This window comes from Dipodomys spectabilis, unplaced genomic scaffold (genome assembly GCF_019054845.1).
Source record: "Dipodomys spectabilis isolate Male_0828 unplaced genomic scaffold, ASM1905484v1 ptg000001l, whole genome shotgun sequence".
Taxonomy (NCBI): Eukaryota; Metazoa; Chordata; class Mammalia; order Rodentia; family Heteromyidae; genus Dipodomys; species Dipodomys spectabilis.
The window spans coordinates 31,943,064-32,085,735 of record NW_024870678.1 but is presented as its reverse complement, the minus strand read 5'-3'; the positions used below and the strand labels follow the sequence as shown (position 1 = coordinate 32,085,735).

At 42.6% G+C, this 142,672-nt stretch overlaps 5 protein-coding genes across 7 annotated transcripts; 4 read left to right on the top strand and 1 right to left on the bottom strand.

Annotated features, from left to right (window-relative positions):
- The first annotated feature begins 2,729 nt into the window (after positions 1-2,729).
- LOC122108192 (UL16-binding protein 2-like) lies at positions 2,730-11,859 on the top strand. The gene is made up of 5 exons (XM_042680455.1): positions 2,730-2,756; positions 3,438-3,581; positions 8,196-8,427; positions 10,967-11,218; positions 11,635-11,859. The coding sequence occupies exons 1-5, from the start codon at positions 2,730-2,732 to the stop codon at positions 11,847-11,849; spliced, it is 870 nt and encodes a 289-aa protein (XP_042536389.1). The 3' UTR covers positions 11,850-11,859.
- Positions 11,860-21,193: 9,334 nt separating this feature from the next.
- Lrp11 (LDL receptor related protein 11) lies at positions 21,194-41,841 on the top strand. The gene is made up of 7 exons (XM_042679463.1): positions 21,194-21,851; positions 26,642-26,799; positions 30,090-30,231; positions 32,681-32,806; positions 34,861-35,070; positions 37,596-37,691; positions 39,663-41,841. Exons 1-7 carry the CDS (start codon positions 21,194-21,196, stop codon positions 39,815-39,817), a joined length of 1,545 nt encoding a protein of 514 aa, XP_042535397.1. The 3' UTR covers positions 39,818-41,841.
- Positions 41,842-46,472: 4,631 nt separating this feature from the next.
- On the bottom strand, positions 46,473-90,460 carry Pcmt1 (protein-L-isoaspartate (D-aspartate) O-methyltransferase). Of its 3 annotated transcripts, none has more exons than XM_042697785.1 (8): positions 90,223-90,460; positions 74,188-74,292; positions 72,054-72,085; positions 60,918-61,022; positions 58,729-58,849; positions 57,138-57,223; positions 52,919-53,135; positions 46,473-47,269 (listed from the first exon to the last, which is right to left on the bottom strand). In XM_042697785.1, the coding sequence occupies exons 1-7, from the start codon at positions 90,458-90,460 to the stop codon at positions 52,956-52,958; spliced, it is 867 nt and encodes a 288-aa protein (XP_042553719.1). In that variant the 3' UTR covers positions 46,473-47,269; positions 52,919-52,955. The 3 variants fall into 3 exon arrangements, with proteins under 3 accessions (XP_042553719.1, XP_042553144.1, XP_042554492.1); XM_042697210.1 differs by having other exon boundaries at positions 52,966-53,135; XM_042698558.1 differs by lacking the exons at positions 74,188-74,292; positions 90,223-90,460 and adding an exon at positions 73,285-73,450 and having other exon boundaries at positions 52,966-53,135.
- Positions 90,461-93,885: 3,425 nt separating this feature from the next.
- On the top strand, positions 93,886-108,816 carry Nup43 (nucleoporin 43). The gene is made up of 8 exons (XM_042677279.1): positions 93,886-94,049; positions 94,248-94,370; positions 95,982-96,059; positions 98,102-98,282; positions 99,538-99,673; positions 101,670-101,821; positions 105,621-105,743; positions 108,070-108,816. The coding sequence occupies exons 1-8, from the start codon at positions 93,930-93,932 to the stop codon at positions 108,294-108,296; spliced, it is 1,140 nt and encodes a 379-aa protein (XP_042533213.1). The 5' UTR covers positions 93,886-93,929; the 3' UTR covers positions 108,297-108,816.
- Positions 108,817-113,069: 4,253 nt separating this feature from the next.
- On the top strand, positions 113,070-141,719 carry Lats1 (large tumor suppressor kinase 1). Its single transcript, XM_042676951.1, has 8 exons — positions 113,070-113,508; positions 121,932-122,425; positions 125,783-125,930; positions 127,579-129,086; positions 131,185-131,767; positions 137,227-137,409; positions 137,606-137,712; positions 140,760-141,719. The coding sequence occupies exons 2-8, from the start codon at positions 122,075-122,077 to the stop codon at positions 141,267-141,269; spliced, it is 3,390 nt and encodes a 1,129-aa protein (XP_042532885.1). The 5' UTR covers positions 113,070-113,508; positions 121,932-122,074; the 3' UTR covers positions 141,270-141,719.
- The last annotated feature ends 953 nt before the right edge of the window (positions 141,720-142,672 follow it).

Below are 142,672 nucleotides of genomic sequence, written 5' to 3'. Positions count from 1 at the left end.
GTCTGGGGAACAAGGGACCATGGAGAGGAGTAAGAGGGGATGATGTGACATCAGGTACTTTGTGCCTGCCTTCCAAAATTAATCAGAGTCAATAGAAGTCAGAGCCTGCCCATCTAATGGCCACCCTGTCTGCCTTTGAACTGGACAGGAATTTACATTCTTGCCTTTGTTACCTGACGTTCTCCCCTATCTAGTCGCCAGATGTCAGAAGTAGTTAGGGACATTTCTACCAATGTCAGGACAGCCTGGAATGCAGGAGATAGGAACAAGCCATTCTTGCCAAGTCATCCAATTTTTAACTTTCAGCCCCAAGTCCTTCCTCCTGCCATTTGTTTGCTCTCCAGTATCTTTTTCCAACCCCTCAATGCCCCATGAGATTTTCTCCAACTTCATGGAAGGACTCAAGCCTACCAAGGGACAGCTGCTGCCCCCTGCCTTCTCTGAGAGGGAACCACATTATAGCCTTTGATCCCTAATGTGGAGCCCCTTGTCAGCTGGAAGTAGCCAGAGAGAATCCCCGCACCCTATTTCATGATTATCTAAAGGCTGGAAAGTAAAGTCCACTCCTGGATGGTGAGCAGAACACCTTTCTAGTAGCAAAGTCTCTGCTCAGTACCTGTGTTATCTAGGCAACTGGTACACCTGGAAGTGATCACACCTACATCCGCTGAGTTCACATCTAGATTGAAGTGGCCACATCTCCCTGCCACTTACCCGCCCCCCCCCCCCCCGTCAATCTTGATAAGGGGTAGCCCAAGGCCAGACGCTCCTCTTTCCCAACCGGGTGGAGTGCCAACATTGCCTGGTGCCAGCCAGAATGATGAATGAGCCTACCTCTTATCTGAGTATCATGTGTATGGTGTCGTTCTTGGCCTCTTCTTTGAAAACCTAACACTCACCTTACTATCTTCCCTAGTAACTGTGTACACCCATACAGAATGTAGACAAATGGTAGATGTATAGCTATGGAGAGGTGTCTGTATACTTGTACTAAGGTACATGTGATAAATCAATATGCAAGAGACAATGACATGCTTCACTGAAAACAATCCAAAGGTTCATATGGAACAACAAAGACCTAGAATAGCCAAAGCAAGTCTAGGCAAAACAAACAACCAAACAAACAAAAACACGGGTGTGACCAAGATGCCAGACTTCAAACTCTACTATAGAGAATCATAACAAAGCCTGCTTGGTACTGGCACCAAAAACAGACCTGAACACCAATGGAATAGCTTAGAAGATCCAGAAAAAAAAAACACATGCTACAGTCACCTGATATATGACAGAGGAGCCAAAGACATGCAGTGGAAGAAGCACAGCCTCTTCAACTACTGCTGCTGGGAAAAATGGGTGACCACATGCAGAAAACTAAAAGTGCACCCCAGCCTGTCACCATGCACCAACATCAACTCAAAGTGTATTGAAGTATTTAGCCTCAAACCTGATACTCTGAAACTACTGCAGGATAGACTAGAGGAGACACTTGAACTTAGAGGCACAGGCAGGAACTTCCTGAACAGAGTCCCAGGGTCACAACAAATTGGAGACAGACTCAACAAATGGGACTACCTTAAAAAATTTCTGCACAGCTAAAAATAGAGCAATGAACCTAGAAAGACAACCTACTAATTGGGTAAAAATATTTCCAGCAATATATCAGACAAGGGGTTAATATCCATTACATACAGGGAACTCAAGAAACTAACCCCTCAAAACCTGACAAACTAGTTACTAAATGGGCAACGGAGCTAAAGAGAGACTTCTCAGAAGAAGAGGTAAAAATGGCAAAGAGACACGTAAGGATATGTTCATCACCCTTGGCTGTAAAGAAAATGCAAATAAAAACAACCCTGAGATAACACCTTACCCAAGTCAGAATGACCCACATCCTAAATTCAGCCAACAACAAATGCTGGAGGGAATGCAGAGAAAGAGAAACCTACTGCACTGCTAGTGAGAAAGCACACTAACACAGCCACTTTGGAAAGCAGTCTGGAGGGACCTCACAATGCTAAATATTGACCTGCCCTACAACCAGCAATACCACTCCTAGCCATCTGCCCTGAGTAAGAAGAAGCTGGATACAATGACACGTACACCCCCATGTTCGCTGCAGCGCTGTTGACAATTGCCAGAATACAGAAACAACCCAGAGGCCCCACCACAGATGAATGGACCAAAACCTGTGGTACCTATACAAAATGGAATATTACACAGCAACCAGAAAGAATAAAATAATGGCACTCGCAGGGAAATAGAAAGAAATAAGGAAAAAAACCATTTTGAGTGAGGTAAGCCAAGAGAAAAGAGACAAACAGCACATGGTCTCTCTGATATGGGGATAATAAATACCAAATGTAAGGAGACAAAGTAAACAGGACTTGAGAAACAAAGGACCTCCACTCATCTTGCTGTATCATTACTAACTGACCCCGTGCTGTGGACCACATGAATGGTAGATGTATGCACATATCTGAGGAAAACTAGGGGGAGAACACAGAATCAGAGGGAAGCAGGGGAAAACATACAACAGAGGGACACATCAGCTATGCTGGACATTGATGGAAACGAATTAAGCAACTCAAGGGCAGCAATGGGAGGGAGGGAATGAGAAGGAAAGAGGAAACAGCTCACACTAAGCAAAAGGGAAAAAATATACATACCACCTGACATGGAAGAAAGAGCTGTATTGTCAAAGCTCATAGAATTCACAAACTTTATAGACCATGATCATGACAATTTCCCTCATGAAGGTAAGAATGTGTTTGTGAATTTAACTAAGTATCACCATCTCAGAGTTCTGTGAAATTTGTGAAATCTACATAATCATTTAATCACAATAAAAAATTATTTTGAAGTGGCGCAGTGGCTGAAGTGATTGAGCGCTAGCCTTGACCTGAAGAGCTGAGGGACAGCGCCCAGGCCCAGAGTTCAGGCCCCACAACTGGACCCAAAAAAAAAAATTATTTTGAAAGGCATGGAAGATTGTCACGTGGGAAAGCACCTGGCAAGCAAGTGTGAGATCCTGAGTGCAAACCCTAGTACTACCCTAAAAATCAGAGACCACAGGAACATACGAGAACCTAGAGAAAAGAACTCACTCACTGGGACACTGAAAACAGAAACAGCCAGAGCTGAAGGCAGCCAAGCCAGGGCAGTTCCCAGGAATTAAGGACCAGAGAAAGATTTGGCTCAGGAGGACAGACATACTGAAGCATGTTATTTGAGCCCACACAGACGCCTTCCTCCATGCAGTCTCCTCAAAGTGGCTGCAGGACACAGCCTCACTTCACAGGAACCCAGGAACAAGGGAACTAGTGAGCAACAGCCACATCCCCATCAGCACCAACAACCCGTGGAGGAGGAGGCCCAGGTGACATGGCACCACCACCACTCACCTGCCCTTGATTGTCTTAGGACTCCTTATCATGTAGGACAACATCCGAGGCCCAGAGGTCCTGGGTGCTCGGGTGGGTGTACACCACCATGAGCACTCACTACTCCAGGATCCAAAGGAGCTCAATGCCACTGTGAGTGGGCCTTACCTGGAGAGCCTGGAATATTCCCATATGGGTCCTGTAGGCAGCTGATTCCTGTGAGGCCCAGGAACCAATGTGACATCAGCGAGATGAACGACCTTGAAGTCTATATTCAGGACCCGGATGACTGGCCACTGTGGTACTGCAGGGCCAGACCTAAACCTCGAGGTCAAGTCCTGTCTTCTTGAAATCTGAGGTAGATTCTAAGAGGCTCACATGAGTGTGTGAGACCCAAGGAACAGAGGCAGGGAAGACAGAGGGAGCATATTTCTGCCATGCCTACATGTATGGAGCAGCAGGAAGTGTAGTAAAGAGCTGGGGTTGCAGCAAGGCACTGGTGGCTCACCCCTGGAATCCTAGCTCCTCAGGAGGCTGACCTCTGAGGATCATGATTCAAACCCAGCCTGGGAAGGAAAGTCCTGGAGACTCTTGGCTCCAATTAACTATCAGAAAACTGAAAGGGGCACTGTGGCTCAAGTGGTAGAGCACTCGCCTTGAGCTGAGGGACAGCGCCCAAGGCCAGAGTGCAAGCCCCACGACTGACAAAAAGATCTGGGGTTTCTGTTTGTTTTCAGTATGGTGCTATTCTCTTTCAAATTCTATATTTCTATATAAGCAGATACAAGGAGGGAAAAAGAAAATCAAAATAGGGAAATTATAGACAAGTGAGCAATTATAGACAAGGAATGCAGTGCAAGCCACAATCAAGGCACATGCGTAATTCTAAATTTTATAATAACCGCATGATATAGTGAAACAAGTAAAGTAAAAATTTTAAATATTCTGCTTTAACTTATTATATCTTAACTGAGGATTTTAAATTTAATTGTATTTAGTTTTGATTATGTGGTACATAGGAATTGAACTTAGGGCCTCATGCATGCAAGGTAAGCACTCTACCGCTAAGCCACATTCCCAGCCCCTAACTGATATTGTTATTGAACTCAAATCATGATATCAACTGTGCTCATTGCTGGCCACATCTTTGTCTTTTGTTCACAGCCCCATATTCCTCCTCTTTCCTAACCATGGCTAAAAAACAAATGACTGAACCAGCCATTATGAAAAAATCAACCTAAATGACTTAATCTTGGAGGAGCCATGCCTAACACACTAAACATTATCACCAGGAGGATGTGTCTTTTGGGCCAAGAGGAAGATCAGAACAAGAATCCTTACACAAGAAGAGAGGGGAAGAGAGTATTCAGATGGTATTAAATCTGGACTCGAGAATGGCTCACGTGGTACAGGGCTGGCCTAGCAAACATGAGGCACCCAGTTCAATTCCTACTACTGACAAACAAAACAATTTCATTAACACTCGAAGGAAATCCTTAGCCAGTGCAATAAGGGAAGAGAAGGAAATGAAAGGGATCCACATACGGAAAGAAGAAATTAAACTATCCCTATTTACAGATGACATGATCTTGTACCAAAAAAAAGAAAATTCCAGTCTCAAGTTCCTAGATCTTTGGCAAAGGAGCAGGATACAAAATGAACCCACAAAAATCAGTTGCCTTTCTGTACACCAACAATATACAAGCAGAAAAGGAAGTCAGGAAAACAACTCCAATCACAATAACCTCCAAAAGAATAAACTATCTAGGAATTAACCTAACCAAAGTTGTAAAGGACCTATTCAGTGAAAATTATAAAAATCTAAAGAAAGAAATCAAAGAGGACACCGGGAAATGGAAAGACCTTCCCTGCTCATGGATAGATAGAAGCAATATTCTGAAAATGGCCATACTGCCATTGAAAGCAATTCCCATCAAAATCCCAATGACGTCCTTTACTGAAATAGAGAAAACAACCCAAAATTTCATATGGAACAACAAAAGACTAGACTAGCCAAAGCAATTCTAGGCAAAAGAAGCAATGCAGGAGGTATAACACCACCTGACTGCAAGCTCTACTATAGAGCCATAATAACAAAAACAGCTAGGTAGTGGCACAAAATAGACTCAAAGACCAATAGAATATAATTGAAGACACAGAAATAAAATCACATATATACAATCAGTTGATATTTGACAAAGGACCCAGAGACATACAGTAGAAAAAAACATAGCTTCTTTAACTATTGGTGCTGGGAAAACTAGGCAACCACATGCAGAAAACTAAAAGTGGACCCTAACCTGTCACCATGCACTAACATCAATTTAAAATTGATTAAAGACTTCAACATCAAACCTGAAACTCTGAAAGTACTGCAAGACAGACTAGGAGAGACACTAGAACTTAGAGGTACAGGCAGGAACTTCTTGAACAGAGTCCCAGGGTCACAACAAATTGGAGACAGACTCAACAATAAGACTACCTTAAAATTAAAAGTTTCTGCACAGCTGAACACATAGCTACCAAACTAGAAAGACAGCCAACCAATTAGGAAAAGATATTTACCAGCAATATATCAGACAAAGACCTAATACCCAGTATATACAAGGAGCTCAAGAAACTAACCCCTCCCAACAAACCAATCACTAAATGGGCAAGGGAGCTAAAGAGAGACTTCTCAGGAGAAGAGGTAAAAATGGCAAAGAAACACATGAGGACATGTTCATCATCCCTGGCTCTAAAGGAAATGCAAAGAAAAACAACCCTGAGATACCACCTTACCCCAGTCAGAATGGCCCTCTTCCTAAATTCAGCCAATGACAAATGCTGGTGGGGATGCAGAGAAAGAGAAACCCTACTGCACTGCTGCTGGGAATGTACACTAATACAACCACTCAGGAAAGCAGCCTGGAGAGTCCTCAGAAAACTAAACATAGACCTTCCCTACCATCGAGCCATACCACTCCTAGGCATCTCCCCTGAGCAACAGGAACCAGGATATGACAAGGACGTATGCCCCTCCATGTTCATTGCTAGCCAGAATATGGAAACAACCCAGGTGCCCCACCACAGATGAATGGATCCAAAAATGGTGGTACCTGTATACAATAGAATATGACACAGTCATTAGAAAGAACAAAATAATGGCATTTGCAGGGAAATGGATGGGACTAAAATAAATCATGTTGAGCAAGATAATGCAAGATCAGAGACACAAACCGCACATGTTCTCCCTGATCTGCCAATGTTACTTTCACAATGCAATGAGATATGACATAGTAAACAGGAGTCAAGAAACAAAGGTCCGTGTCTTAAGTTGTCAGTTCATTTCTAGATGGCTTTATGCTCTGGACCCCATATATGGTGTATACCCATGCACATCTGAGGGAGGCTAGGAGGAAGGCACAGATTTGGAGGAAAATGGGTGAAAAAATACAGCAGAGGGGTCCATAGCTACACTGGACATTGAGGAAAGAGAACTAAGCAACTCATGGGCAGTGAGGGAGGGAGGGAGGGAGAGAGAACGAGGGAACAGCTGACACTGTGCAAAAGCAAAGAAAGGAACAATCACCCCATTTGGAAGAAATAGTTCTGTTGTTAACGCTTGTACAGTTCATAAGCTTTGTAGATCAAAATAAGGGCGATTTGCATTGTGAAGAGTAAAATGTGTTTGTGACTTTAGCTAAGCATCACTCTGTCACAAAACTGTGAAATTTATGTAATTAGTTAATAAATAAAACTCAAAGGTTTTTGAAAACGAAATAATGTTAAATAAAAATGTTAGGGCAAGAAGAATCAAAGACAGGCATGGTCATTGGAGAAGATGATTGTTGATACAGAGAGATAAGAAATATTCCAGGCAGGTGCTGGTGGCTCACACCTATAATCCTTCTAAGCAGGAGGCTGAGATTTGAGAATCTTCCTTCAAAGCCAGCCCAGGGAGGATCCATCTTGACACTCTGATCTCCTATGAAATCACAGAAAAAGTGGCAGTGGCACTGTGGCTTTACTGGTAACGTTCTAGCTTGAGCACAAAAAGGCTCCAGGACAGTAGCCAAGCCCTGATTTGAACCCTCAGGACTGGCACAAAAAAAAGAAGGAAGGAAAGAAGGAAGGGAGAGAGGGAGGGAGGGAAGGAAGGAGGGAGGGAAGAAGGACAGGAGGAAGAAAAGGAGGGAGGGAGGGAGGCGGAGAATGAAACAAAAAGAGAGAAAGAAAAAAGGAGAGGAAGAAAGAGAGAAATGAAACAGAAAAAGGTGGAAAGAGAGAAAACAAGAAAGAAAAACAAAGTAAGAAGGAAAGGAAAAGGGAAAGTAACATTCATATTTGCTTAGTTGAATACAGGTGAAATTAAGTCTGTAGCACTGCTACATTAGCACCTGCTAATGAAGCAAAAATAACTTCTTGAGAAATGCGCACTGCCGGCTTCTGGTCTCTGTTCACAGGCCTCTTTCAGATCCACGTGCATGTGCTGCCTGGTCATTTTCATTGTCGGGTGCTCTTCCTTTGGTTAGTTTGTTGGGGAATAATTATGGGAGCTCAGTCAGACTGCTTCGCCCAAGGAAGTTGTAAAACAAGGGTCCGTGCCAGCAGAACACCGTCCTGGCTCGGCTGCTGCTGCTGCGTACCCTGGTGGCTTCCAAACTACAGGTGAAGAAGCAGAGTGTGACTCTTGTGCACTGGCCAACCACGGCTCGGCATGACTTGTCTGGGCGTGTCCTTCGCCCTGAGATTCAATCAGGAAGCTGCGCAGATGACGGAGCTTCCTCTGATTGGCTCCCTTAAGACGTTGGAACTCTCCGGATTCTTCTCCAGGGCCAGGGTGTCGCCGGACTTGGGAAGATCGCGGGGAGAGGGCGCGGGCACGGAGCTGCGGGCTCGAGCCTGCGGGACCCGGGGCTCAGGCGCGCTGTGCGCTTTCAGGCTTGCGGTCGCCGCCGTGGTGAACGGGAAGCCAGCATGGCGCGAGCGGGACACTCCGGATCCGCACCGCGGGACACCTGGATTCTGCGGCTGCTCTGCGGGCTGCTCTGCTGGAATGTGGCCGGTGAGTTCAGGTCCCAAGCCGGGAATGGGTGCGATCCGCGTGGGCTTCTCCGTGGGGCTGCGCCTCGAACCCTACAGGACTCCTAGGGCCCCTGTCACCCAGCCCAGGGCGCGTCCAGGTCTCCATCCTTGACAAGCCCAGCCCAGCCCAGGCAAGGCAGCAGGCTGCCAGCCTGAGCAGCCATGGGGAAAAGTAACAGGGAAAGAACCCCAAGTGTAATGGGACTGGGCTACAGCAAAGGAGAGAGCAAAAGGAAAGTTTAAAGGCCAGACCCTTCCTTCCCCTAGCTGAACCACCCTCCTCACAGCAGCGTCCCCAGGGCCTCCCCACAAACACCAACACAGCATCTTCCTTCTGCTCTACTGTGGAAAGGAAATCCCTAGCACAGGATATGATCAGGCAGGAGATGTGAATTACCCACAGCTGGACAATCTCCTCCATCTCCTCTCCCTTTACACACAGGGCCACAACCTCCAGGGTACCCCCAGCAGTCTTTGCCTTTGAATTCCCTTCCTCCCATCCCCCCCTCCTTTTTGGGGCTGGTCCTCAGGCTTGAACTCAGGGCCTGGCCACTGTCCCTAAGTTCCTTTTGCTCAAGGCTAGCACTCTAGCACTTGAGCCACAGCACCACTTCCAGCTGGCTTCTTTTTTCTTTAGTAATCGCAGATGAGGTCTCATGCTCCTTCCTGCCCAGTCTTGTTCCGAAATTGGCCCTCAGATCCCAGCCTCCTGAGTAGCTAGGATCACAGGAGTGAGCATTGGCTTCAACTGGGACCCTAGTCTCCTGAACTCAGATTTGAGTCTATCAAGGTCTGAGTGTGGGTGGCCAGCTCAACTTCCTGCCTGGGATCCAAGTGTGTGTTTATCACTCAGCAGCTGCCGATGGCTTTGGCTGGCCTGAGTGATAGGACAGAACAGTTCCCATTGTTTGAGACCACTGTGGCCTCCTTGGCTTTCCAGTGGGTTCCTTGGGTCATCTGGGCCAAAGTGGGCACACCCTGAAGCCGCAGGTGTGAGCCGACTTTGAGGTGAGATTGTGCCACCTGGGACTCCTTGTACAGGGCAAGTAAGGGGCAGTAAGGGGCTGCTTTAGGTGTGCTGTCCCATAAGAAGACCCCTGCCTGTCTCCCTTAACCTACCATGGTAAATCTGACTATTCAAGCTCCTATATCACCATTCCATGTCCTCATTTCCTGCCATCTTCCCTGTGTGAGAATGCCAGGCTGCCTGATGACTGAGAGAGGCAGTAGCCCACCTCAGCATGGTGCCGCTGACGCTGTGTCCACTCATTCCCCAAAACCAGACAGCCCCTGTCTCCCAGCCCAGTGCCATGCCAGGCGCTTGCACTGCTGCACACATCTCTGTGGCAGATGGCACAGGCTTCTGAACACCAGGTGGGACTGTCCATTTACCAATGGCCAAGAATTCCACACAGCACGATTGCCCAGCACACACCTCTCAGGGTCACAGGGCCCTGGGGGCAGGGGCAGACACATCAGCCATTCATGGGTTACCTGTGGCTGCTTCCAAGCTATAGGAGCAGAGTCTCTAGCCTGGAAAGCCTGCAGTTGTTACAGTGTTGCCCTTCCTGACAGCCTCTGGTAAGTTCATGCCTGGCCCTGGAGACTTAGTGCATGAGTGCAGTGCAGTGAGCCAGAAAGAAGCATTTATTGATGGGGAGGAGTTAAAGGCTCCTCCTTCTGTGAACCTGCTCTCCACTTGAGAAAGGACTGTGGGTCTGTATGAGCAGTGGATCACTTCTGGAAACCTGGCACAGGAGCCAGCTTTTCTGGGAATGGCAGCCTTGGCTTCCTGATCACCCATCTCTGGGATTTGTCTTCAACTCCTCTTATGTAGCCATATCTGAGTTTGTGACAAATATAAGGTGTTGAGAAAACTTGGCTTCTATGAGCCTGGGCAGAGCCCTCTGGGGACCAGGCCCCTGGCTACAGCCACCCTTGTATTATATCGACCATTGTCCACATGGATTGAGCACTCTACCTGGGGTCTTTCTATTGGGACTGTACTGCCATCTCCTACCACCAGCCCTAGGTATTCAGTTCACTGATCTTTGGAAAACAGAAGCACTTCATTCACTGGCTATTCTTTGTATGCTTGGTAAGCAGCAGCCCTCTATGCCTTCCCATGGAGCAGATTGGACTGAATATGTCTCTAGGCATGTTTCATATTTTGTCCACTCTGCAATGCCCTTCTCAGAACTTTGCTTGACATAGCAACCTGGCATTTCCATGCCAAAATCCTGTGCTTATGAATACAGGTATCTGCCTGAGAGAGAGGGCAGGTAGAACAGGAATACATGTTTTCTGGGCAGGCAGGGCCCTCTCTTCCTCCTCAAACCATGGAGGAGGATCTACACTTTACTAGTGCAGAAGAAGGACCAAAAAGAATGTTAATTTTTTCCTTTTTTGCCAACTTCAACTACCTGAGGGATTTTCTTGGTGTCACAGTCTTGAGGGACAGGGTGTCTCCGGATTTCTTGCTCTTTATCTCAAACCTCATTGTATGTCTTCCCCCACAGATGCTCACTCTCTTTCCTATAACATCACTGTTGTTTCGAGACAGTGGTGGTATGAAGCTTACGGCCAAGTGGATCAACATACATTCCTTTACTACAACAGTAGCAATGACACGTGCAATCCTGTGGGCCTATTCGGGTTGAAAGTGATTAAAACAGAGGCCTGGCAAAAGCAACCTGATATTCTGAAAGACATAGGGGACATCCTCAGACAGCAACTGGCTCACATTAAATTAGAGAGTGGTACAACCAAGGGTAAGTTCCAAATGGTCCTGAGAAGGAAGGAGCAGGTATGGTGGCAGATACAGGGAATGCATGACTTTCATGTAAAAAAATACAAACCCTGGATGTTGATTCCAACAAGTCCAGCATGAAGGCTGTGATGTGGAAAATAGAGGAGAGGAGAGAAAACAAGGGGAGAAACACTGGACACTGGTGGCTCAGGCCTATAATCCTAGCTATTTGGAAGGCTAAGATCTGAGCATCTGGCTTTGAAGCTAGCCCCAGCAGAAATATCTCCAACAAATTGAAAAGCTAAGCTAGAGTGGGAGGTCAGGGGTTCAAAACTCTGTAGCAGGAAGAAAGGAGGAGGGAGGAGACAGGGAAGGGAAGGAGGGAAAGGAACGCATGTGTCAAGACCAGAGTCTGCTTTCTTTCCATCTCTTTCCCAGGAGAAGATCCCTGCACCCTACTGGGCAAAATGTCTTGTCAGCCTGAAGGCAATGGAAAAATCAGTGGGTTCTGGCAGTTAGTCTACAATGGCCAGATACTCCTCCACTTTGACTCCAACACCCAGCAATGGACAGAGGTCCATCCTGGATCCAGCTGGATAAAAAAGATTTTGGAAGAAGACAGGTCTGTGACTGACGTCTTCTACAAGACTTAGTAGGAGACTGTGCAAGCTGGTTCAAGCAGTTTTGGGGTCCCTGGGAGGAAATGCAGCTCACAGGTAAGTTGGCAGGAGCAGAAAACAGTGGAAGCTCTCTTCAGATGACATATTTCTGACGTGTGTGTGTTTGTGTGTGTGTGTGTGTGTGTTTGTGAGAGAGGGGGGGAAGAAAGAAAGAAAGAGAGAAAGAAAGAAAAAGAGAGAGAGAGAGAGAGCGCTTCTACACCTAGGCACGTGATGGTTCATTGTGACTTTTCCTTGGATAAATGGTCAGAGATGCAATCCTTCCATCTCTTCTCATCTCCCTGACTTCTCAATCTCACTGCCAGCACTTGTTTTGATCTGTGTTGCCCTCTTTCTCCAAATTCTCCATCCACTGCTGACTTCTCGCTGCCTCTGGGCTGCGGACATTCTTCTTCTTCCACGTCTCTCCTCTTATTGGTGCCTTTTCCTAGAGTCACTATTCTTTCTCATCTCCCCTGATCCATTTCCACAGAGCCTTCAGAGCCACCTTCCAGGGGGGAGGGAAGACAGGAGAAAACCAGGCAGCAGGTCACAGTGCTTGAAAAGAAATGTACTCATAGCTTACTTTTGTAACTGTAAGCCCTCTGTACATCACCTTTGCAATCAAATTAAATTTAAGCAAAAGAACCACCTCCCAGGGCAGCTCCCGAGGCCCTTCTCTCCCACCATTTTCATGGCTCACCTCTCTTCTGCCAGAAGGCAACATAGGTTACTTTTCCAACTCTGGCTTCTCCCATGAGCTCCTTCAGAACAGTAGGCAGTGCTCTCTCCCTCACCACCAGCCTCACCAGCCACCCCAGAACAGCAGGATAGGAATGGGAGATATTACTAAGTTACTTGAGGCAGCAGAGGCTAGTGACCTGCCACTTAAGATCTGGAGACCAGACAAGAACTGACCTTCCTGTTTCTATTTCAGCTCAGCCAACCCCAAACAAATGCACAAGAATCACACTCAGCCACTATGTTGTGTTATTTCTTACCGTACACACCCTATTTTCAATGAAGGTGAGTCTTTGAGTTAATGGATGCTCTGGGCACAATTGGGAAGGAGGACAGGGGCAGATGGGTGAAGACTGAGGATGTGAAAATGAAATCCTAGTGTCCTACTCCAGACCCTCAATGCCTCTTCTCATGGTGACAGGAGACAGGAGAAGTCCACCTCCTAGCACTTGATGGCAATAGCTTGGGCATATTCAGTGCCCATATCAGCAATGTTCCCTCTCACAGAGCAGTGGGAAAGGGAGGGACTCTACCAAGATATGGCCTATTGATTCTAAAAGGGTTTAGCAGAATTAGTTCACATCAGCTACCCAATTGTGAGGGTCCAGTGATACTTGTGTGGGAACAGCAGGAACACAAAAAAGGAAAATATCCCATTGGAATGCTAACAGCTTGGTAGCTCTGTCCTTGATGTGTAGACATGAAGGTGATTCCATCTTACAGATGAACAGGAGGGTGGCCAGTGTCTCATTCCCAAGCTAGGCAACTGGAAAGGCCTTTCCTGACCCAACTCAGAAGCAGAAGTAGTTCAGGGCTGCACTCCCATGCAATGTGGCCTGAAGTCTGAGCCGTTGAGGTAGGAAGCTGAGAGTCCAGTTGGCCCAGCCTCAGGCTAGAAGGAAAACAGACCAGTGGGGACTCTTGGAATCTAGGAGCCACCTGGCATCCAGCCTCCTGTAGGTGTTCTATCCTGAACCAGCTCAGTGGCCTCTCCTCAGAGCAGATTCAACTCCAGAGGCCGAGGGGATTAAGCTGTGGCTAGTATCAAGTGCTTCCCCAGCTGAGCTGACCAGGAATGCACAAGGTGGAGACAGGGTCATGACATCAGAGCTGTGTGGATCCCAGGTGAGTAGAGGTTGAGAGAAAAGTGAGAAGGATGTCTGTTTGCCACCCTCCCCAGTGCCAGGGCAACCAGAAACCAGACCCATGTCTATGGTCTGGCCACCCCTTAGAGCAGAGTGTGGATCAGGGAGCAAGTCAGGCATTACAGCTTCAGGGCTGAGCAGTACAATCTATAAGAGGCCCTGCAGCTGAATGTGGGTTATGGGAAATGGCTGTAAGGAGCGGAGGTGATGGGTGAGGGAGACACATGACACTTAGTGAGGGGAGCTCTGGGATGGGGTGACTGAGAAAGGTCCCTCAGAAGCACTGACCCAAGGTTTCCTCAGGAACTTGCAGTTATGTGTTTCTTTCTTTCTTTGCTTGTAAAGGATGAAGAGGGCTGGGAAGATGGCTCAGTGGTAGAGCGCTTGCCTTGCATGCCTGAGGCCCTGGGTTCAATTTCTCAGCACCACATAAGCAAAAAGAAAAAAGCCGGAAGTGGTGCTGTGGCTCAAGTGGTAGAGCGCTAGCCTTGAGCTGAAGAGCTGAGGGACAGGGCCCAGGTCCAGAGTACAGGCCCCACGTTTGGACCCAAAAAAAAAAAAAAAGGAAGAATGCCAAATGCCAAAATAACACAGAATGGAATAAAAGGCCTGAGAGGACATCTGAGGAGTGAGGTTCAAAGCCAGTGGGAGCAGGAAAGTCCATGAAACTCGTACCTCCAATTAATCACCAAAGAAAGCCATGGCATTGTAGCTCAAGTGGGAGAGTGCTCGCCTTGGGCCATAGGAGCTTAGGGCTGGGCGCTGGTGGCTCACACCTGTCATCCTACCTGCTCAGGAGGCTGAGCTCTGAGGATCACGGTTTAAAGCCAGATGCGGCTGGAAAACTCTGAGAGACTCTTATGTCTAGTAAAGCACCAGAAAAACAGAAGTGGAGCTGTATCTCAAGTGGTAGAGTGCTCGTCTTGAGCTGAAGAATTGAGGGACAGCACTCAGGGCCAGAGTTCAAGCCCCACGGCCAACAAAAAAAAAAGAAAAGAAAGAAAAAAGGAGCTTAGGGACAGCTCTCTGCCCCCGAGTTCAAGGCCTTGGACAAGTTAAAAAAGAAAAAAGTTGAAGATGCTCCCAAGAAGCTGATGAGTCCGTGGTGCTGTGAGTGAGGTAACTCTCCATGTCCAGCACTTGCCAAAGCACCACCTGAAACTCAGTTCTCAACCACAAGGAAGTTAAACGGCAAATCTAGGAGCCTCCAGCCAAACTCATACTCAGCCCAGCTCTTCTGCTCCTCGAGATCAATATGAGAATTTAGTAGACCTTCCATCTTGTCTCATTTGAGGATCACCATTAGCCCACGCCCTGGGTCACTGTAAGGCAGACTCTTCTGACTGGTGCTTTAACTCTCCTGACCACCATGGTAGCCACACCCCTTTCCTCCATTGCTTGGGTGCTACTTATTGTCTCCTGAGATTCAAGGATCCAAGGAAATACTGTGACCTCAACATCTCAGGATTTTCATTCCAGTCTTTGTTATTTTTATTCAGTATATTCTTAACACCTTAGGCCATTTTCTCTTGTTGCTAAGTGATAGAATTTTATAGTTAGGCTCCTACAGCTTTTAACAAGAAATCTCAATAAGCACAACCGATTCTGTGTTGGGTGAATGAGCCAGAGGTCTGCTTCTGGCTTTTTTGAAGAGTCTCGAATATTTTCTATCCAGACTGGCCTCAAGTCTGGATCCTCAGATCTCAGCCATGTGAGTAGCTAGGACTATAGGCTTTAGCTACCAGTGTCCAGGTCTACTTTGCTCTTGTTGATCATGATTATTTGCCATTGAGAGTCTTTTATACTTACAAATGAATGTTAAGATTTGTTTAATTATGTAAAGAGTGTGTTTCATGGTATGGGGGGAGATGGGAAAGGATGGGAAGGGGAAACAAAGGAGGCAACAATGCTTGATAAGAAATGTACTCATTACCTTGCTCATGTAATTGTCACCGCTCTGTACAGTATTTTCACAATAAGAAAAGAGAGCGTCTTTGGTATTTTGATAAGGGTTGCTTTGACTATGTGGATTGTTTTGGTAATATGACCATTTTAATATTTTAATTCTCTCAATTTATGAATATAGGGGATCCTTCAGCTTTTCCCCTCTCCCCCTGACCTATTCATGAGTATAGAGCAGTTTCTCTAATTGTGCTTGCCTTGCTTGGTGAGTTACAGTATTTATTTTAGAGGAAAAATGAAGACAATGAGACTCTATCGTGAATACTTAGAAACTGCTTTTGCTAAAAACTACTAACTCCAATGAACAAATGCAGCAGTGGTACTTACTAGACACTGTGTTGAAAATGAACCATACAACTTGTGAGTGGGGGTGGCAGGGAAAAACAGAGAGAGCATGGGCCAAAGAGTAATATACTGTATGCCCATCTTATGTAAATGTAGCTCTTTGTACATTATTTTTCTAGTAATAATAAAAAATTAAAATTTAAACACTTACTGACTCATTACTTGAGCGTAAAACTGAAGTAAACTGGGAGAGAGAAAGCTTGGGAGACGTGGAGCTGATAGGCACTTTGCAGCAGCAGTGCCAGGCAGCCAAGGCCAGGCTCAGGAGAAGCAGTGCTCTTACACACAGACACACACACAGACACACAGACACACAGACACACACACACACACACACACACACACACACACACAGTCCATGGCAAGCAGGGCAAGGCGCTGACATCATGGGGGAAGAAGACACGAACCTCCATCCCGCCCGAACCAACATCCTCATATGACCTTACTTCCTTTTTTCTTTCTTTTCTTTTTCTTTTTTTTTTTCTGGTCCTGGGGCTTGAACTCTGGGCCTGGGCATGTTCCCAGAGCTCCCTTTGCTCAAGACTAGCCCTCTACAACCTGAACCACAGCTCCACTTCTAGCCTTTTTCTGTGATTAATTGGAGATCAGTGTCTCACAGACTTTCTTGCACATGCTGGCTTTGAACTGCAATGCTCAGATCTCAGCTTCCTGAGTAGCTAGGATTATAGGTGTGAGCCACCAGCATGTAGCTCTAAAGTCATCTTCCTTTAAAGCCCAGCTGTACAAGCTCAAACCTACCACAAGGTGGTGGACAGTTCACAAACTGAAGTGGTGAAAAACAGTTCCAGTTCTAAATGCTCCATTGGTACTCACTGGACACTATGTAGTAAATGAAGGGCAAAACTGGGAGAATGCAGGAGAAGGGGTGACATCCAAAAGGACATGTATTCTTTATCTGACTTCCATAATGTAACCCCTCTGTATATCACTTTTGTAATAACACAGAAAAAGTTTTTTAAAGAGTTCCAGTTCTGGTTCAGAAGAGCATTGCTCAAGTGACTAAAATTCGATGTAGGAAATGTTCAAGATTTCCAAGGAGATCACTGAGTCCACAGAGGTTAATATGAGGATCAAGAAGTCAAAGTCATCTTTCAAAAGGCCATGGGGCTTTTTGTTTTGACAGAATTAAGCAGAAGAAACACCAGGTACTAGAGTGGAAGAGGAAAAGAGGGAGGGAGGGAAGGAAAGGAGGCAAAGACCTCGTGTTGCTATTAGGTTTATATTGCAGACATAGCAGGAATAGGGCAAGGCATACAAGCCTCAGTCAAAGTTGAGATAGGAAAGGAGATAGAGGGAAAAAATCAAAACAAAAAACAAGAGAGGTAGAAGCATGATCAAAAGATGTTAAGGAAAGAGGTAAGAACTGAAAAAAAGGAGAGGTGCCAAGAATGGAGAAATAGGGGTGAGATAAAAGACAAAGATATAGGTGGCATAAAAATGACAAAGAAGATTCTAAGAAAAACAAAAAACACAGACCAGGCACTGGAGGTTCACGCTTGTCATCCTAGCTACTCAAGAGGTTGAGATTTGAGGATCGTAGTTCAAAGCCAGCCTGGGCAGGAAAGTCCCTGAGACTCTCATCTCCTAACAACCACCAGAAAACTGGAAGTGGAGCTGTAACTCCAAGTGGTAGAGCCCCAGCCTTGAGCAAAAAAGCTCAGGGACAGTGCCCAGGTCCTAAGTTTAAGCCCCATGACTGAAGGGGGGAAAAACACAATAGAAGCAGAGAAAGAAAACATACAAGCAGAAGCAGAAATGCAAGAAGTCCAAGAAATGAAATAGAGGCAGGAATAAAGTTGATTGGTTGGGCCAGGGATTGGTCAGGTGGGGCCTTGTCACAAGAAAGTTGTTGGGGATGAGTTTGTAGCTGAGATTCTAGTGACAAGATGTTTATCAGATCTGTCCATCCTGAAATCCAAGGTGCCCATGAGGGTACTGCAGGACAGAATGGCTTAGATGAAGGGCAGATACCAAACGGAGGCAGGGAGGTCACTAGAATCTCAACTACAATCTCCACCAACAACTTACCTGACAAGGCCTCACCTGACCAATCCTGAGATAATAAGCAACTGGCCCAACCTATCAACTATACTTTGACTGGGGCTGCTTAGTGAGACATACCTTTCCATCCCTGCCCAGAAGCTCACATTTGTACCCCAATATGGCTGCCATGCTTAACATGTCTTTTCCTACAGAATGCAAGGGCCACATAATAATCTTTCTCTTCCCTTTACTACTACACATTTCTTTATTTGGTATATCAAAGCAAGGGCCCCAACCTGTCATATTGGGCCCCTGGAGTTGGGACTCTGAGATTGCTTGGAAACAGTGTTGATGTGTGCTCTGAAGACCTGCTATTGGATGTTAAGTGAGTCAGACACCTAGGGCTGGGGTGAGGTAGCGGGGAGGGGAGACTCCTACATGAATGGACCTTTGCTCCCATTCAAACTCACTGAGAAAAGTGAGCCCCAAGGCTCTCCTGCCTACCATTTATCCTCTGAGCATATGCTTCATAAATTTGAGTTGAACATACCCAACAACATGTCTGCCACCTTTTCTTGTTGAATTAACTATGGCCTTAAACTGAGCATGCTCATGATTGTACACCTTCACTGAGCATGCTCAGGAATATGTCTACGAAATACTTTCCCATATGAATATGTAGAGAGTCCCTAAGTAAAACCCATATAAAACCTCCAGGCCCTGAGTTCAAGCCCCAGGACCTGCACAAAACTAAAATAAAATAGAATAAATCACTTAGCACTGGGAAAGATGCTAGAAGGACTTCCCAGGAATTGGCCAGACCATATACATAACAGTACCAAAGTATAAAATTTTCAACCCAAGCCAGGTGCCAGTGGCTCACATCTGTAATACCTAGCTACTCAAGAGGCTGAGATCTGAGGATGGCCGTTCAAAGCCAACCTGCGCAGGAAAGTCCATAAGAATTTCATCTCCAATTAACCACCAGAAAACCAGAAATAGCACTGTGGCTCAAGTGGTGGAGCACTCAACTTGAGCTGAAAAGCTGAGGGACAGTGCCCAGGCCCAGAATTCAAGCTCCACAATGAACAACAACAACAAAAAAATAACCCATTTTAAAGGCTAATTTGGGAAGAGAGTTTCAGGGCCCCTGCAGGACAGCCCACCCAGTGTATATTCCCCTGACTTTGTCCACACAGGCACTCAGAGACTACTGCTACAGTGGGCCACAGGAGCCTGACTTTAGCCCCAGCTAGGATCTGACCTTGAAACGTCCACATGATGCAGGTTTTGCAGGCATTTAGAATGCAAGAGAATTATGGGGTCACAGAGGCTTCTGCTAAGATATCAAAGAAAGGTCAAGGAAGCAAGACAACATGTGGCTGGGATCAGAGTTCCTACATTCAGCCCCTAAAAGGGTAATGCATGAAGCTTTGAGAGGAAACCTAAGCGTCACTGCAGAACCCAGGAAGCTGGAGATGTCAGGAACAAAGAACATAAGGCACTGGCAGTGAGCAGAGTCAACCCAGGAGAGAGGCATGTGGGCTGTATCCAGCAAGTCCATATAAGTGGAACCACTTCTGTCTCCCATATCTAGTATCACAATTTGTTCCAGATGCTAGACATGTTACAGCATTTTGTGTTTGCCCTGTTGTCAGTCTTGCTTTGAGCAAATGAGGTATAGAGATGGAAATGTTACACCAAAACACAGTCCCAACAATTATCTCTGTTCTTTTCAGCTACACAGCTAACCCAGATGGTGCCAGGCCTCTGACACATCAACTCTAACAGTGTTCTGACCCAGTCCTCATCACAAGCCTCAGATACATAGGCCTGAGAGGAGAACAAATCTGGTTGGCTTTTCCACACCAATCTCTTGTTCCAAGCTTGTCCATTTCAAATACTACTAGCTAAGTGTTTTTCCTTCCTGTGAGACTAACTTGCAATGTAGTCAACCTTTTTTAAAGCCATAGTATCATCTTGAATTGTTCAGAAACACCCAGATGTGTCTTCAGATGCAAAGTACATGACTTAGCCAGGTGCTGGTAGCTCACACCTGTAATCTAGATCAAAGCCAGCCTGGGCAGAAAAGTCTGTGAGATTCCATCTCCAACTGTCTAGCTAAAAACAATGTGTGGAACTCTGGAGAGAACAGAACATATCTCTGTTCATCACAGACACTTGGAAACGTTAAGTCCTCCACAGAGTGTCCCTGTATTTGTAATTCTGCTTCTGGGGGAAAAAAATCAAAGGACTCAATTCAATCTGTCCTTTTCCATACAGTCCTGACTTCACAGCTGTTTTTAAGTAAAACCTTTTCCGTGGGGTAACCCCCACTCTGTTCACTGGAGGGGGTCTAGCCTCATAAGGAACGGATCTTTTAAACTGAAGCGTACAGCACTCTCCCAGACCCGCCTTGACAACCTCCACTTCCGGGCTGTGCTGTTGTCTATTCTGTGCCCACACTCTCCTTGCCTGGGAGGGTCAGGCTGGTCGGGGCGTGGAGGGCGGGGCCACGATCAGTCCCCGGCCAGGCCCCGCCCCTCTACTGGAAGCCCCGCCCCCTCGCGACCGCTGTTCACCGGCCCAGTGCTGATCTACGCCATGGCCGCCTCGTAGCGACCCAGCGCTTTAGGCAGAGAGTACTGGGGTGCAGGACAGCCTCCCGGAAAAGAGTGAGGAGAGGTACCAGGCCCGGCCCGCCATGTCTCCTGCGGCGGTGGCGGTCGGTGGCTTCCGCGAACACGCGGCCTTGGGGTAGCTGCCAGACTTCCGGGGCACTGCTCTCTGAGGCTGGGGCCTAGCGCCCATCGCGGCCCGGAGTCCAGGCCCGCGGGAGCCCAGGCCCGTGCTCGGCCGTCCGGGAGCCCAGGCCCGCGGGAGCCCAGGCCCGTGCTCGGCCGTCCGGGAGCCCAGGCCCGCGGGAGCCCAGGCCCGTGCTCGGCCACCCGGAAGCCCAGGCCCGCGGGAGCCCAGGCCCGTGCTCGGCCGTCCGGGAGCCCAGGCCCGCGGGAGCCCAGGCCCGTGCTCGGCCACCCGGAAGCCCAGGCCCGTGCTCGGCCACCCGGGAGCCCAGGCTCGCGCTCGGCGACCTCCCGCGCTCGGGCCTCGGCCGCCGGCGGTCCCCAGGCGTCGGCCGCCATGCTGTGCGCCGCCGCGGAGGGCACGGGCTCGGGGCGCCGGCTCCGCGGGCGGCTGCTGCTGCTCTGCCTGTGGCTGCCGAGCGTCCGCACCGCCGGAGCCCCGCCCGCGCCGCTGTCCGAGCTGCACGCGCAGCTGTCGGGCGTGGAGCAGCTGCTGGAGGACTTCCGCCGGCAGCTCCAGCAGGAGAGGCCGCAGGAGGAGCTGGAGCTGGAGCTGCGCGGCGGCGGCCCACGAGAGGGCTGCCCCGGCCCGGGCGGCGATGGCTACAGCGCCATGGCGGACGCCATCATCCGCACCAAGGACTCCATCGCGGCGGGCGCCAGCTTCCTGAGGGCGCCGGCGGCCGTGCGGGATTGGCGGCAGTGCGTGACGTCCTGCTGCTCCGAGCCACGCTGCTCCGTGGCGGTGGTGGAGCGGCCCCGGCGGCCCACGGCCCCGGCCGCCGCGCTCCGCTGCTACCTCTTCAACTGCACGGCGCACGGCCGCAGCGTCTGCAAGTTCGCGCTGCATCGAGGCTACAGCAGCTACAGCCTCAGCCGCGCCCCCGATCTGGGGAACCTGGAAGCCCACCTCAGCCTCAGCCGAGCCCCGGATCTGGGTGGCCTGGAAACCGCAGCTCCGGCCAAGGCCACTGCCTGGGCCCCGCCCCCTCTGGGTAAGCGCCGGTCTTTGCACCTTATTAGATGGCTGCACTTTTCCAAACATCTGGGGGATCCGGGCAAGTTGGCTTCGTTGTGCGTATCCAAAAGAGCGGCCTTGGTTGTCGATTTCTTAGGGATGGCTCCGGGGACAGCCCAGTAGACTGGCAAAAGCCCGCACAGTGAGCAGTTATTTCTCTTGCGTGGTGATTGGAAGGTGTGGAGGGGGATTGACCTGAGAAGCACGTTAGTCTCGTAGGTTTGGTAAAATAGGATTTGCCTCAGCTAATTTTGCAAGTGCAGAATAGATCTTTTTTTCTTGGCGTGGCCCTCCTGGCTATTGATCTATTGATTCGACCTGTTTGGACTTAATTCTTCAGACAAAAAAAAAATTACTGGTCAATGTGATAAAAAGTGAAAAAGAAGGGATTTGAATTTGGATGAAAATAAGAATGTTTAAATCCTGTCTCTTTTTCAGGAAAATGTCCCATGCTAGAGAAAAAAGTGTGAACAAAAGTGTTTATTAGGAAATTAAGGTGACAGTTGTGAAGTTTAAGCAATTACATGTGCAGCTCTAGGGTGTGTGAATAAATATTAATACATGGAAAACATCTGTAACACACTTGGAGTGTCGCAGAGCCTAGTGGAAGGAGCCTTTGAGTTAGAAATACCTAGAGCACATCTGAGCTGAGTATATCACCACTTGTCTGTGTGACTGTAGGAAACTAACTTAGCCTCTTAGTTCCTACAGTCCTTATTAGCAATGTGAAGATCACAGTACCTCCCTCTGAGGCTCTTAGTGCAAATTAAGTGAGGTTATGCCTATTAAAACATGTAGCAAAGAATTCATCCAATAAGTGGCAGCAATTATAATGATATATGATTCTTAGTGTGGATAAAAAACAGAACAGGCCAGACCAAAAATGATGATAATCATATTGGTATCCCAGCTTTTTCTAGAGTGTTGCAATTCATAAACGATGGAGCTTGGAGGTGTGGCTTAAGTGATACAGTGCTTGTCTAACAAGTACAAGGCCCCAAGTATTACCAAAAAAGTAAAAATAAATAAAAAACACATGATGATGTTTATCAGTATAAGTAAGCTCTTCAAATTTCTCAGGCTGTTCTATGTCCACACCATACAATACAGACTCAGAACTCTTTTCAGGCTGTGTTTACAGCAATGTATTGTGAGTTGCCCAGCTAATATTCTCATTTTTCTCCAGATAGAATTCCGCTTTGATATACTCAGTCTAAATTTGTGAAAATCTTATTTTGCCTCTATAGATCTTACCAGATATTTTTGTAGTTTTCAGAAGAAACCAGTGTTTCCACAGTATTGACCATAGTTTATTATATTTTTATGACAAAATCTTCTTCAGCAAGTCAGGCATGGTTTAATGGTAGTACATTCCTTTTCATGTTGTTTATTTAAGGGCTACTTCTGGGTAGATAAACTCTGCCGATTTCAAATCACATTTTACAGTGTAAGTTGCCTGGACATGAACTGAAGATGAAACATTTTCTTGGTTATTTCAGGTAAATCAGAGAACAATTTAGAGGATAATAGGATTTCTCTAGGTTTATAGATCGTGTGTGTGTGTGTGTGTGTGTGTGTGTGTGTGTGTGTGTGTGTGTGTGTGTGTGTGTGTGTGTGTGTGCGCGCGCGCCAATCCTGGGGCTTAAACTCAGGACCTGGACTCTGTTCCTGAGCTTCTTTTTTGCTTAAGGCTAGCACTCTGCCACTTGAACCACAGCACCACTTCTGGCTTTTTCTGTAGTTTATTAGACATAAGAGTCTCACAGACTTTGAGGATTGAACCATGGTCCTCAGAATTCAGCCTCCTTATAGCTAGGATTACAGGTATGAGACACCACACCAACATCTGGCTCATAGATCATATCTTAAAGCTCCCCAAAACAATAAGTGATTTTATTAAAGTTACTACAATTAGTTTTTTTTTTCTTCCAGGAGGGTCAGGATTATTTTATTTCGTATTACGTGAGGTATCTTACTGATCTTCCATGTTAAATCTTTGGAGTTTTTTTGTTTGTTTTGCCAGTTGTGGGGCTTGAACTGTGTCCCTCAGCTCTTCAGCTCAAGGCTAATGCCTACCACTTGAGCCACAGTGCCACTGCTGGCCTTTTTCTGCTTATGTGGTGCTGAGGAATCGAACCCAGAGCCTCATGCACGCAAGGCAAGCACTCTACCACTGAGCCACCTTCTCAGCCCCGTTAAATCTTTGAGGTAAATTCTTTTGAAGGTTTTTTTTAAGCGGCCATGGCTCAAGGCCTATAATCCTAGCTACTCAGGAGGCTGAGATCTGAGGATTCAGGTTCGAAGCCAGCCAGGGCAGGAAAGCCCATGAAACTCTTATCTCCAATTAACTACCAGAAAACCAGAAGTGGTACTGTGGCTCAAAGTGGTAGAGTGCTAGGCTTGAGTGAAAATGAAAAAAACTCAGGGAAGCTTAGTACCAGTGGCTACTCAGGAGGCTGAGACCTGAGGGTCACAGTTCCAAACCAGGCCAGGCAGGAAAGTCTGAGGATATCCAGTAAACTACTCAGAAAAAGCCAGAGGTGGTACTGTGGCTCAAATGGTAGAGCACTAGCCTTGAGTACAAAGAGACTTAGGGACAACACCCAGGCCCTGAGTTCAAGCCCCAGGACTGGGGGGAAAAATGAAAGAAGGGAAGGGGAAGGGAGGGGAGGGGAGTGGGAAAAGGGAGGAAGAAAAAGACAGAAAGAGAGAAAGAAAAAAAGAAAGAAAGAGAAAGAGAAGAGAAGAGAAAAAGAGAGGAAGAGAGAGAGAGAAAGGAAGGAAGGAAGGAAGGAAGGAAGGAAGGAAGGAAGGAAGGAAGGAAGGAGAATAAGCTCAGGAACAGCCCAGGCCCTGAGTTCAAGCCTCACAACTGACAAAAAAAATATTAGTGCTGGATGTGGTAATGTACACTTGTAGTCCTAGCTATTTAGTGAGTAATGTAAGAAATTTCAAGTTCAAGATGCAACATAGCAAGATCATTAATGCTCATTGTTCTCTATATTATATAGTTACTTTAATTTGTCTAATATGTAATATATATATATATATATATAGAGAGAGAGAGAGAGAGAGAGTTGTTGGTGGTGGTACAGCTTGAACTCTGGGCCTGGGTGCAGTCCCTCAGTTCTTCAGCTCAAGGCAAGCACTCTATCACTTGAGCCACAGCGTCACTTCTGGTTTTCTGGTGGTTTAATGGAGATAAGAGTCTCATGGACTTTCCTGCCCGGGCTGGCTTTGAACTGAGATCCTCAGATCTCAGCCTCCTGAGTAGATAGAATTACAGAGGTTCTGAGCCACTGACACCAGGCTTGTCTAATATTTTTAAATAGTATTTTTAAAGAAAGGTGAATGTAAATAGCTGCTAACTGTAACATCTAACTGTTGGATTATAAGATGCTTTCCACAATTGCTAAGTAATAAAGTGAAAGGTCAGGACTTTAGAAAGGACATTGGTATGTACAGGTCACATCTCTCCTTGCCTGTGGAGAAGCTTTGTTCAGAGCAGCTAGGAAAAGACAGGGTACCCTGTGGACTGGCTTCTTCCAGTCCACTACTACTTATATTAGTGGCACATCATGGCAGGATTGTGTGGCCAAACAAACCACTTACATCATGAACTAGTAAGCAAAAGAAAGTCTAGCCTCCTACTGTCTTTTCCAGTTTTATTGGAAGAGCAGGCTTCCAATATCCTTTGGATCTCACAAAGGTTATGCATCTCCCCATTAATACTACCTTGGAGACAAAGCCTTTATCACATGGGTCTTTGGAGAACAACCAACATCCAAACCATTTTATGAGTAGGGGTTCATTTTCTTGATAAACGCGTATCTCTTGGCCAGGCATGCTGGTATGTTCCTGTAATCCAGCATTTGGGAGGCTGAGACAGGAAGATCTGAATTTCAAGGCCAGCCTGGGTTACATAATGAGCCCCTGTCTCAAGAGAAAATAACTGCTTATTTCCTCTAGCCTTATTTAGTACCATTCTAGATCAAAGGCAAATACATGTGTACTTTGTGGACTTAGGACTTTCCAGTAGTTCTGTGCTGCTTCTGTTATAAAAATTCAGTTATTAGAAGCTCTAAACCTCTTGTGTTTTCCTGGATGAAAAGCTAGATTCCAGAGAATTTCTATGTGGACTTTATTTAGTATGAATTGAATTTTTGTTTAATGTTCCAAATTTAATGGTACCCATTTATTGAATATATTTTATAAAGTTAATAGGAAAAGAGAAAACTACTAGAAATGCATTTATTTTTATTGAGGATCTTTTAGGTTTCTTTTTCTTAAAATCTATTTAATAGAACTTTGAGCTTAGATCATATAAAAACTGAAAAATTCAAAGGAGGAGGAAACAATGCTTGATAAGAAATGTACTCATTACCTTGCTCATGTAATTGTAACCCCTCTGTACAGTATTTTCACAATAAAAAAACTTATTAATAATAAATAAAAAACTGAAAAATTCACTCAGATAATAAAGCTGCTTCTCTGTATTTGCACATTGTCTTCTCCTCACATGTTGTCCATAGCTACTGCTAATAGCCAGCTTTCCATCCTTCCACATGTATCATGGCTAAATTCCATGTTCATTATATATTCCTATTTTGTTTTCTGATGTAAAGACAAAACAGCGAAAATATGAAAGAAATTCCAATGAATGACCATTCTCTTAAGATGTTTCTGGACTAAATCTAATCATCCAACAAGATAGCTCTCCTCATAAATGAGAAAACAGGGAATCATTTCTATTATTTCCTTCCATAGATGAGGACAGGCCTCCACTTAGCAAGGCTGGGAAGGATGTGATTTTGCATCTGCCCATGGATGGGGTGGTTTTGGATGGCCGAGAGAGCACAGACGACCACGCCATCATCAAGTACGAGTGGACGCTGTTACAGGGTGACCCATCAGTGGACATGCAGGTAATTCATGTTGTCCTTGCTAGTGAAAACTGGTGTTTGTGGGAGATGATCTTTTATAGTGCTCTTCCATTCATATTCACAGAACTTCTGTAAGCAAGCACAAGTGGCATAAAGCATAAAATTGTCTCCCAAAAGCCTGTCTTCTGTAAATCTACTTTTTTTTAATTCTCAGTGACAGTGATTTTTTTATTTGCCTTATTCTTCTTGTTTATTTTTTTCTTAGTAAAAACACTTCAAGGAAGGTGGGCACAGTGACTCACCTCTTTAATTCCAGCTTCATGGAAGGCAGAGGTCAAAAAGTCCAGGCAAAAAGTTAGAGATTTCATCTCAACCAATAAAACTGTCTGTAGTGGTGCATGCTTGTCATCCCAGCCTTATCAGAGGATGTAGTTTATGATAGCCAGGAAAAATTATGAGAACCCATTGGAAAAACAACTAAAGCAGAAAAGGGCTGAGAGGGAAGCTTCAGGTCTGGCCTGATAGGTCTGGCCTACCAAAAAATGTTCAGACTCCAGTATCACAGGAAAGAGAGAGAGAGAGGGAGAGAGAAAGGAAGAGGGAAAGGGAGAGGGAGAGGGAGAGGGAGAGGGGAGAAGGAAAAGGGAGAGAGAACAGGGCATTGGTGGCTCACGCCTGTAATCCTAGCTACTCAGGAGGCTGAGATCTGAAGATCATGGTTCAAAGCCAGCCCCGGCAAGAAAGTCAGTGAGACTCTTTATCTCCAATAAACCACCAGAAAGCTGGAAGTGGCTCTGTAGCTTAAGTGGTAGAGGGCTAGCCTTGAGCTGAAGAGCTGAGGGACAGTGTCCAGGCCCAGAGTTCAAGCCCCCCAACCAACAAAGAGAGAAGGGAGAGAGAGAGAGAGAGAGAGAGAGAGAGAGAGAGAATGTAAAGAAGGAAATAAGGGGAAATAACAGCCAGGTGCTGGTGGCTCATGCCTGTAATCTTAGTCAGGACACTGAGATCTGAGCATTGTGGTCCGAAGCCAGCTTGAGCAGGAAAGTCTGTGAGACTTTTACCCCCAGTAAACCACTCAGGAAAAGTCAGAAGTAGTACCGTGGCTCAAGTGGTAGAGCACTAGCCTTGAGCACAAAGAAGCTCAGGGACAGTGCCCAGGCTCGGAGTTCAAGAACCAGGACCAGTACCAAAGGGATAAAAGAAGAATGAAATAAGAGTGGAATCAAAACAGTCTTCCCACGAACCAAAAAATAAACAGTATACCTCGTGGTTAGGCCTGCTTGCAGCCAACGTGGTAAGAAGTGAGAGGCTGGGTGTTCCAGCTCATTTGCTTGCTGCTGTTCTTTGTCTGGATCATCTGGACAGAGCTGGATTTGCTATGGGTGGAAATGAGCCATTTATCCAGAATGATTAATTGGAATTTAGAAAATTAAGGCTTATCAGAAAAAAAAAATCAGTGAACAAGCCATTGATAGAAGAGAGCTCCCTTGGGATGGACACTAATTGTTACTTGGCACTTCTGGAATATACTGTATCTATTTAAGCAGCTGCAAATAATCCTCTATCATCTTCTATCTTTTCCTTCCTGCTACTAAAAGTTTTATTCTGTAAGTGATGAATTGCACATGTGGGTGCTGAATAGGGCTAGTGGAGTTTTTAATTTCTTGAATATATTTATAAAGGAATGGGAAAACTTGGTATTTCTCAGAGCCTTTTAGGACTGACTGCTGTACCACCAATGGGAAGCTGAACCAATTCCCCAGGTGTACAATAGTGATGGCAAAAAGCTTTCAGCTGGCAAAGAAGACCACCTGCCCTTTGTTATTTATTTCAAAGAGCTGTTAAGCTCTGTTTACTGCCATACTGTTAGATTACTGTAAAACACAAACTGAAAGAATAACATATCACACAGGACCACTTTAGTGACTACTCAAGTACAAAAAGGGTAGGAGAAAGTTGGGCACTGGTGACTCACACCTGTAATCCTAGCTACTCAGGAGGTTGAGATCTGAGGATCCCAGTTCAAAGCCAGCCCAGGCAGGAAAGCCCATGAGACTCTGATCTCCAAAAAAAGCCAGAAGTGAAGCTGTGGCACAAGTAGTAGAGCCCTAGCCTTGAGTAAAAATGCTCAAGGACAGTGCCCAGGCCCTGAGTTCAAGCCCTAGAACTAGCACTAAAGAACAAAACAAAACAAATAACATAACTATTTGAAAAAGAAATTAATCAAACTATCAATGTTCTGAAAGTCATAAAAGGAAAGTCAGGCAGTAGGAGGAGGGATTGGCCTGCAGCCCAGGTGGGATGGGCACATGACATGGTAATGGTACCAGGATGTGGTGTTGTGTACAGGAACGTGACGATGGGTACTGAGACATAGTGATGGGTCCTGGGACATGGCAATGGGTATTGGGACATGGTGATGGGCACGAGGATGTGGTGATAGGAGCAGGAACATGGCAATGGGTGTGGAGATAAGATGGATACCTAATGTGATGATGTGTACTGGGATGTGGCGTTGGGTACTGGGATGTGGTGAGGGATACCATGATGTGGTGCTGGGCACAGGGATGTGGTGATGGGTATCAAGATGTGATGGGGACTGAGATGTGGTGATGGATACTGGGACATGGCAGTGGGCACAGGGATGTGGCAGTGGGTATGGGACATGGCAGTGGGCACAGGATGTGGCGATGGATACAGGGACATGGCGATAGGTACTGGGATGTAGCAATGGATACAGGGACATGCCCAAGAGGATGTGGGTGGTGCAGTCATAACCATGGTCCTGATTTTCTCCTTGAAGTACTCAAGGTTACCAATGGAGGAGGAAGGGACGTAACATGGACTACAGAGTTAGAGGAGAAGATAGAGGTTTAGAACAGAGACTGGTAAGGACAGTGAAAAGATTGTCAGTCAAGGATATTGTCAGCTCAGATAACATTGGAAATGGTGGGTTGAAAATGGCATGGGGGGGCTGGGAAGGTGGCTCAGTGGTAGAGCGCTTGCCTTGCATGCCTGAGGCCCTGGGTTCCATTCCTCAGCACCACATAAGCAAAAAGAAAAAAGCCGGAAGTAGCGCTGTGGCTCAAGTGGTAGAGCGCTAGCCTTGAGCTGAAGAGCTGAGGGACAGCGCCCAGGCCCAGAGTTCAGGCCCCACGCCGGACCCAAAAAAAAGAAAAGAAAAGAAAATGGCATGGGATTTAGCATTCATCAGTGTTGGGCCTGGAGAAGAGAGGCAGATCAGAGCACTTCTCCAAGCACAACGCTGACTTTCAGGAGAGCACTGGACCCTGCACCCCCACTAAACACGATCCCTTCGGTTCACATGTCAGGTGCCTCAGCCAGGAACCCTGAAGCTTTCCCACCTGCAGGAAGGGGAGTATACGTTCCAGCTGACTGTGACTGACACTGTGGGTCAGAGAAGCTCTGACAATGTGTCGGTGGCTGTGCGTGCCAGGACCTACACCCCAGGAGGTAAGCCATCTGGAAGGCAGTGTTGGGTTGGCAGTTTATATTCTATGTGTTTATGGAATGAGAGATTTTGCTAAAAACACAGTACTGAAAACAGGTTCCTGGCTGGGCAATGATGACTCACACCTGTAATCCTAGGCACCTCCATCTGAGGATCAAGCTTTGAAGCCAGCTCAGGCAAACAAATCTGACTCATACTTCCCAATAACTAGCAAAGAGCCCAAGTAGTAGAGTGCTAGCCATGAACACACAAGCTTGGAATGCACAAGACACTGATAGTACAAAACAAAAAACAAAGTTCCAGTCCATAGATGCAGTGTAGATTGGTTTCAGTCATTTGAAGCAGTAAGTTTAGGGGCCTATTGCACAGCCCTGGTTACTGTGGTTAAAAATAATGCATATTTTTAAATGTTAGAAGAATACATTTTAAATGTTCTGGCCGTAAAAAAGTTTGATTTAGTCTTTCTACAATGTACACATATATCAAACCATCACATTATACTCCATAATATATTCTGTTATTTGTCAATTTACAATAAAATATGAAGGGGAAGGAAAAGCATGCCACAGGACAGAAGGAAGACTCAGCTGATGAGTACATTCCATTGCCAATATAGTAAGTCATTTCAAAATGTTTAAGAGAGGGAAAAAATGTAGTCAAGGAGTATTTTCAGTGTGATCTGATTATGGTCTCCAAACAGGATCCCTCAGAGATGCACAATTCATTTTTGCCACAGGAAAGAAGAAAATTGAATCTAAAATCTTAGGTAGATGTGAGACAGTATGCAATACTTTAGGCACAGTAGAATATCTGTACATCATAAGTACATTTTAGATGTCAATATGTCAAAGTTTGGAGGTTACAGAAACAGACATAACTAAATTATACATATGGGTCTATCTCTAAAACTATTCAGATCTTGAATCCTACATCTTGACCTACTTAGGATTTATGTGTCATGAATTTAAGAAATGTGACAAGTGACTGTCTCTTGCTTGATGGTCAGTTTCCCTTTATTTTTTCTCCTGACTCCTCCTAGTGGCTAGAGCTGACTTTGCAGGCCAATTTTTTCTTTAGCTGAAGGCTGTTCTATGGTAATTCTTTTCTTCCTGTATTAAGCTATCTTAAAATTGCCCTAAACCCAGATAGATTCCTTTCTAACATCTTAGTGTAATTGCTTTTCAATAAACTATGTCTCCGAAGCCATTTGAACATGTGAACTCTGCTCATCCACCATCATCAATGGAATGTAATTACCACCCTCTCATGTTCCTGAGGGAAATGTCTAGTATATTCTGTCACTGTACAATTGTGGGACTTCCTATGACCCTATTGAATCTGTATATTTTTCATCTGTATTACCAGGGTCAGGAAGTCACCCGATTCTTGGTAACTAAGTCTAGTAAAGTTGGCTAAACCAAGAGTGGGAAAAAATATTTAGCAGGGTAAGTGGTAAGGACCTGAAATCCCAGTACTTGGGAGGCTGAGGGAGTAGGAACAAGGTTTAAAGGCCAGCCTGGGCTATACAGAGTTTGATATCAGCCTAGGTTACATAACAGACTTAGTGGAGAGAGATTTATTTTAGTCCTTATGAATTACACTTCAGACTAAAAACTCTCAAGATCTCAAAAAGAGAAAATGTCATCATTCCTTGAAATTCATTCAGCCAGCAGCTAAAGATTGTTTCTTGATAGCCCCAAGGATATAACAGTAGGCAACAAATAGGATTCAATAGTAGAAAGCTGATCTAGTTTAAAAAAACAACAACTATTTAGTTCTTTTTACACAAGAGGAGCAACTTAAATGTGGAAAATTATGTCTCTACTAAAACATAGTCAAACCAGGTGCTGATGACTCATGCCTATAATCCTAGGAGGCTGAGATCTGAGGATTGAGGTTCAAAGCCTGCCCAGGTAAGAAAGTCTGTGAGACTTATCTCCAATTAACCACTAGAAAACTGAAAGTGGAGTTGTGGCTCAAAGTGGTAGAGCACCAGCCTTGAGAAAAAAAACTCAGGGACAGTGTCCACATCCTGAGTTCTAGCCCTATGACAAACAACAACAACAAAAATTAAAGAAACATAGCCAGCCAAGTGGTGTGTTAGGTGGCCTGCTGAGGAGCAATAAATGGCCAGAGGAAGAGGACCTGGTGATGGGGGAAGGAAGGCATGCAGAGGACCCAGCTGCACAGAGTATCCCCAGTAGCTGTTCTTGACCCCAATATTGCAGGCTTGGAGAACAGACCTCAGACAAAGATTCCTGAGTTTAGTCAGGGGTTCAAGAAGATACCCTTATACCTTTCTGGAACCTGTTGCTTGGGCTCTGTTAGATTTCCTCCTTATCCCCGTCACTTTACCCAAATGCGTGTTCCCCTTCCCCTAGCATCTACAACCGGACACAGTGGGTGTTAATTTTCCTGCACTCCTGTGACTTGAGACTGGTTTACAAACAGGATGCCTGACTGTTTGCTCGCGCTACCACTTCTTCTGCGATGACGGCTGCTGCATCGACATCACCCTGGCTTGCGACGGCATGCCGCAGTGTCCAGATGGGTCTGACGAAGCCTTCTGTCAAAACTGTGAGTGAGCACACCGCCTCAGCACCAGGGGATGGCTTGGGGAGGTCTGTGCTCTCAGCCTAAAATGAAACTCGGTGTTCTTCCTCTGCCTGGCTTTATATCTAACTTTATGTTAAAAGAAAAAAAGCCATGCTTAAATGGGAATTAACTGAAGTCTTTAGTCTGTATTGCAAATGTCAAATTTTGGTATTGCATGTTTTTTTTTTTAGCTTGCCAACTATTTTCCCATCCTAAAAATACTGCTGTATAACATAAGCTTAAAAAAAATTTGAAGTGAATGCCAAATGCCTGTGGCTCATGCCTTTAATCCCAACTACTGAGGAGGCTGAGATATAAAGTTTGAAGTCAGCTTGGGCAGGAAAATCTGTGAGTCTTATCTTCAATTATCAGCAAAAATCCAAAAGTGGAGCTGTGACTTAAGTGGTAGAATGCTAGCCTTGAGCCAAAAAGCTCAGGGATAGCATCCAGGCCTTGGGTTCAAGCCCAGAACTAGTACAAAAACAATAATAATAATTGAAGTGAGGTAGGTAGGAATGGCTTATGCCTATAATCTTAGTTCTAATCCCATGAGACTGAAATTAGAGGATCAGGATTCAAAGCCATGTTGGGCAGAAAAGTCAGAGACTCCATCTCTGATTAACTAGAAAAATGCCAGAGTGGAGGTGTGGCTCAAACTGAATATAGCACAAACCGAAGTATAACACAAACCAAAGAACTTCACCTTCAATGAAGTTGAAGCCATGGTACCAGCACTCCCTTCCCCCCCCCCCCCCCCATTTCCACTTCTTTTTTTTTTTGCTTATGTGGTGCTGAGGAATTGAACCCAGGGCCTCAGGCATGCAAGGCAAGCGCTCTACCACTGAGCCACCTTCCCAGCCACATTTCCACTTCTAACACTGATTATTTTGCTTTTGTTTTTGGTAGTACTTGGTTTAAACTCAGGGGTTGGTTCATACTTGTTACACAGGTGCTCTATCATTTGGGCCACATCTTTAGCTCTGATAATTTTTTTTTTTGAGAAGAGTCTCAGTGTGTAGCCCAAACTGGCCTCTCAATCTCAAGTAATCCCAGCTTCCAACCAAATGTTGAGATTATAGGCATGTGCCAAAATGCCCAGCATTGTCTTATAAATTTTAAAGAATATTTCTGACAAGTTACAGTGCAACTAAATTATAGCTATAAGTCAATCTTACTATGCCACATTCATAAATGCACTAAAAGGAGAAGAGCTGTGGCCACTTATAATCCCAGTCTTGGGGAAGCAGAGGTAGAAGGATCATGGTCCAAGGCCCAACTCAGGCAATCTCTAGACCTTATCTGAAAAATAGAAGACAAACGGCTGGCAGTATGGTTCAATCGGTAGAGCACTTGCTCATCAAGTTACCAAGGGGGAAAAAAGCTTCAGTAAAAAGCTAAATGAAATACTAGCTTGAGGAAGGACTGTCTCAAACTAAGATTTGTTACCTATTTCTTTATGTAATGTTTGAAAAGTTAATTGCTGGAAGAAAAGAGAGTAGATTATGCATTAAAAATCAGAATAACTTCTATGGGGCTCTGGCTTTAAAGTATCTGCAGTGACACTTTAAATCATATCATGGGGCTGAACTCTGGGCCTGGGCGCTATGAGCTCTTCAGCTCAAGGCTAGCACTCTACCACTTGAGCCACAGCGGAACTTCCGGCTTTTTCTGCTTATGGGGTGCTGAGGAATCGAACCCAGGGCCTCACGCATGAAAAGCAAGCACTCTACCACTAAGCTACCTACCTTCCTAGCCCAAATATTTTATTTTATTTTGTTTTATTGCCAGTTCTGGAGCTTGAACTCAGGGCTTAGGCACTGTCCCTGACCCTCTCTGTGCTCAAAGCTAGCACTCTACCATGAGCTACAGCACCACTTCTGGCTTTTTCTGTTTATGTGGTACTGGGGAATAGAGTCTAGGGCTTCATGAATGCTAGGAAGCACTCTACCACTAAACCACATTCCTAGCTCTGCAATGATTTTAATTAAAGTTCAGAAAAGAAATGTGGGAACTAACGGAGCTCTTCCCTTCTCCAGTGGGCTTTGATCGCAAGATGGTGAGTCAAACAGCAGCCAATCCTGCCCAGTCAAGAACCATGGGGCAGAGTCAAGATGCAGGCGAGGACTCCTTGTTGGAAAAGTCCCAGAGAACCACTACCCCCAACCAGCCAGTTACATTGTCAGACACAGGGAAAAACCATTCCTTCTCCATGGGTTCAGAAAGTGAAGTCATCCTCGGGGTGCCAGGTAAGGAATCGGGGCGGTTTGTCCATGAAGAGCCTTATTTCCTGTCATTATACATGGCTCAAAATTAAGTTCATGCGTGAAGAGTGTTAAGGAAGTATCTCCAAAAGAAAGAAGAGTTAAGACGAAGAATTTGAGCCATTCAGTAGTAGCTTACACCTGTAATCCTAGCTACTCAGGAGGCTAAGATCTGGAGACCTGATGTTTGAAGTCAGCTTGTGCATAAACATCCTTGAGACTTTTCTAACCAGAAAAGAGCCAGGCTAGAGGCATAGCTTAAGCAGTAGAATGCCACTTGAGTAAGCAAGCTCAAGGCCCTGAGTTCAGACCTTGGTACTAGCAAGAAAGAGAGAAAGGAAAGAGAAAAAAGAGAGGGAGGGAGGATGGAAGGAAAGAAGGAAGTAAGGAAGGGAGGGAGGGAGAGAAGGAGGAGAAAGGAAGGAAGGGAGAGAGGGAAGAAGGGACGGAGGGAGGGAGGGATTTGGAAAAACTAAACAAAAACAAAAACCCCTGCAAATTCATAAGAGGAAACACATACTAAAAACAGTCCTCCCTTGGTATATGCCAGGGGATATACATAAAATGACATGTTATTTGCATGTAACTTATACACATCTTCCTGTATACTTTAAATAATTTTAGATTACTTATAATACCTCATATAATGGGAATGCTGTATATAAATTGTTAGACTGTGTTGTCTAGGGGCTAATGCAAAAACATTATGTACATGCTCAAACTCAAATTATGTGTGTGCTAGGAATAAAATCCAGGCCCCACACATGTTAACACTCACTCTACTACTGATCTACACCCAGCCCTAATAAGAATTCTTTTACCTGAGTAATTTCCATCCCAGGTTAGTTGGGGATTTTTTAGGTGGGGTGGTGCTGGATGTCTGGTATAGGCTGTCCACAGCTCTTACCACTGAACTCCCTATTTTATCTTGCCTTCATCCAGGGAAAAAAGTATTTGGTAAAATGCATTAAACTCTTTGTTGAGATCAAGGGGCTTGATCTCAGGACCTGGTACTTACTAGACGGGCATTCAACCACTTAAGCTATGACTCTAGCCCTCTTTTCCTTTGGGTATTTTCAAGGTAGGGTCATGCATTATCGGGCAAGCCTACAGCAGTAGACTATGCCCTTCCTATTTGTGTTTCCCCAGTCTGTGTATTCATAGCTACAGAGACAGGGAGCAGTTAGACCTCCCCTGAGACCCACCCATGAGGACACTGGAAGGTCAGGAAGAGGAGCCATAGCACTGGAGTACACAGGCCTGGCACTGTCTCTGAGCTGCTTTTGCTCAAGGCTAGCACTCTACTACTTGAGCCACAATGCCACTGCTGGCTTTTCTGTGTATGTGGTACTGAGGGATTAAACCCAGGGCTTCATGCATGTTAGGCAAGCACTCTACCACTGAGCCACATTCCCAGCCCAGGCACTGCAGCCTTTTAGGGCCCCACCATTAAAATAAAAAAAAAATTATGATTGTATTGATACAAAGATGAGGATAATCCAGGCTGAATTCACTATTATATATATATATATATAAAATATTTTTTTTCTTGTGATTTTTGAAGAAATTGAATTAGACAGTTTTGTGAGCCCTTTAAGCATGATGAACCAACCCGAGGCTCTGTGGCTGTGGTGCCTAATGGGATAAGTCAGACCTGGCTGCAGAGTCGACAGGGAAGCTCAGTTGCACTCTGAAATGTGGCTAGAAAGGATTTTAATAACCTTCATGAGAATAACAATTACTTAAGCAGGACACTCTGGCATCCCAAAGTGAACAGTGCTCATTGGAACAGAGGGTGAGAAAGAGAACTTAAAAGTCCAACTGAGGCATCTTAGGGTGGATCAAAAAGTGAATAATAGATTTTAGAGTTGAAGGACTAATACTCATCCATGATAAAGATTTCTTCTACCTCTGGCTCAGTGGAAAAAGCGAGGACAAGGTAATGAGCTTGTTTTGTTTTTGTTGGGCCTGTCCCTGAGCTCTTTTGCTCAAGGTTAGCGCTCTACCACTTTGAGCCACAGCACTACTTCTGGTTTTTGAGTGGTTAATTGGAGATAAGTGTCTCACAAACTTATCTGGCTTCAAACCTTGATCCTTAGATCTCAGCCTCTTGAGCATCTAGGATCACAAGCATGAGCCACTGGCACCAGAGATATAAATGAGTTTTAATAAGGCTACATTTATTTAATGAAAAAACCTGTGGTTTGGTGTAATTTGGGGGTTTGGGCCCTACCACCACACCCCGAACTCCATTGAGATGGAGTCTTCTGGACTTGCCTAAAACCATAAACTTTCCAATCTCAGCTTCTCATGAAGTTTATGACTGGTACACACCACCACATACATCTAGCTGTGTTTTTAGGTGTGGTGAACTTTCCTGCCACCCTGGCCTTGAACTGCAGTCTTCCCAATCTCATCTTCCCAATTAGGATTATAGGTGTGAGCCATCACACTTGGTTTATTTCCTGAACTTTCTAGTACACGTTCAGCTTATGTCTATTTTTTTACAGATAGCTCCTCAATGAAGAATAAAAAAGAGGAGGAAAGTTATATTTTTGAGTCCAAGAGTGATCATGCAAGAGAAGAACACCCGCCTCCCGAAGCAGGTAACAGTAACTGAAATGCATTGCCAAGTAGATACACCTGCAGAGACAAGTGCCTGAAGATAGCAGGTGAAGCCACAAAAGTCTGTGGCCAGAGCAGTGATGCAAGGGCTAGAACAACAATGCATCTTGGTGCTCTTGACAGTTGCCTTCCATCCATGGACCTCAGCTTTTTCTTTTGTACACTCTTCTAGGGGTTGACATTTTGTGAGAAAAGCCCCACATCTGTGTAATGGTTAAGAACTGGGTTTTAAGGCCAGCTGCCACAGTTCAAATACTGGCTCCACCACTAACCTTAATGACCTTGGGCAGGTTCTTATCTCTCTGGACCCCAATTTCCTCATTGGTGAGATGAGAATAGTAACTATTCCTGCTTCATGGAGGTGTTGGGGAGAACTACTAGCTGCCTTCTGTAAGGCAATTAGTGCACTGCCTGGCTTATGTATGAATGATGGCTCTTAGGGGTCTGTGTTCTCATAAGCATCTGGAGAGAAGCCAGCCTCCTCTTGCTCCCATATCACAGCCATGTATTACAGTTGGCTGGCACCTATTCTAGTTGTTAGGTGTTCTGAGTGTGTTGCTTCCATTCATATGAGCAGAATACATAACTCATCACTCAACTGGTTACTGTGAGGCATGTTAAGGTGTTTTAAAAGGGGATGGAAAATATTAAATCTCTAATTTTCTGACTAGAATTTTCTCAGTTGTGGGGCTTGAACTCAGGGCCTGGGTACTATCCCTCAGCTCTTTCACATAAGGATGGCACTCTATGTGTAGACACTGAGCCACAGAGCCACTTCTGGTTTTCTGGTGGTTAACTGGTGATAAGAGTCTCACTGACTTTCCTGCCTGGGTTGACTTTGAACCGTGGTCCTCAAATCCTCAGCTCCTGAGGATTAAAGGTGTGAGTCACCAGAGCCTGGCTAAGAAAAATCTTGATAAACTGACAGCCCAGAACTTCATTCCAGTCCCCTCACATCAGGCTCCAGAGATATCCAGAATCACTGCTTCAATCCTTCCTAATGGTTTGGCTCCAAGAGCCACCAACTATTTCTTACAAACTGGAATATAATTAGCTGGTTCTGGTCAGGGCAGGAAAATGACAAAAAGACTCCCAGCCTAACCCGTTCCAACCTCAGCTGTCTGGCATTCTGGTTACAGGGGAAGCAAGCTGTGGGTAACTGTTCCAACCCCATTGGGCTCATGCTTTGCTTTGGTAACAGACACAACTGAAGAATGTTCTATTGGCCATGTTATATAGCAAGTTGCTGAACTATCAAGTCTGATCCGCTTAGCCCTTTAATGACAAGGATAATGAAATCTCTCACAAAGCAGTACTTGACAGAATTCTGAAACTTGGTGATACTTTTTTAAGTTTACCTGGCATCATTTGTCAGTTGTAGAACTTGAACTCAGTGCTTAGGCACTCTCTCTGAGTTCTTTTTGCTCAAAGGAGCACTTTGCCACTTAGAGCCACAGCACCATGCAGATTCTATAGGAACCTGGTACAGAATTTTGTTTTAAAGAGTCATAGTTTGTGCTGGAAAGGTGGTTTAGTGGTAGAGTGCTTGCCTAGCATGCATGAAGCCCTGGGTTCGAGTCCTCGGTACCACATAAGCAGAAAAAGCTGAAAGTGGCGCTATGGCTCAAGCAGTACAGCGCTAGCCTTCAGCAAAAGAGCTCAGGGACAGTGCCCAGGCCCTGAGTTCAAGCCCTAAGACTGGCAAACAAAAAACAAAAACAAAAAAACACCAACACACAAAAAAGTCAGATTTGAGACTAAACCTATGACTTACAAGCCAAACACTTGAGTAAATTACTTAAGCTTTCTCTGTGACTCTTAATCTATACAATGGTGGTAATACGGTACCAATTTCAGTTGTTCAGATTAAATAATGCAAAGTGCTCATCAGCTCTTAAGCTGCCGCTGTCACTGCTGTCAGTAACTGACCTACCGTTTCCAACCTTTCACAGGTGCCGTACTGCCTCTGGCATTGGGTTTGGCAATCACTGCTTCGCTTCTTCTCATGGTTGTTTGCCGATTACGATTGGTGAAACAGAAACTTAAGAAAGCTCGTCCCATTACATCTGAGGAATCTGACTACCTCATAAATGGGATGTATCTGTAATAAGTGTAATTTAAATAGCTTAGGGCAAGGACATGCTTCACTCACAATTTCCTATGTTGGGCTCTGCCATTTATGACCTCTTGCAAGATCCTGTAAATCATAAACCTTTATTGTAGATTTCCTTTAGGAGGTAGGTGAAGTGTTTTGAAATTTAGAGAGGAGTTGAAATTTATTAGAGAGGAATTCATGTGATTAAAGACTTTTACTATCTTACTTCTCAATTTATCAAATCTATCCTTGGAAACAGAAGCTTGTGGTCTGCTGAGGCAGAAAAGTCGGTATTTCAACATGACCTCAGTATGGCAGTGCTTTGTTGAGAAGTAACCACCACTGGCCCTGGAGCCCCTGGGCAGCTTCCCCAGGTCTGCTTTAAGTTTCCAGGCTCTCCTTTCTCACTTCCCCCAGAAAATGTTTCTTAAATCGGATTTCACATGTTTATACTTGAGATGGTACCTTTGACAGGTATATATGTTGTAATTTTCTGAACAGCTGAATGAAGCCTCAGCGTAGAGTAATGTGGGCGCTTCCCAATTCCTCTGATATTGTATCATGTTTGTGGCTGCCATCTTAGGCTGATCCTTGGAGACAAGATTTGGGATGAGGAAGGGCTCTAAGATGGCTATGAAGTAAGGTAGGAAATGAATGTAGGAGCAGAGAACCTGGAGAACCAAAATTTTTAATAGAAACGGTTGTGAGTAAGTGTGCAAAAAGACAATTACTATTGGTTCCCGTTGGTCAATATGGCCTGTGGCCCAGGACACACTTTTCATGTCTGTGGTCAATGGTTCTAATCACAAGTCCTTGATAAAAGAGACAAATGCAAACTCTCAAACCGAACATTGGATTTGTGGGCATAACTTCAACATGTTACCATATTTAAGTACTGGCTTGTTATTTGGCCTACTGGAATGAGCCAGGGATTTGTGTATGGCACTACCACTCAGCTACATTCCAGTCCTTATCAGTTTTAATTCTTTAAAAAGTTATAATGTACTATCAGCTAGATGTCAGACTTGAGAGAGCAGAACACAAGTGTTGCACAAATTTATCCTTACAGAAAACTGGCATCTAACTTAGGGCACTGGACAGCAAATTACTCCCTTTATTACACTCTAGAAGTTATTCTACTGAAATGTATATGTAGTGGCAGTATGGTGTCACGTATTCCTATTCATTTTTACGTAAGTGGAAATGTTTAATGCACTTGAAAACAGCCTGAATCTGCTTCTTTAGCAAGGGGCATGATTTTGGTGGCAAATATATTGAAACACATAAACAAATGGAAAGTTACTCTAGAAAACCAAATTGACTATCATGTTTGTTTCCTGAGAAACTCTGTCCTTTTTTTTTTTCTAACTATTAAATGCTTAGAGTCTAATAGTGATTTAAACATACTGATGACAGAGAAATGAAGTTAAGGTATCTGTATCTGTGATTCTACGTAATTTTTTATCTAGAAGGATGTCACCTATAGCCATATCTAATAAAACTGTTAAGGCATGCATCTCCCAGCACATTTTATATATGAAGAAATTAATACTATTTGGTATTGCTATGATGTTGAATATTCCTTTAATAAATTGTATTTTCTTCCACCTTTAAAAAAATCTTTTAATGTAAATCCTAAGTTGCTAATGTTGACTGAGGTGTTAATTGTATTATTTGGATTGAATTATACCAACTATATTTTACAAAAGGAGAAATGGAGGATTAGTGATTTTCTTGAGACCATATAACATAAATTGGAAATGAGTATTGTAGACCATACCTTTATTCCTAGGTGCTTGGGAAATCAGAGGCAGGATTATTAAGATCTTATCTCAAAAGCATAAGTAACTCAAGTAGTAGAGCACTTGCTTGGGAAGCAAGAGGCCTTGGCCTGGGTATTCAATCCCTTATTCTGCCAAAAGTGTGTGTGTGTGTGTGTGTGTGTGTGTGTGTGTGTGTGTAATTATACTACACATAAAAGCTTTTAAACAAATGTTCTCTTTCGTCTTTTCCTTTTGTGCCAGTATTTGGGCTTAAACTAAGGGCCTGAGCTGTTGCTTTGCTTTTTCATTCACAGCTTGCAGTCTACCACTTGAGCCTAAGCCACATCTCCATTTCTGCTTTTTGCTGGTTAACTGGAGATAAAAGAGTCTCTCATTTTTGTCTGTCTGGGCTGGCTTCACCTCAACATCCTTAGATCTCAGCCTACTGAAGTAGGATTACAGATATGAGCCACCAGCACTCAGCTCTTTCATTGTTTTATATGGCTGAAAACCCTGAAGTCCAAATAAAAGATCGTATTCTTACATTTAAACAAATTCCCCAGATGAAACAATATTACAGTATTTTAAGTGTATTATGTAGATCTGTAAACAGAACAAAGAAATCAGCACTATGAGCTACCCAACCTGAGGCCACCTCATTTTTTTTGCTAGTAAGGTAGACGTCAATGTGTGTCTCCTATAACTAACTTCTGCCTGCTTTATCCAACTTTTTTTTTATCTGCTATGCTGCTTAGTGGAGCCAGGATCCTAAAGAAATGCAGGCCTTTTCCACCCTGAAAATGTCTTTTCTACAGACAACTCAAAACTGATATAATAGTGTTTACGTGGAAATTCTGCAATCTCTGAAATCTTCACAAGAAAATCATAACAGGAGAGAAAGCCTAAAAAAAAAAAAATCAGCAAAATAAGGCCAGGCACTGGTGGCTCGCACACGTAATCCTAGCTACTCAGGAGGCTGAGATCTGAGGATTGCAGTTTGAAGCCAGATCTTGCAGGAAAATCCATGAGATTTTTTATCTCTAGTTAACCACCAGAAAACCAGAAGTGGTACTGTGACTCAAAGTGTATAAAGTACTAGCCTTGAGTGAAAGATCTCAGTGACAGCACCCAGGCCCTGAGTTCAAGCCCATGACCAACAAAAAATAAAAATAAATCAGCAAAATAATTTTTTCCATGGAATTTGACCCTTGGAGGAATCACAGTGAAGTATATAGGGTATGGAAATTCAAGTGCAAATGTCCCCAGGTGTCCCAAGCCACCCACCTACCTGTGGACAAAAATGTGTGTGTAATGCCTGTCCTACTGGATCTCATCTAAGTGAGAGTTCTCTGGAAGCAGTGCTTCAATATCCTCTCCTGTTAAAAGTAAAAGGGAAAGACAGGAAGTAAGGGAGACAAGGAAACAGATATCAGAGGCTGTGAGGATTCACTAACCCAGTACAGCCCCATGGGAACCCAATGGAGTAACAGATACTTGTTTTTTGTCTCCTACCAAGCCATAGAATCAGGACATAGACAAAAAAATCAGGTAAAAAAGATGAATCCCACAAGAGAGAACCAGCAACTACTGTCAGAGCAATATTAGAACAATTAGGATGGAGAAGTTGTTGGGTTACTGAGTTCCATTTTACGCAGACACAAACTTCCTTGGGCCAGTGTCCTTCAAGTGGGATCCCTTGATGAACACTCAAGTATAGAATACTCATCCTTCTGAAAATGGCTGGTATATAAATCCCCACAGATACAACTGAAATCCAGTCCATACTTATCTGTTTTACTAAATATAATTCTTTTTTTTTGGGGGGGGGGGGGTCCGGACTCTGGGCCTGGGCGCTGTTCCTCAGCTCTTCAGCTCAAGGCTAGCGCTCTACCACTTAGCCACAGCGCCACTTCCAGCTTTTTTTCTTTTTGCTGATGTGGTGCTGAGGAATTGAACCCAGGGCCTCATGCATGCAAGGCGAGCGCTCTACCACTGAGCCATCTTCCCAGCCCCCTAAATATAATTCTTTAGGAACCCAATACATTGTATAAAATAACAATTTACATGCTGCAAGAACTTTAGCATTTATTTAAAATAACTTATTGGCCTGTGAAACTTAGGTTAAACATTTTTTTAAATCGCCAGTGTTTGCTATTCATTTATCCTATTAGTGCTCATTTGTTCATGAGTTCTTTTTATCACCATACCAAATTACTGTGAAATTTGTTTAACACTTAGCTGAAAGCCAGAACCACCTATCGAAGGAACACTAACAAAACCACCAAGAGGTTATTTCCTGGCTCATAATCACCTACCATATAGCTTGAAAAAATTTAGGATTATTAAGTTACTCCTAAATTATTTTTCTATTTTAGAGTCCTTTGAATTTTTAAGGTACTTTAGATACATTTTAAATCTAGAGCTTGGGGGTTTTGTTTTGTTTTTTAAGTGGCAGTTATTAGGGGAATGAGATTTTAAATATTTGCATAGTCTATATTACTGTCTGGGAACCAGTTGAGAACATCAATAGAAATTAAATTTCTTCATTAAGGTTTACATAAGTTTTCACTAGATGTAGCCTTTACCTTTTTTTTTTTTCTTTTGTGTGGTTCTGGGGATTGAACTCAGGGCTCTGTATTGAATTCAGGCAGAAGCTCTACCACTTGAGCTAGTTTCATATTTGACTTTTAAAAAGCCCATATTTTGTTTGAATAGTTCATTACTGTCCTTTAATATAAAAGAATATCAATTAGTGAATGCTAACATATTCTATAAATTATGAATACTAAACACTAAAGAAACATTTATCTCCAACCTATAATCACAAATCAGCTCTTAGAAAGGCTTGGAACTGGCCGTTTCCTGGGATCCCAACTCCAGGTGTGCTCCTGGTGCCTCAGCACTTTTCGCTCATTGAAATCTTTTACATTTTCACTGTGGACTGAGTGGTCTCACTGCCCCTCCCCACCACACTGAAAAAGTGTGACACAGCTGCTTTGTGTGGCACCCAGAGGCACAAATTTGTTCCTGCCTCTCCTCCTCCCTCCTGGGACATCATGAACTCCTGTCCTCTCTTCCTGTACCTGGTTTCTTACCATGTCCACCATCTGTGTGCTGTCAGAACCGTGAGATGAGGAGCCAGCCCAGCTCTGAGCACCAGGACCCTCCCCACACTGACCTACGTCTCTTTCCCATCCACCTGCTACTCCAGCTAAGGCGGGGCCAGGGCGTCCCATCCCTGACTTCACTTTCCTTGCTCTGAGCTGCAGCTGCTTGCTCCCCCATGGATAAACAGAATGTGGATATGGGTCTGTTTTTCAAATTGCTGTCATAGTTTAGGCTTGGGTAATTAATAAATCAAAGGATGATTTCTAGATAGAAAATAAAACATAACTATATTCCAGAAAAAAAAAGGCTTAGAACTAAAGCCCATTATTTCCATCTCTTAGTGATTCTACCTTAAATTCATTGTATGTTCAGCATCCTAAAATGTTACTTCATAAAAGTGTAAAGTCCAAAAGCAATGGTTGAACACCTCTCAAGACATAGCATTTTTCTGTACCAACTGGGACCAGTTTGTCTTCTTACAGAGCATCTCCTCTACTAGACTGAAGATTCCTAGAAAGTAAGGGCCTTTTTCTATACCCAAAGCTAACAGGGATTTATAGATAATAAAATATTGGTGTTGGCCATCAATGACCCAGAATAGTGGATGAGTTTAAGAATTTAATCTTAGGGGCGGTAAAGAGTGTAGTTGTGGAGGTGGGAGGGAACGGGTTGGTAGGGGAAAAATAAAGGAGGAGGCAACAATGCTTGATAAGAAATGTACTCATTACCTTACTCATGGAACTGTAACCCCTCTGTACTGTATTTTCACAATAAAAAACTTACTAAAAAAAAAAAGAATTTAATCTTAAAATCCTAAACATTTGACTTTTGCAAATGCCTCAAATGACATTGTCCTGACATGAAGGTTCACCGATAGGATTTAGAAGCAATAAATAGGAGCAGACTGAAACTAGTGATAAACTTAAGATTTCCAAGACTTACGTATTATATGATCCTAGCTTCCTGTGTTTAAGACCTTACCAAAAAGACATACTTGTGAAACACATGTCCACATAAGGTTTTCAAAGCTTTTTTAAAATATATATTTTTTAAAAGGGCTGGAAAGGTGGCTCAATGGTAGTGTTTGCCTCGCATGCATGAGGCCCTGGGTTTGATTCCTCAGCACCACATAAGCACTGAAAGCAGGAAGTAGTGCTGTGGCTCAAGTGGTAGGGCACCCCCCTTGAGCTGAAGAGCTGAGTGACAGTGCCTAGGCCCAGAGTTCAAGCCCCATGACCGACAAAAAACAAAACTGCAGACTTTTAAGAGTGCTCTTTCTCACTGAGAGTCTCCTCATCAGAATAACTATGGATACTTGCACACAGCAGAGACTTGACTGGAAGTGCTACTTCTGCTTAGGAAGACCTCTGTGTATCCTAAGCTCTGGAGCCTTTAGAAAAACTAAGGACTTCTTAAAAAATGTATAAAACCATACATATGAGCAAGATCCCAAAGTGTCACTGCTTTCTCAGCCATCATATTAATAAATCTATCTATACTTGAGGTGTGTTTATTCTGAACTATCTTCTTCCCTGACATTGTCAGTTCTTCACTCTCTCATTGGGCAATTACTTACTGTATAGCCACTGAGAAGGAGCCCTGGGAAAAATGAGGCCAGAGAGAAATAATGAAGTATAGTCTTTGCCTGGAAGAAATGTGACAGTCTACAACATATTGATGGACTAGTGCTGTCTACCTACTCAGCCTTCACAAAGAGAAGCAACAGAGGAACAGCATTTCCTGTGATCTTAGGAGTATTTTATGTCTTCCTTCTAGATTCAAACACCACCAATGCATCTTTTGCTTTTTACTTTATTTGGCAAAGCAGCACTGCATAAACTGTGCAGAAACTAGCACACAGCTTACACAGCATGTTAGATTCATATACATTATCAGCAGCAAACTAGAAACAGAAAAAAGGACTGACTCTCGTCTCCTGTCATTTTTAGAGAGAAAAGAAAAACTATGTCAGTTATGTCCAATCTGAACAGCTAGGTTTATAGGACATCACCTGACATCTGCTTAAGTTTCAATATTTACAAAATGCCTAGTTTTAAGGTAACAAAGCAGCTGATTGTATCTACCACATGCTATTCTATGACACCACATCAAAAGCTTTAAAGAGAAAGCTCATCTCTAGTTTCTTAGTAGCATCTAACAGACATCCAAATATCAAGAATTTTAACTTGTGAGTGATATTGTTATCTGATGCACAAAAGAAATCTGATAAATTAATACTGGAACAGAATTAAACGTCCAACAAAAGAAAAGCCACTTCTCAAAATAAATTCATAAACTAAGCTTTCCACTTTGCAGAACCCTTTCTTTTCATATTATTATAGTAAAACATGGGCATGTTAAAGCAATTACTAATTATACTCTGCATCTTTCCTATACCAGTTTGGTTCTGTGCCTCTTTGAAGAATTAGAAAACCTTACAAAACCACACATTTTCATGCTGAAAATAAGAGTGTAACAAAGTCCAAAACAAGCTGTGATGCCGTTGGTTTCCAAAAAGCTTTAAGGACTGAGATGAGCAATCGTCTGTAATATTATAGATCGGTCAAGCTGATGTTGCTTTTACAGTTCGTCCCTGGGGAAGAAAAGAGAAAAATGTAAGTGGCAGTTAATATACTAAAAAAAAGTTTTTTTAAATTGGCTGATAGCTTAGATACAACACTTAAGTCAGTAAAAAATGCACTGACCCCCAAGCAATTAAAAGTATGAACAATTCCAAACTCAAAGCAAAATCCAGCCATCTTTCATGCTACTCCAAAATGAAGTATAAAACCAGAAGACACTGAGTCCTATATTTAGTCCTAAAGATTTAAATTTCTTCCTTCATGATCAAAAAAATCAGAAAAATTATTCCTTTTAGGATCACCTTGATAATAGCTCTTACTGTAAAATGATCTGAATATTTAGACTTCAAATGATTTTTATAGTTACATTCACAAATTAGGCCAAAAAAATTAGTCTTTTGCTTAGAGTGTCTGTTATCAATTGTGGAATGGGTCCATCTCAACCCAAACTCTCTGGGAGGAAATGCATCATCTGTAGGTATAATATACCTGTCAGGTGATTTCATAAGGCAGCTTTATCAGCTCCAAAAGAAACCATTCGTTCAGCCAGGTGCAGCAGCACTGTGCCAGCAACTGCCAGTGAGAGGAAGGAAGGCGTAAAAACGCAGCCTAAAATTGTACGGCTTATCAATCCTACCTTAACAGAGCCACCAAAAGTGAAAAAATAAAACTGCCACGAACTCTAAAAGCATTGCTTTTAAGGGTAATTTGAGTAACAAAAAAATTCATTAAAAACTCAAGTACTTTAGGAACAAAGCATGGTCTTTGCAATTATAACTTTAGTGATTCAGAAAAGAACACTGTATACTACATAGACAGAAAAGGGGGACGGGAGAAGTAAAATGTGAGAAAATGGCAGTAACTGATCATTTTAGATGAAGCACTGGAGGAGCTCATTATACTGCTTTATCAATCAAACTGTCTGGTAAGAATTAAGATGAAGTTGAGAGCCAGTGGCTCATACTTGCTACAATCTTAGCTACACAGAAGGCTAAGATCTGAGGATTGTGGTTCAAAGCCAGCCCATGCAGTGAATTCTGTAAGACTCTTATCTTGAATTAACCACCAGAAAAATGGAAGTGGTGCTGTGGCTCTAGCAAGAGCTCAGGGACAGTGCCCAGACCATGAGTTCAAGCCCTATGACTGAACAAAACAACAGCAACAACAACAAAAAAAGAATTAAGGTGAAATGTTTTGAGAAATTTGTTAAATTTGAATATAACTGAAGTAAAGAATTTATAGCCAGTGGCTCATGTCTGTAATCCTACCTACTCAGGAGGCTGAAATCTGAGGATAGCATTTCAAAGCCAGCTGGGGCAGAAAAGTCCCTGTGAGACTCTTATCTGCAATAAACTACTCAAAAAATCAAGAAGTGGTGCTGTGGCTCAAGTCTTGAGAGTGCTAGCCTTGAGTACAAAGAGGCTCAGGGAAAGTGCCCAGGCCCTGAGATCAAGCCCCAGAACCAGCAAAACAACAACAAAAAAGCGTGTCATAGGTAAGTAGTATATTAAGGAGTTACCGGATAATATGTCTTTTCTTAAAGGCTGAATTGTTAAGTAGTACAAGAATTTGTGTCTGTGTTAGTACTGGGCTTGAAATTAGGGCCAGGGTGTATTCCCTGAGCTTTTATTGTTCAAAGCTGGTGCTTTGTCATTTGACCCACAGCTCTACTTCTAGCTTTTTCTGGCTTTGAACTGTAATCCTTAAATTTCAACCTCCTGATTATTAGGATTGTGGGCATAAGTCACTGGCACCTGGCGACAAGAAACGATTTAGAACAACCATTTTCCTCTCATGAACTACTTTACTATTACACTATTGTTATCTTTTAAAGGACAAATTATCTTTTCTGATTCCTTTTTATATAGTCTTCTGATAAAAATAACATAGCTTTTACCTAATTAATCAGTAAAATATTTGGTTCACAAAGTATCTACTTGTTCTGCTGGGTACCAGGGGCTAATACCCGTAATCCTAGGTACTCAGGAGATAGAGATCTGAGGATTGCCATTTGAAGTCAGCCCAGGCAGGAAAGTCCATGAGACTCTTATCACCAACTAACCACAAGAAAACCAAAGTGGCCTTGTGACTCAGAGTGTCTACACGTAGAGTGCTAGCCTTGAGTGAAAGAGCTTAGGGACAGCACCGAGTTCCTGAGTTTAAGCCCCACAACCAACCAAAACAAACAAACAAAATATAAAATCTATGTATTCTATTTACAAAGAAAATAAATTTTCTTTATAAAGTCTTTATAAAGTATGAAGATACTATATTTTTTAAATATATACTTACTTGTTCAAGGTATTAAAAATATTACAAATAAATCTCAACACAGTATAAAATTTACAAATACCTTCTCCATTAAAATTATTTTGGCGAGGTTCACACCTGTAATTTTAACTACTCAGAAGACTGAGATCTGAGGATCAAGGTTCAAAATCTGCCCAGGCAGAAGAAATTGTTTTATTTTCTTTTTGGGTCCGGTTGTGGGGCCTGAACTCTGGGCCTTGGCGCTGTCCCTCAGCTCTTCAGCTCAAGGCTAGTGCTCTACCACTTGAGCCACAGCACCACTTCCAGCTTTTTTCTTTTTGCTTATGTGGTGCTGAGGAATCGAACCCAGGGCCTCAGGCATGTAAGGCAAGCACTCTACCACTGAGCCAACTTCCCAGCCCCAGGCAGAAGAATTTGTGAGAGTTATCTCCAATTAACCAGCAAAAAAACAGAAATGGTTATGTAGTTCAAGTGGTGAGCAGCAGTCTTGAGCAAAGAAACCAAGTGAAAGCAAGAGGCCCTAAATTGAAACTCCAGTACCAGCACAAAAGAAAAAATGAAGAAGAAAAACAAAGTTTTTTAATAGACTTGCATTTAGTAATTTATAGTGTCAGGAAAAAACAAAATCTTGCTGCCAAGTGCATAAAACAACTTGTACACACATTTTCAGGATGTCCCCTGGGTATGTTACTGTCTTTCAGTTTTCATCCTTCACTTTTCTCATTTTTCTTTTTCTTTTTTCTTTTGCCAGTCCTGGGGCTTGAACTCAGGGCCTATACACTGTATCTGAGCTTCTTATGCTCAAGGCTAACACTCAACCACTTCAGCCACAGTGCCACTTCTAGCTTTTTCTGTTTATGTGGTACTGAGGCATAGAACACAGGGCTTCTTGAATGCTAGGCAAGCACTCTACCACTAGGCCACCTTCCCAGCCCTCATATTTCTTTTTGAAAGGGCCCTTCCTTCATTTTATTTCAAACTCTTAGCTGAGTATATTCCTGCCTGGACTCTCACTGAACACAAACCCTTTATGAACACAAAGAAATAATAAACTTTAAAGTTAACTATTGTACCTTCTCCAAATTTTGTTCCCCAGTAATGTTATAGGAACCTTTTTTAATGTGACATATTTTTAGCTATTTTCTGTACTTTGTTTCAAATTCCAGTATTTTTGTAACTAGAAACACATCTGTGGATGTATAAAAATCTATTTGAATAGAAAATCAACAACAGATAAAGCTAGCATGTTAGTATAGCAAGCATAGTATAGTAATGGTTTCTAATGATGTAAGTAAGCAAAATTAACCTTTCTCTTAAAGCCTAAAGGCTCCAAAATAGATGTATACATAAATATTTAGTAATATTTAAGAATCATCAATAAAATTGTTCTAGAGCTGAGGATGGTAATAAGTGGTACAACACACGTCCACCATGTGTGAGGCCCAGAGTTGGACTTAAAAAAAAAAAAAAAAAAAAAGTCAGGCGCTGGTGGCTCACACCTGTAATCCTAGCTACTCAGGAGGCTGAGAACTGAGGATCGGGGTTTAAAGCCAGCCTGGGCAGGAAAGTCTGTGAGACTCTTATCTCCAATAAACCACTAGAAAACCAGAAGTGGCTCTGTGGCTCAAGCGGTAGAGCACTCGCCTTGAGCTGAAGAGCGCAGGGACAGCGGCCAGGCCCAGACTTCAAGACCCACGACCGACCAAAAAAAAAAAAAAAAAAAGACTGAATCTCTTAGCACAAATGGTTTGTTTTTTTGTTTTTTTGTTTTGGTCGGTTGTGGGACTTGAACTTTGGGCCTGAATGCTGTCCCTCAGCTCTTCAGCTCAAGGCTAGAGCTCTACCACTAAAGCCACAGTGCCACTTCCAGCTTTTTCTGTTTATGTGTTGTTGAGGAATTGAACCCAGGGCCTCATGCATGCAAGGCAAGCACTCTGCCACTGAGCCACCTTCCCAGCCTCAAATAGTTTGGTTTTAATGAGGATAGATACAGGTTTGGGGAAGGCCTAAATCTATAATTGGAGAAAAGAGGAAATCACTTTATGCCTTGAACCAAGATCTTCTAAATAGCTTTCTTGAGTTGCTACCATTACAGGTGTGAGCCAATGGCACCTGGCAGTTCTGTAATGTTTTAAGCAAACTAGAAGTGAAGTGAAGGAAAGTTGTAAGTAGTTGCTGATAACTACATCTGATTTTAAGTGAAAAGATCAACAGTTTTTCAAATGATTTTCTAAAGGATAGCTGTGTTCCAGGCTACAAATCCAAGAAAATACCTAAAATTACACAAGGTGAAAATAAAATACAATTCTTCATAAAATGTTACAGAAAGGCCATGCTGAAATGTAGTTAAAAGTAAAACATAGCTGGGTGTTGGTGGTTCACACTTGTAATCCTATCTACTTAGGAGGTTAAGTTCTGAGGATCACAGTTCAAAGCCAGTCTGTGAGACTCTCATCTCCAGTAAACTACCAAAATAAGCTGAAAGTGAAACTGTACCTCAAGTGATAGAGCACTAGCTTTAATCACAAAAGCTCAGGGACAGTTCTCAGGCCCAGAGTTCAAGCCCCAAGAAAAAAAAAAAAAAAAAAGGCAAAACACTACTGAACATGGTATGCACACCTCCTATAAATCCCAGTAATTTTGCAGCTCAGAAAGTGCTGCTGTGCACTGATTTCCCTTCCTCTCTGCAAGGGGAAGGTGAAGAGGACTCAGACTCTGCTATGGCAAACAGCAAAAGCAGGCATTGGATTTACAGTGAGCCATGCTGTGCAAAGACAGTGTGGTACGGCATGCTGCTGGCCCTGTGGGTGAGGAGTGAGATGTGGGCACACACTGGATCTTCTACAGGATCCCTGCCCTCCCCAGGAAAGCAAACAGAACAGGTGGAAATCAGATGGCCCAGTCTATGGAGAGGATGGACATTTGCTCCTTTTGGTGGTTCTGAAACAATGGCTGAATGAACTAAGGAAGAAATCAAGCCAAAAGGTAGAATATCCTCTCTGGGATTCTGACCTTTTAAAAAGTGGGACAACTGTGTCTTTCTCCTTCTTGCTCCCTGTAACAATGTACAATGAGACTGTATGAAGCGGGAAATGATGGCCCCATCTAAGTACAGAAACACAGAATGGCTGATAATGAAAATAACCTTATAAAAGGCACTGAACTGCAGCTGAAACTCTCTTAAAAACAAAACACAACACACCTCTGTGCCAACCAAGTCTCACACACCCAGAGATAAGTTCTTGTGAAAGAAGGGCAGACCATGCAAATTGTTTCACAAGTTTAATGTAATGGATTGTTGGTATTTTGATGGAGTAGCATGAAGATGGCAACCAAAAACCAAAAGCAGCCCTTTGCAGTCTAATGTCTTAAAATCCACACCCTTTCACCTTGCAAGTGTGGAAGAAGAAAGAGCAGAAGAGAAAATCACTTCCACCTGGACCACTGCTTTTCCTTATCTGTTAAAGGCACATAAATCACCCCCATCAGAGGCTTCATTTTGACACTGCCATCTTGTAGCTTGTCATACTGCTCCAACATTTGGTTTCCACCTGCCGGACCCACTGGTAATATCAATCTTCCACCAGGCTTTAACTGGTCTATTAGCTAAAGGAAGAGAGAAACAAACATACACATCAATGTACAGATTTTGTATTACTAGTTATCTGACATCACTGTAAAGAACGTTCGGTCCATGAGCAGAAAAGAGAAACATGCAATAGTCTTCCTTAGTACAGTGGGGCATTGGTCTCAGGAGCGGAGCGCTCAAGCATAGTAGCATGACAGTATTTGCATATAACGTATGCACATCATCCCAAACACCTTTTCTGCCCCACTACTGGTTAAATACAAGAATGAAGAACCCACATTTACTATGTTAAAAAAAAGAATAATCATTGAATATCTTGCCATGGAGGCTAATCATATGTAGAGAGTCAGAACTAAAAGAAGGTTGTAACAAAGATACTTGGTTTGGTTGGGGACCGGAAGAGGGCCAAGGTACATACAGTTTTACCAACTGCCTACTTACTCATTTACCTCTCAGCATCCACTACTAAACTCTAAGTTTCTTGAGGATAGAAACTGTATTTTGTTCATTACTGTGCCTCAGCACCTAACATAGTACCACGTACAACTACAATGTTCAACATGTTTGAACTAGGCCACCTGATGTAGCATTATCCTCCCCTGAAATAGCAGAAAATTCTAAAGCCTGTGTGTCTGGAGTCTTTGTGGTTGAGAAAGAAAGGGAAGGGGAGGAAGGGAAGTATAGAAAATCAACAAGAAATCACTATCATATTGTTGTTGAATGTAGGGCACTACTGAAGCTAAGGTAAGGGAAACCTAATTACATAACTGAATTGAGAAGTACTGCCTCCAGGAAGAAGGACAGGAGGGAAGGGACTGGAATATCTAGCATAAGAATGTGGGTATCATTATTAATGAAAACCCAGGGGCTGGGAAGGTGGCTCAGTGGTAGAGCACTTGCCTAGCATGCATGAGGCCCTGGGTTCGATTCCTCAGCACCACATAAGCAGGGAAAAAAAAAAAAAAAGCCAGAAGTGGTGCTATGGCTCAAGTGGTAGCGTGCTAGCCTTGAGCTGAAGAGCTGAGGGACAGTGCCCAGGCCGAGAGTTCAGGTGCCACGACCAGACCAAAAAAAAAAAGTTAAATATAACTTACAGATTGCCACTATTCAAATGAGTAAGGAAGAAACATGGCTTTGGATATTTTTACCCCAGAAAAGGGTGTCTGCCCTCAGTGGGTATATCCTATTTTTTCCTTTGTTGATATTTGCAAGTATTCTTTAAGTCATTTTTCTGAATTTTAAGGCCTATAATGAAAAATGTCAGACTTCTTCATCCCGGCCCCAACTCTTTACCTGTGTCTTCTTGTATGATCTTTAGATATCAAATTATATACTAGATAAGGACTGCACTCATTTGCTGTACATCTAGTTCCATCCCTCAATCTAACCAGTCAATTTATTTTTACTCAAATCACTTTCAGAGCCGGGAGCTAGTGGTTCATGCTTGTCACCCTAGGAGGAGGCTGAGATTGGAAGGATTCCAATCCAGTTCAGTGCCAGTCCAACCCAGGCAGAAAAGTCTCCAAGATGCCATCTCAACAGAGGAAAACCTAAAATAGGTGCATCCCAATCAAGGCACTGAACCTAGGCAAGGTATGGGACCATATCTTAAAATTAACCTTCAAGCCGGGCGCCGGTGGCTCACACCTGTAATCCTAGCTACTCAGGAGGCTGAGATCAGGAGACTGGGAATGTGGCTTAGTGGTAGTGTGCTTACCTAGCATGCACTGGGGTGATTCCTTAGTACCACATAAATAGAAAAATCTGGAAGTGGGGCTGGGAAGGTGGCTCAGTGGTAGAGCGCTTGCCTTGCATGAGGCCCTGGGTTCGATTCCTCAGCACCACATAAGCAAAAAGAAAAAAGCCGGAAGTGGCACTGTGGTTCAAGTGGTAGAGTGCTAGCCTTGAGCTGAAGAGCTGAGGGACAGCACCCAGGCCCAGAGTTCAGGACCCATGACTAGACCCAAAAAAAGAAAAGAAAAATCTGGAAGTGGTGCTGTGGCTCAAGTGGTAGAGTGCTAGCGCCTTGAACACAAGAAGCTCAGGGACAGAGCTGAGGCCCTAAGCTCAAGCCCCAGGACTGGGGGCTATAAATAAATAAATAACCTTCAAAATACATAGCAAGGCACAATTCTGAGGTTGCCTGTGTAGCAAGCAAAGGCCCTGAATGAGTGTAAATCTAGTATTGCCCCCTCACCCAAAAAAACCCTGTTATGACTGTAAATTTGCTGCTGGACCAAGAGATATCCCACGATTGCTTTTTCTACAATTGTTTGGTTATACTGCAACTAAAGTTAAGACTTTCCCTTTTCATTTACTTAGTTTCTCTCTCTCTCCCTCTCTCTCTCTCCACGCTCACCAGCCCCCTCCCCCCAGTTCTGTGTGTGTTTGTGTGTGTGTATGTGTGTGTGTGCACCAGTCATAGGGTCTGAGTGGTGTCCCTTGGCATTTTTGCTCAAGGCTAGAGTTCTACTTTAAGCCACAGCTCCACTTCTGGTTTTTTGGTGGTTAATTGGAGCCTCATGGGCTTTCCTGCCCAGTCTGGCTTCAAAACATTAATCCTCAGATCTCAGCCTCCTGAGTAGCTAGAATTATGGGCATGAACTCGACTGTAAATTTCTTAGAAAATGTTTCCTAATCTTTCTACCTTACAACAGCTTCTAAATTTTCATATTAGATACCAACTCTATTAATTAATGCTCTTTTGTTGTCTCTGCAGATTCCCCTCTAGTCCTACTGGACTTCTCTTTGTAATAACCCTGGGAACTCTTACCACTTCTCTTCGACTAAGCAATCACTCTTCCTAGACCCATGACTTTCTGTCTTCAGTCTTTCTGGTCTGTCTTGTTCCAGTTTCTTTTTTTATGTTGTTATCAATACAATTCCTCCAAAACCATTTTGTAAAACAGTATGTGGAACATGAGACTGGAATTTGCAAATCTAAAAGCATCTTTATTCATTTGGAGATATGTGTTCAGAGAGAATTCCCCTAATTTTCATCTCTTTATAACTAAGCTAAACATGAAAAAAAGTACCTGTGTATAATTTATGTTTGACAGAAACCTAGTGTTTCAGTGAACTTAACCACAGAGTATTGAAAGCTGACATAAGATTATTTGAATATGGGTTAGGAATGTGGCTTAGTGGTAGGGTGCTTGCCTAGCATGCATGAAGCCCAGGGTTAGATTCCTCAATAGCACATAAACAGAAAAAGCCGGAAGTGGTGCTATGGCTCAAGTGGTAGAGTGCTAGCTTTGAGCAAAAGAAGCTCAGGGACAATGCCTAGGCCCTGAGTTTTATCCCAACTGGCAAAAAAAAAAGAAGGGAAAAGAAAAGAACAAGAAAAAAGAAAAAAAGATTATGTGAATATTCCCTAAGATGAAAAATCAACATTGTACTTTGAAGTTGGGCATGGTAGCTCACGCCTATAAGTCTAGCTCTCAGGTGGCTGAGATCAGGAGGATCTTTGCTCTAGGCTGGCTGGGGGGAAGGAGGAGAAGCTTAGAAGACTCTTCAGTGAAAAAGCTAGGTGAGGTGGCATGTACCTGTCATCCCAGCTAAAGCATAAAACATAAAATAGGAGGACTGTGTCCCAGGTTCACACGTATGCAAAAACCAAAACCCTATCTCAACAAAACGCACAGTGGAAAAAAAAAAAAAAAGGCTGCATAGTAGTAGTTCCTAGCATGTGGCTGAGTTAAATGCCACTACCACCAAAAAAAAAAAATTATACCTTACATGTAGTAGTCTTTCTTTGCATTGCAAACCAGGCAAATCTTACTAGTTTTTTAAAGAGTCAGTTCAGGTTTCATCAGTATATGAAGTCTCCTTGATGCTGCCAAATTCTCTCCCTCATATGCATGCTTTCTATCTAATATATATCGTATGTTAATTATTAACTATTACATTATTAAAAAATAAAATCCTAAGTACATTCTAAACAGCATCTACAAGTCACTTTGTATATAAATCTTGAGAGTGTTAGCTGAATAAAACACAAGCAGAAAACCCCAACTCACTGCCTGGGGCACAACTGGGGCTGCCGCTCCCACGTGAATAGCATCATAAGGAGCTTCTTCAGCATATCCCATTCTTCCATCACCCACTGGAAAATAAAGGCATGTTTTAAAATTGATGCCGGTCAAGTGAAAAATCAATGTCAGAAAGATCAAAGACCTAAACATGAAAAGATCAAATGTAAAGAAAGAGTATAAAGACATATCTTTATGACTTCAGATAGGTATAAATAAGACATAGAAAGCCCTGGGGTACTGGTGGCTAATGCTTGTAATCCCAGCTACTCAGAAGGCTGAGAACTGAGGATTGTGGTTCGAAGTAGCCTCGGCAAGAAAGTCTGTGACTTTTACACACACACACACACACACACACACACACACACACACACACACACACACACACACACACACACACACACACAGAGCTGGGAAAAATTAGTAAGTCTGAAAAAGAAGAATTTCAGAAGTGGCTCTGTTTCTTAGTGGTAGAACACTGGCCTTGAGCAAAAAGAGCACAGGGACAGGGCCCAGGCCCCAAATTCAAGCCCAACAACTGACCCAAAAAAAAAAAAAAATCTATTTATCTATCTATCTATTAAAGGGGACCATGGCTGAAGATGGATCGTAGTGATACAGCACCTGCCTAGCCTGGATAAGCCCTGAATCTGATTGCCAGCAGCAGGGGGAAAATGGGCAAGGGGGAGTAAGATGAAAAATGCACACTCTGTGGGAAGACTCTTGTTTTTGTCTTTTCTTTTTTCTTTTGGAGGAGGGGTGAGGGCAGTGGTTGTGGGGCTTGAACTCTGGAGCTGGGCGCTGGCCCTCAGCTCTTCAGCTCAAGGTGAGTACTCTACCTCTTGAGCCACAGCACTACTTTCAGTTTTCTGGTGGTTTATTGGAGATAAAAGTCTCATGGGGGGGGGGGGGGGGGGGGCTGGGAAGGTGGCTCTGTGGTAGAGTGCTTGCCTTGCATGCATGAAGCCCTGGGTTCGATTCCTCAGCACCACATAAGCAAAGAGAAAAAAGCTGGAAGTGGTGCTGTGGCTCAAGTGGTAGAGCGCTAGCCTTGAGCTGAAGAGCTGAGGGACAGCGCCCAGGCCCAGAGTTCAGGCCCCACGACCAGACCCAAAAATAAATAAATAAAAATAAAAGTCTCACAGACTTTCCTGCCAGGGTTGCCTTTGAACCAGGATCCTCAGATCTCAGCCTCCTTAGTAGCTAGGATTATTGGCGAAAGCCACCAGCGCCCGGTCTATGGGGGAAGATTTATGATGTAAATGGCCAACTAAGGGATGGTCTCTAGAAGACCTATGTCAAGAAAAATACAAACAATCCAATATCTAAACAAGTACTTCTCAAAAGAAGTAACAAGATGGGCAAACATGGGGGAAAGTCTTGAACCTCACTCGTTAATAGGAAAATTCCAAATTAAAATCTCTAAGAGATACAATACTATACACATATTAGATAGGCAAAATAAATATTCCTCTCAAAGTGAAGGTAGAAGAATGCAATTATTAGCTCAGTATAATTCAGCTTATATCACCATAAAAATAACAAAATTCTCTGAAAAATAAAGTTTTCTGATACTTACCAACTAGCTGCACTCTCCCTGAAGATAACAGTGTTGAATCATCCTTTCGGACATTATTTATTGAGTCATCTACTAGCTCTTTAATGTGATCAATTCCTATGACTTTTCCACTATGACCAACCTGTGAAAGAGAAAATAATTTAAGAGTATACTGAGCTAAATTGATGTTTCTTTTAAGCTAGGCACTGGTGGCTCACACCTATACTCCTAGCTATTCAGAAAGCTGAGATCAGGAGGATTATGGTTTAAGGCCTACCCAGGCAGAGAAGTTCACTAGACCCTAAAATAACTAGAAAAAGGCCAGTGTGGTTCAAGTGGCAGAGTGCCAGCCTAGCAAGTATGAGGCCCTGAGTTGAAAACTAGTACCATCAAAAAAGTTCCCTTAACGTCATATTCTACAATGAGAATTCAAAACCAAAAGGCTAGCTGGGTGCCAGTGGCTCACACCTTAATCCTAGCTTCTTGGGAAGCTGAGAGATAGAATCATGGTTCTAAGCCAGCCAAAATGGGAAAGGTCCTAAGATTCTTATCTCTAATTAACCAGCAAAAAGCCAGAAGAAGTGGTGCTGTAGCTCAAGTGGCAGGGCACTAGCCTTGAGCAAAAAGGCACAGGGAGAGCAACAGACCCTGAGTTCCAGTCCCAAGACTGATACAAAAGGGAAAAAAAAAGAAAAGAAAAAAGAATATGAGACTTAGTGGAAAGGATTTGACCTCTTCAAAACACTTGAAAGAAGTATGTGAAACATCATTACATGTTAGGTGCTATTCTAGTTGCTCAGGATGCAACAATGAAAAAACTAAAAAGATGAAATTTTTACTTCTCTCTGGAGTTCATAGTCTGTAAGCCTAAAGATTATATATTTATGGCAAGTTACAAGGATTCTATTCCAAGATGGATTCGTAAATCTCAACTAGACCAGAAATCTTCCAATCTGGCTCAAAGGTACAAGATTTCACATAACCAATCTGATAAGATGATCTGAGCACAGGAGAACCTTTACTATGATTTTTTGGGTACTCATCTTTTTTTTTTTTTGGGGGGGGGGCCCGGTCGTGGGGCCTGAACTCTGGGCCTGGGCGCTGTCCCTCAGCTCTTCAGCTCAAGACTAGCACTCTACCACTTGAGCCATAGCACCACTTCCGGCTTTTTTTTTTTTGCCTATATGGTGCTGAGGAATCAAACCCAGGGCCTCATGCATGCAAGGCAAGCGCTCTACCACTGAGCCACCTTCCCAGCCCTGGGTACTCATCTTATATTCGGGATAATCTTTACCATATAAACCTCAGGCAACAAAAGTGGAAGTATAAAAAGCATTCTTCCAATGTAAAAGAAGTTCTGGGGCTGGGAAGGTGGCTTAGTGGTAGAGTGCATGCCTTGCATGCATGAGGCCCTGGGTTTGATTTCTCAGCACCACATAAGCAAAAAGAAAAAAGCCGGAAGTGGTGCTGTGGCTCAAGTGGTAGAGCGCTAGCCTTGAGCTGAAGAGCTGAGGGACAGTGCCCAGGCCCAGAGTTCTGGCCCCACGACCGGACCCAAAAAAAAAAAAAAAAAAAAAAGAAGTTCTGACTTCATTCATAATAAACCTATAGGAGTGTCTATACACCAAATCCATTCTTTTCTGACAGACAAATGTAGCTGACTGCCATTGTAAGAGCACAATGTAGAGCCTGACTGATAATAAAGCTAAGATGGGAAACACAGAGGCATAGCAAGACCCAGAGAGAAACTTACTGACAATAACAACATCTAGGACACAGACTTTTCAATTATGTAACCTAAGTATTTTCATTTCAACTTTGCCATTTGTAGTTAAATATTATGCCACTTGCAACAATAACATAATCAAAGTACCATCTCTTGTGTGTGCATTTGAGTTTGTGTGCGTGTGTATGTACACACACATGCTACTACTGAAATTTGAACTCAGGGCTTTGTACTCAACTCTACTTCCCTCATGGCTAGTACTCTACTATTGAACCCTGCTTCCAATCTGGCATTTTTGCTTGTTAACTGAAAATAAGAGACTCACAGACTTTGTTGCCTGGGTTGGCTTCAAACCAAGATCCTCAGATCCCAGCTCCTAGGTAGCTAGATTACAGGTAGGAAACACCTGGCTCAATTGTTACCTTAATAGAACAAAACCCACAAATAATATGTTTCTGTCAGAATTAGAATACAAAACTCTTACCATACGTGCAAAACATGCAGTGAGGATTCCGCTTCCAGACCCTACATCCAGAGCTTTAGCTCCTTCGTGCAATTGATCAAAAAGAAGTTCTAGTGCGTAGGCATGCTGCCAAAAGAAAACAATCCAAACGTTCATTCTTTCTAACACTCCACAGTATATGCACAATACCAACTTTCCAGTTTTTCTACTAGTATCTCATCTGAAGACAAAAAATGAAATTATTTACTTAATCTCCTATGATGACAAAAAATGAAATTATTCACTTATGAATTAAATAAGAAAATTTTCTGTTTGACTACAAGTCTTACATTTAGAGAAATTGGTCCAGTAATTTTAGATACCCAGAGTGAATTAAAATTCAAAGACAAAATCATACAGAGAGATTTCAGTGAAAAGCCACCTCCTATTTATACCCCCCCACTATCCAGTTTTGCCCTCTAAAGCACCCAATGTTTCCAATTTCTTAAAAAAAATTGTTTTTATGTATACTGAGCAAAAACACATCCTAATTTAAAGGATCATTCATATCAATCCTTAAACAGCATATTCATTTATTATTTTTTGTGCCATTCCTAGGGCTTGAACTCAGGGTGTGGGCTCTGTCTCTGAGCTTTTTTGCTGAAGGTTAGCACTCTATCACTTGAGCCACTGCTCTACTTCTGGCTTTTTGCTGGTAAACTGGAGCTAAGAGTCTCACAGACTTTGCTTCTTGGGCTGGCTCTGAATAGTGATCATCATATCTCAGCCTCCTGAATAGCTAGGATTATAGTCATGAGCCACTGGGTGGTCCAGCTCCAGCTTGTTCATTTTTCATGGCTTGGGGGGGGGGGGGTCATACTCTGGAATGGAGGAATTTAATAACAAATTTCACTAGTGAAGATTTAAGTTATTTGTAATCTATAACTATCTTAAGATAATAATCTATGTAAGATAATATAGCAATCTGTAAAAAATACCTTATATTGGTATTAAATTGCTAAAAGTAAAATGGAAGGGATCAAAAGACATATTTTATGTTTACAGTGTACATAAATTATAAATAAAAATCATATTGGTTATGCTATGGATCAGCATTATCCTCCTTCTTTTTTTGATTGGTCATGGGGCTTCAACTCTGGGCCTGGGCGCTGTCCCTCAGCTCTCCAGCTCAAAGCGAGCATTCTACCCCTTGAGCCACAGCACCACTTCTGGTTTTCCGGCGGTTAATTGGGGATGAATCTCACAGACTTTCCTGCCCAGGCTAGCTTTGAACCGTGATCCTGTGTTCAGCAACCTGAGTAGCTAGAATTACAGGCGTGAGCCACCAGCACCCAGCTTAAGAAGTGTTCTTTTTGGGGCTGAGAAGGTGGCTCAGTGGTACAGCACTTGCCTTACATGTATGAAGCCTGGGTTCGATTCCTCAGCACCACATAAGCAGAAAAAGCTGGAAGTGGCACTGTGACTCAAGTTGGTAGAGTGCTAGCCTTGAGCTGGAGAGCTAAGGGACAGCATCTAGGCCCGGAGTTCAGCCCATGACCAGCAAAAAAAAAAGGTGTTTTTTAAAAAAAATAATAATAATGAACTAGTCAAACACTACCAGGGATAGAAAATTAAATTCAGAATGGGAAATTCTATAGGACAAAGAACTATCTTTGTCAATAAGTAATGCTTAAGAGAAGGGGTCTAAAAGCTGGATGTGGTGACATACACTGTCATCTCAATACTCCAAGGCTGGGATGATGATCATGAGTTTGGGGCCAACCTAAACTACATAACAAGAAGCTGTCTCAGCCGGGCACTGGTGGCTCTCGCCTATAATCCTAGCTACTCAGGAGGCTAAGATCTGAAGATCACCGTTCAAAGCCAGCCCGAGCAGGTAAGTCCTTGAGATTTTTTTTTTTTTTTGGTCAGTCGTGGGGCTTGAACTCTGGGCCTGGGCGCTGTCCCTCAGCTTGCTTCAGCTCAAGGCGAGCGCGCTCTACCACTTGAGCTACAGTGCCACTTCCGGTTTTCTGGTGGTTTATTGGAGATAGGAGTTTCACGGTCTCTCCTGCCCGGGCTGGCTTTGAACCGAGATACTCAGATCTCAGCCTCCTGAGTAGCTAGGATTACAGGTGTGAGCCACCAGCACCCAGCTTGTCCTTGAGAGTCTTATCTCCAATCAACCACCAGAAAACTGGAAGTGGCAGTGTGGCTCAGGCAGTAGAGCTATCATCACCTTGAGCTGAAGAGCTCAGGGACAACTCCCAAGCCCAAAGTTCAAGCCCCACGACCGACAAAAAGAAAAAAAAAAAAAAAAAGATGCTGTCTCAAAGAAAAACTATTAAAATTAAGTGATTTTTAGCTGTGCACCAATGGCTCATACCTATCCTACCTACTACTCAGGAGGCTGAGATCTGAGCATTGTGGTTCAAAGCCAGCCCTGGCAGGAAAAGTCTGTGAGACTCTTATCTCCAATTAACTACCAAAAAAAGCTGGAAGTAGAGCTGTGACTCAAGAGATAGAGCACTAGCCTTGAGCAAAAAAGCTCAGAGACAACACCAAGGGCTTGAGTTCAAGCCTTAGGACTAGCACACACATGTGCATACAGGCACGCACACACACTGGATTTTAATCACTAATTCAAAATAAAAAAGATGCAATGTCTGGACTTTATTTGGATACTGACTTAAGCAATTAGCTCTAAAAACCTTTTTCAAACATCTGCAAAACTGAACATGTATTTGGTACAACATTAAGGAATACAATGTGATTATAGTATAATAACAATGCAGACTTCTGTGAGTAGTCTTTGATATGTATATTATTTAGGCTGGAATATTAGACTTCCAGAATCTTCTGAAGGTCTAGAAATTTCTAATAAAATAATAAGCATTAGACTATAAAAAAATGAAAGTACTCAAGGAAACTAACTCACATAATATCTAGCTTTCCTTAATCTAGAAAGGAAGACAGAAGGGACTTGTCCAAGGTATGGACTGTACTGAGTTTCAAAGGTTTAATCAAATTTAAAAAATAATATATATCACTTGCACACAGGAGGTTTCATTGTGGCATTTCCACACATGCACAACATATCCTGACCAACCTTGTCTACTCTGTCTTCCCCATCGCATTCACTGCCTCAAAACAATTTCAGCAGGTTGCACTGTTTTATTTCCACACATGCAAAACAAGTTCAACCAATTCATCTTCATTCTGTCTTTGGTTAGCCTTCCCCCCCTTTCCTACTGGTATACACTCACCCAATGAGCTTGTTTTACTTTCCTGTACAAGATTTTCTTTTTTAAAGATGGATATGTTAAGTTCCATTCAGCTTTAAAATGTCAAGGCCTAGCCAGGCACCGGTGGCTCACGCCTGTAATCCTAGCTACTCAGGAGGCTGAGATCTGAGGATCTGGGTTCAAAGCCAGTCCGGGCAGTAAACTCCGTGAGACTCTTATCTCCAATAAACTACTAGAAAACCAGAAGTGGCGCTGTGGCCCAAGTGGCAGAGTGCTCGGGCAGTAAACTCCGTGAGACTCTTATCTCCAATAAACTACTAGAAAACCAGAAGTGGCACTGTGGCCCAAGCGGCAGAGTGCTCGCCTTGAGCTGAAGAGCTCAGGGACAGCGCCCAAGGCCAGAGTTCAAGACCCACAACTGACCAAAAAAAAAAAAAAGTCAAGGCCTTTGACTAGCTTATTCCATATTTTTATTGCTTTAGCTAATCTTTTTCTGTATAAACTATGCTCACTTCTAAGTTTAAAACAACATATTGTAAGGATTTTATTTTCTTTTTGTGCCCATCCTGGGGCTTGAACTCAGGGCCTAGGACTCTCATTGAGCTTTTTTTTTTTTTTTTTTTTTGGCTAAAAGCTAGCACTCTACCATTTGAGCCACTATTGCACTTCTGGCTGTGTGTGCGCCTGTCTGTCCGTGTGTCAGTATGTGTCTGTGTGATTAATTGGAGAGAGGCTTTCCTACCTGGACCGGCTTCAAACTGTTATCCTAAGGTCTCAGCCTCTTAAGTAGCTAGGATTACAGGCGTGAGCCACCAGCACCCAGCTAGATTTATTTTTTTAAGTTATGAAAAATTCAAACCCACAGAATATTTGGAAATACCACAAACATGCTTTTTTCCTCACATACATCCCCCATCTCTTTATACTGTGCCACGATGTTTTACCAAACCTTCTGAAAATAGACTGTGGCTATCATACTTCACTCCTACACACTTCAGCACACACCTGCCAAAAAACAAGATCTGCCAAAAAAAAAATAATAAGGACATCCTCCTTCACAACACTTACCTCAGATCCATATCATCCCTATCACCCTAGCAAAGACTGTCACCCTATATACCACACTTGGGTTCCTCAGTTGTCCTCAAAATATTCTTTGCAGATGTTTTTCTCAATCCTTTAAGCGTTCATGCATTTGCCAAATGAGAATATCTTCCTTCAACTCTCCTCTTCCACCTTCGTTCAGTTCTTCAGCACACTCACTATATTAAGAGTCCTGTCCAGTTGTTGCTACAGACAGTGCTCCACATTCTACATATGTCTATTTCCTCAGGGTTAGATTAAGCTAAAGACTTTTAAAAGAGCACTACACAGCTCTTGCTGGGCACCTCCCCTTTTAGCCCATCAAGAGGTGCATGCTGAGTCATCTACTACTAGACACTAGGCTGTTCGCTGTGGCCACTCAGGAAAAGCAGGTGACCAATAGATCACATTATTTTCAAGGCATTATTTTTATGAGTAAAAGAGAGACAAACTTGAAATCTTGTGAATATTTCTGTTCTCCAACATTCTTCCCCTTAATGGTTTTAAATTTACTGATTATCTTTGCCTATATTAAGAAGATTGATATAATTTTAGCCGGGTGCCAGCAGCTCATACTTGTAATACTAGCTGAGATCTGAGGATCATGGTTCAAAGCCAGCCCAGAGAAAAAAGTCCTTGTGAGACTTACAATTATTAACCACTCAAAAACTGGAAGTAGAACTGAGGCTCAAAGTGGTAGAGCACTAGCCTTGAGCAAAAGGCACTGAGTTCAAGCCCCACCACCACCAACAACAACCAAAAAAAAAAAGTTTAGAATAAAATTTTAGAATTTATATTATTCCCCATACATATATTAATTGACATTCTTCTGTTTTTTATGGCTTGATGCAATAGCTTACACCTGTAATCCCAGCTTCTCAATAGATGGAGATCTAGAACATTAGGGTTTAAGGTCAGCCCATGGAAGTGGCGCTGTAGCTCAAGTGGTAGAGCGCTCGCCTTGAGTTGAAGAGCTGAGGGACAATGCCCAGGCCCAGAGTTCAAGCCCCACGACCGACAAAAAACAAAACAAAAAAAAAAAAACTATATAGAGCACTCAGAACCTCGGCGATTTAAAAAAAGGTCAGCCCAGGCAAAAAAGTTAGATTATATCTCAACAACAACAGCAAAAATCTGGATGCCTGCCAGGCGCCCGTGGCTTACACCTGTAATCCTAGCTACTCAGGAAGCTGAGATCTGAGGATCACGGTTCAAAGCCAGCCAGGGCAGTAAAGTCCATGAGACTCTTATTGCCAATAAACCACTAGAAAACTGGAAGTGGCGCCGTGGCTCAAGCGGTAGAGCGCTTGCCTTGAGCTGAAAAGTGCAGGGACAGAGCCCATGCTCAGAGTTCAAGCCCCATGACTGACAGAAAAAAAAATAATCTGGGTTGCCTAGTGCTGGTGGCTCATTCCTATAATCCTAGCTATTTAGGAGGCTGAGATCTGAGGACTGCAGTTCAAAGCCAGCCCAGGCAGGAAAGTCAGTGAAACTCTTTTTTTTTGGGGGGGGGGGGGAGGGGTCATGTCGTGGAGCCTGAACTCAAGGCTAGCACTCTACCACTTGAGCCACAGCACCACTTCGGCTTTTTTCTTTTTGCTTATGTGGTGCTGAGGAATCGAACCCAGGGCCTCCTGCATGCAAGGCAAGCGCTCTACCACTGGGCCACCTTCCCAGCCCGAGTGAGGCTCTTATCTATACCAGAAGTGGAGTTGTGGCTCCAAGTGGTACAGTGCTAATCTTTTTTTTTTTTTAATATTGCTATTATAAAGTTGATATACAGAGGGGTTACAGTTATGTAAGTCAGGCAAGGAAACATTTCTTTTTGGACAATGTCACCCCTTCCCTTGTTCTTTCAAAGTGCTAGTCTTGAGCACAAAAAGCTCAGGGACAGCGCCCAGGCTCCACCACCAAAAAAAAAAAACAAAAAAATCTGGGTTTGGTTGCTTATGCCTCTCATCTCATCTCAGCTACATAGAAAGCTTACGTAGAAGGAGAGTAGTTCAAAGCTAGCTCAGACAGAAAAGTCTGAGATTCTTATCTCCAACTCACGAGCAAAAATCTAGAAGTAGAGCTGTGGCTCAAAGGTCAGAGAGTGGCAGCCTTAAGCAAAAAGGCCAAGTGAGGGCACGAGGCCCTGAGCTCAAGACCTAGTGCCAGCACATACCAACAAACTGCCACCACCCCCACACAAAAGATGAACGTTGGGCTGGGAAGGTAAAGATGAACGTTGGGCTGGGAAGGTGGCTCAGTGGTAGAGTGCTTGCCTTGCTTGCATGAGGCCCTGGGTTCAATTCCTCAGCACCACATAAGCAGAAAAAGCTGGAAGTGATGCTGTGTTTCAAGTGGTAGAGCCCTAGCCTTGAGCTGAAGAGCTGAGGGACAGTGCCCAGGCCCAGAGTTCAGGCCGCGCGACTGGCCAAAAAACAAACAAACAAACAAACAAAAGATGAATGCTCTACAATGTGAATTTCATCTTAATAAAGCAGTTTTGCTTTTAAATTTGAAAACTGTATCCTCTGACATGGAAACATTTCTGTTTTGTTTGGCAGTGACTGGATGCCTAGGACTAAACTTCAGGGAGAGGGAAAATAACACACTATTTCCTTTTACTGGGAATCAGTTCTCCAAAATAACTTTAGGATTAGGTGAAAGCTTCACATGCGTCTTCCTGTTTTGCTGTTTGTTTTGTTGTTGTTGTTTTTCAGACAGGGTCTTGCTATATATAGCTCAGGCTGTCCTAGCTAACCTTGAATATGCAATCCTCCTACCTCAACTTCCCCAACATTGGGATTAAAGATGTGTGCCACTACATCTGGCTCCTACACACCTTTCATTTGAAGTAGCACTTCAATTTGTAAAGTCTTAAGAAAATAACCTTTTTAAAATCATTAATTTCTTTGAATACATAATGTGTAAAGAAGCCATTCCTTTTCCATAGTTAAAAAATGAAAATAAAGAAAGAAATAGATAACAGATCTAGGGTATAGAGTGATGAGTTGATCTCATTTCTAATTTTATGCTCCAAGCATCTAATTTCCATGACATGGGACGACAGATAAAAATGCTATCTGAGAGCTGGTGGCTCACATCTGCAATCCTAGCTGACACATATGAGGATCATGGTTTGAAGTCAGTCCAGGCAGGAAAGTCCATGAGACTTACCACCAAAAAGCCAGAAGTGGGAGCTGTGGCTCACATAGTAGGATGGGATAGTACCCACACCCTGACTTTAAGCCTAGTATGGAAACACACACAAACACATACAAAAAAATGCTATCTTAGGAAAACATGTGTTTATATGTGTGTACATTTTTGCATAATACAAAATGCTCTAAATACTTTATTGAACTCTATTTTTCTGCTTGGTTCTTTGTGTTTGTTGGTTTGCACACAGTCTTGCTATGTAGCCTAGGCTTGTCTTGAACTTGTGATGTAGCCCAGCCTCAAACTTACGTATTCTCATGCTTCTGAAATTACAAAAATATGCCAGCATTCCTGGCTTCTACTTCATATTCCTTGAAGCCCTTGTCATATTTGCTCTTACAGAGCTCCCTCACTTAGCAATTCCACAGCATTTAACTCTATGGATGTACTATAATTTGTAATCATCTACTATTTATAAGCTATTAGTAGTTTCTGGTTTGGTTACTTTTTTTTGGCCGGTCCTGGGGCTTGAACTCAGGGCCTGGGCACTGTCCCTAAGCTTCTTTTACACAAGGTTAGCACTCTACCATTTGAGCCACAGTGCCACTTCTAGCTTTTTCTTAGTACTTTATTAGAGATAAGAGTCTCATGATCCGGGAGCTGGTGGCTCACACCTGTAATCCTAGCTACTCAAGAGGCTGAGATCTGAGGATCACAGTTCAAAGCCAGTCTGGGCAGGAAAGTCCATGAAACTCTTATATCCAATTAACCACCAGAAAACTGGAAGTGGTGCTGTGGCTCAAGTGGTAGAGCACTTGCCTTGAGCTGAAGAGCTCAGGGACAGCACCCAGGCCCAGAGTTCAAGCCCCACCACCGACAAAAAAAAAAAAGTCTCATGGACTTTTCTGCCCAGGTTGGCTTTGAATGAACCAGGATCTTCAAGTCTCAATCTCCTTTATAGCTAGGATTACAGGTATGATTTGCCAGCACTCAGCTGTTACTGCTGTTTTATTGCTATTATAATCATTGTTTTCTATGAATTGCTTTTATTTTGTAATTTCACAACTATACCAAGGGAAAAATATCTTAAAACTGGAAAGATGACAATATATTTATTTTACATTTTGATAGTGCCAACTGCCTTCCAAAAACATTCAACTTTTTCTTCCATCAGAAAAAGAAATCTGAGGGCTGGGAAGGTGGCTCAGTGGTAGAGCACTTGCCTTGCATGCTCGAGGCCCTGGGTTCGATTCCTCAGCACCACATAAGCAAAAAGAAAAAAGCCGGAAGTGGTGCTGTGGCTCAAGTGGTAGAGTGCTAGCCTTGTGCTGAAGAGCTGAGGGACAGCACCCAGGCCCAGAGTTCAGGCCCCACGATCGGACAAAAAAAAAAAAAAGAAAAGAAAAAGAAATCTGAGCCAGGCTTTGGTGGCTCACGTCTGCAATCCTAGCTACTCAGGAGGCTGAGATCTAAGGATCGCGCTTCAAAGCCAGCCCCCACAGGAAAGTCCCTGAGACTCTTGTCTCCAATAAACCACTTGAAAACCAGAAGTGGCACTGTGGCTCAAGCGATAGAGCACTCACGTTGAGCTGAAGAGTGCAGGGAGCCCAGAGTTCATGCCCCACAACCAACAAAAAGAAAAAGAAAAAGAAATCAGAGCTGGGCGAGTGCTAGCCTACGGTACAAAGAGACTCACAAACAGTGTCCAGGCCCTGAATTCAAGCTCCAGGACGGAGGGGGGAGAAAGGAATTTGAAGCTGGGCACTGGTGCCTCAAGCCTATAATCCTAGCTACTCAGGAGGCTGAGATAAGAAGATCGTGGTTCAAAGCCAGCACAGGCAGGAAAGTCTGTGAGACTTTTATCTCCAACTAACCTCCAGAAAACCAGAAGCCATTTTTTTTCAACTTTTATAAGTCTCCTGATTTTTTGTTTAATATTGGTTTACTAAATACATATACAGCATTTTTAGGATAAAGTTTTGCTAACTATATAGAAAAGTATTTTTAGAATAAAGGGGTTTCTTGGTGCTGGTCCTGGGGCTTGAACTCAGGGCCTGGGTGCTGTCCTTGAGCTTTTATTTTGCTTAAGGTTAACCCTCTACCACTTTGAGCCACAGCTCCACTTCCAGCATTTTTGGTGGTTAACAGGAGATAGGAGTCTCAGGGACTTTCCTGATCAGGCTAGCTTAGGATAAAGTTTAAATAAGAACTAGGCTCACCCCTGTACTCCTAGCTAATCAGGAGGCTAAGATCTGAAGGTCATGGTTTAAAGCCAACCTAGGCAGAAAAGTCTTTGAAACTCTTATCTCCAAGTAACCACCAAAAAGCCAAGAGATGGAGATGTGGTTCTAGTGGTAGAGTGCCAGCCTTGAGCAAAAAAGCTTAGGAACAATGCGCAGGCCCTGAGTTCAAACCCCAGGAATGGCACGCATGCACACATACATGTGTGCACGCGCATGCACGCACACACACATTCAAACAAGAGCTTCTCAAATGCAAACACATGAAGACAATGAGCTATTATCCATTCCATCAAAATTCAACAGAATACTCATTCAAATGAATGATAAAAATTCCCCCAATAGACTAAAAGTGAGAGATTACTTAGAACAGGTCCTTGTCAAAGTTGTCCAGCTTCATACTAACCATTCCCTCAGGATTTTTTCCAATAAAATATGAAATACAAGCTGGCAACTGGTGGCTCATGCCTTTCATCGTAACTATTGAGAGCTGAACACACTAAAGTTTAAAACCAGCTCCAGCCGGAAAGTCCATGAGATACTTATCTAAAATTGACTACCAGGGCTGGGAAGGTGGCTCAATGGTAGAGTGCTTGCCTTGCATGCATGAGGCCCTGGGTTCCATTCCTCAGCACCACATAAGCAAAAAGAAAAAAGCCGGAAGTGGCACTGTGGCTCAAGTGGTAGAGCGCTAGCCTTGAGCTGAAGAGCTGAGGGACAGCGCCCAGGCCCAGAGTTCAGGCCCCATGACTGGACCCCCCAAAAAAAAAAAAAATAAATAAAATAAAATTGACTACCAAAGAGCCTGAAATAGAGCTTGGTTCAAAGTGCTTGAACCCTAGCCTTAGGCACAAAAACTCAGGAATAGCACCTAGGCCTTGAATTCAAGCCCCAGGATTGGCACCAAAAAAAAAAGTGAAATACTCAACTTGACACTTCTATATTATGGTCATTGTACTATTTAAAATTTCCTCTCCTTTAATTAGCTCATCACTAAACAACCTGTCATGCTTAATTTTTAAATGTCACTGATGCTGGCAGACATCATAAGTTTAATGACAGTTTCTATCAATCTCTCTCCTAAATACCATGAATAAAATAACATGTACATTATCACTTTACATAATTTACAGATAAAAGAACTAATATTAAAATTTTTAAGACTTTGGGGCTGGGAAGGTGGCTCAGTGGTAAAGTGCTGCCTTGCATGCATGAGGCCCTGGGTTCGATTCCTCAGCACCACATAAGCAAAAAGAAAAAAGCTGGAAGTGGTGCTGTGGCTTAAGTGGTAGAGTGCTAGCCTTGAGCTGAAGAGCTGAGGGACAGCGCCCAGGCCCAAAGTTCAGGCCCCATGACCGGACCCAAAAAAAAAAAAATTTTTTTCTTAAGACCTTTTCTCCCAAGAAAATAGTCATAGAGAAAATGTTGATCATTTTGTAATCAAGTGAGCAAAGTGAACTTACCATGTGTGGAGCGCTGATTGTTGCTTGGAAACCTGCAAAACAAGGAAAGAACTACTGACACACTCAGCTGCAAAAGCATAACAAATATTTATGTGCCCCTTTTCTAACTTCCATACATTGTTTCTCACAAAATAGTTTTTATGATCTCAAAAAAGTAAACGTTAGAGAACTGACACAGTAAAAATCAGAAAATATGACTGTGCCAAAGATGAATGTGCATATCTAGTAAAGCAGTTCCCTCTTTTTTTAATTAGCTAACATTAGTTGTAAAGGGTGGGGGGGGAGTCTACTGTGACATTTCCATACATGTTATAAAGGTATTCTAATCAACTTTGCTCTTCTTGTCACTCTCCTCCATCATATTTTCCTCTTTTTTTTTTTGGCCGGTCCTGGGGCTTGAACTCCCAGTCTAGGTGCTTTCCCTGAGCCTCTTTGTGCTCAAGACTAGTGCTATACCACTTGAGCCACAGTGCCATTTCACAGGCTTTTTTTGAGTAGTGTTACTGGAAATAAGAGTCTCAGAGACTTTCCTGTCAAGGCTGGCTTAGAACCACAATCTTCTAATCTCATCCTCCTGAGTAGCTAGAATTACAGGTGTGGGCCACTGGGCCCAGCACATTCTTCTTTTCTAAAAAAATAAAAAACAATTTTGACTGGTTTAATTGTCCTATTTTTATATGTGCAAACAAGCACATATAAATGCGGATCATGTTCATCCTCACTCACTTTCTTAGTCCTCCTCCACTTGTACTGGTGCCCTCCAACCCCTGTTCCCTATTTCTGAAAATGCCCCCTCTTGTACTGCTACCTAAGAAGATTTTTAATTTTCTTTTTAAAATTTTTCCAGACAGGTTTTCACTATGCTGCCCAGGCTAGCCTTGAATTCACAATCATCAGTCTCAGCCTCCCAAGAAGCTATTTATATAGGCTTTGTACCATGTATATTTGGGAAGGATTTCAATAATAAAAATTTGATTTTTTACTTATTTTTTCTTCAGTTTACCAAAACTAAATAAATTTCATGTATAATATGTAGGCAAGATTTTTGTATAAAGTTTTTTTTAATATTTCTGACAACTTAAAAAAAAAACTAGATAGCCAAACTAGCTGAAGAGATGAAAAACTAAAATGACCTTCTTCGCATTATCTAATGTTAACTCATGATATATTTTAATGGCCTTTAGCTTTTAGTTTCTTTTCTTCCAGGGTTACTTTCTCAAAACTTATTTACCTGCTTCTGCCTCTGAAGCAGTTTTCACTGAGCGGTGGTAGCAGGTGCCTTGGGGTTCAGAAGCTCCCCAGGATCTTCTTGCTGACTGTCACGGTGCTTCAAAAGAAGACAGCATGGCAGCTGGCCGACAGAATCCTGAGGCACTTCTAAGCCTCAAAGGCGCCCACTGCCAAGGCTCAGCCGTTCAGCAAAACCTGCTTCAGGAGGAGGAGTTAAATACGGAACTTTCTAAAAACAAATAAAAGCCAGAAAATCAGGACAAGTAAAGCAGAAAAGTCATATCAGTTATGCTGACTTCCTTTAAATAATGATTTTAAAAATCAATGCTAATGTGAAAAGGACACTCAACAAAAACTTGTTTTCATTTAATTAAAATAGCCTAACAATTCTTTATCATAATGCATATTCATAATATGCATTATTTGAAAACACAAAAAAAGATACATCATTGTATTAATATGGATATATTTGGGATTATGAAATTTACTGAGACATAAAATTCAAATTTGTAGGATAATAATGTGTGTCTCAGTATTTTCCTTTTATGTTTTATTTCCACATGTGCATGTATGTGTATGGGTGCAGACGCATGTATGTGCAGGTTGGTACTAGGACATGAACTCAGGGACTAGGTGCTATCCCTTAGCTTTTTTGCTCAAGGCTGGCATTCTACCAATTGAGCTACAGCAGCACTTCTGGCTTTTTGCTAGTTAATTGGAGATGAGAATCTTATAGACTTTCCTCCCTGGGCTGGCTTCAAACTGTGATTTTCAGATATCAGCCTTTTACTAAGTAGCCAGGATTACAAGTGTGAGCCACCAGCACCTGGCCTTTTTTTCTAATAAAAAAAATATATAGGGTAAATAAAGAAAAGTGTGACATTTTCCAGACTATAAAGCTTACCTATTGATTGTGGAGAATCCATATAAGGGTTACATTTTGCATAGTGGGAGCGGTCAGTGGCCAGCATCACTTCAAATACTTTCTCTGTCTTGATGATTCCATTTTCTGAAATGAATGAAGCAAGTATTTCAACCAAAGAATGACATCCAGTGTATTTTATAATTATTACTGTGGTTGCATTGTAGAGACTAGACTAGAAGAAAACATGATTGAAAGTCACTGCAGTGGTCTGGTTAGTAGTAACTTAGTCTTTAATGATGACAAGATGGAGAAATGTAAAAGGATATGTGACATTTAGTAGACAATATATACCTGGGTAATAGGATTTGGGAATGGCAGTGGGAGTAACAATTGCAATGCAGAGGTTACTCGAGGATTTGAGAAATTCTGGAGAAGGGAAACAGTTAAGGAGGTAAAGGATAAGTTATGGGTTTAATTAGTTACTATAGATCATACAAGAGAAGTACTCAGCAATCAGACACCTAGGTAAGAGCTCAGGAAAGAGATCTAGGTTAGAAATACAGGTTTTTATATAAATGTCAAGTGAAATAATATAAATTTACAGTAGCCAGGGAAGAATACACAGGGAAGAAAAAATAAAAACAACAATTAAGAGATGTACAAAAAAATTGAAGCCTTCAAAGCCACACTGGCAGGATAAAGACCTGTCAGACTCTTAAAGAGTCCAAGAGAAGTGCACTTTCAAAGAAGGAAAATAAGGCCAATAATGATACCATTTGGCTTCCCTACAATTGTTGGTTTGTTTTGTTCTTTTGCTTGAACTCCAGGCCTTGTGCTTTCAGCTTTCTTGCTCAGGGCTGGCACTCCACTACTTGAGCCATGCCTCCAGTCCAGTATTTTGCTGGCCAATTGGAGATGAGGTCTAGCAGACTTTTTTGCCCAGTCTGGCTCCAAACTGTAATCCTCCAGGTCTTAACTTCCTTGACCCAGTAGCACTCAACTTACAGTTAGTTCTTTAAATAAATGTAACCTAATAGCTTGGGCAGCAAAGTCCTCAAGACTCCACCTCCAATTAGAAAGAATGCCTGACTAGAGGCATGGCTTAAGTGATAGGACACCAGCAGTGTGCCAAAAAGTCAATTGAAAGTGTGAGGCCCTGAGTTCAAACCCCAGGACCAACAGAAGGAAGGAAACCAGATAAGGAGAACATGTACTGTGTGATATAACATAAAAAATTCTAGAAAAGCCAAAAGAATTGTGGGAAAGGGCTGGCAATCAGGATGGCAGTAGAAAGAAGAGATTAGCTTTCTACAGCAGAGAGTAACCTAGCTTTTGTAAAGGGCAAAAAGCAAACATTTTAGGCTTTGTGGGCCACATAGCTGCAGTTGCAACTACTCAACCCTGCTACTGTACTACCAGAATAGCTACAAATAATATAAAGCAAAGGGTTTCTATGTCTTAGTGATGAAATCCGGCAGCAGGCCAGATCTAACCTGTGAGCTTTTTGCTGCTTAGAGTGGTAGTTATACACTATGTATGCTTGTCAAACTTCTTAAACTGCATTTTCCAAATTAGTTAAATTTATGTAAATTAGAATAGTAAAGTTGTTTTGGTTTTGGTTTTTTTTTTGACAACTATACTCAGGGCTTCAATCATGCAAGGTAGGCATGTTACCACTGGATCCATGCTTCCAGCCCCTCCATTTTTAGTTGTTCTTGTTTGTCCGTCATGGGGTTTGAACTCAGGGCCTGGGTGCTGTCCTTGGGCTTTTTTTTTTTTGCTCAAGGTTAGTGCTCTACCACCTCAGCCATACCACCACTTCCCATTCCCTGGTGGTTAAAAGGACTTTTCTGCTTCGGCTGGCTTTTATCCATGCTCCTCAGATCTCAGCCTCCAGAATAGCTTAGATTACAGGCATTAGCCACTGGCACCCAGCCTATTATTTTTGAAGAAGGTCTTGCTTTATATCTGTGCCAGCCTGGGTTACGATACTCCTGCTTGTGCTTCTCCATGCCCCACTATGCCCAGCCATTGTGTTTACCCAGGACCATGCCACTACACCCAACCATTGAGGTGGAGTCTCAAACTTTTTTTTTTTTTGCTGCCAGTTGTGGGGCTTGAACTCAGGGCCTAAGTGCTGCCCTGAGCCTCTTTGTGTTCAAGGTTAGTGCTCTACCACTTGAGCCATAACACCACTTCCAACTTTTTCTGTAGTTTATTGGAGATAAGAGTCCCATGGACTTTTCTGCCTGGGCTGGCTTCAAACTGTGACAATCGGATCTCAGCCTCCTGAGCAGCTAAGATTACAGGCATGAGCCACTAGCGTCTGGCTTCTCAAAACTTTTATGCCTGGGCTAGCTAGCCTTCATTGAAGATTCCCCAACTTCTGTCTGCCCAAAAGCTAGGATTATAGTCTTGAGCCATTACACTTAACTCCTAAAGCTTATTTTTTTTTAAGTATAAGCCAAGGATCTTATTCCCAGCCAAGCTCTCTTTCAAATATCAAAGATACAGGGGAAAATAATGTTTGAATGTGCAAGAACTCAGAGAACACTGCATACATAAGTCCTTCTTGAGGTCGCATCTAGAGGGCAGGCTTTATGTAAACAAGAGATGAGCAGGACACAGAAAATAAAGATCCAGTTACAGAGCAAATATTTAATATGAGTAGAAAAATGCAACTAGAAACAACAGGAAAAAGAAAAAGGGCAGAATGTAGAAGGAGATTGGTAGCTTTTGTAGAGGTAATAGGAGGAATCAAAGGGTAGTATTTAATACTGATAGACCACACTGTAAAAGTCAAGAATAAGGTGAATTTGGAACACTAGAAAAGGTAAAAATAAACCTCTCAACAACAACAACAAAAGGATTTAAAATAGTCATAGACTAGCAAAGATAAACTTACATGCTCTTTTAATTTTAAAATATAATTTTGGATAAATTAACCCAAATAGAAAATTATATCTACACATGGAAACTTTGATTATTTAAGCAGTTATTAAAACTAAACAGTAGATATATTTTTTGAAGTTTAAAAGCAGAGAAACAACAATAGAGATAACATTTACTTAGTATGTAGTCCTAAGCACTCTACACAAACAATCTGTTAGGATATAAACTAAAAATAGTCTTAAGTTGTCTCTACCCAGCCTAAAAAGCAGGCACTATTATTTTACTTTACAGATTACAAAGCTGAAGTTACACACCAGTGGATTTAGTAGTTCAAGATCACAGAATAAAGGCTAGAGACACTTAAACTGAGAGACACTTAAACTGACACTTAAACTCACTCCTAACCATTTTACTACTATTACTAACATTTTCAAATGGCTTACTGAACTCTATTAATTTGTTTCCCAAAATAATTTTTTGAGTGGTTCATTTGCCCTGACACCAATTCAAATTCCACAGGGCTGACTCACATGCTCTCAAGGCCACAAGAGGCCTTAGAACCCATCAAGTCATAACTTCTTCATAAATTGGTACTATGCGCTCTACTGAAAGAGTTGCACTAATATGGTTCATTTTAGCTCCAAAAACAGTCCTTTCCATATTCAGACCCTGGAGATTAGTGAAAACATCCCTGTGTTAAAATAAAATGAATCTCTTTTTTGTTGTTGTTGTTAAAAAAGAGTCTCACACAAATGCTGGAAGGGATGTGGAGAAAGAGGAACCCTATTACACTGCTGGTGGGAATGTACACTTATACAACCACTGTGGAAAGCAGTCTGGAGGGTCCTCAGAAAGCTAAATATTGACCTCCCTTAGGACCCAGTCATACCACTTCTAGGCATCTATCCTGAACAACAGGAACCAGTATACAAGGACACGTGCACCTCCATGTTTATTGCAGCAATGTTCACAATAGCCAGGATAAGGAAACAACCCAGATGTCCCACCACAGATGAATGGATCCAAAAATTGTGGTATCTATACACAATGGAATATTATGCAGCCATGAGAAAGGACAAAATAATGGCATTTGCAGGGAAATGGATGGAGCTAGAAGAAATCATGTTGAGCGAGGTAAGCCAAGTACAAAGAGACAAACAGCACATGGTCTCCCTGATAAGTGGATGTTAAATTCAAAATGTTAGGTGATATGACAAAATTAACAAGACTTAAGAAACAAAGGACTTCCACTCATCTGGGTCAAATCACTACTAAATAACCCCATGCTGCTGATCACATGTATGGTATATATGTGTACACCAGACGGAAACCAGGAGGATGACACAGAACTAGAGGGAATCAGGGGAAAACATACACCAGCGGGACCCATCAGCTGCACTGGACATTGACCAAAATGAACTAAGCAAGTCAATGGCAGCGATGGGAGGGAGGGGACAAGTGGGAAAGGGGGAACAGCTGATCTATGCAAAATGAAAGAAATGTACATACCACCCAATGTGGAAGAAGTAACTTTATCGCAAAGCCCATAGAACTCATAAATGTTATAGACTATGATAAACAATTTGCCCCATGAAGGTTACAATGTGTTTGTGACTTTAACTAAGCATCACTATCCCACAATACTGTGAAATTTGGGAAATTATGTAAGCACTTAATCACAATAAAAAATTTGAAAAAAAGAAAAAAAATGAGTCTCACAGACTTTCCTGGCGGGGCTGGCTTTGAACCCCAGTCCTCAGATCTCAGCCTCCTGGGTAGCTAGGATTACAGGTGTGAGCCACTGGCACCCCACCTTTTTTTTTTTTTTTTTTTTTTTACTATCTATTCACTTGGTACTTAAATGTTGCTCCTTAGAGCCTTTGGGGGGGGGGGGGGAAGGTGAATTATCCAACCCATCCTTTTTTGTTTGGGTTTGTTTTGTCAGCTGGTCATGGGGCTTGAACTTAGGGCCTGGGTGCTGTCCCTCAGCTGTTCAGTTCAAGGCAAGCACCCTACCACTAGAGCCACAGTGCCACTTCTGGTTTTCTGAGTTAACTGGAAATAAGAGTCTCATGGACTTTCCTGCTTGAGCTGGCTTTGAACCATGATCCTCAGATCTCAGCCTACTGAGTAGCTAGGATTACAGGCGTGAGCCACCATCGCCCCAGTATCTTTTTTGATACTGGGGATGAAGCCAGCACTTGCCTAGCAAGCGTTTTGCCACTGAGCTATATCCCAGCCCAATCTTTTTTTTTTTTTTTAAATCTGAATCTTAACTTTTTCTCAGGCTAAGCTAAGCAACCTAACCCAACACTTCCAATTATGTTCATCAGTTTTTAAAACCATCATAATCACTTTGTTAACTTTTCTTTATAGAGATACTTAAAGGTAACCTCACATTTGCTTTTAGCAAATGTTCTTTCCCATTGCAAAAATCAAAGTAAACTAAAGAGACAATATATTTTTAACAAACTCGTGAATTTCTTTGACGTCTTTCTTACATATATAGACATATATGGAAGTCACTAAAAACATTACAAAGTATTCCTAAATAGCATGCTACTAATTACTGATTAAAAAGGCGAGCTTGAAAAGGCTGGATGCCAGTGGCTCACAACTGTAATCCTAGCTACAAAGGAGGCTGAGATCCGAGGATCACAATTCAAAGCCAGCCTAGACAGGAAAATTTCACGAGACTCTTTATTTCCAGTAAACTACCAAAGAGCCGGAAGTGGGGCTGTGGCTCACATGATAGAATGCTAGCTTTGAGGAAAAAGGAAAATAAAAAAATAAATAATCCTCAGGGGAAGCACTCAGGCCTTGAGTTCAAGATCTAGGTCCAAGGGCTGGGAATGGGAAGGTGGCTCAGTGATAGAGTGCTTGCCTTGCATGCATGAGGCCCTGGGTTCGATTCCTCAGCATCACATGAGCAGAAAAAACCAGAAATGGCGCTATGGCTTGAGTGGTAGAACACCAGCCTTGAGCTGAAGAGCTGAGGGACAGTGCCCAGGCCCAGAGTTCAGGCCCCATGACTGGCCAAAACAAACAAACAAACAAGATCTAGGTCCAATACACAGACACACAGACGCAGACACACAGACACAGGGATACACAGACAGACAAACAGACACAGACACAGACACAGACACACACACACACACACACACACACACACACACACACACACACACACACACACACACACATACACACAGAATGTGGAGGCAATGGTTCACACCTGTACTCTTATGTGGAGTAGACATCAGGAGGATCAAGATTCAAGCCCAGGCAAAAAATATCCCATCTTAACCAATAAAAACTGCATGGGGGGTTTGGAAAGGTGGCTCAGTGGTAGAGTGCTTGCCTTGTATACATGAGGCCCTGGGTTCGATTCCTCAGTACCATATAAGCAGAAAAAGCCAGAAGTGGCGTGAATCAAGTGGTAGGGCGCTAGCCTTGAGCTGAAGAGCTGAGGGACAGCGCCCAGGCCCAGAGTTCAGGCCCCATGGCCAACCAAAAAAAAAAAAAACCTGCATGGGGACTGGGAATGTGCTTAGTGGTAGAGTGCTTGCCTAGCCTGCATGAAGCCTTGGGTTTGGTTCCTCAGTACCACATAAACAGAAACAACAACAACTGGATTTAGGTGCCATGTACCTGCCATCCCATCTAGAGGAGGAAGTATAAATAGAAGGATCACAGTCCAGAATGGCATGGGAAAAGACAAGACCCAATTTGAAAAGATAACAGCGCTAAGAGCTGAAGGGGGTGGGAGGCCTGATATTCAAGGGGTAGAGTGCCTGCCCAGCAAGACAAGGCCTTAAAGTGAAACTCCAGTACTGCAGATAGGCTGAATTTTTTTTTTTTTCTAGTACTGGGGTTTATACTCAGAAGTCTCATGCTTGCTTGCTTAGCTTGATTGCTTGGCTGGCCCTCTAAAATTTGAACCAGGCCTCCAGTCTAGCTTTTTACTGGTTAGCTAGTGAGGGAGTTTTACAGACTTTTCATCCTAGGCTGGCTTCAAACCACAACCATCCAGGTCTCAGCATCCTGGGTAGGTAGAATTACAGCCTTAAGCCACCAGAGCCTGGCTCAGAATAAAATTTTATTAGGTTACTGGGGGTTCCAAAAATTTTGCTCAAGCACTTACATTTTGAAAGACACCTATGCCAAATTAAATTTACTAAGTTATTAGGTTATATCTCTTGTTTTTGGTAATCTATGGCATATATAACTCTGTCAGTGTCCTGAAATGGCACTGTAACCTTATGTTTCACTTTGAACGTATAGCTTAATTAGAGGTAAATGTACAATTACCATTAGGCTTTCTGAAATAGTGAACAGCTTGAGAACCACCCATACTCAATCTGTTTCCAGCCTTGGACTCAGGGACCCTAAAATAATTATAACAATGGCTAATGTTGGTCCAAATATGCAACTGATCCAAATGAGACGCTAGTAGGACTCTAAAAGGTAAATGTAACAGAATCTACACTATGATCCAAGTAATAAAAAAATGAGAAAATAAGAGTCATACTGCAGAGATCTATGTTTCCCTTCTCGACTTGAGAGGTGGAGAGGCATAAAACGTAAGGTTTGAATTCAGAGTCTCAGGCTACCCTGGTGAGGCTAGCATGGCTTTGTTAACTTGACTGGTGGTCTACCACTTGAGCCACACTTCCAGTTCTGACTTTTTGCTGGTTATTTTGGAGATAGAGTTTCTCAGACTTTCCTGCCCAAGCTGGCTTTGAACTGTAATTCTTTATATCTCAGCTCCCTGAGAAGCCAGAATTACAGATGTAAGCCACCGGCACCTGGCTAAGAGTCATGATTTATAGATAAAGAAAACTGAAGCCGGGCGCCAATGGCTCACGCCTGTAATCCTAGCTACTCGGGAGGCTGAGATCTGAGGACTGTGGTTCAAAGCCAGCCCAGGCAGGAAAGTCCGTGAAACGCTTATCTCCAATAAACCACCAGAAAACCATAAATGGCGCTATAGCTCAAGTGGTAGAGTGCTAGCCTTGAACTGAAGAGCTGAGGGACAGAGCTCAGGCCCAGAGTTCAAGCCCCATGACGAAAGGAAGGAAGGAAGGAAGGAAGGAAGGAAGGAAGGAAGGAAGGAAGGAAGGAAAAATGTGGCATGATTTTAAGCAATTGATTTTTTAAATGAAAACATTTGATGTTCTGCTTCAATAGCAGAGGAATCTGTGAAATCAGATACAAAGAACAGCTGATAGCATACTATCTGCAAACTACTGACACAGTCATAACTATCAATATCAGTTACTGATTTTCAACTTTTAAAATTAACAACACAGATGATTAACTTACTGCTCAGAATAAAATGGAAATGTCATCAATGTTCATAAAGGAATTGCTAATAAACAAGTGAGATGAGAGCTCGCTAATATCCTTTAAGAATTGGGAAGAGGGCTGGGAAGGTGGCTCAGTGGTAGAGCGCTTGCCTTGCATGCATGAGGCCCTGGGTTCGATTCCTCAGCACCACATAAGCAGAAAAAGGCAGAAGTGGAGCTATGAATCAAAGGTAGAGTGCTAGCCTTGAGCTGAAGAGCTGAGGGACAGAGCCCAGATCCAGAGGTTCAGGCCCCATGACCACTACCACCACCACCACCACGAACAGCAACAACAACAAAAAGAATTGGAATAGTCAAGAGGTAGTGTCAGTTTATAAACTGAGGACCAAGATATAAAAGTTGAAGTATGTAAGTCAAAGATACAGAAGATAGAGCTGGTGGTGTATTTCAGTGGTGGATCATCTTCCTTGCCATCTCTAGCACCACAAAAGCAGTTACAAAGGCACTCACAGAGCAGATACCAAAAGTTTTAACTATAGGACAGAGGAAGTTTGTAGTATACACTCTTTCCATTTTGACAGATTAGCAGCTGATGTGTAAAGTAATAAATATGAAACAGTAATTTAAGCACATGATTAGAGATATAGCTATAATCACTATAAGTACCAGAAACAGAAGTGAATGAATTTCAGCAATGGGAAGAGTGGAAACTTTAATTGTAAGTCCTTTTTACCTTTTTAAAATTTTAAAACGGGCACTGGTGGCTCATGCCTGTAATCCTAGCTATTTAGGAGGCTGACATATGAAGATCAAGGTTAGAAGGCAGCCCAGACAGTGAGCTTCTTATTTCCAATTAACCACTAGAAAACTGGAAGTGGTGCTGTAGCTCAAGTGGTACAGTGCTAGCCTTTACCAAAAGAGCTCAGCAACAGCACCCAGGCCCCAAATTCAAGCCCCATGACTGACAAAAAAAAACTGTTATTACAAAGGTGATGGACAGAGGAGTTAGCCACATAAACTTTTTAATCTTTTAACTGTGCATGCACGCACACAGAGACACACACACACACATTCCTTGACTGAAAAAATCTTAATTTCCCTTATCTTATTTCATAGATGAGTATAGTATACATATATCTTGTTATAAGATGTGCACATACTATGTACATTCTCTATATTCTATACTACATACATAGAAAGATGTAGCAGAGACTTCTTTTCTTCCAGTGTGGACATTTAACTGAGTGCAAGCTAGGATGGTGACACAAGCCTGTCATCCTAGCACTCAGGCAGTTGAGGTAAGAGGATCACAGGTTTTAGGCCAGCTTGGGCTACATAGGAATTGCTGTCTCAGAAAAAAAGGCACCTTCTTCAGTCTTCCTACAAGTATGTGTAGGCTTGCAATTAACTTCTTGCCAATAGAATATGCCCAGAAATTATATATCTAACTTTTAGATCATGTTCCTGTAAGAAATGGGTATCTTCCTCTTTCTCATTTTCCTTCCACTGGCTGGAATGTGGAAATGAGGAAGGTACTATCCTTAACCTTGCTGACAAGAGAAAAAACAGAGCAACAAGAGAGAAGGAACCTATGTCTTCAACATCATGGAAACCTCACATTCGCTCTGACCTGCTGAGATGTCCCTAAGCAATTTTTACTCAAGGCTAATGTTCTACCACTTTGAGCCACAGCGCCACCTCCAGTTTTTCTGGTGGTTAACTGGAGATAAGAGTCTTCCAAGCCGGGTGCTGGTGGCTCACGCCACCAGCTACTCAGGAGGCTGAGATCTGAGGATCTCGGTTCAAAGCCAGCCCGGGCAGGAGAGACCGTGAGACTCCTATCTCCAATAAACCACCAGAAAACCAGAAGTGGCGCTGTAGCTCAAGTGGTAGAGCGCTCGCCTTGAGCTGAAGAGCTGAGGGACAGCGCCCAGGCCCAGAGTTCAAGCCCCACGACCGACCAAAAAAAAAAAAAAAAAGAGTCTTCCAGGCTGGGAAGGTGGCTCAGTGGTAGAGTGCTTGCCTTGCATGCATGAGGCCCTGGGTTTGATTCCTCAGCACCACATAAGCAGAAAAGGCCAGAAAACAACAGAAAACAAAACAAAAAACCCAAAGGAGTTGGCACCAGTTGGCTCCCACTTGTAATCCTAGCTACTCAGAAGGCTGAGACCTAGAGGAGCATGGTTTGAAGCCAGCCTGGGCTATCTCCAATTAACCATGCCAGACTGGCATGGTTGTAGAGGGCAGCCATGACGGAAAAAGCCAAGCAAGAGTGCAAGGTCACAAATTCAAGCTCTGGTACTAGCACACATGCACATGCATGTATGAAAACACACACACACACACACACACACACACACACACACACAGCCTAAAAGTCAGAGTTTTTTTCATTTGATACGGCAAGCATCAAGAAGCCCAAGCAGAAAACTGATGTAACAGAAAACAGTACCCAAGAGAAATCAAATCAGCATAATGGGAAGAATAGATGGGAGAGTAAAAAATTGTGGCAATATTCCAGACACCAGCTTCAATCACTCCAAGTGTAAACAAAAAGAAAATCATCTAGGATGGGGCTCTATAGTTTGGATCTTTGTTGTTGTTTTTTTGGGGTCCGGTAGTGGGGCCTGAACTCTGGGCCTGGGTGCTGTCCCTCAGCTCTTCAGCTCAAGGCTAGAGCTCTACAACTTGAGCCACAGTGCCACTTCCGCCTTTTTTTTCTTTTTGTTTATATGGTACTGAGGAATCGAACCCAGGGCCTCAGGCATGCAAGGCAAGTACTCTACCACTAAGCCACCTTTCCAGCCCTATAATTTGGATCTTGAATGTCCCTCCCAAAGGCCTATCTGCTTGCTACAGGATTAGTCCCTAGCTTGGCCTACTGCCAAGTGGTAGAAACTTTTAAGCCAGCAATCCTAGTGGGTAGTCTTAGCTCATGGGGGCTACCTTTTCCTAGGGTCAGAAGCTCTGCTTGGTTACCTTGCCACAGGTCCAAAGCAACAGTCAATTAAAACAGACTGAAACTCAAAACAAAAAACAATACCCAGGGCTGGGAAGGTGGCTCAGTGGTAGAGCGCTTGCCTTGCATGCATGAGGCCCTAGGTTCCATTCCTCAGCACCACATAAGCAAAAAGAAAAAAGCCGGAAGTGGCGCTTTGGCTCAATTGGTATAGCGCTAGCCTTGAGCTGAAGAGCTGAGGGACAGCGCCCAGGCCCAGAGTTCAGGCCCCATGACCGGACCCAAAAAAAAAAAAACAAAACAAAAAACAATACCAAGTAAATCTTTTCTCTTAAGTTGATTTTTCTCAGATATTGATTACAGTAATAGAAAACTGGGATCCCAGACTATAACTATACCTAAGACAACATAGAGAAACTTTTGTTTATGGGAAGAATCTGGACTCATTTGGAGAAGCAAGCTAGAAAAAGTCTAAAGTGTTGTACGTACAGTTTAAAGGGCAATTCTGATGGAGACTCAGAAGCAGCAAGCTGCTAAGAATGCAGACAGTATATTCTATACTGATGACATAATTTCAGATAGAAAGGAAATTATATTGAGGGGCTGGGAAGGTGGCTCAGTGGTAGAGTGCTCGCCTTGCATGCATGAGGCCCTGGGTTCAATTCCTCAGCACCACATAAGCAGAAAAAGGTGGAAGTGGCACTGTGGCTCAAGTGGTAAGTGCTAGCCTTGAGCTGAAGAGCTGAGGGACAGTACCCAGGCCCAGAGTTCAGGCCCCACAACCAACAAAAAAAAAAAGGAGATTATATTGAAAACTAGACCAAAGGCCACTTGTGCCTTGTGAACCTGTGGCAAAGAATTTTTCATCTGTCTTGGAGGCTGTGGGAGCCTGTGCTTAAACATAATAGACAAATTTATCAAGTGGGTGAGATTTCCTAAGAAAAAAAGCATTCAGGTTATGGTATGAACTTTACAGGCTGCTTTTAGTCTAATTTATAACAAGTCTAATTTATATTAAGTGGGAGCAAAAAAGGAACAGAGCAGAAATATTTGAAAAAGTTGTAGTTTGGCCAACAAAGAAACATACATAGATGGTATGGCCAAGGAGCTCTGCAGTTGCTGAGGAGACTAATACCACTGAAAAGAAGCCAAGTGCTTTGTACCAGACAACAGGGTGCCTGGTAGGCATCTCAGGAATCAGTTGACATGTTGCAGGCTGACATGTAGAAATGGAAGACTTTATAAGACTTTCTAGGTCAGAGTCCACAGAAGAGGTTCAGACACCACTCTGGCCCATACCTACTTTAGCAGTCATGCTATATGTAGTTATTAAGGCTCTCAGAGGTTGCCACTACTGTGGTTCCAATGGGCTCAAGTATAGACAGCCCTGCTTGTGGCAGAACCTTGACATACACCCATCTGATGGAGGTTTTACAGACATACACAATGCAGGTTATGGGATCACGATAGCTTCCTCTGAAATTTCAAAGGAAAGACTGGGAAGCTGGGCGATGTGTGACAGGGCAAGAAGTCTTTAGGCCACAGGGTTCATGCCCTAGAATGAGATTTTTGAGCCCCTGATCGCCTCTCTTTTCCTTCATGGCCATAGGTGAGGTGTTATGTCCTGTCATTCACTTCTGCTTATAAGTGCTCCCTTATTATGGGGCCAACCCATTATGGTCTAAAACTCCCAAAATGAACCCAAAATAAGCTGTTTGATCCAAGAGTACACGGCTAACATAATGAAGCCTTGTCTGAAAAAGAAAAAATGGCACTCAAATATCATTTGGTTGCCTGGCACCAGTGGATCATGCCTGTAATCCTTGCTATTCAAGATTCTAAGATCTGAGGATTGTGTGGGGAAAGTCCATGATTTTTTTTTTTTGGGGGGGTTGGTCATGGGGCTTGAACTCTGGGCATGGATGCTGTCCAAGTTTTTCACTCAAGGCTAGTGCTCTACCACTTGAGCCACAGTGCCACTTCCGTTTTTCTGGTGGTTAATTGGAGATAAAAGTCTCACAGCCTTTCCTGCCCAGGCTGGAAACCACAATCCTCAGGCCTCAGCCTCCTGAGTAGCTAGAATTACAGGTGTGAGCCACCTGCACTGGCTCCATGAGATTCTTATCTCCAATAAACTACCAAAAAGCCAGAAGTGGAGCTGTGGTTCAAATGGTAGAGGGGCTAACCATAAGCAAAAAGCAGCCCAGAAACAACATCTCAACCCTGAGTTCAAGCCCCCAAACTGGCGGGCGCACGTACCCCCCCCCTCCACAAAACTATATATAAACAAAAGAATGTTAACCTTCCACAAAATATCTGGTTTAGATAAGCCTGCTCTAAAAGACTAAATCAAATACTCCTGCTACCATATTCTTCCTAAGTTTCACCACAGCTTTATTTCAATGAAAGTTGGGGGAGGGGGGCAAATGGCACAAAGCCCTGCTTGGGGTGGGGGCACTTAGGAAGAACATATGGAAAAAATTAAGGAAAAAGGAGATTTTTTTTCAAGTTGTGTGTCAATGTTTACATGAGTAACTTTGTTTTTTTTTAATTTTATTACATATTTTTTAATTGTAAAAATACCATACAAAGGGGTTACAATTACATGAGCAAGGTAATGAGTATATTTCTTTCTCTCTCTTTTTTTTTTTTTTTTGTCAGTCATGGGGCCTTAACTCTGGGCCTGGGTGCTGTCCCTCTTCAGCTCAAGGCTAGCACTCTACCACTTGAGCCACAGTGCCACTTCCAGCTTTTTCTGCTTATGTGGTGCTGAGGAATTGAACTCGGGGCCTCACGCATGAGAGGCTAGCACTCTACCACTAAGCCACCTTCCCAGCCCGTTTTGTTTTACTTTGTTTAATTTTGAGACATCTTAGATGTAGCCAAAGCTAGCCTAGAACTTATGATCTTCCTGCCTCAGTCTCCCAAATGCTGAAAATATAGTTATGCACCACTACGCAGGGCTCAAATATTACTTTTATAATAAACTAATAAATAAAAAATAAATCTATTAGCTAGAATTACCTCAGTAAGTTTAAAGTTGCACAAGTGTTACATAAGAGTCTATACAACTTGTAGACTCAAATTTCCTCTTTTCAATCATAAAACAGTATAAAACTGTGTAACTGCAACATCACCCTCCACATACATTAAGTAATCCTTATCAATTTTTCTGAAAGAAAAACATCCATAGAAATTTCAGTTAAGAATAGCAATACATTGAAGTGAAAACCACCAGGAAAAGATCCAGTCTTGGGTTGCCACAAATTTGGCCCCAAAGGAGCAACTTTAAGAGCCTGATAGGTTACAAATTTCCGCCACTGCAAGTGCCTAATGTGATAACCTACCAGTGGAAAAGTACTTAGTCACAATTCACATATAGAATGTTGTGTACTGTATATAATAGCAAGAACTTAGATCATGTTAAGAAATTTCATTAAAATATTTACAACACATTCAGTTTATGTGCAGTCAAGGGAATTCAAGTCCCATTTCCTGCTCAGTCCATAAATGTCTTCCAACAAAATATCTTTCCATAAAGTGAATGTTGGCAGTGACTGGAAAAATTTTAACATCTAAAGATAGTTTACTATTCTTTAGTAAACGAAGAATATTAAGACATAATTTATTCTGTCAATTATTAAAGACACAATTTCCACTTTTTAAGTATTTTTACAAAAAAGGTCCAATGATGAATATCAAGGGCCAAATAGTCCTGTTCAGTTCTGGCTCTCACATTTGTATTCCTAGCATAGATTTGAGCTTACAGTGGCCACTTAGCAACAGCGAATAAAGAAATTGCGCATTACGTTATTTGAGACGATTCAATTTTTTGTAATGGTCTCAGCCCTCAAGGAGATTACAAATAGAGTTGAGAGATGAGACAAGCACTTGTAAAGCTAAAACACACTGGACAATTAAAAAAAAAATCACTGGCAGGATTTTATTGAGTACTGGGTGAGCCGCGAAGAGCTATAAAAACTGTGAGCAGAGTGAGATTAGTGCGGACTTTGCTCCTTCTGGAGCCTCAACCAGACAGTGACTCCACATTTCAATTTCAAGAAGAAAGTGACACAGCGCTCGTCTGACCGGAGGAAGGGACTTAACTTTGGAGGATGCTATTAAGCCCCCCCCTCCCTACCAGGCTTTTAAATTAAGCCCACGGTAGTCCCGAATAAGTCAGAACACTCCACAGTCGCGGGCCGGACCCAGGGTCTCTACAGACTCCAGAGGCACAGGTGTCCCCGGAACGGCACCCTGGGAGGGTCGCCGCCGCCCCCCAACGAGCTTTCCACTGGACAGCCGCCCAAGAAATGTCTGCTAGCATCCGCAACGGCCATTCTCTGCTCTTCCTCTCCCTCCCCTCACCCGTATCAGCCAGTGGCATCTCCCTCCAGAGGAAAAAACCCAGGGCGGGGGAGGCAGCGGAGGACCGAGAGCTTGCGAGGAATCGATGGAGGAGGAGGAGGAGGAAGAGGCGGAGGGTGAGAAAATGAAGGAGGGCCGGGGCGAGGGGCCCCTCGGTCCCAGCCCGGTCCCTGGGCATCCGAGCCCGCACGTCGCCACGCAGAGGCACGCCCCTCGCCTGTAGGACCGCGAACTCCAGTGACAGCTCCACCACCCGCGCCGCGCCCGGTCCCCGCAGGCCCGCCGGGAGACCGCGGCCCCAGGCCCGCCCGAGCAGCGGCCCCTGGCCGGCCCTCGCCCCGGACCCTCCACGTCGCCGACTGGTGACAGGTCTCGGGGGTGGCGGCTGCAAGCGCACGCCGTTCCGGACTACCGGTGCAACCGTGCGCCCAAGCCCTCCGACAGGCGCCGGGGGTGCGGACGGAACGTTCCGGATGGCCCGGGGGGACCCAGTCCAGGCCCAGCCTGCCCCAACCGGCCAACCCCGGCGGGGGTGGCACTTACTGCGGAGATTGTGGATTAGCTCCGAGTGGCTGGCGCCGCCGGATTTCCAGGCCATCGCTAAGCACACCCGGAGCAGGTACAGAACCACCTTCAGCGCGGCGACGGTGCCCAGGAGTTTCCCCAAGAGTGAGACCACCTCCCACGCGGTCACCGCCCCGCTGGCGTCCTCGCCGAAGTCGCCGCTGTTACTGCCGTCGCCGCCGCCGCCGCTGCTGCCGCCACTGCGCGCTCCCGGCATCCCCCGCGGCACGCATGCGCTCTGTGACGCCGCGCGGCCCGGGGTGCGGCCGGGCGGAGCCCGGGGGATGGGGGCAGGGGAGGGGTGGGGGTGCCTGGTTCCCCCGCTGCTGTGCGGGCTGTGGCTGTGGGCAGACGCCGGGGAGAGGCAGGTCTCGGTCAACGCCTCCGCGTCCCTCTCTCTGAAGAAGCCGTTGATCGTATTGCCCGGGTCCTGAGGCCAGGCCGGCGGCGCCCGGCGCGGTGCGTCCGGTTCCTGACCGCAGCTCCGGCCACCCCGCGCGGCGTCGGCAGGCCCGGGCGGATCTGCGCCGCCGCTACGGGTGGCTCCGCAGTCGCCGTCGGGTCAGCTGTTGCGAGCGGCGGGGCTGCTCCTATGGCTGTCCAGATTATTAGACGGTGGGCTGCCTCCGCCCTGCCTCACGCAACCCCGGGGACTCCTAGTTGGATCGGTGAGAGGCAGAGGGGGTGATGGGGCCGGAATGACAGGCATCGCAGGCTCCCACCCGAGGACCTGAGCCTCGGGCTCCGGAGCCAGCATCTCCCTCCTCCGTCACGCGGAGACTGGGGGACCATGGTTGGATTTCAGCTCTATAAAGAGCACACTCAGCGTGGAATAATCCCGTGTCCTGGGGTTGGGCGGGGTGGGGGGGTGGCGTGTTTTGCTCATTTCAAACCAAACAAGCGTAAAGCACTGGTTATAAAACGGCGCAGCACCCTATGGCGAACATTCTATTTTCTCTACACCAAGTGTGTGTGTTCAGCGAATCAGGCCTCGCAAATTCTACACTTAGACTGGACATCAGCTGTATTGTTATCAGCTGTGCAAGACCATGAGCGAAAAGCTGACACGGAACGCTGCCTGTCACATCCAAATTGCTGACTCCTAATTAGACTTAGGGCTGACAGAATCCAGCTACCAGTACAGTAAACTTTAGAAAGGAAGCAGAGCTATGTAGAAACATCTGCCTTAACTATGTCAGCAGCAACTTCAAAATGCTACTTCTTAGCAAAATTTGTCACGCAACATGTTTCCAGTTTGAAATACACTTTACCTATTTTTTTAATTATTCCATGACCATAAATGAATGTATATGGGAAACTCGTTTGTGTTTTTGATGTTTTGGTTTTGTTTGAAACAGGGTCTCTTTACATATCACACGTGAACTCCTGATTCTTGTGCCTTTGCCTCACACCAGTGCTGGGATTACAGTGGTGCACCATCAGTACTGGAAAACAAACAAACAAACATATAATTACTGGATAAGAATAAAATTGAATATTTGGATCTCTAATCCGTGGTAGTTCTCCATCCCATCTCTCCCAATCATTTTGACAGCAAAGAAAAATCTAAGTAAACCATCTGCTCCTAGTTCCTGAATAAGCTTTCCAAACTGCACCTATTCTTAGAGTTCCTTGTTTTTCCATCATGATTTCACTTACCCTTAGTTGCTTGCTTTTAGTTGTCTGTGAATGTGTCACCAGGGTCATGATGAGACCCAGTTAGGTGTAATCCAATCACCTTTCCTCACCCAAATATCCCCAAATCCTTAAGGAGGCAGATTTGAAATGCTTCTCTCTCTCCACACTTTTGGCCAGCTCCCAAATAAACGTATACAGAGAGATTAACATGCCAGAATGGCCTGATTGGTAAGTCTTTCTGCTGAATAAAACTCACTGTCTTAACAGGAAACTGACAACTTCTTGCCCCTGATGGATTGCATTTACAAGTAGTACTTTTATACACTCTCACTGTGAGCGGTGCTATCAATTTAAGATAAAGATAACTGTATATGACGATCCCTTCTAAAGAAACAACACATAGTGATAAATACTGTAGTGTATAGTGATTCAAAAGATGAATGATCTGGGTGGCTCACCCCTGTAATCCTAGGTACTCAAGAGGCTGAGATCTGAGGATCACCATTCAGTCAGCCTGGGCAGGAAAGTCCATAAGTCTTGTACAATTAACTACCAGTTCAAAGTGGGACATCGCTCAGGCCCTGAGTTCAAGCCCTATAATGGACCCCCCCTCCCCAAAAGTGCAGGAAGGTACTGATTTTATCGTTCAAGAATTTCAAGGATGGAAAAAGATTCTGAAAACTAGAGAGGGAGGGATGGATGTTGCAAGTAACTTTCTTTTTGTTGGTCATGGGGCCTGAACTCGGCCTGGGCGCTGTCCCTCAGCTCTTTCAGCTACCACTTGAGCCACAGCACCACTTCTGCCTTTTTCTGCTTATATGGTGCTGAGGAATCGAACCCAGGGCCTCATGCAAGCAAGACAAGCACTTTACAATTGAGTCACCTTCCCAGCCCCAATATTTCCTTTTATCAATATAATTTTATTGCTAATATTAAGGTGGTGTATAGAGGGGTTACCATTTCATAAGTCATAAGAGTACATTTCTTTATTTTTTGGACAATGCTACCCCTTCCTCTGCTTTCCCCATTTCTCCTATCCTAGCCCACAAGTTGCATAGGTGCATAGATCATTTTCCACATGGTGCATGCTAAATAGCATAATTGCATTGGTTTACCCTCCCTTCCTCCTTTTCTGCAATCTCTCTCCCTTTGGTCCCCAGAAAATCTAAAGCACAAGAACTATTACAACAATATCAACAACAAAAACCATGCTTCCATTTCCTGGAACTAATAGTATTTTACATGTTCAGAGAAGTTTAACAACAGTACAGAAGGACTGTAGAGAATGGATTCCTGGTCTGTTGACCTTAGCCATCACCAAACTCAATTACAGAAATAAATCGACCCAGGTTACAAGCAAGGATATATGTTGGAATAAAAACTAGAGTCTCCTAATTCCAACTCCAGGCTCTGAAAATGTACATCAACTTTAAAGCAAGAAATTTGGGAATAAAGAGAAAAAGATTTGGGATAATAGGCTTGTACTTTTTTTTGTCAGTTGTGTTGTGGGGCTTGAACTCTGGGCCTGGGTGCTGACTGTTCTTCAGCTCAAGGCTAGCGCTCTACCACTTGAGCCACAGCGCCACTTACGGCTTTTCTGCTTTTGTGGTGCTGAGGAATCGAACCCAGGGCCTCATGCATGCAAGGCAAGCACTCTACCACTGAGCCACCTTCCCAGCCCCTAAATCGTCTTTTTTTATGCAATGTTTGTCTCACATTGATTTTTTTTTTTTGTCCTTACAATGCTCTCTTATACTGCCTAATTATTGCATTATCAAACACTATTTCCGTTCCCACACTGATTTTGCGGGACGGGAATAGGTAGGACTTAGTGCCGCCGGGGCCTAAGGGCCTAAACGCTCCTCACAGTGAAGATGGACTGCACACTCGGGAGTCCGCAGTTCCAACACCGAGTCCGGAGGAAGATTGGCTCTCGGCAGCCACCGTCTCCGGACAGAGGTTTCGTCCAATCAGGACTCCGCGGGAAGGGGCGGGACTGAGAGGCGCGCGGCGCGCTTCTTGCTGGGTCTGCCCGGGTCGCTCTCGGCATGGAGGATATTTACGCCAAATTTGTGTCTCAGAAAATCAGCAAAACCCGCTGGCGACCGGTGCCTCCCGGGAGCCTGCAGACCGCGGAGACGTTCGCTACAGGCTCTTGGGACAATGAGGTACCCGCTGTCTTCTCGGGTTCCGCGCCCCGGGTGGTGCGCGCGCCGACTCTCCTTGTTCTCTGGAAAGGTCTGGGGACCCGGGGGTTAACCTTTGTCTGAGCCCCGTACGAATGCGATGCCACACACAATACAGATGTTTACTTTCCGGGGGGCTGACGGTTACAACCTCTCAAGGTACAACTTTCTGCCTTGCAGGACAATTACGTCTCCCTGTGGTCTATTGGAGATTTTGGAAACGTGGATTCTGATGGAGGCTTTGAAGGAGACCATCAATTATTGTGTGATATCAGACACCATGGTGATGTCATGGATTTACAGGTAAATCTGTGATGTAACCAGAAGTTAACTTCTAAAATTTGAAAGGATATCGGTAGAGATACTGGACACCTTAAAGTATGGTTTTGCCAAAAATCATTTAGCCACCCACTGGCAGAATTAGAACTGGGAAAGAGGATGTAGGTTTAGTCATAGTTTTAAAATTAATTGTCCGTCTCCTATGTGCCAAGCCATGGTTTGGGAGATAGAGATTGCATGCCTGTAAGTCAAGTTTGGTTTTGTCTCCCACCACCTACAATGGATGATCTCAGGGCTTCACATGCTAGCCAGGTATTCTACACTGACCTGTATTCCCAGGGTTGTTAATTCTGTCACCCTGAGAAAGCTGAGATTAGTATCTTTTGAACATATTGTGTAGTAAACTTCGTGAAGGCAGTTAACATGGGATGACTTTTGAATTGTCAGAATTACTCTCTAGAGGTTAATCCTCCTGTTTTCAAGGTTTGCCAACAAAGCTTGAGAGAATTTAGGTTCTCTATAAAAGGTCTCAAAAGCAGTAGTAAGTTGTGGCTGTGAAATTTAAGTTTTCAGAGCTAGATATCCTCCCAAGAGCTAGATATCCTCCCAAGAGTCCTAACTACTTGAGTTTAGGAGTTTGAGGTCAGCTTAGGCAACATAGATCCCTACGCAATTTGTGTGTGTATGCTTGTGCACATGCCCGTGCAGTTCTGAGGCTTGAACTAAAGCTCAGGACTACTCTACCATTTGAGCCACAGCTCCATTTCTGGCGTTTGTTGTTGTTGTTGTTTTTTTTTGTAGATAACAAGGTAAGACTCAAGGGCTTACATGGGAGACTCATCGGTTTTCCTGCCCCGGGGGCTTGGGCCGCCTTCAAACAGATCTCAGCCTCCTGAATAGTTACGATTACAGGCATGAGCCACCCATGCCCAGCTTTTTTTTTTTTTTTTTTGGCCAGTCCTGGGGCTTGAACTCAGGGCTTGAGCACTGTCTCCAACTTCTTTTGCTCAAAGTTGTTATTGTACCATTTGAGCCACACTGCCACTTCTGGCTTTTTCTGTTTATGTGGTCCGGAGGTATAGAACCCAGGGCTTCCTACATGCTAGGCAAGGGTCCTACCCCTAAGTCACATTCCCAGCCCCATCAAGTCCTGGTCCTTATGACTTCAGACTACGCATTTTACTCTATAGAAAGCTATCTATCTGTAGGACTGTTTTATTGTTATGGCCCAAATTTCAGTAAATTCTGGGCAAATAAATTTAGCTTAAAATTACTATTTTTGCCAGGCACCAGTGGCACACATTTGTAATCCTAGCTACCCAGTAGGTTGAGCAGACTCCATCTTCAAAATAACCACTAAAAGAGAAGGCTGGAGGTGTGTCTCAAGTGGTAAACTCCAGTATACAAAAAAAAATAAAAGAAAAAGCAAAAATACTATTATGAAAATACTTTTATATTTATGACCGTTTTTATTTTTAGATCTGTTTATACATTTTTCTTGGTATTTTTATGCTGTTTGGTCTTTTACATTGTTATAGGATTTGCTGGTAACTGAGTTGAACAAATAAGTGGGCTTTTTCCTTGCTTATATTTCTGAGTCTGTAAATCTATAATAAGCAGGAATTTTCTGTTTAGTTTTTTGACCAGGAAAGAATTGTAGCTGCTTCATCAACAGGATGTGTAACCGTTTTCCTTCACCATCCAAATAACCAGGTAAAGCACTTCTATTTCAAACATAAAATTTTATTCTAATGATTTTTAGGGAGGTTTAAAGAAGGCTGTGCTTAATAATTACACAAACAATTTTTGTAGTATTTAAATATTAAGGGAGCTGGAATAGTATATTTCTGTAAAATCAGGTATTCTATACAGTACTCTGGATGAGGCAAGATGATTTCTTAAACCAGTGAGTTCAAAACCAGATATGACCTAGCCTTTAAAGAAATAATAATAATGAAGAGGAAAAAATACTGCCCAATGTTTTAGGTGTGAGTGTTCGTGTGCTAGGAATTAAACCCAGGGCCTCTAATGTGGTATATATTCTGTTACTGAGCTAGCTATAACCCCTATCCCCTATTCTCCACTTGTGAGTGTAGAACTATATCTCTGTGCTTTCATGGAATTGACAGCCTTTAAATACATTCCGTTAAGTAGGTCTTCTAGGTAATACCTAGTAGGTATTCTACTAGGTAATCTTGTAATTTTTCCTTTAAAAGTCTTTAATATTTGGAAAAAGAGCATCATGTAGATACTATGAATGAAAGAGGAACAGATATTTTGCTTATTTGGGTATAACCCAGGTCTTCATTAGGAACTAACTCAAGGCTTAACCATTTTTAAAGTTCTTGTATGCTTAAGTTTTTTGTGTGCTGACCTTCACAGTGGTGAGAACAATTCTTTAAAATAGCCCTTGCCAGCAACACAATTTTAAGTCATAGGGCTTGTTGGATTTGGAAAAAGTCTCCTAATAGGCCAGGTGCTGGGCTTACACCTGTAATTCTAGCTACTCAAGAGGGTAGGATCTGAGGATCATGGTTCAAAGCCAACCTGGGCAGGAAAGTTCATAAGACTCTTATCTCCCACCAGAAGACTGGAAGTGGTATTGTGGCTCAAGGTGGGAGAGTACTTGAACAAAACCCAAGTCCTGAGTTCAAGCCCCATGACTGACAAAAACCCCAAAATTAAGTCACCTAATAAGTATTCGATCTTATTATTATTTTTTTTTTGGTTGGTCGTGGGTCCTGAACTTTGGGCCTGGGCACTTCCCCTCAGCTCTTCAGCTCAAGGCTAGCGCTCTACCACTTCAGCCACAGTACCACTTCCAGTTTTTTCTGCTTATGTGGTGCTCATGCATGCAAGGCAAGCACAATACCACTGAGTCATCTTCCCAGCCCTTAACTATTTTTCTTAATGCAGAAAAAGAAAACAAAAAATTAACGAAAGATATACAAGTTTATTTCTTACTTGTCCATTTTCTCACAAAAATTTATTTATTTATTTATTTATTTTTTGTCGGTCGTGGGGCTTGAACTCTGGGCCTGGGCGCTGTCCCTCAGCTCTTCAGCTCAAGGCAAGCGCTCTACCACTTGAGCTACAGCGCCACTTCCGGTTTTCTGGTGGTTTATTGGAGATAGGAGTCTCAAGGTCTCTCCTGCCCCGACTGGTTTTGAACCGCTATCCTCAGATCTCAGCCTCCTAAGTAGCTAGGATTACAGGCGTGAGCCACCAGCGCCCGGCTTCTCACAAAAATTTATAGAGTTACTTGTGAGCTACCTGATAGCTAAAAGTTATTCATTTAAGATGAATGTAGAGCCGGGTGCTGGTGGCTCATGCCTGTAATCCTAGCTACTCAGGAGGCTGAGATCGGAGGATCACGGTTCAAAGCCAGCCCGGGCAGGAAAGTCTATGAGACTCTTATCTCCAATAAACCATGAGAAAACCGGAAGTTGTGTTGTGGCTCAAGCCACAACAGAGCGTTAGTCTTGAGCTGAAGAGCTGAGGGATAGCGCCCAAGCCCACAGTTCAAGCCCCACGATCGACAAAAAAAAAGATGAATGTAGAATATTACTGAAAAACATTCTTGGAAGACTAATTCTGTGTGCATACAAGCTTTAACGGAAGTAGTTTTTAGACATTGATACTCATAAGGTACAAAGAAGAGAAGCAAATTATTCTTTTTCTAGAAGAGTGTGAAATAAAGTGATCGTTCTCTGGAACTTTGTTTGATTCCTAGTACTCTTCTTTCTGATGCCTAGACCCTGTCAGTGAGCCAGCAGTGGACAGCAGCTCACTACCACACAGGTCCTGGCAGTCCTTCCTATAGTGGTGCACCATGCACAGGTGTTGTATGTGACAACCCAGAAATTGTCACAGTTGGAGAAGATGGTCGAATAAATCTCTTCAGACTTGATCACAAGGAAGCTGTAAGGACTATAGGTAAGAAGAATCATCTATCTCATAGTAATTGAATACTTAAGATTGCCAAGTAAATACAGTCCTAAGTGTTGTATATAAAAATATATAAAGCTCATGCCTATAATCTTAGCTATTCAGGAAGTTGAGTTCTAGAGGATTGCAGTTCAAAGCTAGTCTGGGAAGAAAAGCCTCTGAGACTCTATCTCCAAAGATAACCAGCAAAAATACCAGGCTGGAGGTATGGTTCAAATAATAGACCAACAGGGGCTGGGAAGGTAGCTCAGTGGTAGAGCGCTTGCCTTGCATGCCTGAGGCCCTGGGTTCGATTCCTCAGCACCACATAAGCAAAAAGAAAAAGGCTGGAAGTGGCGCTGTGGCTCAAGTAGTGGGGCACTAGCCTTGAGCTGAAGAGCTGAGGGACAGTGCCCAGGCCCAGAGTTCAGGCCCCACGACTAAACCCCCCCCCCCCCCAAAAAAAAAGTAGACCACCAGCTGAGCAAGCTAGCTGAGTAAACATGAGACCCTGAGTTCAAACCCTGGACTGACCAAAAAAAAGGCTCATTCCTATAATATTAGCTAGGAGGCTAATTGGAGGCTGAGATTGGAAGATTGTGGTTCAGAGTCAGCCTGGGCAGGAAAATCCATGAGACTGTTTTATCTGCACTAACCTCTAAAACGCCAAAAGTGGAACTGTGCTTAATTAGTGGAGTGCCAGCTTTGAGTGAAAAAGCTAAGGGACAGCACCCAGGCCCTGTGATCAGAATCCCAATACTAGCACAAACACACAGAAGGAAATGGTAAAAACTCAGTCCCCTAGCTAAGCAACAGTTCAGCTGTCAGTTGTATTTTTCTATCAGAGGAATGTTTCTAAACCTGCACATTGTCACGCATATTTCCATAGAAATTAAACTAATGTAAAATTTCATTTCTTTCTTTCTTTCTTTCTTTCTTTTTTGGTTAGTCCTGGGGCTTGAAATCTGAGCCTGGCTGCTGTCTCTAGCTTTTGTGCTCAAGGCTAGCATTCTGCTACTTGAGCCACAGCTCCATTTCTGGCCTTTTGTGGTTAATTGATAAGAATCTCAGACTTTCTTCTCAGGCTGCCTTAGAATTGTGATCTTCAAGATCTCATCCTCCTGAATAGCTATGATTACAGATGTGAGCCACCAGGTCTGTCCAAATTCTCATTTCTAATATTTGAATCAATAGAGGGGTTATGATCTCAGACACTCTTGGGGGAAGAGAGACCTATTAATTCCCATTACTTCTTAACTTGTAGACAATGCAGATAGCAGTACACTTCATGCTGTAACCTTCCTTCGAACTCCTGAGATTCTTACAGTAAATTCAATTGGACAGTTAAAAATATGGGATTTCAGACAACAAGGAAATGAGCCCTCTCAGATATTATCACTGTAAGTTTTTTTTTTTTTTTTTGTCTTTTATTTTTTGGTACTGGGAATCAAACCCAGAACATTGCACTTGGTAGGCAACTCATTTGCCACTGAACTCTCTCTGTAAGTTTTGACTTGTAATTTCAGTTGTATAACATAAAATTAATTGATCCAATTAATTAGTACAACTGACTGTCAAATCATTGACCCTTTTTACTGGTTAACTGATAAGGCAAGTATAACATGATGGGCTTAATACTACTATGATTCACATATAATAAGTATTATATGCAGAGTCTTTATCTTTTTGAAGTTATTTTGTTTGTTTTTTGTGCTGGTACCACTGAAGTTTATATTGTTTAATGGAAAAAAATCTATGTTCGGGCTGGGAAGGTGGCTCAGTGGTAGAGCGCTTGTCTTGCAAGCCTGAGGCCCTAGGTTCGATTCCTCAGCACCATATAAGCAAAAAGAAAAAAGCTGGAAGTGGCGCTGTGGCTCAAGTGGTAGAGCGCTAACCTTGAGCTGAAGAGCTGAGGGACAGCGCCCAGGCCCAGAGTTCAGGCCCCACGACCAAACCCCCCCCCCCCCAAAAAAAAATCTATGTTCATCAAATGATTATATTGAGCTGGGCGCTTCTCAGGAGGCTGAGGATCACGGTTCAGAGCCAGCCCAGGCAGGAAAGTCCATGAGACTCTAATTTCCAGTAAACCACCAGAAAACTGGAAGTGGTAGAGCGCTTGCCTTGAGCTGAAGAGCTGAGGGACAGCGCCCAGGCCCAGAGTTCAAGCCCTATGACTGACCAAAAACAAAACAAAACAAAAAATGATTATATAGATAGTGAGTGAAATATACCCTGAAGTGATTGGGGATAAAATACATGCCAGAATATTTTTTTCTGGACAGATTTCTCCTTTTCAAGGTGTTTAATCTTCATATTTTCTTTAAAAATCAGAATATGTCAGGCTACCCAGGCAAACCTGTAATCCCAGCACTCGACAGGTGGAGGCAGAAGAATCTGGAGCTCCAGGCCAGTCTGGGCTATGTACCATGACCCTGTCTTAAACCATGACAACAAATACAATGTGTAAAGCTGAAAAAAAATTATATAGGGCTGGAATGTGGCTCAGTGGTAGAGTGCTTGCCTGGCATGTATAAAGCTCTGGGTTTGATTCCTCAGTACCACATATACAGAAAAAGCCAGAAGTGGTGCTATGGCTCAAATGGTAGAGTGCTAGCCTTGAGCAAAAGAAGCTCAGGAACAGTGCTCAGGCCCTGAGTTCAAGCTCTACAACTGGCAAAAAAATAATAAATAAAATTGTGTGTGTGTGTGTGTGTATAAATTAAGCATTAAATAAGGCAAATACCTGAGCATGGTGGCATATACTTGTATTCCCAGCTATCTTGGATACTGAGGCAAACTACGATGTAAGTAAAGAATATCTGGCATAGTTCATGCATACTTTTTAAAAGCTTAGAAGAGGGAAAGATGAGTTGTACATCTTACCAGTAGTTTTTTATAATTTCTTTTTGTTGTTGTTGTGGTGGGGGGGTTTTTTGTGTTTTTTTTTTTTTTTTTTTGCTGTTCCTGGGCACTGTCCCTGAGCTGCTTTTACTCAAGCTACCACTTGAACCACAGTGCCACTTCCAGCTTTTTTGGTAATTTATTCGAACTAAGAGTCTCATGGACTTTTCTGCCAAGCTGGCTTGTAACTGCAGTCCTTAGATCTTAGCATCCTGAAGAGCTAGGATTATAGGCAAGAGCCACCAGTACACGGCATTAAAAGGTTATTTTATTTCCCATGTTTCTAAATTGAAGAGAGACTTAAGTTTGGCCATTGTTTCTTAAAATTCTTTACTAATTATAAATATAGTCAATGCAATTAGTTTTGGGGCATCATTTCATAGCTCTAGCTACTACACAATTATGTATTTAGTTGAATAGGAATGTTTCTTAAGTTGTACAAGGGTGAGTTGTACTTTTACTACGTATTTGACACAGTGTATCTCTTGCAACAAGGACTGGTGACCGTGTGCCGCTTCACTGTGTGGACAGACATCCCAACCAGCAGCATGTGGTTGCTACTGGTGGCCAGGATGGAATGTTGAGTATTTGGGATGTTCGACAAGGCACTATGCCTGTATCTCTCCTAAAGGCACATGAAGCTGAAAGTAAGTATTGTGGAAACACAAGTTTTTATTAGGTGGCAGTTAGATGACATGTAAGTACTTTGTGTATTGAGCTGTGGGGATCTTAATCTCTTTTTCTACTTAATCTTTTTTTTTTTTTTTTAATTTTATTTTATTGTAAAGCTACTATACAGAGGGTTACAGTTACATGAGTGAGGTAATGAGTACACTTCCTCTTGAACATTGTTACCCCCTCCATTGTTTTCCCCCTACCATCCCCTCCCTCCCTCCCTTCCCCAGGTTCTTTTTTTTTTGATTGTGATTAAATGATTACATAATTTCAAAGTCACAAGTTCATTCTAACTTCCCTGGAGCAAATTGTCTACCACAGTCTGTAATATATAACAGTGTTCACATGTTATATACCATGTTTGTGATCAGCAGCATGGGGATATTTAGTAGTGGTTCAACCAGATGAGCGGGAGTTCTTTGTTTCTTAAGTCCTGTTAGTTTTGTCGTATCACCTAACCTTTTGGATTTAGCATCCACTTATCAGGGAGACCATGTACCGTTTGTCTCTTCGTTCTTGGCTTACCTCGCTCAACATGATTCCTTCTAGCTCCATCCATTTCCCTGCAAATGCCATTATTTTGTCATTTCTAATGGCTGCATAATATTCCATTGTGTATAGATACCACAATTTTTGGATCCATTCATCTGTGGTGGGGCATCTAGGTTGTTTCCATATCCTAGCTATTGCGAACAGTGCTGCAATAAACATGGAGGTGCACGTGTCCTTGTATATTGGTTCCTGTTGTTCAGGGTAGATGCCTAGAAGTGGTATGACTGGGTCGTAAGGGAGGTCAATCTTTAGCTTTCTAAGGACCCTCCAGACTGCTTTCCAAAGTGGTTGTATAAGTGTACATTCCCACCAGCAGTGTAATAGGGTTCCTCTTTCTCCACATCCCCTCCAGCATTTGTCGTTGGCTGATTTGTGGATGTGGGACATTCTGACTGGGGTAAGGTGGTATCTCAGGGTTGTCTTTATTTGCATTTCCTTCACCACCAGGGATGATGAACATTTCCTCATGTGTTTCTTTGCCATTTTTATTTCTTCATTTGAGAAGTCCCTCTTTAGTTCCCTTGCCCATTTAGTAATTGGTTTGTTAGGTTTGGGAGGGATTAGTTTCTTGAGTTCCCTGTATATACAGGATGTTAACCCCTTGTCTGATATATTGCTGGTAAATATTTTTTCCCAATTAGTTGGTTGTCTTTCTAGCTTAGTTGCGATAGATTTAGCTGTGCAGAAGCTTTTTATTTTAAGGTAGTCCCATTTGTCGAGTCTCTCTCCAACTTGTTGTGACCCTGGGACTCTGTTCAGGAAGTTCCTTCCTGTGCCTATTAGTTCAAGTGTCTCTCCTACTCTGCTTTTTCTACTTAATCTTTAACTTCTCTAACTTGTTTTAGTATTATATACATAAACTAAATAAATACCATTAGATATTAGTCTCTATGCACTTTCTTAAATGTTTATTTTTTTCAGTTGTGGGGCTTAAACTCAGGCCTGAGCACTGTCTCTGAGCTCTTTTGCTCAAGGCTAGTGCTCTGCCACTTAAGGCACATCTCCATATCCTGCATTTTTGGCAGTTAATTGGAATTAAGAGTCTCACAGACTTTCCTGCTGGGGCTGGCTTCAAATCACAATGCTCAGGTCTTAGCCACCTGAATATTGAGGATTATAGACATGAGCCACCTGCACCTAGCTCTCTATGCACTTACTTTCTTAGGATAATTTTTTTAGAAGTAGAATAGATAGTCCAAAATGTTTGCATAGATTTAAAGCTTTAATGCATGTTGTCAGATTGTTGTGTCTAAAAATACTGGTTCCTGTTGTCATACTTTTATGTTATAAAACCCTAATGAAATAAATACATTCCTATCTATCCTTTTTGTTTTAATTGCACAATATGAATGTATTTTATGGAAACTCTTCCAGAAGGCATTCTGAGGAAGGTGACTTTTTTTGGGGGGGAGGGGGGGTTCCAGTTGTGGGGCCTGAAGTCTGAACTCTGGGCCTGGGCGTTGTCCCTCAGCTCTTCAGCTCAAGGCTAGCACTCTACCACTTGAGCCACAGCGCCACTTCTGGCTTTTTTCTTTTTGCTTATGTGGTGCTGAGGAATCGAACCCAGGGCCTCATGCATGCAAGGAAGCGCTCTACCACTGAGCCACCTTCCCAGCCCCGGAAGGTGACATTTTTATGCTTTGTAGCATGTTATTTAATTGTGGCATCTGTCAGAATGAAGACTGCCACCTTGCAGACCTGTCATTTATCCCTGATAGCATTTTCTGGACTTTTTTTTGTTTTGGTAGTGGTATTGGGAATTGAACTTGGGCTTCACACTTAATACCTACCACTTGAGCTATGCCCATAGTCATCTGCATTGATTCTTGAAGATCTTATAGCCCAGACTCACAGAATCCTTGTTCAGAGACCCCTGTCTTCTCTGCAAGCTCAGTTGACTTCTGGCTAGTAATTGGTTGCCAGCTGTCTATGAACAACCAGAGTTCCCTTAATATTTATTTGGTTTTTTGGGGGGGGTCTGGTCATGGGGCCTGAACTCTGGGCCTGGGCACTGTCCCTCAGCTCTTCAGCTCAAGGCTAGTGCTCTACCAATTGAACCACAGCGCCACTTCCGGCTTTTTTCTTTTTGCTTATGTTGTGCTGAGGAATCGAACCCAGGGCCTCAGGCATGCAAGGCATGCGCTCTACCACTGAGGCACCTTCCCAGCCCTCCTTTAATATTTAGAACCAGAGATGAGGATGGAATGACATTCCCAATATGACTTCTTCATAGGCCTCTGTCTGATACTGAATCCACTTCTTAGAGCATTTGCAAGTTTTGGTCTGCTAGAAACTAATTGCTGTTTCTATAATACAGAACATAAGTACCCAGAGTTTGGTATGAGCCAGTACTAAATTCTCACTCTTAGAAACTCATTTGTATTTCAGTGTGATCTCTCAGTCTTTCCAGTAATAGAACATTTATTCACTAATGACCCAGGAATTGAAAGTAAAGACACCAATTTCAGTAAAAGAAATCTCAGGCCGGGTGCCGATGGCTCACGCCTGTAATCCTAGCTATTCAGGAGGCTGAGATCGGAGGATCTTGGTTCAAAGCCAGCCAGGCAGAAAAGACTGTGAGACTCCTATCTCCAATAAACCACTAGAAAATCGGAAGTGGCGCTGTAGCTCAAGTTGCAGAGCGCTCGCCTTAAGCTGAAGAGGGCAGAGACAGTGCCCAAGCCCAGAGTTCAAGCCACATGACCGACCAAAAAAAAAAAATCTCAGTGCGGCCCCATGCTCATTCTTTTCTATAAATAGTGTGATAAGTTAAATGATTTAGCAACTATGTTTATTTACTTTTTTTGGTCCAGTCTATAAGTAGACTTATTTGACTTTGTTCTTTTGATATATGGTAGTCACTGCTAGTTAAATCTTTTTTTTTTTTTGTCTCTTTGGGGATTTGAACTCTGGTCCTGGGCACTATCTTTGAGCTTCGCTCAAAGGCTTTTTCTGAGTTTCTTGGAGATAAGAGAGGCTCGGACTTTTCTGCCTGGGCTGGCTTTGATCCTCAGATCTCAGCCTACTGAGTAGCTAGGATTACAAGTGTGAGCCATCAGCTTCCAGCTTAGTTATATCCTCTTTTCTTTAGTTTTGAAGCCTTTTTAACCGTCTTGCAGGTATGTGATGGAAGATAATGGCAGTGAGACCTGGAGAAGGGGTTTTGATGTTGCTTGCTTAATTGGGATCAGAATAAGCTTCTCATTTTTTATCTCCTAGTGTGGGAAGTTCACTTTCACCCATCCAATCCAGATCATCTGTTTACTTGTTCTGAAGATGGATCCCTCTGGCACTGGGATGCCTCTACAGATACACCCGAAAAGTCCTCGCTCTTTCACCAAGGTAATCATCATCAAGATTTTTATTTGTTATAGTTTGCTGCTTTTCCCTCCATTTTTTTTTTTCAGAACTGGATATTGAACTCAAGGCTTTCAGTATGTTAGACAAGCATTCTGCTGTTGAGCTATATATCAAATATGTAGACAAATTAGACATTCTTTTTTTTTTAGGGCTGAGATTGAATCTAGAGTTTTGCACATGTTAAGCAGGCACTTAACATTGAGCTACATCCCAAGATCTTGTTTCTTTGAGACTTAAGTCTCATTATATACTTCCTTGAATTTACCTCATAGCCCAGATTGATTTTAAACTCCACATTCCATGCCTCAACCTCCTCCATGATGAGATTACTACCATGTCTGACTACATTTTCTTTTTTTTTTTTTGGTCCATCATGGGGCTTGAACTCTGGGTCTGGGCACTGTCTCTCAGCTCTTCAGCTCAAGGCGAGTGCTCTATCACTTCTGGTTTTCTGGTGGTTAGTTGGAGATTAGGGTCTCATGGACTTTCCTGCCTGGGCTGGCTTTGAACTGCGGTCCTCAGATCTCAGCCTCCTAAGTAGCTAGGATTATAGGTATGAGCCACTGGCGTCCTCTACATTTTCATTTTTTTTTTTCAGTCGTGGGGCTTGAACTCTGGGCCTGGGCACTGTTCCTCAGCTCTTCAGCTCAAGGCAAGTGCTCTACCACTTGAGCCACAGTACCACTTCTGATTTTCTGAGTGGTTTATTGGAGATAAGAGTCTCATGGACTTTCCTGCCTAGGCTGACTTTGAACTGTGATCCTCAGATCTCAGCCTCCTGAGTAGCTAGGATTACAGGTATAAGCCACCAGCACCCGGCTTCGTTTTTATATTTTTTTTTTTTTTTTTTTTTTTTTTTGGGGTCCGGTCATGGGGCCTGAACTCTGGGCCTGGGCGCTGTCCCTCAGCTGTTCAGCTCAAGGCTAGCGCTCTACCACTTGAGCCACAGCACCACTTCCAGCTTTTTTTCTTTTTGCTTATGTGGTGCTGAGGAATCGAACCCAGGGCCTCAGGCATGCAAGGCAAGCACTCTACCACTGAGCCACCTTCCCAGCCCCCGTTTTTATATTTTTAACATTAAAAAATGTCAGAATGTTTCTATTTTCCTGTTGAGGAGTAAATTTGATTATCCTAGGGCTTGAATCATGACTTTGGCTCCTTACTACAATACTCCTGATGACTAGAAATTTACTAGCTTGCTTCAGACAGCCTAAATTCTTTGTAACTGCCCTTGATTTGGGCCCTCATGCCATAGGATAGACATTTGTAGCTCCTTTACATTGTATTGTCAGGGCAGGCTGTGTGGCAAGAACAAATCAGATTTTTTATATATAATGGTCCTGGTTTCTTCTCCATTTAAAAGGCCTGTCTTTTGATTAAAATCAACAGTAAGGGCTGGGAAGGTAGCCCAGTGGTAGAGTGCTTGCCTTGCATGCCTGAGGCCCTGGGTTCGATTCTTCAGCACCGCATAAACAAAAAGAAAAAAGCCGGAAGTGGTGTGTGGCTCAAGTGGTAGAGCGCTAGCCTTGAGCTGAAGAGCTGAGGGACAGTGCCCAGGTCCAAGGTCCAGGCCCCACGACCGGACCCCCCCCAAAAAAAAAGAGTTTCACAGACTTTCCTGCATGGACTGGCTTTGAACTGAACTGTGATCCTCAGACCTCAGCCTTCTTTTTTTTGGTCGGCCGTGGGGCTTGAACTCTGGGCCTGAGCGCTGTCCCTCAGCTCTTTAGCTCAAGGCTATCGCTCTACCACTTCAGCTACAGCGCCACTTCCGGTTTTCTAGAGGTTTATTGGAGATAAGAGTTTCAGGGACTTTCTTGCCCGGCTGGCTTTGAACCGAGATCCTCAGCTCTCAGCCTCCTGAGTAGCTAGGATTACAGGTATGAGCCACCTGTGCCTGGCTATGACCTCAGCCTTCTGAGTAGCTAAGATTATAGGTATGAGCTACCAGCACCTAGACTCAATTGACTTTTTTCAGGCTGATGCTCTACCACTTGAACCACACCTCCACTTTCAGCTTTTTTATTTTGCTGATTAATTAGAAATAAAGAGTCACACACTTTTCTACCTAGGCTGGCTTTGTACCTTTTCCTCTGATATTAGCCTCCTGAGTATCAGCAAGGATTATAGGCATGGGCCACCAGCAACCAGTTAAGCAATAAATGATCTCCTATTAACCAACAAAAAGCCAGAAGGGAAAGTGGGTTGTGCTAGCCTTGAGCTGAAAAATTAAGCCTCAGATCTGGCATACCTACACCAAAAAAAAAAGTCTTAAAAGCTCTTTTTCTGTTTTCTTTTTTCCCCACAGGAAGAACCAGTACTTTTCTTTCTCACAGCATTAGTAACCAGGCAAATGTTCACCATTCTCTTACAAGTTCCTGGCTCAGCACTGATCCTGCAAAAGACCGTATTGAGATCACAAGTTTACTGCCCAGCCGGACTTTGTCTGTAAACAGTTTGGATGTTTTGGGTCCTTGTCTTGTTTGTGGAACTGATGCAGAAGCAATTTATGTCACCAGACAACTGTTTTCCTAAAAGTACTGCAGTTACAGGATTCCAAGTAAAACATACAGTTCTCTGAATTCCACTGTACAAAATTTTATTATCAGAAAATGCAGTATTTGTGGCAAAAACATTAGTAAACTATTGTTAATGTTGATGCCCAGTCTTGACTTTCATTTTTGGATTCTTCTACATCAGTTGCTAAAGATTTTGGAACACATGAAAAAGCACCAGTGATCCTTGTGTTGATAAACATTGCCTTCAAGCAGACTATTACTGACAGCTGATGGAACTAGCGCTTCATTTTTGGTGTTGTGGTGTTTAAAGCTGTCAAACCATCAATGAGTTCTTGTAATTTGGAGTATGCCACCCCCTAGTGGCATTCAATACTGTTAATTTTTTTCTTTTTTTAATGCAGTACTGGGGACTGAACTCTAGATTTAGTAGGCATTATTCTAACTCTTGAGTTATAATTGTCAGTCCTTTTCTCTTTTCTCTCCCTCTCTCCTCCCTTCCTCTCTTTTTTTTCTTTTTATGTTGGTCCTGGGGCTTGAACTCAAGGCCTAAGTTCTTTTTTGCTCAAGATTAGTGCTTGAGCAAAAGTGCTACAGTGCCATTTCTGGCTTTTTCTCAGTACCTTATGGACTTTCTTCCCTGGGTTGGCTTTGAAACTGTGATCCTCAAATCTCAGCCTCCTGAGTAGCTAGGATTAACAGGTGTGAGCCACTAGCACCCAGCTTAGTTTGGATATTTTTGTTAACACTTTTAAAATGTAATATTCTGTCTGAAATGTCAGAAATGTTTAAGAACTTTAATAAAATCTTTAAGCACTAAAAATATATTCATATTTTTATACTGCTTTTTAAAAATATTTACATAGCTCAAAATACTTGATTAAAAAGGCTTAGTAATTCGACTTGGAATATATGTCAGTGATAATTAGAATACATGCTTGCTGTACATAAGAACCTGGGTTCAATCCCCACCCATCCCTTCATGAACTTCAAAGAAAGATAATTACTCATGATGTCCAAAGAATTTGGAAAGAAAATAGATGAAAAATTTTAATCTGTATAGATTTATTGCTGAGATAATTTTTTAAGACATTAGGACAAAAATCATTCAGTACAAGAAATATAGGCAAAAGAAAAAATTTCAGTATTTAAAGCATATAACCCAAAGACAATATTCTTTTTATGCTTCTCTACCCATCACCCTGTTTATACATTTTTTTTTTTTTTTTTTCTGCATTGCTGGGGTTGAGCTTAAGGCCTCTTGCATACTCAACAAAATACCACTGAGTTAGCTCTACCTTCAGCCCATACATTTTTAAATAAAAATGAAAATATAGTTGTGATCTTTGTAGATGTAATTGTCTAACAATAGATTTCTCTCCTGTCACTTTGAACTGCTTAATATTGTACGATATAGCTAAACATACACGTGCCATGTTGCCTACCATTCATTAGGCATGTGTTTCTAGTTTCTCTACTGTTGGTAAGTGCTGTATTCGTTATATTTCTTTTTTTTTTTTTGTACTCGTTATATTTCTTTTAAAACAAGCCATTTTCTGAGACAGTTTATTAGTTTAGTATTTGTAGCACCTTTTATCTGAAGGGTTATTTTCATTGTTTATTTTGCCTTAGGCTATTTGATGAAGTACTTTTCAATTTAGCATTTGACTTATGAGTCTCTTGGAAGTTGGAATTTTGTTTATGGTTATGTCAATTGATTTCTTTCTCTGATTTCTGCTCTTTACACCATGCTATTCCTACTCTAGTTTTATATAAATAAATAGCAATATCAATGCCATAATTCTGTTTTACGGCTTCATCTTTTACATATGATCATCACATTGAGAATTGATGTAATACATTTGAAATTCTGTGGAGTAGGGAATTCCAGGGATTGAACCTATGCCCTTTTGTATGCTAAGCACACCTACTGCAGGACCACATTTAGCCCCTGAAAATGTGTGTGATGGGTAATTCCAAGTCATGTAATGAACCTTTGTACGTCATTAGTTAACAACACACAGCCAATCTTCATGTCTGCTGCTATGATTCCCTGTGTATATTACCCGCCCTTCACCCCAGCTCTGGATTGTTTTACAGCAAATTCTAGATAAAATTTTCATTTTTGACTTTTTATTGTGTGTAGATGAGGAATTTTCCTCTCCCCCAATTTTAAGGATAATATTATCAGACCTACAGCATTGTTCTTGGTGTTTTTTCTTTTTCTTTTTCTTTTTTTTTTTTGTGCCAGTACTACGTCTTAACTCAGGGACCTATGCTCTTGCTTGGTTTCTTTCACATATCTACAATACTATTCAACCATAAAGAATGAAATTATGTCATTTGCAAGAAAATGGATAGAACTAAAAAATAATATTAAGCAAAATAAGCCAGATGACGAAAGACAAATATTATACGTGAGCCTGACTTCTCACCAATTATGTTTATATTTGAATTTGTATTATATGGTTTTTTTTGTTGTTGTTGGTTGTGCTGCCTGAACTCGGCCTGGGCACTGTCCCTGAGCTCTTCAGCTCAAAGCTAGTGTTCTGCTACTTGAGCCACAGCGCCACTTCGGCTTTTTCTGCTTATGTGGTGCTGAGGAATCGAACCCAGGGCCTCAAGCATGCAAGGCAAGCACTCTACCACTGAGCCACCTTCCCAGCCCCTGTATTATATGTTTTATCTAGGTATTTTACTGACTTTTCATTAGTTTACTATAATTGAAATTTGCTTTTGTTTGTCTTACTTACCTCAGGGGCCACAAACATTTTAATTCCTGTCATATTACTGCTTAAAACTATGTTTAGTGTCTTTTTTCCTACTAGAAGCCTTTCTAATGTCTTCAAATAGTACCTTTTAGGCAAGTTTGCTTTCCTAGCCTTTCTTGAGTGACTCCTATTTTTTTTTTTGGCCAGTCATGGGGCCTGAACTTGGGGCCTGGGCGCTGTCCCTCAGCTCTTTAGCTCAAGGCTAGCACTCTAACACTTGAGCCACAGTCCCACTTCTGGCTTTTTTCTTTTTGCTTATGTAGTGCTGAGGAATTGAACCCAGGGCCTCAGGCATGCAAGGCAAGTGCTCTACCACTGAGCCACCTTCCCAGCCCAAGTGTCTCCTATTTTTAGGTGGTATTTCCTTTTTTTTTTTTTTTTTTTGGCGCTGGTCCTGGGGCTTGAACTCGGTTTGAGTGCTGTCACTGAGCTTTGTTGCACAATGCTAATGCTTTATGACTTGAGCCACAGCTCAACATTGGCTTTTCTGGTGCTTAGAGATAAGTGTCTCATGGACTTTTCTATCCTGCCCAGGGTGGCTTTGAACTTCCATCCTCAGATCTGTTTCCTGAGTAGCTAGGATTATAGGCCTGAGCCAGCAAAGCCTGACTAATCCTTACATTTTACACACTGCATTCTTTGATCACATTTCTCCGGAGTTAATAAAGTTCATTTTTGCTCCTCACACATATCTGTATAGGAAAGGACTTGGCTCCTTCAGAATTTCTAAAGAAACCTGTTGAAAGATGACCATCACAATAATACAGATCTACAAATGCAAAGGCCCAGTGTTGTTAGTCCCAAGACTTTACCCACAGTAAGTGCTTCTCTGATCTTTCATCACCATCCCCACCCATTTTTTGTCTACTTCTCTGCAAATTATTTCTTCTTTCCTTGTTCTTGTCTTCTACTTCACAGCAGTAAATCTCCCAGAATTGTCTAGGCATTTCCACAATGACAATTGTTCATAGAGATACTTTTCTTTAAAGAGCTTTAAGTGAAGAAATTCCATGGATTGGTGAGTCAAGATAAAAAAATTCTGGGAGTATGCACTTCCAAACATAATTCTGGGCTGGACAAGCAGGTCTGAGAACATTCTAGATTTAGGTATCAGAGTTTTAGGGCTGAAAGAGTCCCTATAGGTTACTCACTTATGTAGTTGAAGAAAAAAGAAAGACCCTTAGTGTTGTTAGCAACAACCATATCCTAAAGATAAAACTGCAGGCCAATGTACATTTTACTAGGGCTGAGGCTTGAACTGAGCCCCACTCCCAGCCCTTGGTTTCTCAAGGCTTATGCTCCACTACTTCCAGTCCAGCATTTTACTGGTTAATCAGAGACAGTTTCCTGCACTTCTCTGCCTGGACTGGCTTGGAACTGCAATCCCCTGAGCCCCAACCTCCTGAAAAACTAAGATTACAGGTGTGAGCCCCAGCCCCAGGCTAACATGTAATCTTTTAACATCAGAAAAAGTAAGCTTTAATGTTTTATTGCATTTTATTTAATTTTTATAGTCATGCTGTAGTAGAAAATTAACAAAAGGAAACATCTAATACCAACCTACTATGTGTGTGTGTCAAAATAGGCAAGTGTCAAAGCCTAGTCTTCAGTCGGGCCAACCTGGGCTACAGGGAGACTTGGTCTCCAGTACTCCCCCATCCCATTAAAAGTAAAAGATGGGCAAAGCCAATGCTCCCAACTTAGCAGGAAGGAAACCCGCGCATGGCCGCGATTCCAGGGGATGGCCCTTGGACTCCGGAGGTGGACTCTGCTGCCTGACCTTTGCACTGGCCAGCCGAGGGTATCAGCCGGTCCGCGGCTCGCGGGCCTGACGCGGGGAGCGCTGAGCTTTGCATAGCTATGCCCTAAGCCGAGTCCCGGGTCCGCGGCCAGGCGGGGCGCGGGGCGCTCGGCCCTCGCCGCCCCACAGACAAGGCTTCGCGGACCGCCTCGCACACGCCGCGTGTCGGGGCGGGGGAGAGCCTCGGCCGCGATCGCGGACGAGACACGTCGGTGGCGGCGGGCGGGAGCGACGTGGGGCGACGCCCACCACGCTCGGGGGACAGCGGGCAAGCGGCTCGGGCCGGAGGCCGCACACGGGGCGCCGGCTCCCCTCAGCCTGGCGGCCCGAAGCCCCCAGTCCTCGGCCCCCGCGCAAGCGACGCCGGGAAATGCCCACATCCGGGAATCCTGCAGCGGAGTGCGGCGGCGGCGGCAGCGGCGGCGGCGACACGGAGTGGAAGGCAAAATGGCGGCGGAGGCGGAGGCCTGGTGCTAAGGGGAGAGCCCGGTCCCCGCGACCCCCGCGACGGGCCGCGCAGGGCCGCGGTCGGCCCCCGGCGTCTCTCCCCGCCCAGCCCTTCCCGAAGCCCCCTGGGATAAGTGCGGGGCTCTGGGACCGGCCTCCGCGCCGGCCCTCGGGCCCGTGGCCGCTGTCCAGGAGCCCCGCTGTCCCCGCAGGTAGGTCCGGACCTGGCGGGGCGGGTGGGGCTCGCTCTCCCTTTTCGAGCGGGAGTCGGCAGGGCGGTGGCCGCCGGGGCCCACGCCCATCCCCGCTGGCGGGGGTCCAGGGGCCGCAGTGGACGGGCGTGCTGAGCCGGCCGGGTCGGGGCCTGACGCGGCGGCGGTGACCCCAGCTGAGTCCTGCCCCGGGGAAGTGGAGGTGGGCCGCGCCCGGGCCGCAGGAACAGCCCCAGGCTCTTGGGCCTCGGACGTGCCGGGCACTCGCCGGAAAGTCTGCCTCGCTGGCGGCCTTGCGACTGCGGTCCGCCTCCCCCCCCCCCCCCCCCCCAGCCTGTCCTGAGGGGAGGAAAGGGAAAAGGCCGCTCGGAAGGAAAATTGCAGAAAAAGAACTGCAGTCCTTGGGATCGCCCAAATGTGGCCTGGGTCCTGGGCGTAACTGCGATGATCTCCAGGGAAGTCCCTCTTTCCAGTCCTCCGTGGTGTTGGGGTGGGAGAAATAGACGTGTCTTTGTGGGCTACGTGTAGGTAAATAAGAGAAGGAAAGAATTACAGGCACGTTGTTCACTGTAACTTGAAAAAGAACTTGGATGACTCTTGGGCGACTTTACCTTCATTCTATGACTTCTTCAATCGAAAGTCATTTTGTAAGGGAACAGAATTGAATATCCATTCATATGTCAAATATGGCCTTTAGAATGTGTACTAGAAGTTTCTCTTTGAAGTGAGCCGAGTGTGATCTCTGGTAAAGTGTCACTCCAGTTTTGGAAATGGATTTGAATGATTGAGATAGTGAAACTTGTTAGACTTTTATGGACTATTGGTTGAAAGTTAAATTGTGTCAGTTTTCCCCTTTGAGGAAGAAGAGGTAGGACATTATGCTTGGAATGAATGTTAGATACCTATCTCTGCTAAGATACCTGCATTTGTGGGTATCTTACCTAAGCTTGTTTCTTAACCTTTAAGTATACAGTCAGGTAAAAAACAGGTTAGTTGATTCCCTGGGGCTGTGGAGGAATTTGACTGATTTTGCAGTAAAAGAAGTAGCATTGTATTCCTCTGACCGGCTGCTTTGGCAAGAAACTAGATCGTGGTACAGGTTGGGAAAGGCACATTCTTTCTGTGCCTATTGATTGATTGTGCCTAGCTGCTCTCCAAAATACTTACAAAATACTTCTGCTACCTTGTTTTTTATGTGTCATACCTGGCTTTCATTCTGCAGGGTCAGTGTTTGTTTCTAACGTTAGTCCTTGTTATTCTGCATACATATAGCCTTGGAATAGTTCTTAATCTGGTTGGGTTTTTTTTGGGGGGGGGGGGGAGCTTTTTTTTAGATGTGATGTTTATATTAGAGGACAATTTGTGTGCATTGGTGACTAGTCATTGAACAACACTGTTGGTAGAAATGGTCATTTTTCAACATAAAGATAAAAAATGATTGCTTCTCTCCTCCCCTTCCCCCCCCCCCCCCCCATTAACTTCCCTCCAATATTGTAGATTGAACTCGGGACCTCCTGCATACTAGCCAAGTGCTATATCACTGAGCTATATAGAGCCCCTGGATTTTTATTTATTTATTTATTTTTTTAAGACAAAGTCTTGCTTAGTTTGAGGCCCAGACTGACCTCAAACCTGACATCCTGCTGCTTCAGCCCTCTGAGTTGCTGGGATTGTAAGCATGTGCCATCAGATTCAGCTTTTTTCACTTTTGATCAGTTAATTCTTAGAAAATAAATGCAAAAAATGTCATTGTGTACAAATTGTAAATATTGTATTCTGAAGAATTAGGCTGGAGTGGGGCCTCTGTGGCTCATGCCTATAATCCTAGCTACTCAGGAGGCTGAGATCTGAGGATTGTGGTTCAAAGCTAGCCTGGGCAGGAAACTCTGCGAGACTCTTATGTCCAATAAACCACTCAGAAAACTGGAGGTGGCACTGTGGCTCAAGTGGTAGAGCGCTTGCCTTGAGCTGAAGAGCTGAGGGACAGCACCCAGGCCTAGAGTTTAAGCCCCATGACCAACAAAAAGAAAAAAAAAATTAAGGCTGTACTGTACTACTAAGAAACAAACACATAATTTATTCTCACAACTGATGTGGTCAAAGCATTGAATCAAGCCACCTTTTTATTAAGTTTCATTCGATTCAATCCAAGGTAATACTTTGAAATCTTATTATGTAATGGTGCAATTTTTTTGTTTGTTTGTTTGTTGGTTATGGGACTTGAACTCTGGGCCTGGGCACTGTCCCTGAGCTCTTCAGCTCAAGGAGAGTACTCTACCACTTGTGCCACAGCACTACTTCTGGTTTTCTAGTGGTTAATTAGAGGTAAGAGTCTCACGAACTTTCCTGCCCTTCCTGGGTTGCCTTTGAACTGTGATCCTCAGATCTCAGCCTCCTGAGTAGTTAGGATTACAGGCATGAGCCACCAATGCTGCAATATATTTTTTACAGAAAAAAATTTTAGGAGGGTGAGTGAGTGCCCAAGTACTGGGGTTAGAACTTAGAACTAGGGTATTCTCCCTTAGCCAGCAGAGGCAGAAAAGTCGTCAGGGGCTCCATCTCCAAAATAACTGGCCAAAAAGCAGTGTTAGAAGCGTAACTCAAGTGGTAAAGCACCAGCTGAGCAAGCCAAGAAAGCTTGAAATCTTGAATTCAAACCCCAGTACTGTCAAAAAAGAAACAAGTGATAATGCCATTGTTGGTCATACTTTGTTGAAATGAATATGAACTAGAATACCTAACAATAAATATCAAAACTATGTATTTTCTTCATATATGCACATGTGTCATCTATATATGCACATCTATAGGGTTTGTGTGTGAAATGTATGAGGGATTTGGTTTTTAAAAAAAATTTTTTTTCATTGCTGGGGATCAAACCCAGGGTCTTATGCTTCTCCACCACTGATCTATATACCTCCAATCATATACATTCTTATTGACTGAGCAATTTCACTTTTAGGAATTTATCATAAGCATTACACTTATTGCTCCTGGTGGGTGGGGGTAGGGGTGGGGGTGGGCTTAAAGATTGAATGGCCAGCTGGATGTCCTGGCTCATACCTGTAATCCTAGCTACTCAGGAAGCTGAGATCTGAGGATCACAGTTTAAATCCAGCCTGGGCAGAAAAGTCCATGAGACTCTTTACTCCAGTTAACCACAAAAAAGCCAGACACAGAGCTGTGATTCAAGTGGTGGAATGCTAGCCTTGAGCACAAAAGCTCAGGGACAGTGCTCAGGCCCAGAGTTCAAGCCTCAGGGCTGGCAGAAAAAAAAAAAGATTAAATAGTTGAATATTTAAAGTTTTTTTTTTTTTTAATTAAACAAAACCACTTCCTCGAAGTTACTAAGCTCTTGATTTTACTGTCACCAATCATTTCTTGTGTTGATAATCACAACCAAAGATCACATACATTAGTAACCTTATCTGAGAATTATACAGCCTCCACTCTTCTTTTTCTCTAATGGGAAGGGTATTAATGTGATCTTTACCTCTGAAGCACTATCTTCATTTTTCTCTCCCCTCTCACTCTCCTTCTCCCTCTCTTCAGTCCCTCTGTCTCCTGGGGTTTTAACTCTGAACCTCACATTTTCTTGGCTTGCATGCTCAGGTACCTGGTGTTCTACCACTTGAGCCATACCTCTAGCTCAGCTTATTGATGGTTATTTTAGAGATGGAATCTCATAGATTTTTCTGCCTTGGTGACTTCAAATCATGATCCTCTGGATCTCAAGCCTTCTGAGTAACTAGGATTATAGTCATGGGCCACTAAAGTCCTGCCTATGGCATTTTCTTAGCTTTGATATTTCAGTGGTTTTCAGCATTTTGTAATCCTGATGTTCTGTAATCCTAATATCTCCCTGCTTGTAATATAGAAGCACTACTTTCTGAACTTGAAAATGACTAAATATCTGAACTCTTTCTCTTCAATTTCTGCTTTCATCTTAGCTGCTGCTTTTTTGACACTTTGTTTACTTATAATAAATTCATGTGCCACTTTACCAGTTGATATTGTTCAGGAAAATGTATCATTAGGCAGTCCCATCATTGTATGGTCCTCATGGGAGTGTATTTACACAAACCATCACTCATAGTACTGTATATAATCAAGAGATATAGTTCATAAAAGGTATGAAACTCCTGTGGCATAACTTGGTATAATGATTTTTGATGGCATTGGAGTTTGAATATAGATCTTTCATAGTTGCTGGGCTGGTACTACTAAGCCACACCTCCAGCTATTTTTCATTGGTTATTTTTAAGAGAGGATCTCACTTCCTGTCCAGGTGCCCATCTGAGAAACTAGTCTTGAAGACTTTTTCTATCTAGGCTGTCTTGGAACCTGGATCCTCCAATCTCAGCCTCCTATATAGCTTGGGTTGACTGACATGTACCAATGTACCCAGCTATTGGTTGAGAAGGAGTCTTGTGAGCTTCTTGCCCAGGCTGGCCTAGAGTTATGGTCCACAGTCCTCCTATTCTATAGGTTTACAGTGCAATTTACAACCATTCAACTACATTCTTTTTTTTTTTTTTTGTCAGTCCCAGGGCTTGAACTCAGGGCTTGGGCACTGTCCCTGAGCTTCTTTTGCTTAAGGCTAACATCTACCACTTGAGGCACAGCACCACGTCTGGCTTTTTCTGTTTAGGCCACATTCCCAGCCCTCTACTACAATGTTTATCTTTACTACTAAGTTGGAATATGCTCTGACTATTAAGAAGTCTAGGGCTGGGAAGGTGGCTCAGTGGTAGAGTGCTTGCCTTGCATGCATGAGTCCCTGGGTTCAATGCCTCAGTACCACATATGCAGAAAAAAAAAGCTGGAAGTGGCGCTGTGGCTCAAGTGGTAGAGCACTAGCCTTGAGCTGAAGAGCTGAGGGACAGTGCCCAGGCCCAGAGTTCAGGCCCCACAACCAACCAAAAAAAAGAAAGTCTAGTATAGTAAACACAGTAGATCCTTAGTATTTGCAAGTTTATGGTTGGAAGGAAACCACCACTGAGGAAAACCAGCAAATGCTCAGGATGCATAGACTTTAAACATGTTTGTCATATCCACTGAGCTACATAATGCATACACTGTTTGTTTGTTTGTTCTTTTTTTTCTTTTTCTCTCTCTTTCTTTCTTCTTTCTTTCTTTCTTTTTGTCAGTTTGGGACTTGAACTCAGGACCTGGGCACACAGTCCTTGAGCTTTTCCGGTCAAGGCTAGTGCTCTACCACTTTGAGTTGTTTCACTTCCAGTTTTTGGTGGGTAATTAAAGATAAGAGTCTCACAGACTTTCCTGTCTAGGCTGGTTTTGAATTGGAATCCTCAGATCTCAGCCTCTTGAGTAGCTAAGATTATAGGTATAAGCTACTGACACCAGCCTAATTTTGTTTTTGGTTTTTGCCAGGCCTGGGGCTTGAACACAGGGCATGGGTACTGTCCCTGAGCTTCTTTTGCTCAAGGCTAGCACACTACCACTTGAGCCACAGCTCCACTTCTGACTTTTTCTGTTTATGTGGTACTGAGGAATTGAACCAAGGGCTTCGTGCATGCTAGACAAGCACTTTACCACTAAGCCACATTCCCAGCTCCTCGCTTTGTTTTTTTAAGGATGGTTTCACAATATAGCCCAGCCAGAATCAGAAAGAGACAGAGATAGAGAAAGATACAAAGAAAGGATTTAGAGCAAGATGTAGTTCCCATGGCACTCTCCCCAGTAACCTACTTCCTCTAGCTAGGCCTCCACTTTTTAAAGTGTCCTGAAACCCCCTTCTCTCTCTCTCTCTCTCTCTCTCTCTCTCTCTCTCTCTCTCTCTCTCTCTCTCTCTCTCGTCCATTTTGGGGCTTGGGGTTTGAACTCAGGGCCTGGGCCCTCTTCCTAATCTTTTTTGGCTTAAGGCTAGTGCTCTACCACTTTGAACCACAGTGTCACTTCACCCATCTCTTGAAGTTTCCTAGAAATAGTACCACCAATGAGGGACCTAGGCTTTAATGCAGATGTCTCTAAAAGACATTGCCTATCAAAACCCTGCTGTAACAATCTTTCTGTCACATAAAGAGCTGTGGGTGTAAGTAGAGTCTTTATCCAGTGGCTTAGAGATCCATATTCTTTCTGTGTTACAAAGCTACCATCTCAAAACATGACCTGCATTGTCATCTGAGCTGGAAAGAGTTAGGGAAGCACTGAAGCTTCTAAGCTGCCTCAGCTCAGAACTGGGTATCTGAAAAATAAGTAAAAAGGGCTGGCGATGTAGCCTAAGCAGATCAAGAGCAGGTGCAAGACCCTGAGTTGGAACCTTGTTACTGCCAAAATGGAAAGTATTTTGAACTGGGTACCAGTGGCTTATGCTGGTAATCCTAGCTTACTCAGGGGGCAGAGATCTGAAGATTGAGGTTTGAAGCCAGCCAGGCCAGTAGAGTCTGTAAAACTCTTATCTCCAATTAACCATCAAAATCCCAGAAATGAAGCTATGGCTCAAGTGGTAGAGTGCTAGCCTTGAGCAGAAGCAGCTCAGGGACAGTGCCCAGGCCCTGAAGTTCAAGCCCTTGGACTAGCACTGAAAGAAAAAAAAAGAAAAGAAGAGAAGAGAAAGGTTTTCTGGAGAATAAAAGGTTAAGTAAGGTAACTTTGGGCAATACTACATACATTTATGTAATGTACATCATTATGTAAAAGTATATTAGAATATTCAGAATTGATAGTGATTGTATTACATTAGTATTTTGTGACTTATGTAACAACTAATTCCAAATTTGGTGGTAATCCTCTTAGAGTTATTGAAGCCAGAAATAAAAAATAAAGATATCAGCAAGGCTAATCTCTCTCCAGAAGCCTAAAGGCACTAGGAGATCCTAAACTGTTTACAGCTTCTGTTAATCTAGCATTCCTTGGCTTCTGGCCACATCATTGCCATCTCTGCCTCCATTACTACATTGCTTCCCCTTCTGTTACTTTACATTTTCTGTCTCTGTCTCTTGTCTCTGTAACTCTCTCATGCCAGTAATGGGGCTTGAACTCAGGATTTGGGCACTGTCCCTTAGCTTTTTCACTCAATACTGGCAATCTACTATGTGAGCCACACTTCCACTATGGTTTTTTGGTGGTTAATTGGAGATAAGAATCTCACTCACTTGGGCTGGGAAGGTGGCTCAGTGGTAGAGTAGGCATACCTTGCATGCCTGAGGCCCTGGGTTCGATTCCTCAGCACCACATAAGAAAAAAGCCAGGAGTGGCGCTGTGGCTCAAGTGGTAGAGCCCTAGCCTTGAGCTGAAGAGCTGAGGGACAGTGCCCAAGCCCAGAGTTCAGGCCCCACAACCGGACCCAAAAAAAAAGAAAAAAAAGAATCTCACACACTTTTCCAAAAGCTCAGGCTGACTTTTTTTTTTGGTCCAGTCGCGGGGCCTGAACTCTGGGCCTGGGCACTGTCCCTCAGCTCTTCAAGGCTAGCGCTCTACCACTTGAGCCACAGCGCCACTTCTGGCTTTTTTCTTTTTGCTTATGTGGTGCTGAGGAATCGAACACAGGGCCTCATGCATGCAAGGCAAGCGCTCTACCACTGAGCCACCTTCCCAGCCCTCAGGCTGACTTTTAACCACTATCTTCAGATCTCAGCCTCCAAGGATGGTGGTTCAAAACTAGCCTGGGCAGGAAAGTCTGTGAGCTGTGGCTCATAGTAGAGTGCCAGTGTTCAGCAAAAACGCTCAGGGACAACACATAAGCCTGAGTTCAAGCCCCAGGACCAGCACAAGAAGTATGTGTAGGGCAGGGGCAAATTTCAAGCTGTGTTTCATGGCACACACCTGTCATACTAGCCACATGGAAGTCTGAAGCACAAGTCTAGGCTACATGGCAAGAAAAAGAAAAGGGAGGGGAAGACATTTTATGTTACATACTTATTGCAATAATAAACTTGCTTTAACTTTTAAAATATGATTCATATATCTGAATTTTACCCATTTTAGGTATGTATTTTGGTATTTTCTAGCTTATTTACAGAGCTGCACAGCCATCACTATAGTTTTAGAACAGAAAATGGGTTCATTTTATACCTAGTTTTTGGTACTTTGAGATAGGTTCTGTGTATCCCAGACTATCCTTGAATTTACTAGGTAGTTCAGCCTGGCTTTGAACTCATGGTCTCCCACTTCAGCTTCCCCATGCTGGGATTACAAGCATGCACTACCATGCCTAACTCTACAGAATTTTTGTAACTTGCTCTTCTAGTTTTTAGTTTTTGAATTTTGGCTTAACAATACCTTGTAGTATCTCTTCATGACAGTATATTTAGATAGAACTGTATCATAACTAGTCTGGTGGTGGTTGAGGTGGGAAGATTAAAAATCAAGGGTAGCCTGAGCATAGCCAATCCTTTCTGGAAATAATTAATATTCTAATTTGAAAAGGACTTTATAGTTTTATTAATTTTCTTTTTTAGGGTTATTTGGCTTATAAAGAACTTTAACATTCCTGTGAACTTTATCAAAGGATCATTTTCACTTTTGCTCAAGGAGAAGCTCTAAATCTTTCAAGAAGCATTCACAGAAATCTGCTGTGTGGGTCACATATATAGATGTTTTCATGAAGAGGAGTGAAAAGCCAGAGGGATATAGACAAATGAGGCCTAAGACCTTTCCTGCCAGTAACTACACTGGCAGTAGCCGACAAATGTTGCAAGAAATTCGGGAATCCCTTAGGAATTTATCCAAGCCATCTGATGCTGCTAAAGCTGAACATAATGTTAGCAAAATGTCAACTGAAGATCCTCGACAAGTGAGAAACCCACCCAAATTTGGGACACATCATAAAGCCTTACAAGAAATCCGAAATTCTCTGCTCCCATTTGCAAATGAAACAAGTTCTTCTTCCAGGGGTACTTCAGAAGTTAATCCACAGATGTTTCAAGATTTGCAGGCTGCTGGATTTGATGAGGTAAGAACTTTAAAAAACCCAGAAAAGTTTCTTAACCTGTGGTACATTATACTTATTAGGCGAGCCCATGCTCAAGTGGTTCACCCTTTATTTTGAAGCTTGTACACACCAAGAACATTCATTCGTTCATGCCTTTGGTACTGAGGCTTGAACTCAGATGTTAAATGTCTTTCATATAATTGTTTTTAGCATTTTATAAATCCTAAGTTAGTCCTTTATTAGCTGTGTCACGTTCAAGGCCACTGCTTCCTTTTTTTATGGTTGTTGGAGGCAGTTTTCTTATGTACCCCAGACTTGAACAATGTGTAGCCCAGGTTGGCCCTCTTGTTAATCTCTACCCCAAACATACTTCAGCTTTCTATATATAGTCATTTTGTTGAGCAGTTTGTTGGTTGTTCAAAGGAGTTACACTGTTGGACTCCTCTCCTACCTATACCATCTTTAAATGAATTTGCTTGTGTGTATATGTTATCATGTATATTTGTATATTAGATCTAATTTCCACATATGAGAGAAAACATGCATCATTAAGATCAGTAACTTTTTCAAGAAAGGGAAAGGACCTTGGGTGGGCAACAGGTTCCTAACTCACCCTTTATGTGGTTAGTTTCATGTCATCTTCAGTTGTTTTTTTTTTTTTTTTTTTTTAATAGGATAATCATGTTATTAGCCTATTACCATGTCACCTTTTCTAAGCCATTTCTCATTTTTATTTGTTTATTTTTTTGGTCAGTTGTAGGGCCTGAATTCTGGGCCTGGGTGCTGTCCCTGAGCTCCTCAGCTCAAGGCTAGTGCTCTACCACTTGAGCCACAGCGCCACTGCTGCCTTTTTCTGTTTATGTGGTGCTGAAGAATCAAACCCTCATGCATGCAAGGCAAGCACTGTATCACTGAGCCACTTGCCCAGCCCCATTTCTCATTTTTAAGTGAAATAAAGTCCTCTAGGATAGCCGGGTGCCGGTGGCTCACATCTATAATCCTAGCTACTCAGGAGGCTGAGATCTGAGGATCTTGGTTCAAAGCCAGCCCGAGCAGGAAGGTTCATGAGACTCTTATCTCCAAGAAACCGCTAGAAAACCAGAAGTGGTGCTGTGGCTCAAGCAGTAGAGCACTCTCCTTGAGCTGAAGAGCACAAGGACAGCGCCCAAGCCCAGAGTTCAAGCCCCACGACCGACAAAAAAAAAAAATCCTCTAGGACAAAGTAGTTGCTTCCCTCTTGTAGAGTGTTTGTCTGTGTACTCTTTGCATAGTAGTGTATAATTTTATTATTACATTTAACATAGAGGATAAGGGGTAGAGGAAGATAGCTAGCATTTGAACTCCAGGAGCTGTATTTATATACTTTACATGTTTTTGCATTTTATACTCACATAAATTTCAAACACCTAGCCTCAGTTGAAGAAACTGAGGATCTGAAATGTAAAATAACTTATCAAAGTTCACACAGTTTTAAAGTGGAGTTTCTGGAACTCAACCTTGGGTGAGAATGATTCCAAATTCTCTTAGTTCCACCATACTATCTAACCTCTTAAAGTCTGGATCACAAAATTATATCAATCTGAGTATTTTTCCCCCACTATTTTTCATGTATATATGTCCCTGAATAAGGGTTTCCAGAAATGTGGTGGCTCACACATGTAATCGTAGCTATTTAGAAGTATCTGAGGATCATGGTTGGAAGCCAGTCCAGGCAGAGAAGTCCATGAGACGTACGTGTGTGTGTGTGTGTGTGTGTGTGTGTGTGTGTGTGTGTGTGTGTGTGTGTGTGTGTGTGTGTGTGTGTGTGTGTGTGTGTGTGTGTGTGTGTGTGTGTGTGTGTGTGTGACAGCGCCACTTCCAGCTTTCTGGTGATTTATTGGTGATGAGTCACACAGACTTTCCTGCCCAGGCTGGCTTTGAACTGCAGTCCTCAGATCTCAGCCTCCTGAGCTAGGATTACAGGTATGAGCCACCAGAGCCGGCAAAGACTTTTGTTTGTATGTGTATGTATGTGTGTGTGTATATATGTATGTATGTATGTATGTATTTTATCGGTTGTGGGGCTTGAACTCTGGGTCTGGGTGCTGTCCACAGCGTCACTTCTGTTTATCTGGTGGTTTATTAGAGATAAGAGTCTCACAGACTTTCCTGCCCTGGCTGGCTTTGAACTGCGATCCTCAGATCTCTGTCTCCTGAGTAGCTAGGATTACAGGCGTGAGCCACCAGTGCCCAGTGTGAGACTTTTGTTTTTAATTAACCACCAACAGCTGGTAGTGGAGCTATGGTAGAATGCCAGCTTTGAGCAAAACTGCTAAGGGACAATGCTTTCGGCCCTGAGGTCAGGCCCCAGTACCAGAACTCCCTACCACTCAAAAAAAAAAAAAAATCCAGAACTGTATAGCTCTTTTCCTGGTATGCATAAGTGATAATATACTTAATAATATGTTTTAGTTTTTTAAAAGTCAGTTCTGGGTTTTTATTTGGAGAGGGGATAGTACTTGGGTATGAAATCTTGCACTCTGCAGTGTCTCCAGCCCTTCTTGCCATCGTTATTTTTCAGATAAAGTCTCACTTTTAACATGGACTTTGCTGGTCTTCATTCTTTCTATTTATTTCCTGTGTAGTTGGAATGACAGGTGCACACCACCATATATACCAGCTTTTTATTGGTTGAGATGAGGAGGTCTTGTGAGCTTTTTGCCTGGGTTTTCCTTGAACCATGATTCTCTTGAGACACAGCACCACTTCTAGTTTTTTGTTGGTTAATTGGAGATGAGTCTCATGGACTTTCCTGCCTGAGCTGACTTTGAACTGCGATCCTTAGATCTCAGCCTCCTGAGTAGCTAGGACTACAGACGTGAGCCACTAGTACCTGGCTAAGTTTTTGTTTTATTTTAACAATCTGATAATTTTTGTTTATATAAGAATGAAGTTAAGAATGTAATGTGGGGCTGGGAAGGTAGCTCAGTGGTAGAGCACTTGCCTTGCATGCATGAGGCCCTGGGTTCGATTCCTCAGCACCACATAAGCAGGAAAAAAAAAAAAGCCGGAAGTGGAGCTGTAGCTCAAGTGGCGGAGTGCTAGCCTTGAGCTGAAGAGCTGAGGACAGCGCCCAGGCCCAGAGTTCAGGCCCCATGAAAAAAAAAATGTAATGTTACATAAATCTGAGAATATTAAAGGAACTAAATCATTTCAGGGTTTTTGGTTTCTTTAGTAGTTTGAGATTTATTTTTTTTAATTTGTTTTTGTTTGTGGTGGTTATAAACATGATGTTAATATGGTGGTTTGAGGACTCATTCTTCATTATGAATTTCTTTTAAGTTTATGCATACTAATGGTATTGTTTAAATTTTGTATCTTGTTCAAACTTCATATCAGGATATGGTTATGCAAGCTCTTCAAAAAACTAATAACAGAAGTATAGAAGCAGCAATTGAATTCATTAGTAAAATGAGTTATCAAGATCCTCGACGGGAGCAGATGGCTGCAGCAGCTGCCAGACCTGTTAATGCCAGCTTGAAAACAGGTGATTCATCAAACACTTTTTCTCTAATCTCTTGCAGTATAGTTGTACAACACTTGACTATATCAAATCTTTCCTCTTAGAAATTGCTAACAGCATGCCAGGTGCTGGTGGTAACATCTCTAATCCTAACTACTCAGGAGGCTGAGATCTGAGGATCTCAATTCAAAGCCAGAAGGGGCAGGAAAGTCTGTGAGACTTTTTTCTCCAATTAACCACCAGAAAACGTGAAGTGGAACTGTTGCTAAAAGTAGTAGAACACTAACTTTGAGCAAAAAAGCTCAGGGACAGGGCCCTGGTCCTGAGTCAGGCACCATGACTGACATAAATAAATAGGAACAAACAATATCAGGCACAATATTATCTATAGAAAATATATATCTAACTTGTATATCTCATATTTCACTAATGACAAGGAAGGAAAATGATAAATTAAGGGACCTTATTTGTTTTGTAGATTTGAGCTATGAACATCTATTACGTAGTCAAGAATAAGTTGGAAAAGCTGGGCACCAGTGGCTCATGCCTGTAATCCTAGCTACTCAGTAGGCTGAGATGTAAGAATCCGTGGTTCAAAGCCAGCCTGGGTAGGAAAGTCCATGAAACTCTTATGCCCAATAAACCACTCAGAAAACTGGAAGTGGTGCTGTGGCTCAAGCAGTAGAGCGCTTGCCTTGAGCTGAAGAGCTGAGGGACAGCACCCAAGCCCAAGTTCAAGACCCATGACCGACAAAAAAAAAAAGAAGTTGGAAAAGTAAAACTGTTTACTCAAAACTCATTTTTTATACTTTTTTTGCTTTTGCCCTAAATAAGGTTAGTTAACACATATCATTTCACTTTGGGTGGGATACACAGTTAAAAACACACTCTCCTGCTGAGCAATGATATATCATGCCTCTAATCCTAGCTACTCAGGAAGCTGAGACCTGAAGATACAGGAAAGTTCATGTGGTTCTTTATCTCCATTTAACCACCAAAAACCCAGAAGTGGAGCTGAGGATCAAGTGGTAGAGTGCTAGCCTTGAACACAAAAGATCAAGGACAGCACTCAGTCCCTGAGTTCAAGCCCCAGGACCAGGAAAGAAAAATCTACTATTCAAGAAGCTGAGACTGAGGGTGGCAGATGGTAACCAGCCTGGGCAGGAAAGTCCATGAGACTCATCTCTAATAAACTACTAAATAAAAGCAGGGAGTGGAACTGTGGCTCAAGTAGTAGAGTGCTATCCTGGAGCAAAAAAAAGGTTAGGGACAGCAGCCAAACCCTGAGCATAAGTCCCAGGACCAACACACACATACACACACACACACACTAATGATGATAATAATTTACTCCTTTAGAACCATGTGTGATGGAATATAGAACAAAATCTTAGCATTTAGGAGACTAGGTTGGAGGATAATGAGTTTGAGGCCTGCCTAGACTACATAACAAGATCCTGTCTCAAAATCAACCAGTCTACTTTCTTAGAAGTTTTTAAGAATATATTATTATTAACCATAGTCAACTTGTTGTACAGTGAGTCTCTTGAACATATTCCTATTCTTACAGTTCTTGAAAGGGAATTACAACTTAGTAGTATCAGAGGTCTAAGCTGAATTTTTCAAAAAGAAGTGTTTAAAAACATGATTTTTCTCTCTTTTATCACCATAGGGAGTGTACAACATTCAATTAACCGCAAACAAAGCTGGAAAGGTTCTAAAGAGTCCTTAGTTCCTCAGAGACATGGCCAGCCTCTAGGAGAAAACGTGGCCTATCGTTCTGAAAGTCCCAACTCACAGACAGATGCAGGAAGACCCTTGTCTGGATCTGGTATTACAGCATTTGTTCAAGCTCACCCAAGTAATGGTCAAAGAGTGAACCCACCACCACCACCTCAAGTAAGGAGTGTCACTCCTCCACCGCCCCCAAGAGGCCAGACTCCCCCTCCACGAGGTACAACTCCACCTCCCTCTGCATGGGAACCAAACTCTCAGACAAAGCGCTATTCTGGGAATATGGAATATGTGATCTCTCGAATTTCCCCTGTTCCACCTGGGGCATGGCAGGAGAGCTATCCTCCACCACCTCTGACCGCTTCTCCCATGAATCCTCCTAATCAGGGACAGAGAGGCATTAATTCTGTTCCTGTTGGCAGACAACCAATCATCATGCAGAGTTCTAACAAATACAACTTTCCACCTGTGAGACCTGGAATCCAGAATGGTGGTCAAACTGACTTTATGATACACCAGAATGTTGCTCCTGCTGTCCCTGTTAATCGGCAGCCACCCCCTCCATATCCTCTGGCCCCAGCTAATGGACAAAGCCCTTGCGCTTTACAAACAGGAGGATCTGCTGCTCCTTCATCATATACTAATGGAAATATTCCTCAATCTATGATGGTGCCAAATAGAAATAGTCATAACATGGAACTGTATAACATTAACGTACCTGGACTACAAACAACTTGGCCTCAGTCATCATCTGCTCCTGCCCAGTCATCCCCCAGCAGTGGGCATGAGATTCCTACATGGCAACCTAACATACCAGTGAGGTCAAATTCTTTTAATAACCCATTAGGAAATAGAACAAGTCACTCTGCCAATTCTCAGCCTTCAGCTACAACAGTCACTGCAATCACACCAGCTCCTATTCAACAGCCCGTGAAAAGCATGCGTGTATTAAAACCAGAACTACAAACTGCTTTAGCACCTACCCATCCTTCCTGGATGCCACAACCAATTCAAACTGTTCAACCTAGCCCTTTTTCTGAGGGTACCACTTCAAGTATAACGGTTAAGCCATCTGTTGCTGAAGCACCAAATTATCAAGGTCCACCACCACCTTATCCAAAACACTTACTACACCAAAATCCATCTGTTCCTCCATATGAGTCAATAAATAAATCTTGCAAAGAGGACCAGACTGGCTCGCCCAAGGAAGATGAGGGTGAGAAGAATTTTGAAAATGATAATGGAGATAAAGAAAAGAAACAGATTACAACCTCACCTATCACTGTGCGGAAAAACAAGAAAGATGAAGAACGAAGGGAATCTCGTATTCAGAGTTATTCTCCCCAGGCGTTTAAATTTTTTATGGAGCAACATGTAGAAAATGTCCTCAAATCTCATCAGCAACGACTCCATCGTAAAAAACAATTAGAGAATGAAATGATGCGGGTAAAACCTTTTAAAATATTTATTTTTAAACTTGATCATGTGTTCTTATCATTTATTTTAAAATACTATATTCCAGTGTTTGTTTCTCCTGTTATAACTGTAATGTTACTATCCATTTAAATGAGACCGATTTACTCAGAATTTCCTGAAAGTTTCTTGACTTTCTCAGGAAAGTCAAGAAAAATATAATTTAGTGTGGAATTATAATTTAGTGTGGGAACCTCTCCACATAAAACTGAATATGCTAATAATAAGAAAAAATTATAATGTATTAGGTATATAATATTCTTTTATATGGAAATATATTTGTTGCATGTTATCTTACAACATTTAGAAATCAGCTAGAAGCTGGATACCATTGGTCCATGACTATAATCAGAGCTTCTAAGAAGGCTGAGATCTGAGAATCATAATTTGAAGCTAGTCCAGACAGACAAATCTAAGATACTCATTTCAATTAACTAGCCAAAAGCTGAAAGTGGAGGTGTGGCTCAAGTGGTAGAGTGCCTAGTGAAAAAACGAAATGATCAAGATGCTGAGGTCAAGCCCAGTAGTGGCCAAAAACAATCATCTAGAAATATCTGGGTCATCTCTCAATATGCTTAAAAAAGGTTTCATTATACTTGTAAATTTAAGTCAGAGTGTACTCAAAGAGACATCAACAAGTGAACACTCAGATTGATGGGTTGTATTTCCACACAGATCTCTATTACATATTATGGTAGAACTAGCATCACCATCGTTTTTTATCATGGTGAGAGTTCAAGGATTTAAATATTAATCTTGTGTCTACTAATCAAAATCGAGAAGCTAAAACTTGTGATTAAACTTCTTCACAAACTTGAGAGAACTGTTCTTTATAATGATTTTCTTCCAAATGTGATTTTACAGTGCAGTTTTTCTTACTATAAATGAATTATTAGAGAGGAACTATCCCAATAATCTCCATTGTTTATTCATGTTGTAGATCTTAGAATTTCTTACTAAAGTCTGTCTGTATGTATTTTTCTTAGTTTATTTTTCCTTTTTCCTCTTCACTTCCACTAATAGCTGATTTAAACTTTTATGGTGTTGGAAGCTTTGCTGACTTCTGTAGCCTCCATTACTGTGTAGGCAAGTAAGACTTTTAAGAGAAATAGTTCTATGCTAAGTTTGGCATGCCACCCTCCTTAAACCATTTTTGCATGCAAATGCGCATCCTAACAGACGCATGAAGTTGCTAGATTTGAGTTAGTCTTGCATTTCTGAAGTTGAGATCTTATTTTTCCAAATGAATTACTTTTCTATTTAGTAAATTTTCTCATTAGTAAATTACTTATTAATTACTCAGAAGAAAGTTCCTCCTTTCTAGATTCAGGTATTCCATATTTATTTAGAAGTTGATGTTTTGTTTTTTTTATCTACTTTTTTATATTTTCATAAGTCACACTGACTGTTCTTTACATTTTGTGTTAGTAGTGGGCTATGAGTCCCACACTTAATGCTATACAAAATGAGAAGAGAAAATAAGAAAAGACCATTATGACTTGTGAGGAAGGAGTTGATTAGAGGAAGCATTCTTTTGTTATAGGAATACATCATTGTTGGTTTTTTGTTTGTTTGTTCTTTTTATAATAAATGAGCCTGGGTTGGAAGAATTTCTTTTCATAAAAGATAAAATGAGGGGAAGGATATTTGAGGCCTAGGCATTCCACAAAAAGGAGGATTTAACAAAGGCTATCTAATCCTATAGTTTGGGTGCTTGCATGTAGAGTTAAGAATGCATGTTAACAGACATTTGTTTTATTGCATATTGGGAAACTTTGTCTTTAGTGTTTTAGAGAAGAATAGAAAGCTAACTATTGATACTTTTTTCTTGCTCTCTGTAGCTAAATTTGTACCTATGCTCACCTTTTACAACCTGTTAACTATCTCTTAAACTGCCCTTTTGATCATTAATTTTCTCTGAAATACATTCTAGATTTCTAACAGCTTTATTAAAAAATGATTATGCTTTAACCTTTAAGTACATGCCTGTATTTCTTTTTTCTGAGTTATTTCTCACTATTCAGTGTTGAAGAAAAAAGTTCCTCATTTAACATGTAGTTTATTTACCTAGGTTGGATTATCTCAAGATGCCCAGGATCAAATGAGAAAGATGCTTTGCCAGAAAGAGTCTAATTACATCCGTCTTAAAAGGGCTAAAATGGACAAGTCTATGTTTGTGAAGATAAAGACATTAGGAATAGGAGCATTTGGTGAAGTCTGTCTAGCAAGAAAAGTAGATACTAAGGCTTTGTATGCAACAAAAACTCTTCGAAAGAAAGATGTTCTACTTCGAAATCAAGTTGCTCATGTTAAAGCTGAAAGAGATATCCTGGCTGAAGCTGACAATGAATGGGTAGTTCGCTTATATTATTCATTCCAAGATAAAGACAATTTATATTTTGTAATGGACTACATTCCTGGGGGTGATATGATGAGCCTGTTAATCAGAATGGGCATCTTTCCAGAAAATCTGGCACGATTCTATATAGCAGAACTTACCTGTGCAGTTGAAAGTGTTCATAAAATGGGTTTTATTCATAGAGATATTAAGCCTGATAACATTTTGATTGATCGTGATGGTCACATTAAATTGACTGACTTTGGCCTGTGCACTGGGTTCAGATGGACACATGATTCCAAGTACTACCAGAGTGGTAAGTAAACTTACACAAATTATTTTAGTTCACAAGAATGTTACTTATGCAGTAAAACTTAAGTAAAATTTGTGATGGTGTCATCACTGAATGGGAGCCAGAAGACCTGAGGGGGTCAGGTCTTCACTGTTGGATAAATAGACTTACAGATTTATAAAAAGAAAGAATGTACTTAATATTCTAAATACTATTAACTTTTTTTGGTGTGTGTGTGTTGGGGGGGGGATGTTGTTGTTGTTGTTTTGTTGGCTGTAGGGCCTGAACTATGGGCCTGGGCTCTGTCCCTCAGTTCTTCAGCTCAGGGCTAGCCTTCTATCACTTCAGCCACAGCACCACTTCGGCTTTTTTTTTTTTTTTTTCTGCTTATGTGGTGTTGAGGAATCAAACCCAGAGCCTCAGTGGTAGAGGCAAATACTCTACCACTGAGTCACCCTCCCAACTGTGTGTGTGGTTTTGTGTGTGTGTTGTTGTTGTGTTGTTGTTGGTGGTGGTGGTCATGGTCATGGGGCTTGAACTCGGCGGCCTGGGCACTGTCTATGAGATCTTTTTTGGTGATATAATTTTTTTTTTTTTTTGGTCGTGGGGTTTGAACTCTGGGCCTGGGCGTTGTCCCTCAGCTCTTCAGCTCAAGGCGAGCGGTCTACCACTTGAGCTACAGCGCCACTTCCTATGAGATCTTTTTTTTTATAGTTAATTTTATTGTAAAGGTGATATACAGTCAGGTTACAGTTACATACATTTCTTTTCAAACAGTGGTACCCCCTCCCTTATTTTCTCCCACTTTCCCTCTCCCCATCTCTGAGCTCTTTTGTTCAAGGATAGTACTCTACCACTTTGAGCCATGGTACTGCTTCCAGTTTTCTAGTGGTTTATTTGGAGAGAAGAGTCTCACAGACTTTTCTGTCCAGGCTGGTTTCAAACCACAATCTTCAGATCTCAGCCTTCTGAGATCTGAATTACCGGCATGAGCCACCAGCACCCATTATGTTTTATAATATTGGTGTCCTGTAATCCTAAAATATTCCTGCTTGGAATAAAGCAGCACTGCTTTGCAAATGTGAAAATGACTAAATATCTGAACTCTTTCTCTTCAGTTTCTGCACTTAGCACTATTAACATTTTTAAGATAATGTCTTGTGTGTGTGTGTGTGTGTGTGTTTAGTTTTGTTTTTAACCATAGTAGGTTTTGAACTCAGGACATCGCACTTGCTAAATAGGCAGTCTACCATTTGAGGCTTTCTGCCAAACACCTTGAGTTAGCTTCTTTGTAAAAATTTGTTATTTTGAAGTAGAAGGCATCTTTTAAAAAATAATTTGTGTGTTTATAGGCTGGGAATGGGGCTTGAACTCAAGATCTCACACTCACTGGGTTTGCTTGTTTACAGCTGACATACTACCACTTGAACCATACCTCCAGCTCTGCATTTTTTTTCCCTTTTTTTTTTTTGTCTGTCCTGGGGCTTGAACTGGGCCTGGGCACTCAGCTCTTCAGCTCAAGGATAATGTTCAACCATTTTGAGCCACAGCACCACTTCCAATTTTCTGGTGGTTAATTGGAGATAAGAGTTTTGGGGACTTTCCTGCCCATGCTGGCTTTGAACTGCAATCCTCAGATCTCAGTCTCCTGAGTAGCTGGGATTATAGGCATGAGCCACCGGCTCTCGGCTATGTTTTTGTTTTTTGCAGGTCCTGGGGCTTGAACTCTGGGCTTGGGCTCTGTCCCTAAGCTTCTTTTGCTCAAGGTTAGTGCTCTACCACTTGAGCCATAACTCTACTTCCAGCCAGTTTATTGGAGATAGGAATCTCATGGAGTTTTCCTGCCCTGGTTGGCTTCAAACTTCAGTACTCAGATCCCATCTTCCTGAGTAGGTAGGATTACAGGCGTGAGCCACGAGTGCCTGGCTGAGTCCTGGATTTTTGTTGGGACAGATTATTTTTGTTGTTGTTGGTTAATTGGAGATGGAGTTTCTTAGGCTTTTTGCCCAAGCAGGCCCCGAACTGAGATCTTCAGGGTCTCAGCCTCCTGAGTAGCTAGGATTCCAGGTGTGAGCTACTGGTGTAATCTGGCTCTGTCCCTCAGCTCTTCAGCTCAAGGCTAGTGCTCTACCACTTGAGCCACAGCACCACTTCCAGCTTTTTCTGCTTATGTGGTGCTGAGAAATCGAACCCAGGGCCTCATGTATGCAAGGCAAGCACTCTACCACTGAGCCACCTTCCCAGCCCCTTAAAAATAATTTTTAAATGGAGCCCCATGTCCATAAGTTAAATAAGTATTTTATAAGCCATTAAACAATCACTTCCTTTTTTTCTCAAAGCTATACATTATTTCAGAACTTTTTGACTAGATTTCTCTCCATTTTTGTCATATATGTATATATCCCTAAATAATACATTTTTCCTATTCTTGAAACTTTATTTAAATGTAATCATTGTATATGTATTCTTATATATTAATATCTTGTTTTTATCTTTTATATTTTTCTCATATCTTTTTATTTCTTCATGTTTATATTTTATCTTTTATATGTTATTTATCTTTTTACTATTTAGAATTTTTTGTATAACTATCATACACCTATTTCTCTAAACACTTTATGTACATGACTGTTTAATCATATGACACTGTGAAGCAGGTTGAAGAAAATGAGGCTTACTTAGGTGAAGGTACTTGCCCAAGGTCAGAAAGAAGTTAAATGTAAGGGCTAGGCTTTGAACCTAGGTTTGTCTGATTACAGGGCCCATGTTATTTTATTTGGTACTACACTACACTGCATCATCAAGAACCCTTGAAGCCTTAATGGAAGTGTAAGTTGATCTCACATTTGTTGAATACTTACTCTCTAGTAGGTATATTCTAACAATGTTTACAACAATCCTCCCAAGTATTTAATTAAAGTATTATTAACATAGCACTTTCTGTGCTACTGTGAAGGAAAGCAGATTGATATGTAATGAATAGTATTTATTGTATTTACTTAGGGTTCATATTTAAGATATTCCTTGGCTGTATTCCAGTGTGTGTGTGTGTGTGTGTGTGTGTGTGTGTGTGTGTGTGTGACTTCCAAGTCCTTTTTTTTTTTATTGACATTGGCTTGAACTCAAGGGTGGTGCTCTACTCCTTGTATACTTCCACTTACAGCTTTTTGCTGGTTAATTGGAGTCAGTTGCCTCATGGATTTTTCTGCCTGGGTTGGCTTCAAACCTCTATCCTCAGATTTTTGCCTCCTTAGTAGCTAAGACTACAGGCGCTAGCTAGTGGTACCTGGCTTTTCCTAATGATTTTTTCCTCCATACCCTCCACATCTAGTTCATCCATCAACAACCCTGTTTATTCCTCCTCAAAAATATAATATCCTGAATCTATTAACTGTTCACTTCTCTGCACTTCATTATCACCATGCTAGTTCAAGCGTACCTGATTGGTCTATTTTCACTATTCCTATAGTCTGTTCTCTACAATGTGGCCTGAATTTTCTTTCTTTTCCTTTTTAAAAATAAAATTACTTTTTTGTCTCAAACTCTCCACAATCTTTTCACTGTACAGCCCATGTGCACTGGGTTTTCCATTTCTAGCCATTCTCTCCATCATTATCTGTACTAGTTTTCATTGATTGGATTTTGTTATAGAAAGTCCTAGCTGGGTGCTGCTGGCTCATGCTTGTATCCTAGATACTCAGGAGGCTGAGATCTGAGGATCCTAGTCTGAAGCAGACTAGGGGCAGAAAAGTCCGTGGGACTCTCATCTCAATTATCTATTCAGAAAAGGCTGGAAGTGGTTCTGTCGTTCAAATGGTAGATCACTAACCTTGAACAGGACTTTCCCCCAGGACTGGGGGTGGGGGGGAGGCAGAGGGAAATCCTCACCTGGCTTACATATTTTTGTCCTTGTTTTTTACATCTTAGCAAATACAACCATTGTAGTTACTCTTCCCCAGCCACCCAATGTAATGTAGCTATCTAGTTACACTTGGTTCATCATCTGTAGGACATTTCACTGTTTCTCTTTGTTGTTGTTTTTTTTTGTGTGTGTGCTGGTCATGAGACTTGAACTCAGAGCCTAAGTGCTTTTTTTGCTCCAGGCTTATACTCTACCACATGAGCCACAGCTCCACTTCTGGATTTCTGGTGGTTAATTGGAGATAAAAGTGGGCTGGGAAGGTGGCTCAGTGGTAGAGGGCTTGCCTTGCATGCATGAGGCCCTGGGTTCGATTCCTCAGCACCACATAAGCAAAAAAAGAAAAAAGTGGTACTCTGGCTCAAGTGGTAGAGCGCTAGCCTTGAGCTGAAGAGCTGAGGGACAGAGCCCAAACCCAGAGTTCAGGCCCCATGACCAGACCCCCCCCCAAAAAAATTGGAGATAAAAGTCTCATGAACTTAGCAGGCTTTGAATTGCAATGCTAGCCTTCTGAGTAGCTTAGATTCCAGGTATGAGTCACTGGCGCCTAGTTTTTGTTTTTGTTTTTTTTATGAGCAAATCTAAATTTATTTTAATGTCATCTTAAATACCTCCTAAGTTAGAAGGAGCACCTAGTTTCCTGGGACAGCATACCAGAGGTTTTGAAATCTGTCTCCCCTACAAACCCTAACAATTATCCAATCTAAGCCCAAGCTTCAGAAGGTCAATTGTTTCTTTAGTCTGCTACTATTTTTCTGTGTGTGTTTTTTGTTGTTGTTGTTGTTCTTTTGTTTAAAGAGATGGTGTGTCTTCAGACATGCATTGTACCATTTAGCTATACCTGTAGGTTCATCTTCAATTTTTGTTGTTGTTAGTGGTGGTGGTGGTGGTGGTGGTGGTGGTGGTGGTGGTTGTGGGGCTTAAACTCGGGCCCTATGTGCTGTCCCTGAGTTCTTTTGCTTAAGACTAGCATTCTACCACTTTGAGCCACAGCACCACTTCAATTTTCTCATGTCTAATTGGAAATAAGAGTCTCATGGCCCTTACTGCCCAGGCTGGCTTCAAACCATGATCCTCAGGTCTCAGCTACTGAGTAGGATTACAGGCATAACCATCAGTGCTTGCTTGGCACCCATCTTCACTATTGTTTCCTACATATGTATTTATTTGTTATGTTTCTTTTCTTACAAAGAATATATGCTTGTCTTATTTATTGTCAATTGTCAAATAAATGAAAGCACAATAAATTTTATTTGAAAATTTGTCCAGAGAAATAAAAAGCAGTATGAATTACAGTAAGTTTACCAGCCCATGTTTTAGATTATCATCATGTAATACTGAGTAAATTATCGAGTGTTGTGTTTTCTTAGTTTAAAAGTTTTCTTCTTTGTATCTCAGAAAACAGGCCTTGGTTAGTAATGAACACCATGAGTGATTTGACATACTTTATATTTTAATTTCTCACAATGGAAAATACTACCCACCCTAAATCATGATTATAAAAGGTTTAACACACTGTTTGTTTTTGTCCTTGTTGCTTTTACTTAAGTTTTCTTCTTTACAGGTGACCATCCACGGCAGGATAGCATGGATTTCAGTAATGAATGGGGTGATCCTTCAAACTGTCGATGTGGAGACAGACTAAAGCCCCTAGAGCGGAGAGCTGCACGCCAGCACCAGCGATGTCTAGCACATTCTTTGGTTGGGACTCCCAATTATATTGCACCTGAAGTGTTGCTACGAACAGGTAAGGAAAGCATTTAGTCTCCTATAATCTTACTAGGCATTTAGATTAGTCAAAACTTATACTGCCTTTTTTTCAAGTTTATGATAAAAGTATTGAGTTGACAATATAAATTGATGGTTTAATGTTGATTTAATGAATTCTGAGCATATTTAAAAGAATGCTAATGAATAACTGTAGTTTTGGTATTTTACCTTAGGATATACACAGTTATGTGATTGGTGGAGTGTTGGTGTTATTCTTTTTGAAATGTTGGTGGGACAACCTCCTTTCTTGGCACAAACACCATTAGAAACACAAATGAAGGTAAGGTATAGAATCTATATCAAAAGAATTCTCACAAAGTTCCTGAACCAGAGACCTTTATGTACAGCACAAAACAGTACTTCTGTGTATATTCTTTATGTAAACTACCTGAGGCTTGAAGTGTTGCACATTTTTTTCAGATTTTTGAATATTTGCACATACATGATGTAATATTAGGGATGAGACCCAAGTCTAAACATGAAGCCCATTTATGTTTGATAGGCCCATTAGACACATAGCCTGAAGACAATTTTGTGCAATATTTTCATGTACTTTTATTTTTTAAATTTTATTTTACTTTTTACTATAAAGGGCCTTGTGCCCTTTTTATACTCTTGATTATCATGAGGAATGGAATCAGGACCATCACATCAGCACTCCAAAAGTTTTGTATTTTAGAATATTTCACATTTTGGAATTGGGGATTAGAGGTGTTCAACATGTATTTCACATAGAGAAGTTAAAGACTGAATTTGTAGCTGGACATTGCGATGCAAACCTGTAATCTCAGCTACCTTAGAGGTTAGGGAAGGAGGATCAAGAAAGAGTTCAAGGCCAAGCCAAGCACTGGTGGCTCACACCTATAATCCTAGCTACTGAAGAGGCTGAGATCGGAGGATTGTGGTACAAAAGCTAGCCTGGGCAAGAAAATCTGTGAGACTCTTATCTCAACTGAATTACAGAAAGAGCTGGACATGGAGCTGTGGCTTAAGTGGTAGAGCACTAACTAGCCTTGAACCAAAAGGAGCTCAGGGACAGCACCCAGGCCCAGAGTTCAAGCCCCAGGATTGGACCAAAAAAAAAAAAAAAAAGAGTTCAAGGCCAGCTAGATGAATGCTATTCTTTTTTCGTGTGTGTACTGGTATCAGAATTTTGAACTCAGAACCCTAGACTCATTTTTTAGCTTTTTCGTTCACAGATGGCACTATACAGTTGAGCTAAGCCTTCAGTCCACCTTTTTTGCTGGTAGTTGAAGATATTCTCTTGGACGTTTCTGCCTAGGCTGGCATTGAACTGTGATCCTCAGATTTTATCCTCCTGAGTAGGATTACAAGCATGAGCCACCAGTACCCAGTGTCATCCTCTTCTTTATATATCCCATCCCCTTGATTTGGAATGTATTCCTTTTCTTCTGTGTTTCACAGCTTTCTTTCTGAAGCTTGATTAACTCTGGATCATTCTTAGTCTTTGAGTGTGTCTTAACATTTTTTCTGTAACCTAACCCAAGGTGTAACTACCTCTTTCATAGCATTTAATATTTTAAAACATCTTTTGCAATTTCTTTTTTTTTTTTTTGGCGGGGGTGAGGTGGGGTGGGTATGCAGTAGTAGGCCTTGGCCTTGCACTTGATTTGCTTGTTTGCTTGTCTGGCTGGTGGTCTACAATTTGAGTCATACTTCCAGCTCTGTTTTTATTGTTTTGGAGATGAGGTGTTACAAACTTTTCCTACTGGCTGGATCTCAGCTTCCTGAGTAGTAGGATTACAAGCATGAACCACCAGCACCCCACTAGAACTTCTTACAGTGTTACCCAGCTGATAACATATTTTATCAGGCTTGTATATTATATCTTTGTAATATCATATAAATACATTGATATATTTGTGTATATATGTATGTATATATGTGTGTGTGTGTGTGTAAGTATATTTGTATATGTGGGAGGAGGAAGATAGAAAAGAGAGGAGAGAAGGCAGGAAAGAAGAAAGGATTTTCCCTTTACTAGAAATACAGTCAAAGGGCTGGGAATGTGGCTTAGCAATAGAGTGTTTGCCTAGCATGCATGTAGCCCTGGGTTTGATTCCTCAGCACAACATAGACAGAAAAAGCTGGAAGTGATACTGTGCCTCAAGTGGTAGAGCTCTAGCCTTGAGCACAGAGGCCCAAGGACAGTGCCCAGACCCTGAGTTCAAGCTTCAGGACCAGCAAAAAACAAAAAACAAACAAACGAAATACAATCAAATATATAAAGAACACTCAATAGTAAGGAAACAAGTCAGTAAAGATTGCAGCCTGGACAGAAAAGTCTTTGAGATTCCATCTCCAATTAACCAGCAAAATTCTAGACTGGAGGAGTGATTCAATGGTAGAGTACCAACTGTGAACAAGAAAGCCAAGTGAGTTTGAGGTTCTGAGTTCGAGCTTCAGTACCAGCACACATGCAAAGTATTAGAAATACTATAGTAGAAGTAAATATGTGATGCAGGAGAAGCAGAGTAGTAGTGGTAGTTAGTAGTAGTAGTAGTAGTAAACTAGTAGTTTCTACCAGAAGGGTTAACAGAGGCAGTAAAAACTTATTGACAGGGCTGGGAAGGTGGCTCAGTGGTAGAGCGCTTGCCTTGCATGCATGAGGCCCTGGGTTCAATTCCTCAGTACCACATAAGCAAGAAGAAAAAAGCCGGAAGTGGCGCTGTGGCTCAAGTGGTAGAGCACTAGCCTTGAGCTGAAGAGCTGAGGGACAGGGTCCAGGCCCAGAGTTCAGGCCCCACGACCGGACCCAAAAAAAAAAACAAAAACAAAACAAACTTATTTACAGTCTCGTGGTATACATTTGCTATTTGAGAGGAAAAGATAGGAGAAAAGTTTTTTTCCAGCATTAATTTATTAGTAATGGTCTAGAGTGGTAAAATAGCATGTAAGTTATTTATTATTATTAATTATTATTATTATTTGGTCAGTTATAGGGCTTGAACTCTGGGCTTGGGCGCTCTCCCTGCACTCTTCAGCTCAAGGCAAGCACTTTACCTCTTGAGCCATAGTGCCACTTCCGGTTTTCTAGTGGTTTTTATTGGAGTTAAGAGTCTTACATACTTTCCTGCCCGGGCTGGCTTTGAACTGCAAACCTCAGATCTCAGCCTCCTGAGTAGCTAGGATTTACAGGCATGAGCCACTGGCTCGCGGCTATGTTACTTTTTTTTAAATAGCCCAATAAGATATTTGGTATAAAACTCAGAAGAAATTTTAGTTTTCCTCTCTTCCTAGCAATTCTACTTGTCTATTAGTTTGTGTTGTGGTACTTGAAGCTAATTTTTTTTTAACTTTTTAAAGGTTATCAACTGGCAGACTTCTCTCCACATTCCACCACAAGCCAAATTAAGTCCTGAAGCATCTGATCTCATTATCAAACTTTGCCGAGGACCAGAAGACCGCTTAGGGAAGAATGGTGCTGATGAAATAAAAGCTCATCCATTTTTTAAAACAATAGATTTCTCCAGTGATCTGCGACAGCAATCAGCTTCATATATTCCCAAAATCACACACCCAACAGACACATCAAATTTTGACCCTGTTGATCCTGATAAATTGTGGAGTGAAGATAATGAGGAAGAAAACGTAAATGACACTCTCAATGGATGGTACAAAAATGGAAAACACCCTGAACATGCTTTCTATGAATTTACCTTTCGGAGGTTTTTTGATGACAATGGCTACCCATATAATTATCCAAAGCCTATTGAATATGAATATATTAATTCACAAGGCTCAGAGCAACAGTCCGATGAAGATGATCAACATACAGGCTCAGAGATAAAAAATCGTGATCTAGTGTATGTTTAACATATTAGGAAAAATTGTAATGAAGATTTGCAAAAAGGCCTGAAACGCAGGAATTTTTGAAGTTTTGAGAATAAATGTATGCAAATGTGGCAGAGCTATATACCTGTACTCTGTGCACAATATTTTTATTTTCCTAAATTATGGGAACTCATTTTAAAATGTTAATTTATTCCACCCCTTTTAATCAGTAATTTAGAAAAAAACTGTTATAAGAAAAGTAAATTATGAATTGAATATTATAGTCAGTTTTTGGTACTTAAAGTACTTAAAAAATAGTATTGTGTTTAAAAGGAGAAGCCTGGTATCTATTTGTATATATACTAAATAATTTTAAAATTCAAGAGTTTTTGAAATTTTTTGAAAGACAGTTTGTTTTATCTTGCTTTAACCAAATATGAAACATACCCATATTTGCAGAGCTTTTTTTCTCCTGTAACCTTACTTTTGGTACAAAAAAAAGCTTAAAAAATTAAGCCATCATTTTGGAGAGTATTCCCAGGCTAATGATAATTGGTCTAAGTCACATCCTGGAGCTAAAACATACAGAGTGAAAATGTTCATCACTCCTCCTTACCAGAATAGTTAATCTCCTAGTTTTCTTCTCAGTAACTATTGGCTTTAAAAGAAGCCATAGCACTACTAATTTTGACTCCATGTTGATCTTAAAGCTGCTTCCAGGTTTTAAAAGGGAACAAAGTTACCATAGTCAATAATTTCAAAAGTTATGGTCTTTCTTTCATGTTTTCACATTGAAATTAGGAAAATGTTTCTATGCTTAGTAAACAAATATTCAGTGTATAATTGCTAACCAGCAATTATTTTTGATATTCACTTAATATTTTTTCATGGAGCTGGGGATGTAGCTCAGTAGTAGAGCACTTGCCTAGCATGCACGAGGTCCTGGGTTCAATCCTCAGCATTGCAATAAAAGAACAGAATAGTCTTGATATGTCATTAATGCTATAGATTTCCTCTTTCAAAATAATATTAAATGAACAAATTATTACTGAAAAAATAAAGTGTGGCTATTTGGCAGTTTTTTACCTAAGGATAGGTTAATGGTAAGAATTGTTAACTTAATTAAAATGGCTGTTGCTAATTAGGAAAAGTTACATAGTGGTCTTAGAAAACTCAGGACTTCTTATTTAATGTTTTTGAATATTCCCATTTATATAATGTTTAGATTCTAAGGCGGAATTGTGGTTCCATACCAAAATACACAGAAATTATTGTCTAGAAAGGGGAATCAGGCTCTCTTCTGACCTTACTATAGGTTTATATCTCATTTCCTTATCTTAAGCTTTGTTAGTTTTACAAATTGCTTTATCAAGACTTAGTGTTTGCTGGTAAGAGGTATAATTTTAGTGATTTTTCTTTTTTTGTTGTTGTTGTTCAGCCTGGGC

What these genes read in the sequence shown, in the direction of transcription:
- Nup43 (XM_042677279.1), top strand. Translation starts at nt 93,930, where the DNA reads ATGGAGGATATTTACGCCAAATTTGTGTCTCAGAAAATCAGCAAAACC. An exon ending in GGAAGCTGTAAGGACTATAG is followed by an intron (nt 98,283 to 99,537) that starts GTAAGAAGAATC and finishes CTTAACTTGTAG; the next exon opens with ACAATGCAGATAGCAGTACA. An exon ending in CCCTCTCAGATATTATCACT is followed by an intron (nt 99,674 to 101,669) that starts GTAAGTTTTTTT and finishes TCTTGCAACAAG; the next exon opens with GACTGGTGACCGTGTGCCGC.
- Lrp11 (XM_042679463.1), top strand. Translation starts at nt 21,194, where the DNA reads ATGCTGTGCGCCGCCGCGGAGGGCACGGGCTCGGGGCGCCGGCTCCGC. An exon ending in CAGGACCTACACCCCAGGAG is followed by an intron (nt 30,232 to 32,680) that starts GTAAGCCATCTG and finishes GTTTACAAACAG; the next exon opens with GATGCCTGACTGTTTGCTCG. An exon ending in CGAAGCCTTCTGTCAAAACT is followed by an intron (nt 32,807 to 34,860) that starts GTGAGTGAGCAC and finishes TCCCTTCTCCAG; the next exon opens with TGGGCTTTGATCGCAAGATG.
- Lats1 (XM_042676951.1), top strand. Translation starts at nt 122,075, where the DNA reads ATGAAGAGGAGTGAAAAGCCAGAGGGATATAGACAAATGAGGCCTAAG. An exon ending in TTCCAAGTACTACCAGAGTG is followed by an intron (nt 131,768 to 137,226) that starts GTAAGTAAACTT and finishes TCTTCTTTACAG; the next exon opens with GTGACCATCCACGGCAGGAT. An exon ending in TGAAGTGTTGCTACGAACAG is followed by an intron (nt 137,410 to 137,605) that starts GTAAGGAAAGCA and finishes ATTTTACCTTAG; the next exon opens with GATATACACAGTTATGTGAT.
- LOC122108192 (XM_042680455.1), top strand. Translation starts at nt 2,730, where the DNA reads ATGATCATGACAATTTCCCTCATGAAG. An exon ending in AATATTCCCATATGGGTCCT is followed by an intron (nt 3,582 to 8,195) that starts GTAGGCAGCTGA and finishes ATTCTTCTCCAG; the next exon opens with GGCCAGGGTGTCGCCGGACT. An exon ending in AGAGAGTGGTACAACCAAGG is followed by an intron (nt 11,219 to 11,634) that starts GTAAGTTCCAAA and finishes TCTCTTTCCCAG; the next exon opens with GAGAAGATCCCTGCACCCTA.
- Pcmt1 (XM_042697210.1), bottom strand. Translation starts at nt 90,460, where the DNA reads ATGCCGGGAGCGCGCAGTGGCGGCAGCAGCGGCGGCGGCGGCGACGGC. An exon ending in CTGCATGTTTTGCACGTATG is followed by an intron (nt 58,850 to 60,917) that starts GTAAGAGTTTTG and finishes TCTCTTTCACAG; the next exon opens with GTTGGTCATAGTGGAAAAGT. An exon ending in CCCCAGTTGTGCCCCAGGCA is followed by an intron (nt 53,136 to 57,137) that starts GTGAGTTGGGGT and finishes CTCTTCCTTTAG; the next exon opens with CTAATAGACCAGTTAAAGCC.